This window comes from Eumetopias jubatus, unplaced genomic scaffold (genome assembly GCF_037043125.1).
Source record: "Eumetopias jubatus isolate StellerSeaLion01/CBP00866 unplaced genomic scaffold, mEumJub1_p1.0 scaffold_4, whole genome shotgun sequence".
Classification (NCBI taxonomy): domain Eukaryota; kingdom Metazoa; phylum Chordata; class Mammalia; order Carnivora; family Otariidae; genus Eumetopias; species Eumetopias jubatus.
In genome coordinates, this window is record NW_028274810.1 from 13,699,407 (window position 1) to 13,843,585 (window position 144,179).

Sequence of the window (144,179 nt, forward strand, 5' to 3'; positions counted from 1 at the left end):
GCATGGAGCTGTGTTTAGAGACGGAAGCGGCAGCCTCTCTCCTAGGCTTTCTGTAGCCAGGTTGTGCTGGAGGAAGGGGAAGCGCTCCATGCGCCTGCCCACCCCCCCACCCCACCCCAGGCTGGAGAAGATGGAAGGACAAGTGGTAGGGATGCTCAGGCTCTTCCGCAACCGGCTGCCTGGACTCCGAGCAGGTCTGGACTGGATTGCCCACTTCCTGTTTTCTAGGGTGACCCCTCTGATGGGCTGTTTGCTTCTTCCTTCTCTTCCTGTAGAGTCTCTATAGCCCGACCTCCACCTGGTCCCCCATGTGAGGAGGCCGGGATGCTTCCCCTATTAGATTTCAGAGCTGGTCGTGCTAGCCACGGGGTTGGTGTGGCCACAGACACATGGCCCCGGGACCTGTTCTGATTCGGGTCCATGTCCGCTCAGGCCTTACTGCTTCAGGTCCTGCCCTGGGCGCCTCTGGGTGGGCACCGTCTCTGCCTCTGGGGCAGAGGGCCTCCCGAGTGGCTCCCCAGTACATGTCCTTGGTTTCCACACCAGCGGTTTCTGTCCTCCTCTTGGCTCCCTGTGCTTTCAGAAATCTCCCAGGGCAGGCACACAAACTGCCCAGGTGGCTTTCAGCCTGTGCCGGGCCCTGGGTCTAGGCAGGCTCCGGGGACCTTGGCGTTGGCATGGCGGCCCCGAGGGGCAAAGTTGCCTGGAGCCACGCAGACCCCTTGGGGCACGGGCCACTGAGATACCAGGTGGGCCTTGGTGTCTTGGTTTCAGGATCTCTCCAGGACAATCTGAGGGACGCTGCAAAGGAGCCGGAAAGGGCCCAGGAGCACTGTCTGCCCCCTTTTGCTGGAGGGCAACACTTCTTTGAATACCTCCTCGTGGTTTCCCTCAAAAAAAAGGGTTCAGGGGCTGATTATGAGCCCACCATCACCTACCAGTTTCCCAAGGTAAGGTTGGAAGGAGGGGGCAGTGGGAGACAGGATTTGGGTGTTTGAGAGGCGGTGGGGGTAGGGAGAGGAGCCTCTCTCCCACTCCACCCTGCCGGGGCTTGAGTCTAGAGCCGCCCTGTGCTCCGTGCTCCTTCCTTCAGGCCCAGCCTGGTTTCCTGTTATCACCCACAGGATCTAGGTCTGGCTTCTTTGTGAGGAACTGACCTGGGCTCCCTAGCCAGGAAACGAGGCGTGTTCTTCCAAATTCTGTCCTCAGTCACCCTTCTCTGTAGAGAGGCTTGCCTTCTGCCAGACCTCCTTGCAGGCCTCCCCTCCCTGGGGTGGGTGGGAAGGAGAGGGTGGGACCGGCTCACAGCTGGTGGGCAGGCTCAGCCTATGGCCGCAGCCCAGACACCAGGCTCCTTCTTGTCTGCGCCTGGGCTAGGGTAAGGGGTGGGGATAGGGCATCCTTCTTGTTAACTCCGACGGTTCAGCAGCTGAGCTGGCCACTTCTCTTCTCTCATGTGGGAGCTCTCTCACTTGGCCCTCCCAGCAGGCCAGGCAGCCTCTGGGCCTTTCTGTATTCAGTGAGGCCCTGGCCTCCTTCCTGCCTATGTGGGTCCTAAGGATCCTGATGTCTAACTCAGGCTCGTGTGGATTTGGCCTTAGGAGGGGCTGTTTCAGCCTCGGGGTGGGTCCAGCCCCAGACTGCAGCCCCTGTGCTGAGTGACGGTAGGAGGCACACTTTGAGCCCCCATGCCAGCAGGAAGGCTTATTCTCACACTGCTCTAGAGCCTCAAAAGAAGCCTGCCAATGCTCAGGCCCTCTCCACCTGCCGCGACCTCCACAATTCACTGGCTTCCCTTCCTGTTCCTTCTAGCGGGAGAACCTGCTTCGGGGCCAACAGGAGGAGGAGGAACGGCTGCTCGGAGCCATCCCCTTGTTCTGCTTCCCAGATGGGAATGAGTGGGCACCGCTCACTGAGTATCCCAGGTAATTGCTCGGGCCTGGGACGGAGGAATCTGCGAATGGGGGAGAAGAGACAGGTGTGAGCTCTGTGGGCCCTGTGGCTCCCTCCCTTGCTGTGTATGACAGTTTCTCACCAGTTTCCTTCCTGACGCGGAGGGACTGGAGTTGACTCACTTACAAGCATCTTGCCTGGAGTCCCCCAAGGCCAATGGTCTTGGCCAACCAGGTTGACCAGTCAGTCACCTGTGTCCAGAGAAGGGCAAGAATCTCTCACCTGTCCTGGGAATGACGGTCACCATGTGTTGACTGCTTCTGGCAGAAGCTGGACTTTAGGGAAGGCCTTTGGCTTCTAAGAAGGCAAAGTGGCAAAGTCCCTTTCGGCATCACTCCTGGAATTTGGCTGCCTGAGTTCAGATTTTGGCTTTACTACTTTTGAGTCAAATGACTTTGGATAAGAACGACCTCCTCAGTCTCGGTGCCTTTGTCCTTAAAGTGGGGATAGTAATTGAACCCACCTCAAAGCGTTGTTTTGAGAATTAAATGAGGGGGTGTATTTAGAGCTGGGTGCCAATAAGCACATAATAAATTATGATGTTATTATTGCTCTCATGATTAATCAGCAGCTCCCCTCTGCCCTCCTGACCCCCTCAGCATCTGTCTGAGGCTGACCGCCTTCCTCTTTTAGGATCTGGTGAGTAAATGCAAACCATATGTCTGCTCCTCCTCAGGGAGACCTTCTCCTTCGTCCTGACCAATGTGGATGGGAGCAGGAAGATCGGATACTGCAGGCGCCTCTTGGTCTGTGCCACTCAGAACTGCCCCCTCCTCTCTGTGTCCTGCCCCACTCCACAGCTGGGCTTGCTCAAGCTTCAGCTGCAAAAGCCAAGGCTCCCTGGCAGCGGTGGTTGCCGGGAGAGCCCAGCCCAGCACCTGCTGCCATGTTAGTGCCCTCTGCACCCCTGCAGGAATGGGGACGCAGGCCCCTCTCTCCCCACCCAGGGGACCTTCGCTGGCCATGCTGTGGTCTCTGCTCTCCTCCAGGCTTTCAACAGCTCGCCCGGTGGGAAGCTCCTACCTGATCCTCCCTCCAGCTTCTGTACCCAGGCCTAGCTGCCTCGGGCCCTGGAGCCTCCCAGAGCGTAGACCGGGATTCAGACAATGATTCTTGGGTCTTGAAAGGATTCTCCAAGTCACTTTTCCAGTGCTGTCATCTCTAGCCATTCCCTCGTCTCCACAGCACTCTTGCTCCCTTACTCTGCGGACCCCAGATGGTGCTGGTGCTGGTGGCGGCAGGGCTTGGCCCCTTCCAGGCCATCTGCTTTTGACTTGGGTGGCTGCTCTGGCCTCCCTGCTGTCCGTGCCACAAACAGAAGCTCTGCCCACCTCTGCCCACCCCCTTCCCCCGTGAGCCCCCCCGCCCCAGCCTCCAGCCTCGTGCCCCATCAGCCGCAGTTGGGAGAAGCCCTGGGGAGGCTGCAGCACTGAAGGAGCCTCTCTGTCCCTCCCCAGCCCGCCGGCCGCGGCCCTCGCCTTCCCAAGGTGTACTGCATCATCAGCTGCATCGGCTGCTTCGGCCTGTTCTCCAAGGTAGAGGTGGAGCGGGATTCCTCGGGGCCTGTTGGGCCTGTTCAGTTCCCAGGTCTGCCTGCCCCCTGACCTGTCTGTGCTCCCCAGGCCCTGAGCGGAGCTCTTCCCTCACAGCCGGGGGCAAACCAAGGCACATTTGGGCAAACTGAGGCAGAGAGGAGCTTGGGCTCAGCTTCATTTTAGAGAAAAGTGGGTGCTGAACCCAGGGGCCTGTCTCGCCTGCAGAGAGCCCAGGCTCCCCTTCTGGTCAGGGAAGAAAGCACCTGGAGCAGGACAGCAGGGAGACCCCCAGGTTAGGAGGCGGGATTTTCCCATTCCTCATCTGGCAACGCTGTGCAATGATCCCTCACCTCCCTGACTCACGGTCTGGCGCGAGGCTCCAGTGAAGTGATGTGAGAAACGCGGAACACTGAACAAATAATGAAGATAGTTACTATACAGGGTCATAGTATACTATTCCGAGACTCCCCCCGACTCCTTGGAGGGTGGAGTTCTCTAGGGCTTCTCCTGCTGGAGTAACTGGAGCGCCAGTACACCTGAGTCAGTCCTCAGAATGGACGGGGTGCGTCTTGGTGGCCACGCAAGAGCTTCAGTGTGCTCTGCCCCTAGCAGGCCTTTGGGAGGATGAGGAGGGGACACTGTCACCTTTGCTTGGCGGAGTGTTCTGAGGGATGGAGTCTGGCCCTGGCCCTGGGGAGTCTCCAGTGGAAGTAGGAGGGCCGAGTGTCACCCAAGAGGCCCAGGCTTCGAGGATCCCACTGCATCCAGCATGACTGGACATGGTACCATCGTGGATGATGATTTGCTCTGGGAGGACTCCTGGGGGGGTGGGAAGGCAGCTAGGAGGAATGGGGCCTGGTAAAGAAGGTAAGAGGAAGAAGGCGGCAGGTCTCGTCTGGCACAGGAGATAAACAGCGGACTGGGCTCTGCCAGGGAGGAGAGGGAAGCAGTTGGTGGAGGGGCCTGGAAGGTCCTCAAGGATTGGCTGGACCAGGGCAGGGGTGCGATTGGTGGGGTAGTGAAGGGGGGAGGCTCATACGTGGGGCCTCTGCCGCCTCCCATTGGCTCCCTTTGGGCCTTGCCTCCCACAATCCATACCTTGCCTTTCAGATCCTGGATGAGGTAGAGAAGAGGCACCAGATCTCCATGGCGGTAATTTACCCGTTCATGCAGGGCCTCCGAGAGGCAGCCTTCCCTGCTCCCGGGAAGACCGTCACCCTCAAGAGCTTCATCCCCGACTCGGGCACGGAGGTGGGGTACTGAGTACATGAGCCCCTCCCTGGGTGTAGAGGGCAGGCTTGTGGGGGGGGGAGCACCGCTCTCTCAGTCCTGCCATCCACCGGCTTAGCACAGACAGACTGAGCCAGGCAGGGACGGGGGCCCGACTGGAATTACCGACAGAGCTGAGAATCAGACCCACGGTTTCTGATCCTCCCAACCTGAAGCTCACAAGCACCTCGTTACTGTTCAAGCCGCCCAGACTTGTATTTATAATAAAACATGTAAGCTGAGGTTCCTGGTGCTAGAATGGACGATGCCCACAGCCCCCAAACTGCCACTTGTCCCCATTCCCACCCCCCGCCCCCATCTTCCCTTGTGTGTCCAGGATCTCTACCTGATGGCCTCCACCAGTCTACTTCTTATCATCCATCCCCACCCGTGCGTCCCCACGCATGCCTCACGGGGATGCTACAGTTGCAGGCACTACGCAGACCGAGGCACCAAGTAGGACATTGTTTTAAGAATCCCAGTCCTGACCCTGGGGACTGCGGAGTATCCGTGTGTCTCTCTGAACCTTGGCTTCCCCACCTAAAGGCAAGGGGAGGGGCTAGGCTTTTCCCCTTTCTCCCAAAATAAGCACGGAATGCTTGCCATGCGCCAAGTTGTACTATTTTCTGGATATGAAAAATGGTGAATACAATGAATGCGATTCCTGACCTCCTGGAGCTTAAAGTCTAGCGGAGGAGACAGATGTTCAATAAGTAAACGCACGAGGAAAGTGTATTACTTAAAATGGCGTGACAGTGATGAATGGGAAGGCATGGGATGCTTCCTGAGAACATGATGGAAAACACACATCGAATTGGAGGGGGCCTCTGAGACGGAGGGAGGGGGAGACCAAGGGGCCTGAGCCGCGAAGGCCCTCGGGCAGGAAGAGCGCGTGGAGGGGCGGGCGCAGGCCGGCCTGTGGGCCAGACTCCAGACCCGTCCGCAGGGCCCTGAGCGCGAGGGAAAGGAGGGGAGGGGCGGGGTCGGATGTACGTCGGTGGGGCGAATGGAGTGGAGGCGGCTGGAAGCCCAGCCTTCGCGGCCTGGGATTTTTCAGTGTGGCGACGCCTCCTCTCTCCGATTCCCCTGCAGTTCATCTCTCTGACGCGGCCCCTAGACTCCCACCTCGAACACGTGGATTTCAGTTCTCTGCTGCGCTGTCTCCGTTTTGAGCAGATCCTTCAGATCTTTGCCTCTGCGGTGCTCGAGAGAAGAATCATCTTTCTGGCAGAAGGTCTCAGGTGGGTCCAGCCGCTGAACAGCTCTCTTGGGCTGACTGGCACCCCCGGGTTCAGAGGACAGGCTGGAGGGCTCTCTGAGGGAATCGGCTGTAGGACCTGCGTGCCTCCAAGGTCTGATTTTGTACTAAGCCTTCTGGAGAAACAGCTGTTGCAATTCCCCTGCTTCTGCCTCCAAACTTGATTGCTTCCTAAGCCTAAAGAAATTTCCAGATTTAGCTCTGAGCAGGGCTTGAAGTGTTTCTGGGACAGCTCAGGCAGAGACCAGTCAGGGTGGGTGCAGATGCGATTCTACTCCTGATGGCTTAGGGAGGGAGGCAGGGCACAGGACAGGGTGAGAAGGCATGTATGCTGGTATGGAGGCCAAGCCCGTCATCCTTAAGGGCAAACACATCTCATCTATCCAGTTATTCACTCATTCAACACACATCTCATCTATCCATTTATTCACTCATTCAACAAACATTTATTGTGTGTCAACATCAGGAAGATACAGACAAACTAGACATGGTCTTTGACCTTAGGATATGTAGAATTCTCTAGTGGTTGAAAGCAGAGATGTTGAAATCAGCAGAACAAGGGTCAAATCCAATATATCCTTCCACCTTTAGCTGTATGCTTCCCCTTAGGTCAGTTTCTTAACTTCTTGAAGTCATGATCTTATCTGTAAAATCAAGAGAGCAATTGTACCTACCTTATAAGATTGTGTCAAGGGTTAAATGAAACAGTGCACATCAGGTACCTACCACCTTCCTAAGTGCACACATATTGGTAAGAGCTAGCTGGGATTTTTTTTCCACGGGGGTTTTTAAATTTTACTTATTTTATTTATTTTTATTCTTTTAATTATTACTTTTTATTAAGTATAGTTGACATACAGTGTTATGTTAGTTTCAGGTGTACAGCATATTGATTCAACAATTCTATACATTATGCAGTGCTTACCCAGATAGGTGTAGTCAATGCCTGTCACCATACGATACTATTACAATATTATCGACTATATTCCCTATGCTGTACTTTTCATCTCCACGACTTATTTGTTTTATAACTAGACGTCTGTACCTCTTAACCCCCTTTGCTTATTTTGCCCATCCTTCCTCACACCTCCTCTCTGGCAACCACCAGTTTGTTCTCTGTATGTATGAGTTGGTTTCTGCTTTTGTTTGTTTTGTTTTGCTTTTAAGATGCCACATAGAAGGGAAATCACATGGTATTTGTCTTTCTCTGTCTGACTTATTTCACTTAGCATAATATCCTCTAGGTCCATCCACATTGGCATGAATGGCAAGATTTCATTATTTCACATGAATGAGTAATATTCCATTGTATATACGTCTTCTTTATCCATTCATCAATCGATGGACACTTGGGTTGTTTCCGTATCTTGGCTATTGTGAATAGTGCTGCAGTGAACATAAGGGTGCACATAGCTTTTCAAATTAGCGTTTTTGTTTTCTTTGGGTACACACGCAGCAGAATTACTGGGTTGTATGGTATTTCAATTTTTAATTTTTTGTGGAACCTCCACACTGTTTTCCACGGTGGCTGCACCAGCTTGCATTCCCACCAACAGCACACGAGGGTTCCTTTTTTCCACATCCTCGCCCGCACTTGTCATCTCTTGTCTTTTTGATACTAGCCATTCTGACAGGCGTGAGGTGATATCTCATGGTGGTTTTAATTTGCGTTACCCTGACGATTGGTGATGTTGAGCCTCTTTTCGTGTGCCTGTTAGGCCATCTGTATGTCTTCTTTAGAAAAATGTCTATTCAGGTCCTCTGCCCATTTTTTAGTCACTCGATGATGATAATTTTTGGTGCTGAGTTGTAGGAATTCATATATTGTAGATATGAACCCTTTATCAGACATATCATCTACACATCTTTTCCCATTCAGTAGGTTACCTTTTCATTTTATTGATGGTTTCTTTTGCTGTGCAAAATCTAGCTGCTATCCTTAATAATAAGTTCACAGTTCAAGGCACAGTCGAAGAAGGGTACTGTCATGTCTTGGTCTCTGCCTCTTAGGGGCCTCAAGTCTGAGAAAAACATGGGGAGACATGTGACAGAATGGAGGAGAAAAATATGAAACAGTGGGAGGCTGACCGTCTGTTGCTCTCTGGGGAGGGAGAAAGCCAATGAGACTGGGTTGGCAACCCTGGTTCTGTCTTTTAGGGAAGAAGAAAAGGATGTTAGGGACTCAAATGTTAGGCCAGAGGGTCAGGTGGATATCATGGGTTTTAGAGGAAAGGCAGTTTGGGCAGGAAGTAAGGGCTGTGGGTTGAACCTTCTACAAAATCAGTGATAACCAAAAAGGCACTAGCTGTGAGCCAAATCCTTAAGGGAAGTGGTGTAATCTTTTGCTCTGGAAATAGCGCTTCCACTTGCAACCCTGTGGAAAAATGAGAAGGTTCTGTTGTGGTTAGGGCTGGGGTTCCTGCCTTTCCCCTGAGATCAGTGTTAAGGAAGTGAGGGGGGACTCCAGGTGCCCGCTGACCTGGGTACAGGCCCAGGTTGGCAGGATTCGCTGCTCAGGTGCTCACTTTCTCCGGGGAGGGTCACCACTCCCCACCCCCTTCCCACCCTGAGTTTGCCAGGCTCCCGAAGCCCAGGCAGGGAGGGGACTTCCAGTCAGCCTCAGCCTTGGCTGGACCCTCAGAGACTCAGTCTTTCTAACTCAGGAAGTGCGAGCTCCATACCAAGAACTGAAACAGGGTTCCTGCATGCGTGTTTTTATTGGCCTTGGCAGGAGGGTTGTTTGGAGAGATGAAGAGCCATGAAGAGGCCTTGGAAAGGACAGAGAGCGGGGCTGGGTGTGTGTGTTGGAGGGTGGGTGGGGTGAGGAGTCTGCCTGAGCCGTGACCAAGGCAGTGATCACACAGGGACTGCTTCCCTGGAAGGGTGGAGGAGCCACCTCTCTGGGACTTTCCGGCTAGCAATCGCTGGGCAAAGGTTCCTGGAATCTAGGAATTTCCCAAGCTAACTCAGGCACCAACCTGTTAACTTTAAATAACCTCGAGGGGCCAGAGGTAAAGACTGGGGTGAGGGTGGATAACCACAAGGAGGAAATAGGGTTTGGCCTCTCTGCTCTGTTCCACTGTTTACATGTGTGTCTCCTTAACTACGCTGTAAGTTTGTTAAGCAGGGTCAGTGCCTTGGACTTCCTGGTCTCCACATCCTTCGCGCAGTGGCGAGCCTATAGAAGGGCTCACCCCGTGACTCGCTGGAGTGACGGCATTTCCTCTCCCCTCCTCTTTGGGGCCACTAGTGTTTTTGTGCAGAGGTGAGGGAGAAAACTAACTGGGAAAAGAAGGATCAGAGAGAGGCCCTGTCCTTGACGAGATGAGGCGCAGCCTCTCCTGGTTTCCCGTCCCTCCGCTGCCAGCTACTCTTCCTCACAAGCTCCGAGACCAGCACAGCTCCCAGACTTGCTTGTCCTGTTGGCGGGGGAAGGGCCGTGGGGGCTGTGTAGGGGTGGAGGCGCAGGGAGGCCTGTCTGACTCGTGTTCCCTGTGCCCTGTCCCCAGCACCCTGTCTCAGTGCATCCATGCTGCTGCTGCGCTGCTCTACCCCTTCAGCTGGGCACACACCTACATCCCCGTTGTCCCCGAGAGACTTCTGGACACTGTCTGCTGCCCCACTCCCTTCATGGTTGGAGTCCAAATGCGCTTTCAGCAGCAGGTCATGGATAGCCCCATGGAAGAGGTACGGTGCTAGAAGAGGGCATGACCCGGAGCCAGGCACAGCTGGAGTCAGACCTGGGCTCTGCTGCCAACAGCTGTGTGACCTGGAGCAAGTTGCTTCACCTCTTTAAGCCTGAGCTTTTTATCTGTAAAATGGGGATATCGGTGTTCAAGTGCTAGGGATTTGAGGGGAAATAACCTGCAAAAAGCTCATAGCCTGGTGCCTAACATGACTGATGCTCAGTAAGTGGCTGCTTCCTCCTCCTGAACGATTTCCTTTTGGATGTAAGGGGCAGCTTATTCAGGGGTCATTCAGCTGTCCTAGGTCAGTTAGTTGCAAAGGGCAGGCTCTGGGCTGTCCTATCTCTCATCTGAATGGACAAGCACAGCTGGTCTATACAACACACAGCCCACTAGAATTCATTCGCATTCCTTGCAAGTGAGCTAACGTAGCCCTCCTACAAACTATGAGTCTTGGAAAATGCAGATTTTTGTAGCAGGAGTTAACTTTTTTATAATTTTAATTAATTTATTTTAGGGGGGCGTGTGCACACAAGTGGCGGTGGGGGGGGGTTGGGTGCTCAGAGGGAGAGGGAGAGAATCTTAAGTTGAGTGCGTGGCCCGATGTGGGGCTCAATCTCACAAACCTGAGCACAACCGGAGCTGAAATCAAGAGTCAGATGTATAACTGAGCCACCCAGGTGCCCCAAGTTATCTTTCTGATTACCTCAGAGCGCACTTGGCTAATGAGGATAGAGGTCCAGATCCCCCTTGATTTTGTCATCTTATTTCTTAGCAATGCCCCAGACACACCAGAGGGCTCAGCGGTGAAAATGGGCATTGGTAGCATAAAGTTATCTCCAGTGTTGGAAAAACAACCCAAAACGTGCGCTCTGCTTTGAGTTGTCGGTAGCCACTTTCCGAAGATCACCTTACTATAATCTCAAGCTACCAGAGTTACTTAGGTATGCCTGCACTGGCTAACCATTGACTCCCCTGTGCAAAGGGCTGACCAAGGGAAGAGATGGGGTCTCGTTGTAAGCTACTAAAGAGGCAGGAACCAGCCCTGGTGGGAGGACTTCTTCCAAATGCATAAGAAATAACGGAGGTCCAGAGAACTCAGTTGACTTATTCGAGGCCACACAGGCAATGATGGAACCTAGCACCACAGATGGAACCAAAGCCCTTCTTATACAAAGTGTTGCTGGGAAGTAAAGAAACAGGCTGTTTCCCTTCCTCGCTTCCTTGCCATTCCCAGCCCTCCTCAGAAGTGCTGAGTAGATGGGCCCTTTGAAGCAGCTTTTGCCATGTGACTAACTGGGTCAGAGTATCAGCCCCATGTTTGGCAATGACTTAAATGTCCCAACCCTGGGAGTTATGAAACTTGCTGATGCTGCAGTTCCAGGCGGCCCCGACAGCCAGGCAGGAAGATACCCCAAGGCCAGCCAGACTGCCGCTCCTGCTATCCAAGAGCCTTGGCCCATTTTAGTCCTCAGCAGCTGCTCTGTGAAATGGGCAGGGGGTGAGGAAGGGGGAGGGCCAGGGGCCAACTGTGGCTGTGGGGGGATTCTCTGCCCACAGAAGCTCTGGAAGGGATTACTCAACAGAGAGTAATACTGGAAAGATTTGGGGGAACTTCACAAAAAAATTCTTCATGCACATTCTTAGCTCCCTGAAATGAACAGCCTTCCCTGAATAAAGAAGGGCATCTGAGCCTGTGTATTCAAGAGGTCTCAGGCCTGGACTAGTTCAGCTTTTCTCCCCTGAGGATGAATGATTACACTGCCTGTTCTGTCTTTTGGCACACTTGCCGGTTCCTCTTTCCCTTTATTTGGAAGAAGGGCGCATAGAAGGATCATTCACCGTACTGACAAGACGGAGAGTCTAAACCGAAAAGATGGGTCCAACAGGCGTTTAAATGACCAACCCAGACTTCGGGGGATCCTGGTAAACGGCGGAGCACGGGTCCTGCCTAAAGGAGGCAGCTGTACTCCGTTCCATCCGAACACGGTCCTTTAGAAACGCGGACGAACCAGTGTTAGAGTTACTGACTTTTCTTAAGCCCCCAAAGCAAACTTGATGTGAAATTTTCCAACTTAAATATTGGAAACCAACTTAATTGTTTAAAAATACTCTGAGGCTCAAAGAAACAGATCGGCAGGCTGGAATCTAACCAGCAGGATGCCAATTTGTAATGTCAGGTCTAGACGGAGGGCCCCTCCGGCAGGGATGAACTCAAGTGCCAGCCCTGTGCGCGCCTTCCCCGCCGCCTGCAGACACATGGTCTCCTCACTGCCTTTCCTTCCCTGTTCCTGTTGCCCTGGGTTCATTTCCTTCTCTTCCTGTTTCCTGCGGGAAGGCCCAACGATCCCAGGGAGTTTTTAAAGTAGCACTCCCGGGCAATCGTACATAAAGTTGTTGCAAGCATTAAAAGATCAAAAGGTGTCCATTGCTGGCCTAAATCTGGTCAGAGGTCAGGGAGCTGAAGGCGTGGGGAGGAGAGTACCTAGGACAGCTCGATCTAGGCTTGGAAACCGGTTCTACTACTTGGAGGACCTCAGGCGACTTCTCTGGTTCCTCATCTGCAAAATGGGGATAGTGCCTCCCTCTACAGGAGCGAGGGGAGGATTGAAGGAGAGAAAATGTGCCAAGCCTGATCATGTGTGCCCTGTGCTCAATGTTCCATATATAGGAGCCATTGCTACGATCAGTGTTTCATTAGGAGAGTGACCGGCTGGGGCTTCCCCAGTTGTATCCCTCCTACCTCAGCGCTCCTCCTCCTGCTTCCGACACCCTCCTACCTTTCCCCAGGAAGGGACCTGGGGTTTCCAAGGGTGGTGAGAAAGGAGGGTGTCAGGCAGGAAGGGAGAATTGCCGGTGCTGATCTTGTTGCCTACTTGGGCCGACAGGTGCAGCCACAGGCAGAAATGCAGGTGCTGTGCTCCTGAGGTCTCTGATGGTAAGAGAGAAAGCCATTCGTTCTGTGTTTATTTCAGGTCCTGTTGGTGAATCTTTGTGAAGGAACCTTCTTAATGTCGGTAAGTGTCTGGGCTCCGGCCCCCTGCAGGCCCACCACCAACTCCATCGCTCTAGTGTCTCCCGTGCACCACCACCTCGCACAAACTTGAAGTGCTCTTCTTGGGTGAGAACCCACGCTGATAAGATCTCTCTCAAGGAGCCCGTGGCAAAGACGCAGACGGCTTCACTACCAGGCAATCGGTTTTGGTGCCTCTAGAGGAGGAATGTAAACCCCGTGCCACAGGGATACCAGGGAGAGTTGCTAATGTTTACAGTCAGATGGAAGGCCAAGAAGCGGCTTCTGTTGCTTCTCTCCTACGTGGCCAACTTGGGGTGGAGTCGGGGTGTAGAATTCATGCCCTCCTCAGGCATTCTGCCAACACTGCACACCTCCTCCCGGACCACTTGACTTCCGAGCTCTCCTCTCCTAGGTTGGTGATGAAAAAGATATCCTTCCACCCAAGCTTCAGGATGACATCTTAGACTCCCTTGGTCAGGGGACCAATAAGCCACAGAGTAAGTCCTGGGTCCCCCTTATTTTGGGTTTCTCTACAGAACCTGAGGGCAGGATTCCCAACCATCCCAGCCAGAACTAGAGTGCACTCACTCAGGAGTCCTGGGCCAGTCTCAGGGGCCTAGATTCTAGGGAAAGTCTGAGTGTGAGATTTTAGTCTTCCCAAGCAATGGTGAAGAACCTGTACCCAGTCTCCCATTTTAATCAGTAATGGTGAGCCCGACCCTAGCCGCTTCCCCAGGAGCTTTCCGCCTGCCTCAGAAGCCACCGGGAGGCAGGAGTGGGTGGTTCTTCTGAGATGGCCTCTGTGTGTCTCCTGCAGCTTCAGAACAGCTCAACGAGCATGTTTCGGGCCCATTTGTGCAGTTCTTTGTCAAGACAGTGGGCCACTATGCTTCCTATATCAAGCGGGAGGCAAATGGGCAAGGCCACTTCCAAGAACGGGCCTTCTATAAGGCTCTGACCTCCAAGGCCAACCGCCGATTTGTGAAGAAGTTTGTGAAGACACAGCTCTTCTCTCTTTTCATCCAGGAAGCGGAGAAGAGCAGGAACCCTCCTGCAGGTATACGGTGACAGCCCCCTATCATTCCAAGGCCAGAGAGGGTCACTGCCTCCAAGTCAGGTGTGGCACTAGGATGAAGAGCATTGGCTCTGGAAGCCCGCAAAATAGATGGAGTCTTGTCGGTGGGGTTGGACCAAAATAAGCTGAAGCCTCAGAAAATGCCTCTGGGCTGCCATTTTGTCCAAGTTGCTCTTTGTTTTAGTCTGGAGCTAATTTCTATTAATTATTCTATGTGTAGCCCTGGTTTTGGGCCAAACTGAGTACCTGGCTCTCGAGAGGCCCATGAGGATACGGGAATCCTGACAGGAATGTGGGCGTGGCAGGGGAGCACGGGGAGCAGACAGAGAGGTTACTTCTGATCTCCGTTCCTGAACTCATCGTCGTCCGCCTGGCCAGATGACATGCCTCTAACACCTGTATCTGAACCCACAGGCTACTTCCAACAGAAGATACTTGAATATGAGGAACAGAAGAAACAAAAGAAATCAAGGGAAAAGACTGTGAAGTAAGAGCTGTGGTCAACAGGAGGGACTGGACTCACAGGCCCATTTTGGACTTTGGCCCCTGCCAGCATGGTGGGATCGGCAAAGCACGCCGCCGCCTCCAGAATCCACAGCCTTCTTCCGGGTCCTGGTAGCCAGGTCTTGCTTTGAGCTGGTGTCTTGGGTTTGGGACCCCTGGAATCAGCTTTCTCTGGACTCTGGAAGGCTCCGGCCTGTGTGCTCAGAGCTGGGCTCTAAGCGGCATGTTCCGCACGGGCAGCACAGGGCAGCAGGCCGCAGTTAGCACAGGTGCTGCGGAGCTTTAGAAGTCGCTGTGACTGCCCTCTTCGAGGAACCACTATTATAAAATCCTCAACACGGAAAGCACTTGTGGCCCAAAGGCTCCGTCTCTCCGCATAAAAAGTCTGTGGACATGTGAAGCTAAGAATAAAGATGAAAATCTCCTTGTTGTCTATGTGTTATCTTTGGCTTCCACTCTGGGGGCAGGGGGAGAACCAGGAGCACAGGGCACAGATGAGAGTAAACAGGGCACCTGGTGGCTCAGTCAGTTAAGCGACTGCCTTCAGCTCAGGTCATGATCTGGAGTCCCGGGATCGAGTCCCGCATCGGGCTCCCTGCTCGGCAGGGAGTCTGCTTCTCCCTCTGACCCTCTTCCCTCTCGTGCTCTCTCTCATTCTCTCTCTCTAATAAATAAATAAAATCTAAAAAAAAAAGAGAGAGAGTAAACAGACTGGGAGGGGGGAATGTGGGCACAGTGGCCCCGAACTCTGGGGCTGTGTCTGCAGTGGGACAGCTATGTGGTCAGCAGCTCTGCTTCTAACAGAAGGCGGGGGACACCGGTTGAAGCAGCAACAGCACTGGGACGGGGCAACAGTTCTTGGTTCCAGTCACGTGTACCTTCCAGAACCTGGGAGGAAAGGCTGCTGGCCAGGGAAGCTTCTCCGGTCTAGGGCAACTTGAGGGTAAGAAATTTCAGTTCCCAGAAGCTGGGAAAGACCTCTACGCTGCCTCCATGGACAGGTCTGTCTGCCCATCACTTCTGGTTTGGAGCTTCAGTTGTAGACATCCAGCTTCCTACTTGGTTATTTTGAGAAGCCCAGTTCAACTCTTTAGCTATAGGTAGAGGGTTTGCTTCAATGCCATTTTCTTCCCTTCCAGAAAAGACTATTATAATCTTAAGTGTCCAAAGGAGTTTAGTGGTCACCTCAACCATTTTCCCGCCATACTTTTTTTTTTTTAAGATTTATTTATTTGAGAGCGAGCAAGCGAGCATGGCAGGGAGTGGGACAAGCAGACTTGGTACTGAGCACAGAGCCTGATGTGGGGCTCGATCCCACAACCCTGAAGATCATGACCTGAGCTGAAATCAAGAGTCGATGGCTTCACTGAGCCACCCAGGTGCCCCTTCCCTCTATACTTCTAACGGCAACTTCTGTTCCAACACTGCAAGGGGTGGGAAACTTTTAGAAGCCTCTTGTCTTTCAAAACTTTCATCTTTTTAATGTGTGTATGTGCCCTGGCATTTTCCTGAATGCACTTCTCTACCCCAGATGCTGGAGAAGTTGCTAGCAATCAAAAACAGAGATTTCTCTTTACTGTTACAGTCTAGCAAAGAAATTCAAGGTTTCACGGTCACTGCTACTCAAGATTACATGGGATTAATGGAAGCGTTAAGAGTGCAAGAAAGCAGAGTTCTGCCTGCCAGCTGAGGCAGTGCAGCTGCTGTTCACCCACCATTACAGAAACAGGGTATAAATAAAAACCAGGAAGAAGATACCTTGTTTTAGCCAACAGTTTCTTTTCTGCTGTCCCCCTCCATTCAAGCAACTGTACTATCTACATACAATGGAAACAGATCTGGATTATAGTTAGTGAAGAAACCTGGTTCTCATTTCAAACTGTAGTATACTGCGGAGCCAGAATAGGAGTATGACTTTTCATTAACTGCCCAGAGAGGCCTAAGCCTCTCTTCTTGAAAATTTGGGGGAAAGGTTTGAGATTCCTAAAAGACATAATCTCGGGGCACCTGGGTGACTCAGTCGGCTAAGCCTCTGACTTCGGCTCAGGTCATGATATCAGGGTCCTCGGATCGAGTCCCGCATCAGGCTCCCTGCTCAGTGGGGAGCCTGCTTCTCCCTCTTCCCCTCCCCCTGCTCATGCTCCCGCTCTTAAACACATAAATAAGTAAATCTTCAAAAATAAATGATGCTGCCTTTTAAAGGCAATCTCAAGGGTGACAACTGCAACAAAAAGAAAAACTTATTGAGAGGGAAAATGAACACAGTTCTCCTATGTTTCATTTTTTTGTTTCCTGTTTTTTAGTTCTCCCAGGTTTTAAACTGAACAGCTTATACAAAATAGAAAGATCGCGGGACACATAATGACAAAGCAGCTGACCGAATTTCCTTATTTATTAAAGAGAAGTAAGTTTTGCTTGAATTTTAAAAAATGACTTTAAAACTTAGTTATCTTTCCACTGAATAAAATTGAGAAAAAGGCTGGCTTTCAGGTCATATATTTATTTAAAAAAATAAAATGGATCAACAAAGTTACCACATTATTCTGCATGCTAACCAGATTTCCCAAGCCCATGAGAGATACCATTTCTTGAGCAATAAAAAAAATGACTTCCTCAACAATGTAAAGATAGGAAACCTTTCAATCCAAATTCAAGGTCTTTATCACTAATTCCATCTCATAAGCTAGTGGGATATGTCTGTGCCACAAGCTGAGCTCTTTAGTTAAAGAAAGCCTGAGAAGACACTAAACAAGGATGTCACTAAAAGATGATGATTTGTTAAAATTATAAAGCAACCGTCTTTTGGCCTGCAAATATTTTACATTAGAAATCTCCACCACTGGGGATCAGCTCCCCAGGACAATTTTATTCTGAATCCAGGATAATTACAAACACGTGGCAATTTTTCCTGCATGCTTCCTTGGGCCAAACCCTGTATGACAACATGTACAATTACAAGATGGGACTTGAAATTCCCACTCTCACACAGGATAGTTAAGGAGTGTTACCAATAACAAAGAAAAGTTATACAACATTGATTATTATAAATTATATTTGTTCTTATCCACCCCATTCTCCTTAATATGTTCGGATTCTTTCCTGCAGAAAACAGGAGTTTCCTATATAACACCGAGTTTACGTCATTAATGATGATTAGAATGAGCTGTAGAGACCTTGATTCTGAAGACATGTATGTGCAGGTGTGACGCAATCTGATTGCAAACACTGACACAGTAGCGGATCAAATCAAAGAAAGAGAAGACCTGGAAAGAAGAGAGACTGTTAGATTCTCAGGACCTGCTTAGGCCATCCCTGAGCTTCCTGAAAGTAAAGAGGAGGAGCTTCTCTGACTTTCTTCCCTTCTTTTCAGACTCGTCTTCAATTCCATATGATTTAATAACTTAATTTCCTCACGGATTTTTCCTTTACACTAAGGATCAAGAAGCTCTCAGAGAAACAGTAAATATTTTAGGCTCTGTCTGCATCTCAACTGCTCAACTTTGCCACTGTAGCATGAAGGCAGCCACGGACAATACAGAAATGAATGGCCATGGCTGCGTTCCAATAAAACTTTATTTACAAAAAATAGGTCACTGGCCCACAGGATGTAGTTTATCAGCTCCTGCTTTACAGTCAGAAATCTGGAATTTTTAAGCCCTGACAAAGGCAGGACTAGTAAGAATAATGCAAAAATGGCTCAAAGACGAAGCCACAAGGAACTCGCAAAGTCCCATAATTGTGGTTTTCTGGCATGCCAAATCATTACAATTATATGATCTTATCTTTCGGGACTGGCCCACAGAAACAAGAAAACAAGTGGCTTCCAAATCATGAAATAGGACACGGTACAATACTTACCAGGGCAATCCAAAGTACAATATATTCATCAATAAAGCTGTTAAAATACTGGTCCAGAAACAAAAGTGCTGGGCCTATGAATGCTGTGTCGAGCAAATGCATTTCACTTTTAGTCATGTGTGCCACCTGCAAATAAAAGAGAAACCGTGATGCAGGCATTTTCATACTAGAGCAACTGTGAGCTACACAGTTAAATCAGTTTTGTGCTCAAATCACAAGTTTCAAGAATTATTTAGCAATACTGAATAAAAAGTTGAATTTCCAAAACTAAAAAACTGACAAGAAGTATGTGTGAGAGCTATACACCAAAGGGACAGCCCATGTAGCGAAGCCCCCCAAAAGATGCTTTTCATAAAGAGCCTTAATTTGAATGTACAGACTGAGACTGCAGAAGGCAGATAAACTAAAGCACCAAATTAAGCTGCAGTAGAAAGAAGTGTTACGGAGGTCCACGGAGCTTCTGGTAATGTCAAGTTGTAGCTTCACAGAAGAGAAAAAGAGCTCCCATGTTGATGGAGGACAGCAAACGCTAGAACTGCTTGGGAAGCTGTGGAATGAAAACTAGGGCCATAAAACCAAAACAAGATGAACGTTAAAAACAAAACAAAAACTCTGGTGCTTACCACAAGCTTATTAGTGATTTTAGCAGATACAAAACCAAATGTCAGTATATAAAGACAGGGGTGCTTTTCAAAAAGCTGAACTGCCGATTTCTTATAGATCATTGCAGCTAGGGCAATCACCGATCCAATATGGAGAAAAGGAGAGAGCACGCTTGTTCCCTGTGCGGAGTAAAGAGAGGGGGGGGCGATTAACGGCACTCAATACTGTCAGATACCACTTGGATCTGCTGTAAGGCAGATCAGCTCAAACTTCTAAGAACCTCATGGTGCCTGCCAGCCAGCAGTTTCTGTAACTGAATACCAGAACAGCTAATGAAGAAAGCAGGCAGCATGGGCTGGTTAGGCCCAAACTGAAGATACATGGCCAGGTTTATTTTACAAAGCAGATCATACTTCTACTTACTTTAAAATTTTATTTATTTATTTGAGAGAGCACAAGTGGGGAAAGGGCAAAGGGAGAGGGAGGGAAAAGTCCCAAGCAGACTCCACACCGAGTGTGGAGCCCGATGCGGGGCTTGACCCCAGGACCCCCAGAACATGACCTGAGCTGAAACTAAGAGCCAGTGGCTCGACCGACTGAGCCACCCAGGTGCCCCCGATCATACTTTTAAAAATATATATGTGTATAAACGTGCATGCACAAAAAAAATGCATGTAAGCATATAAACGTATGCACGTATAGACAGAACTGAGAAGTTTTAGGTATCATTTTTGTTTAAGACTAAGCAGAAACTCTAAATTAACAAGTATTTTATACACTTCAAATCAAAAAGCAACTACAAAACCAAGTCCTGGTATAAACAATTGCTGGAAATCTTAACATGTACTCACTGCTATCGTCGATCCATTTTTTCCAACACCACCTGTGAAGATTACACGGAAGTAATTTGTACAGGAAAATATGGTCCCTGCTACAGTACAAAGTGCAGGAAAAATTTTCATTTGAATATTCACCACTGGAATCTTTAATGGGAAGAGAGAGAGAACAATTAAAATATATACAAATTAAAATAAGAAAATACAACAAACATTTGATTCATATTGCCATATATCCTCCATTCCTTCCAGTTTAGCAAATACTTAAATTAATGAACATTTCCCTCTTTCTACTATAAACAATATAACCAAGAGAAGAGGCTACATAGAAATTAATCTCACTTCTGACACCAACCTTTAAAAAAATTACTGATCCAACTTTATTAATTTGTGCCACTTGCTACGTAGAGTTCACCTAATGCATCCCAGAAGTTTGGCAACAGTGGAACAGGCTGTCTTCTGGACTTTGTATAAATGAAGTGTACTTTGCCTTCTCTGTACATTTTTGGAACTCTGCCTTTAAATCTGTAGTTTGTTACTAATTGTTACGGGAGAGAAAGTGTGGAGCATAAAAGACTAGAAATATCTGCAACTAGATTTAAAAATTCTGCAAACTAGGGAATGGAAGAGGAAGGTTGTACTCAGAAGAGTTCCCAACTCCCAACTGTTAGGATACAAGCAGCCTGAAAAAGCAGAGGGCAGCCAAGAAGACGTTCATATACAGGGCAAAAAAGACATCAAGCACATCACAGCAGGTACAATTTTGTATCCAAAATTTTAACATGTTTAGTTTCCTTTTCAGAATAAGCAAATAATGTACTTTTATAGTGTACTGAAATATGGATTGATTTATCTAAAGTAAGGGGGGCTGAGGGCATTGGGATCATGTATTCAATCTTGTAAGCATAATATCCACCATTTCAAATGAAATACACTTATACTAAGTTTTTAAAATCATTTAAGATTTCCTTCCTTTTTGCACCTCTCATTCCAGCTTTTAAGAAGGCTCACATTGTGTCCAGTATGGGTTGAAAATAAAGCAACATAAAGCGATATATTCTATTAATAGGAACAAATGAGAAGAGGTACAAAATTTCAGAAGCCCACAGGGTTTAATAGGCAATGAGTTCTTATAATGAAAACATTTTAATTAGGGCTGTTTATACTTTTTAGGGATACCATTTCAAAACCAAATAGGAAACGTCACATTTCCCACTTTTTTTTTGTACATATAAAACCCAAGTAAAATTGGTAAATTAAACATAAATCTTAATGTTTAGATACTCTATTTCTTCAAAACTCTGAAGAACTCAGTTTGTTTACACAACTCTATGACCTCTTGCAAAACTGCAGCTCAAAAAAAAATTGTAATCAACTGTTCAAACTTCAAGTTGTACTATGGCAGTGTTTAGTTTTCTAAAATGAAGTAGGTCAACTTAAAAATTAAGCCCAGAACTTTACGGAGCATCCTAAATGGCCTTCTTCCTTCCCTAATTCATTTCTAAACCCTACAGCCCAAATCAAAACTTGTTAACAGTAAAGGAGAAAATAAACATCATGGATGCTTTGACTCCAAGAGATTTTTCTGCTCTAGTTCAGAAAACTAGGGATATTGCAATCTTAATCTGATGCACCTGGCTTAAATTTAATACCCTTGCTAGTTTCCTTTTCCCTCCAGATACAAAGGACCTGTATGGCAAAGGGGGAAATACTATAGTCCCTCAGATTTCAAAAGAAGCAAAGCATTAAGCCATTACAGGGGCATGTCTATATTAGGGCCAGGGTACCAATAGAGTGCCAACCCTAGAGTAGCAATAATCTGTGCCACAATACTACTACAACTATAATTAAAATTTGGTAAAAATGCTTTTAGGTAAATGGAAACTGTTGCCTGTTGACAGAAGAAAGAATAAACAGAAATATTGAAGAAGCCAGGCAAATTAGTAAATGGCTTGGACCACAAAGTAAGCAAGCAAGCTACAGACTTAGGAGGAAGGTATCATAAACATTCTTAAGACCCTCTCCACTTCCATCATATAGGATAGCTATATACACCAAACCATAAGCTCCTGAGTGTAGGATTTTGTTTGCACTGATTTTTATATTCTCTGTAGAGCCGTGCATAATATGTGCTAAATATACACTTGTGGAATGAAGATTAAGATCTCCCTTTCTCTTACTCTCTGTGCAGAATTATTGCTATGGGAGAATATGAAGACACATCTTGCCCCTCTATTAAGAAGGAAAAAGGATGTTAGCTACAAGAAAATCTGAGGCAAAGTGAAGGAAAAGTTAGAATGAGAGGAATCCCAAGGCTCACCATGCAATCCCTTAAAACTCAGCACCAACTGAACCACTTATAAAAAGCACTAAAATTGTTACCATTTTCACCTCCCACACAAGATCAAGGAGGGTGGGCACATTCTATCTTCCTCAATTTTTCCCTTTCTGTCCTCCTTCTCTTGGAACTTGTCTAAAGCAACCAACATGTATCCACTCTACAGAAATATCAAGGACCGATATTGAAAACACCTTCATCAGAGCTCTGGGTCTTTTGGACTAGGAAGAGTAAGAACTCTCTTGGGTCATGGTTTCTGCTCTACAGCCAGGGGAAAACCCTCTGGATTCAGGCTACCACATTATGCATTTAAATAGTACCAATCCAATGTAATTAATTTTAAATAAAGTTAGAAATAGAAAAGCATTATTAAATTCTCAGATTTACCAGATTACAATGGACATGTTTTGGTTCAACAGTTCGGATTAATATAGAATATCAATTATTAATTTGTTAAGACTTAGAGGAGCATAAAATGTTCTTATAGGCTTTGCAAATTTCAGCAGAAATATAATGTATCACTTTGAGATTAGATACTATTAACTGTCTGCCAAACAACATGGCAATGATTGTTTATAAATACTTTTAATATAAGTGATTTCCAACTAAATTTAATATAACAATGATTACAGTGTCTACCAAGTGTTTAAGGAAAATCACCATGTCTTAATTATTTAAGTGTAAGGGTACTTCTTCAGTCTTTTAAGAATGAGACACAAATAAATTACACTACATAGTAAGTCTTTAGTTCTACCTAGGGAATTCTGAAACTTCACCTGAAGTCTCTCAAGACTTGCCTTAACTGGATTCCAAAAGATATCTCATGGTTTAGTACACATTTAATCAACTACTACATTTAAAATAATCAAACATCAGTGAAAGTGACCATGAGGGGATTACATGTGGGTCCCTTTCAAAGTGATGATATTCTCCTTAAAAAAAAAAAAAAAAAAGTGATATGATAAAAGATAGTTTCAAGACATTCCAAAAGAATATACTCTTTTGGGGAAGCGATACAGAAATCAACAATATGGATTGTTGTTTTATGTCTTGCAATGTGTAAACCTGTGCACTGACTTTTGTGCATGAAAATAATTTCTTTCCCCCTAAAAAAAAAAAAACTCCATAAAAAACAACCAACCGAACCCAAAAGAACTAATTACAGACTTTGGTAAAAACCCATCTTCTCTGAAGAAAAAAAAAAAAAGCAGCAGCAAGAAATGGGTAATCCATAAGCAGCAGATATAAATCACTTATCTTTGTAAAACAGCTGATCTGGAATCAGCTTTATGAAGACATTTGTACTGTTTTTGTTTGTTACCATAAATTTGCTTCCTAACTATCAGTAAAAGCCTTTTATGAAGATTTGGAAAGCAATGTCAATTTTATGCCCTCGACTTCAAAAGAGATGAAAATTTCGCATCTGGGCCCTAAACAGGTATCTTTGCTCCATTTTGGCACACGAATAAGTGAGAATATTACATGTAATCTTTCCTAAACTAACATAATGCAATTTGAAACACCATATTCATGGGGCGCCTGGGTGGCTCAGTTGTTAAGCGTCTGCCTTTGGCTCAGGTCATGATCCCAGGGTCCTGGGATCGAGCCCTGCATCGGGCTCCCTGCTCCACGGAAAGCCTGCTTGCTTCTCCCTCTCCCACTCCCCCTGCTTGTGTTTCCTCTCTCGCTGTGTCTCTGTCAAATAGGAAAAAAGAAAGAAACACCATATTCAGTGATGAATATGGGCCAAGTAAAAAGAAAAAATATGGTGGTCTGAGGTCAATTATGGGAATCTGTACTGGGAACTGCTCAAAGAATACATAGTATCTCTCTGAGCCTCCAAATATCACCAGAGAAGTCAGGCCCGTCGCTGTCAGTTTAATGATGGTAACGGTATAGGCAGTAACACTGAGACAAAGGCCTGGGAATCTGTTTCCCTGCTGCAACCTAACCTCACTACTACTGGAACTGGATTGCCGGGCCTGGGGATTTCCAGTCTTGGACCTGAGACTTCCTAAGGTCACTTTTTAAAATATATAATAAAAAAGGATGATTATATTAATTATCGATAAAGACTGAACAAAATATTTGATCCTTTTAAAAGAAAAAAAATCACTTCTGTTAAGTACATGTATATAAATCCTAGTAAAAAAGGTAACAAGTGTACCTGAAGCAAATTCACTGCTAGGGACCACCTAAAAAAAATAAGGATATATACGGGCTCAGTCAATTAAGTGTCCGATTCTTGATTCTGGCTCAGGTCATGATCTCAGGGTCATGAGACAGAGCCCTGAGTTGAGCTCTATGCTCGGCATAGAGCCTGCTTGAGAGTCTCTCTCTCCATCTGTCCCTCCCCCCACCCCACTGTGCACTTTCACATGCGTGTTCTCTCTCTCTCCCACACACACTCTAAAAAAAAATCCTCTCTCTCCCTCTGCGCCTCCCCCCTCGCTCTTGCACTCTCTCTTAAAAAAAAAAGGATATATGTATAGCCTATAACTTCATTTGCAATAATGCTTTATGTATTTCCATACTGATAAGGATAATCAGGTATATATAACCGATGCTGACTTATTTTCCAACGATCAAGCCAGAAATCAGTTTTTGGTTACTGGTATGACAAAACTTTATCGGTAATTTATATATGTTTAAGATAATATACTTAAAAAAATTTTGGAAGAGGGAGGACTTTGGTATAAAACACAAAGTCTATGAACATAACATAGTCAAGAGATACAAAAAATTTAAGTCAACATACAATTGACCCTCGAACAACATGAGGATTAGGAGTGCCCACCCGCCCCCAGCTCCATGCAGTTGAAAATCTGCGTATAACTTTTGACTCCCCCCCCAAAACTGAACTACTAATAGCGTACTACCGACCAGAAGCCTTACTGATAACACAGTCAATTAACACATATCTTGTGTATCTATAGTATATATTGTATTCTTAGAGGAAAGGATATGGGAGAAAAGAAAATGATATTAAGAAAATCATAAGGAAAATACATTTACTGTGCTGTATGGAAAATTTTTTGCATATAAGTGGACTCAGTTCAAATCTGTGTTATTCAGGGGTCAACTGTATATATAAAAATAACTGTATTTTTAACCTACTGGAAAGTAAAAGTAATAAAATTTTCTCTATGTATCTATGTCCATATATCTATCCATAGAGCTCAGATTTCACTAGAATATATCTTAGATTTCACTAAAGACCCTACTGGCTTTTGAGACTAATGTGTAGGAAAGATGTGAATTTGCATGATATTATATACATAACTGGATAGTTTCAGAATTTTCCTGGTTGACTATGGATTATTTTTATTCTTTTATCTCCTCCCTCCTCACAACCCTATCCCTCCCAACAAAAGGCATTAAACAATTTCTGGTGATGAATACTCCAGGGAAGTATGTCAATTACACCTCAAGTATCTAATTTACCATCATAAAGTGAATTAAGTATGGGAAAGATCTTGTTCAATTTCCCTTATACCTTAAAATTCATCTGCATCTTTAAGAATCGTTTGTTTGGGAGTAGTACATCTTTTGGTTAGATCACACCAAACGAACTGTAAATTCTGAAGCAGTGGTGGTAGTGAGCAGCAGTTACCTGGACCAGGGCTTACAAACTACTGTGGCTCAAATGTGGAAGGAGAAATTCCAACTGTAAGAGCAGCTTTCACTGATACTGTAATTGATACACACTGTTCTAAAGGCTTTACATGTATTATTCATCTAACAAAAAAGAATAACCCTATGAAATAAGTACTGTGATTGTCCTCATTTTACAGAGGAGGAAACTCAGCCACAGTGAGTTGAGTAACAGATGGTGTTCACATAATAGGCAGCGGAGCCTGGATCAAACTCAGGCAGTCTGGTTACTAAGTCTTGGCCAACATATTATATATATGTTATGTCCCCTCTTTCAGAAATTTGTGGAAAAAATATTTGTGTTTATAGGTCAGGTTGAAAATCAAAGTCCTGGCTTGTTAAAACAATTCTATGTCACCGATTTCAATAAGCATCTGTTCTATTTTGGGGCTAGTTTATTTACTACCCCAAATTTGTTATTCAGTTTTAAGCATATGATAGAAAAACTAGTAGACTCATATAGCTCAGAAAGAGAAAAAAAGTCTCATCTTGTCATTGGTTAACTTGGTATACTACCTGCTGTTTCCTCAGATGTAAAATGGGATGACTAATAATTCAAATAGCCTTCAAAAACAATAGCCCTGGAACGGACCTAACGTACCACCTAACTCCAAGTAGTAAAATTCACCATGCCCTAAAAAGAAGTTTGTGTCCTACCATTGCTGTGGTTTTTCATTTTCATAAAAAATAAAATAATTTTACATATCACCCTTTAACTGGATTATCCTATATTAGAAAACACAAGCAAAAGACAACATGCATTACATGGGATACACAATGTGAACAAAGTTACCATAGATTGCCAAAAAGGTGGTCCTCCAATCACTGCCAGCAAATGCATGATTATTATGAAGATTTGCACTTCAGTCACATCAATTCTGATTAGGTACAAAAAGCCAAAAAAGCAGAATTACTCAAAACAATTTCAAGTTAATTACTTGCAAGCTTAGCAGCATTCCTCTATCATGCACAATAGAAAAAAATCTCAAATATTGAGGAGAGGGGAAAAGGAGGTGTCAAAAATGTGTTATGAGCAAAATCAAATAAAATCCAGAGGCTTTTAATTTAATTTGATGAATTTCACAGAGCAATAAAAACCCCTCCTTTCCATAGGAAATTTCTGACTCATTGAAGTTGGGCTGAAACTATAGCTTAACCTTTCCCACCAAGAAAACAAAAACAAAAACAAGAAAAAAGAAAAAAAGAAAAAAGGGGCTGGGGCAGGGTATGTGTGTTATTAAATTTTGAGTCTCAAGCAGAGAGGACTGCATTGTACTGCTATATAATATGAAATCTTGAAACAAGTGCTTTGTAATACCAAGTGGAGGAAATGGTGAGTTTTTACTAAAGTAACATAAATCACTGAGATCTTATAAAACTTACTGTCCTTTAGTTATAGTCATTTAATGCCTTCTATGGTAGGGGGTTTGAAAAAAAAATTTCACTCAATTCTCAACCAAATTCTTATGCTTATTAGGTCAACTACCCTAAGATCTCTGGAAAGAAGAACTAAAAGCAGCCAAGAATTAGTTTTGAGGTTGCTGAAAATGATCTTATAGTCAAGAAAAGACAAACCTGGTACAAAAACAGGGCAGTAGAAATTAGAAGTCTGAAAGTCTGAAAAAAAAGAATATGGACAAAAAGACTGAGGAGCAAAGCACAAACTGGTATTTCTTTCCTTCTATAGACTAGCACTTCGTATAATCTTGAGATTATCATTCTCAGATTATTGGATCCAAAATTAAAATTCTCAGAATTTATCCTAGAGATATGGTAGCACAAAATGTGTGCACAAGATTATTTATTACAGCATTATTTATAGTAGGAAAATTTTTAAAATAGCCCTCAGTGCGGGAGTAGTTATAGAAATTCTGGTACTTCCATACAATGAAATATTTGGTAGTTTTTAAAAAAAGAGTGGGCAGCTCTCTACATAGTGATACTGAAAAATATCAAAGATATACTACGTAAAAAGGAATGTTACAGAGTGAATAAATGGTATTTTTGTGTGTGTGTGTGTGTGTGTAAAAAAGAGCAAAAATAATATTCTATCTTTATTTTTGCAGTAATTACATAACAAATTTCTGGAAGGATACATTACAAACTAAGAACAGTGGTTACCTATTGGAGAGGACAGTGTGGGAATAGACAGCTGGGAGATGAGGATGGGAAGGAGACCATACACTGCATACCTTTTTTATAATGTTAGTTTTAAACAAAGTGAATAATTTATCTATTAAGAAGGTAATTTCTTTTAAAAATTAGTCTAAGAAAAATAGATATCAACAGTAAGGGGATTCAATTCCCAGAGTAGAATGGAGCCCCCATTTCTAAAACTGACACTTAAAACACATAATGTGAGCTAGATAGGTAAGCTTTCATGCCCATAATAAATAAGTTGAAACCAGTCTCTCACAACTAAAAAAACTGAGCTTTGTTTGCTCAAGAATGTTTTTTGAACAGAAGCTTAAGTTGCAAACATATAGTGATGTAGTTATCTTTAAATACACATTTATTGGGGGGAAAAATGGACCGAATTAGGCTAAAAAGAATCTGTAGAGCTGACCTGATGAGTGGTGTTGCCAATAAGGGGAATTACACTCAGTAGCAGATTCAGGAGACTAAGCAGGTGTCAAAGATGATCGACTCTGTCTTGGGTGGAGGAGGGTAGACATCTTACAACATTTTTCTGGATATATGAAGTAGCCTTTTGGGAGGGGAAGGGCCAGAAGTATAGAATTACAAAATAAAAATGGAGGGAACCTCATGCAATTAATCTTTGTACCTTGGATGAATGTAAAAGAGAATAGGAAACATGAAAGATCTTTACAAAGCCCCAAAATGGGATTCCTAGGTTAAGTTTCATGGATTAGCTTGTTTGGAAATTTTGGAAGACAGAAGTTTCTAAACCATTCTGATACTGCCATTGTATTTAGATCAACAATGCCTTAATGTTAGGAGGGAGAGGCTGGAAAAGCTTACTTACCAGTTGTAGGTAGTTAAGAATATTTTTTCCTGTTTGCTCATCTGATTTAGAGGAATACTCAGTACTCCTGGATGAGCCCCTCCTGCTCTGAATCATGAGAACTGCCTATCACCACTCCCGGAGGTGTGGCTCTAATTTTGACTGTCAATGAAAAAGGGTGCAGTAAGAGGCCATCCCCAGAGACAGGAACGAAGCAAGCGAAGAGGACAGGAGGCAGAAGCTATTAACAATGAACAAAAGAGTCAACGATTCTATTTAGGAAAGAGGGGCTTTGTGGCAGTTCATCTTCCCACCTTTCCACTAAGAAGTCTCTTAGTATGGGCTGAACTTATTGTAACATGTATTAAGACAGGGCTCATTTCACTCCTTTTGGCTGGGGAGGAAAGACAGTTATCCAGAAGGAAGAATGTTATAGAAAGTTAGGAATTTGGCACTTCTGTAGTCACTTCCTTATTATTATTTTCAAAATAATAACATGGGTGATAAAATTCCCAAATGTTGGGACTTCTCAAAACAAACAAACAAACAAAAAATCATCCTCCATAACTACACCAAAAATAAGCCCTTCAAGATATAAAGAATATATGGTAAAAGAGCATCCAAAACACAAGTGATTTTTTTTTTTTAAGACATATGGGAAAACAAATCTCTTCTCCACAGCATTAGATTTCCACAGCCTAAAAGTTTCAGAGGGGGAAAATTCAATGATAATACACTTAATTTTCTATAACCATGAAGGTATTTGAATATCCTGAATGGTACTGCTTTAAATAATTTCTTATTTCTACTTTATTTTAGTATAGGTTGTCAAAGTACAAAAGGAACTTCCCCAATTGCTGTGTAAAATCCACTTAAATCACTACCACAAGCCAGCAATAAACAACATTCTGATGGCTACCACAGAAGACAAATGGAAAGAAGCAAACCAGTTGTGGAGACTAAGCTCCCTCATTCTTCTGATGGGGAGGCTCTAATGTGGCACTCAAAATAACTGAATAGTCATAATAAATCCCCTGGGCCCATCACTCCTAACAACATCTCAATGGTCTATCGACAAAGAGGTAAAGAGATCAAGGTACCTTAAATGAATATGAGTAATTTTAACTTCTAAACAGGGAACAGAAACTCTCTAGTTAGAGAGAAGAACTCATGGGGCCTTCATAACAACAGAAAGGCAGCCTAGATCAGTTATTACATCAGAATTACAGGTTTACAATATGACTCAGGGGTGTAATAACCCAAACTACCTAAGTTAACTAATTATGAAGAAAATTTGTTTTGAATTTCATTTTTATTTTTTAGTGTTTGGCGAGATACCTAACAAATGCATTTGGTTTGAATTCCAACAAGACTCAGGAATAACAGGGATGTGAAAGGACTTAAATGACATTCTGTGAAAGTTGGTAAGCATGTTAATCATCTTTTCCCGGAATGTTTTATGTCTTTCCACTCTAATATCAGAAATAAGACAAGTTAATCTATTTTTCTTGTACGTGTAACATATGCATTCAGAGATATATTTGCAGCTAATTTGCAAACATAATTTGTTATACCACACATGGTAAATGTAATGGTGTTATAATCTGGGTTGGTTATTAGCTTGGTTAACATAGAATATGCTCTAGGGCTAAATTCACAACGTCAAAAAACCCCAAATTTGTACAACTTGACTTGTGAGCTATTTATTATTTAAAAAGAAGAATTTTGTTTGAAAAGACATCCACTGAGGGTGTCTGGAATCCTATTCAAGAATTTGACTGTTATTACCTACAGAATTGCAATTATCTATAAATGGATCTGAAGTTCTAGGGAGCTTATACATAACCAGAACACTTATTATACCAGAAATACCATGGGTGGGGTGAAATCTTGGTAGACTGCAATGAAGACTGGCCTGGAAATTGATCATACTGCCTTCCAATATTTTACTTTCTATTCTTGATAAGGGACAAACTGGGCATGGCAAGCTAAATGTTAAGTAACATTAACCAGACAAGTGAATGATAACCATGATATTTTAAAAATCAAGTGGTACATACAGAGAAAGTCTAAGCATCTATTTTTGAGATAAACTGAATTATTTAAAACCGTATTATCTACCACATGAATGACTACATGGATCTTTCGATTATCTGAGAAGACTAAAAAATACAAACAACAGCAACCCATCCAGTGATTTTTGAGTAGGAAGACAAAAACAGCCAAAGGCTAAAACATAGTAAGTCCTCTAAAAGGAACTCAAGTTCAGGTCTCACATTTAAGGGGACAGCAGACCCTTATGCCCTTGGAAACAGAAGAATTAGGAGAGTCCTCTCACCTCATTTAGTAATAATGTTGATGGAGTTAAATGAAGGGATCATGGACCTATTCTTCCTCTCAAACTAGCACAATCAATTCTGGAAGAAATCTGGAAACTGTTGGGAACTACCAACACAGGTCTTAAAATTAATATAATAATAGTGGTAACAAACACTATACACCAGGCGCTATAGTTAGCACATTACATTTTGACTTTTTTAATCTTCACAACTATCCTAGGAGGTAGGAACTACTGCTACCATTTTATAGATGAGGAAATTCAGTCAGATAGGTTAACTGACTTTTCAAGGTTAGAGAGATAATACATGGCAGAGCCTTGAAAGAATCTGGAAGTGTTGTACCTACACAATGCTAAAAACTCTTTAGTTTACTGATCAACTGGGGTAAAATTTGTCCTAAGTTTTGAACTTTTTATCACTAAGAAGCCCACACAGGATGATGCTTATTTACTAACACAACTTTCCTTAAATTGGTAGAAAACAACAGGCAATAGAATAGGAAGTTTAGACGCTAATAAATTAAATTAACTGGAAACAAAATATAATGAACAACTCTTTCTTAAGCTTATTTTCCCCCTGAACTTTGTAAAAAAAGAAAGAAAAGAAAAACCCACAAAGAAACATATGGCAGTCTCATTTCAATGATCAAATCAGTTAAAGCAATAAATATTAAAAGCAAATCTCTGCAAGTTAGCAACTGATAAAAGAATGTATTTCCAAAAGATTTTTCAGGATATTAAAATTAAAATGCTTTAGTTTCTAGAAACATTTTAATAGGAAAGGCTCTATAAATACAGGTACTTTGTTATCATAAACAAGGTGAAAGTAATTTAGTCAGTATTCTATTTTCACTAAGAACACTGGGAAAAAAGACCTTTGGTGAGGGTAAATAATAATAATCATAAATGAGCCATCAAAAATTATAAATGTAGACAACTGCAGTGAGCATAAATTTTCAGGTCTTTGAAGAAAGTACCAGAAGACAGGTTATGGGTAGAGGGGTGCTAAAAAATGACACATTCTGAACTATGCACATTATTTTACCCTAGGAAGGACTCCCACAAATAATTATGCAAATACATTGTAAATTCAAATAAAAATGGCTTTTGTTTTGCTTCTAAATCATACCTATAGTACCTCTTAGTATTTTCCAAATTCTAAACTTATTTTGAAAAAAAGATGTGGACTATCCCTCACTATTAATCTGTCCCCAAAGACGTCACTACTGCCACTGAATAAATGGATTTACAATGCTGCAAGATACCTTTCAGAAAGAACTCTGCTACCAGACTTACTATTTCTATCACATTATTGAAACATTTTTGGGCATGGGGATTCAATATAGGAAACCTAATGCAGCCTTGTATTGCTAGAATGACCTGTTAGGTGTCCATATGAACAGTTCCCCAATACTCCCTGAAAGCAAGATAAACGGAATTTCAGCTCTATTTTTCTTGTGAGTAAACCTTTCATACTAAAGTGTGAAGGATTCTTGGCTATTCTACTGGGAAACCATTTTCTAATGAATCTTTTCGAACTTTTAAAAGTCCTAAGGTCAAAATTATAATTCTAATATAAGAGTTAAAGGAGATATTATTCACTCAGCATTAAGGAAATATTGTATTTGCTAAAAACAAACCAAATCTGAAAAAGGAGGGTATTCAAAAGATAGCTATAGCAACATGAAAAGCAAAGGATACTTAGTTTTAAAAGCACAACTAAGAGAAGAAAACAATAAACCATACAAATAGGAATGAGAATAGCTTCAAGCATTAATTTTTTAAAAAATCAAGATCATCGAAAACAGAAGCAGAAGTGGTACTAGACTGTTTAAAGAATATATTCTAAAAGAGTTAAGAGAATACACAGAATCTTTCCTATTACTATTAAGAGTCCTCTCAACTTACTTATCTAAAGGGCAACTCTGCTTTATTCTGTTTTCAAAATGTAAATATCAAAAAAAAAAAATCTAGTTAATGGTGGAAAGGTATTTGTTTTAAAAATATTACATAGAGCAAAAATCGTATTAGGTATAGTCGGTAAGTGAGATAGATAATTTTTTTTTAGCATCAAATCACCAGAAATATTATCTTCAAAAAATTTTAATAGGGTGGATTTTTATTGCCCTATATATATTAAAATTATTTTCTATTAACCTGTTTGTCTGTGAAATACCACCAGAAGATGTTTTATGTTTTACATTTTAATTACTCTGTGCATGACAAAGGTGCTGTCTTTATTGAGTTCACGCCACTGTTCATTAGACAGCATGAATATTCTAGCAGTTACCGTGAAGTTCCAGAACCAAGGTCCCAGGGTTCCTGTGAGAAGCTGGCATATTATAATTATGATCTGGGACTCTGTAACATCGAATCTATGCATAAGGAAACAAACATTTCAAAATAACTTTACTCAGAGCTTTTGCCAAAGAGCCTTACAGGTAGCAAAAACAGATTTAGAAGGTAGCATTCCCCTTATAAAGACATCTAAAGATTCAATGATATAATTTATACAGTACTATTACTATCCTTATGCAAACATGTATATTTCTTATCCAAACCAAAACATTAGAAAAGTTTAAAAATTCTAAGTGTAACACACTGAATAAATGATTTGTAAATAGGGAGCTGGTAACACTAGAACTAAAGACACAGTCAACTCTTAATCACCTAAGTAGTGAATACTACTTGCCAAACAATCACATTATCTTTAACATAGGTCCCGTCAGTGCCAGAACCTACCCAGACTTCTCTGGAGAGGAATGTTTTCAGAAGCCCCAGGGCACAGTCATCTATGTGTTTGAAGAACCACTAAGCTATCCCGCACCCCTTCACTGTCCCACATCTCGTCACACTCCCACCTCTGCCATCTCAGTAGAATTAGCACATGGATGTGGAAAGGGCAAGGGGAAACTGTGCCTCCTTCGGATACGGTTAGAACCAAATCAGCTGGTCAACTCCTTGTCCTGTTTCCTGATAATCTCTAGCCCAGAATCTTATCCTCTTTCCTCTTTTTCTTCCCTTAATTCCATACCATCATTATAACTCTCTACTATATTGGATTAGTTTATTAGTGGTAAAAGTAAGTAAAATGTCCAGTTCAATCACTAATGAAGTTTTGGAACACAGATGGTGACAGAAAAAGACTACTGGTGTAGAACAGGCTTCAAACCAAAACCACGTAATCAAAATTAAGAGCTGAGGAAGGCTAAAGGGAGACAGAAACTAGTCCATGATTTTACCTGATGATCCCAGAGTCCAAACTGCAATCTAGGCTTTATGTTAATATAAATAGGTGTTTCAAGATATGTTCTATAACAATTTAATAAAGTCAAAATGAGCACAGTCCTAATGACTGGATCATTACCAACAATAAAAAATACATAGGGAAACTAGAAACCAAAAGGAAAATCTCTGATATCTGTTTATGTGATAAATCTTAAACTTTTAAAGAGGCAAATATCCTATACAGGCATTCAATAGGAAGTTTCCTAATTCTTAATCCACAAAAGGTGGATTATACATTACCAAACAGTTTGGATTATAACATTAACGGTTTTTAATTACTAGGGTATCTTCAAATACTTATTCTTTAGAGGTTTCTTGGGTAAGAACTGAACCGGATTTGTCAGACTACCAGTAGAACACATAACCTATTGACTTTTCTCATTTAACTAGAAAAGAAAAAGTCAGAAGTTATCTACTTACATAGAAATAAATGTGGTAGCAGAGGTATTAGCTAATGTAAATGTGAAACATGAGAAGCATGAATTGATGTAATAAAGATAAATACTCTGCCTGCTATAATTATAAATAATTAAGTACATTGGAAACAACATCTGTGAAATTAATAGACTTTCAGAAGGAACCTTGGACACCATCAAATCTAAAACTGATTTACAAATTAGGAAATGAAAGTTATAGGCCTTGCCCAAGCTGATAAACAGACAATAATTTGGAGATAACACTTGAGGCAAGATATACTGATCTGGTTCAATTCATTATAATTTTTTTGTCTTGTGAAAAGAGTGTCCTCCCTCCCCCCCCACCCCTGCAAATGATAATTTAAAAAAGAATTCTACTTTTCACAGTGTGGGGGGTTTTTTTAAGGCCAGTATTTTGCATAAACAGTTTTATTAGAGACTGTTTATAGAGTTTCTAAGCATTTCATTTATAAAAATGATTCCATATATATGTAGAAATTACCGATTTTAAAATATCTAGATATACAGGGTTTAAACCTTAAGAGAGGACACGTGACCTCTTCCATTTAATATAATCCATAAACATTTTAAAGACTATTTTACAAATATTTACAAATGAGCTTCAACTCATAATTCTTATCCTCTTCCGCTGACCTGTTCCTTCTGTGAAGGTCTAGCCTCTAAGCCCATGTCCCTCCTGTCTTTCAAATCCAAGCTAGTAAAAATCCTAACAGGCTAAGCTAGACCAAGAAGGGTCCCAACGAGCAGCACTCCTCTCTGTCAGAGCTCTATACTAGCTCAGTCCAGAAGGACTGTGAGGAGGACGGGGCTCCGTCTAGATGTGAAAGGTACTAATATTCTCTGTATAAGGAAGCTTTCAGCTGTGATCAAAGTGCTGAAAGATTTAGCTCATAATTTCAGGGATAATGTATCCAAATCACATTGGCTTTCTCATAATACCGGACTTTGAAAGGAAATTATTTAGTTATAGATGAATTAAATTATGGAGCCTATTTTTGACTGAGATACTAAGAGCAAACTTAATAGCAACTAAAAATGGTGACATTAGGAGACTAAGAAAAACAAATAAAAATCTCTTACTTGGCAAATACGGTATGTGGTTATTAAACACACAACAACCTAAATTGGTTATATATAAAAAAGAAATCCTTGTGATTTTTTTCACTTGTGTGTAAACATCAAAATAAAACAATTAAAATAAAAATATTTTAAAATAAAATTTCCAAGGTACCTGAAGCTGCTTTCACTTTTTTCCAAAAAAGGAGTAAGAAAAAGCAAGGGATTTAAAAAAATTTCTTTAGTCAAATTCCATTTCAGAGTTTATCTTATTATTTTCTAATTAAACAAAATAAAATTTGGACTTTCTCCTCCATACATACAATCTTTACTTCCATATTTAGCATATTATACACCTGTCTATTCTCTCTGCTCTTGAAAAGAATGTGAAATCTAAAATAGCATTTTTAAAAATTCTTTAGGAATATCACTATTATTCCATATGCCATTACATTGGTATTTTGATAAATATCTCCTTAAATGTAAGCACTCACAGCACATTTCTATGAGTTTTGAGAACTGCTTTGACTTTAAAAAAGAAATACTGCAGCCTTAATATGAATGCAGGATTTCAGAAAATTGTATTCAAATTTTCCAAATCAAAACCAATTCCTTGTAATACTAATATGTAATTTAAACTGAGATATTCAAACTGGCCCCAATATTTCTATATATATAGTCTCATCATAAGGAAGCACTAGAGTCTCAGGAGGAGAGTGTCCTCCCATGTAGCCCCTCTGCCTGTTACCCTAAACTCTGGTCTCGCATTTTCAACAATCTAGCTTCATATACCCATCTCTCTCTTTTTTCCCCAAATATCTTCAATCTCTTCTCTAGTCAATTTCTTCTGTGTAAATACAAAACCCTCCTTCCTTTGAACCTGTATTCTTTCTTCTAACAAATGCCTTGTTCCTTCCCACCATCACAGCCACCCATTTTGTAAGTCACCTGTACTAAATGTGCGCTTATTTATTCCCTTCACTTTTCATCCCCTACAATCTGGCTTTTACCCTACTGCTACAGAGAAACGGCTCTGGATGGCCTCACACTGCCACATTCAGTGTACAATTTTCTGTCCTCATTTTGAGTCTTGGCAGCATTTATTGTTGTTCTCTTTTGAAATTTCTGGCTTTTCATTCTGGTATGCCTCCTCTGGCTGTTCAATAATTTTCACGGGCTTCTTTCTAGGCTTGCTTTCTAAGTTTTCTAAGCTATTTGCATTCCATTTGGATGTCTAAAATCCCTCACATACACGTTCTAGTAGAACTCTCCCTTTCACAGAGGTTCCTCTGCCTGTAGTGCCTTTCTCCACTTTCCATCCAACCACCCATGGAAGGGAACTGGGAGTTAAGCCCCTGCTCGCTCATTCATTCCCCATATGCAGACAGAGACGAGGTCCTACGGTTGCTACCTCTTAAACCTCCCTCCAACGTATGACTTTCTCTGGGATTGCGCTGTCATCGCGCTAGCTCGGGCATCAGCATTCCTCACACTAATGATGCTGATGACTTCTAAGGTCTCCTTACCTCTGTCACAGCCCATTCTAATTCACCCTCCAAATATGCCAGCCTGCTCTTTCCAAACTGTCCTTTTGTCATTTCTCTGGTTTAGGTCCTGCAAAGGCTCCCCACAGATTCAGGACAAAAGTCCGTATTTCTTGGCAGAACACAGAAGTCCCCGATTCTCTGGATCTCCTCCAGCCTTATCTCCTGCCACTCCCTACAAGTATCTTATGATTTAACGGTATAGAACTGCTCATAGTTCTCCAAGTACGTATTTCATTAAAGGAATACACCACAAGGGACATTCCAAGACTGGAAAATAGAAAGCTGTGATATCAAATCGCTCCTAAAAACACTATTTATTCTTCCCCTCCTTCCATGGTTCCTTCGCTCTCCTTCCTTCAGTTCCCATACCACATGGTTGGTGCTGCTTTACTTGAAAGGGAAAAATAATTAATTAGAGCTGATGATAAATAAGCTTTCAAAATAAGGGCTTGAAAGTTAACTATGAGATAATAACCACTGAAACAAACTATGTCAAATTCAGATATTGTAAATTCTGCTATTTTTGAAAACAGTAACATCACTAAAAACTAAAAGTGAATTAGGGCAATCCAAGTGATCTTAGAAGTCTAATATATTTTGTGGTTTCACCAATGCAGAGAAATACTACAAAAACATTGAGATAAAGGCTATAAAAACAACATTGAGAAAAAATACATCTGCACATAATATTTTCAATTACTGCTTTTTTCTATCAGAAATCCATAATATTTTCTGAGCACTGATCATTTTATAAATTGCTGAAGAACACAGAGGCACAGGTTTTCAACTGGACACACATGTCCACTATTGTCACTAAGGGCATTAAGATGGGCTTTAAATATGTTTTCTAAACTTCTAGGACATGTCTTTTAGTTAACATCCAAAATTTTAATAGTTATTTTTACTGTCATAAGTTAATAACATCTTAAGTTCTTTTTAAATAAGTTTAACAAAAATCATTTGAACTAAACTTGTAAGGAACAGCTGAATTTCTGTGCAGCCTAGTTCTTACAAGACCTAGAAAACTAAGTTTATTCGGGTTCTAAAATTTAAATATCCACTAATGATTCACCATAAAGGGACTAGGTTAAGATGTTCTATCACTTGCAATCAGAGATTTTTATTTGGCTATTTCATGAAGTATTCAGTCTTTTCTCAAGTTCTTTGTCTTTTAATCCTACACCACGAAAAAAATAATACTAACTTGAGCAGTGTAAACAGGATCTGTGATACTTAATTAAACACCAGTTGATGAATTCCATCCTTTACCTCATTCTAAGACTAGTTTACTCATTAATATTTACAGAAAAGTACTGACCATCAGGTAGAAACCATTCATTTTGGAATTTGAAAGGAGTCTGTATTTCATTTTTTAAATTCTTGGGCATTTTGTTGGTGGTAGTAATCTACATGGTATGTCCCCATGACAGCTGAATTATCAAGAGCTTAGATTTTTATAGATTCATAAAGAATATGAAAAGAATAAAATCTAATTAAACTATGATATTTAGAGAGGTGAGTTGCTCTTTGCTCTCATAAACTATCTTATTTTTCCTGAAAACGCATTTTCGTATGTCAAAATAAAACATGGAATTACGGTGAATAACAAGGAAAAATACAGTGAATTTATCTGAGGGAACAACAAGTGGGTATGAGAGAGGAGGGGCAACTGCTTTTCATATTATTTAAAAAATACTGGTTGGGAGGTTCTAATAGTTGCATTAGGCAGCTATAATAATGAGTTTTAAATTTCTTTTATTTGTTAAACTAATTTAGTGCTTTGATCAATTCCTAATATTGAAATACTTAAAAGCAACATTCTCCATATCTTAACGAGGAAACAACAACAAAAACCACCATTAAGTGTTACTTACATTCCAAATCTCAATGTTCCAGAAACATATGTCTGCCAGTGTGCACAATAGAACATGAATGTCCCAGCAAAACAACAAAAAAACATCCAGTCAGGGTTTGTCCCCAGCTGCACTGCGATACAAGTTCCAAGAACCACGAAAACTGCAAGAGAAAGATCACAATTAAAACTGAATAATCTGAAAAATCAACATTAACTGAGCTGGGAATGATTTTATATGAGGCAAAAAGAAGACATGCTATGAATGTACAATCTTCTCTCTGTTATCCAAGGTACCAGAAAAGCAGGATATAATCTTTTACCCCATATTTTCAATTTCTTCTTTCACTACACCACATAGTGGAACCAAAGGTCTCAAAAGCAACTAAAATACTGGAGCATTTTTTGGAGTACACTCCCAACTCAGTGATACTAATGAACAGTAAAAAATTATAGACCAGAGTTAAAAAACAAAACAAAACAAAACAAAAAAACATCCCCTGTGCCTCTGTTTCCTCATTTGTAACATGACGATCAAAACCAGATAAAATAGGGCGCCTGGGTGGCTCAGTCGTTAAGCGTCTGCTTTTGGCTCAGGTCATCCCAGCGTCCTGGGATCGAGCCCCGCATCGGGCTCCCTGCTCGGCGGGAAGCCTGCTTCTTCCTCTCCCACTCCCCCTGCTTATGTTCCCTCTCTTGCTGTGTCTCCCTCTGTCAAATAAATAAAATCTTAAAACAAAACAAAACAAAAAACCAGATAAAACATACCAGTATTGTAAAGGATTTCAAACAGTGCCTGAAACATATTAAACACTATGTGATTGTTGAAAAAAAAAAGAAAAACTAAAGGTCTACATAATTTACAAAAGGACTCACTTTTTAGATTCATAGCTATCTTTTTCTTAGGTAGCAGATAAAATTACGGGTGACTTATACAGAAAAATACTTCCTATAAAAGTTTGGAACTCAAACTACAGCACAAAAATGACTATCACTTAAAATAAAAAATAGGATACCTACCATTCCATAGTCACCTAATTATAATATCCTTTCAAGACGCCCAACAAGCCTTTATACTCAATGAAAGTCTCCAGTTTTTCTTGAGTCCTATGAGTTATAAGTGCTTAGCTATTCACTCTCCTCTACTAAGCAGGCTATTGTTAGGACACACCAAAACGATGATTTTCACATGAACCTACATCTGCAAATCTGAGTTCGGGAGGTAAAATTATCATGGGTTTTTGTTTCTTTTAAAAATATTTAAAATGCTATGCCAAATGACAAGAAATCAACAGAAAAACTAAGTAAAAATGTGTGTGTGTGTGTGTGTGTGTGTGCGCATGTGTGTGTAAGGGGGTGGGGACATTCCTATCAGGAAGGCTAGATAGAAACTGTCATTTAGTTTCTAAATCTTTTTCCCTTTCAAAGAATACTAAAATATTCTTAAAGTACTAAAATATTCTTTTTAAAACAGTACAAATAAAGATATATCACCTATAATCTAATATATAGTAACTCATCTACTGCTAGCACTTTAGTATATTTCTTTCTAGTCTTTTTTTTTTTTAAAGATTTTATTTATTTGAGAGAAACAGAGATAGCAACAGAGATAGTGAGAGAGAGCATGAACAGAAAGGAGAGGGAGAAGCAGGCTCCCCACCAAGCAGGAAGCCTGATGTTGGGCTGGATCCCAGGACCCTGGGATCACGACCTGAGCCGAAGGTGGATGCTTAACCAGCTAAGCCACCCAGATGCCCCCTTCCTAGTCTTTTTATCCAAGCCCATTACCAGTTATACTCCAAGTCTACAACATAATCTTAAACATCCACAGAATATCCATTTAAATATAAAGACCACGAATTTCCTAGTCTCCCACTCTTGTATTCATCTATAATTTATGAGATTTTTGATAATGACAATAAAATCTTTTAAAAAGATTTTAAAAACGATAGGTGCCAAAAGAATAATATTTAGATTTAAAAATAACTTCAGTAGAAATAATTTCTAAATTTCCCCATATAGGCAATAGTGAACAAATATTAACTGTATTTATAGTCTTTTGAAAACATTAAAACTTGATATAAATCACTTATTCAGATAACTATCATAACACCATAAACCTCTTATTTATTCCAACACTTTTCTCACATTAATTTTTTCACTATTAATCATTAACATTAAAAAAAATCAACAATACCTGTTGATAGTGAATCACAACCATGATCAAAAAGTTCTCCCAAAGGAGAACTGCTATTGGTTCTTCTTGCCTGTTTCCCATCTATAGCGTCCAAAGACTGGTAAATGAAAAGGCCACATGCACAAGCAATATATGCCCACAGAGGAGCCTGTGAAACAAATAAGAAACGTAAGCGTTATAAAGACATTCATTACTATGTTTCACTGATAATATTTTTACTCACAGATATTTTATCTTTATTCTCCAGAGAAATACTACTGGTTGGAAGCTATGGGAGAGGATCCAAGAGCTATGTGATGAAAAACTTTTTGAGACAATTGGAATTGTAAAAGAATCAAATTCTTTGCTTTGTAGGGGTGCTTAAGCAGATGCTGGATAACTACTTCATAAGGTTATATAAGAGATCAGACTAGGTAACTTCCATAACATTCCTCCTAACATTTAGACTCTAAGAGTCAATTAAAAAATAATCTAGTATAGTTCTTCCCAAATTGTATCTTTCAAGATGTTTACACGTCTTATGTGAAGAAAATGAATTCCACGCTAAACTCATGTGGGAAATACTGGATTAAACAATGTTAAACAGACTTCTCTACTGCAGGACTTCTTCCAGCCATTAATCTTGCTAATACACACCGTGAATATTCAAGAAGGGGGACACAATATGCTGCCATTTTCCAAATTTATTTGAGCATGTAACCTATTTTTCAACACACTTCTTCAGCGTTCCATGGAATGACACTAGGGAAATGATGATCTAGTACACAGAGTGCTTAGAACATTATTTTTCAAATATTTATGGGCACATTTTCAAGGAACAATTTCTTTTCCCAGACAGAAACTGAACCACTAATACTGGATTTAAATGTTGTGTTAAAAAAGGGGAGCTTCTATTTGACGTGTTCTCTTTAAGAATGTAGAAGAGTGTTTTTTATCACTTTTCACTATTTTCCCATGCCCAAGCGATGAAAAAATTTCTATAATCACAAGGTATTTTCTCAGGTATTGGTTATCAAGTTAAACCGAGTGTTAAATGCTCACAGCAGCAAATTAAAACTACTCAGAGCTGCAAATAATATTTATATTCTGTACTACAAAGAGGTTTCTTTCAAAATTCTATTTAGTTCTCAGTATTAAAGGTAAGGATCTTCTCTTAAACATTTTCTTAAGAGTCTCATATTTTAGAACACTGAAGCTATCAAAAGGACCATAGCCTAAACCAGAGTTACAAACCCTGAAAGCAATGACTGTGATTGTGTAATCATACTTAATAGGCAAGGTCACTGGACTGATTAATCTTGTGACTAAGAACCCCACCTTCCAGACTTTAAGTCTACTGCTTCTTGCTCCTAAAGGAATCTAGTAACTCTCTAGAGCTGCTCTGTCCTACATTAGCCATTTTAGTTTAGATTATTAGATATATTTTTGATTATTTTAGTTTCAGTTTAGATTATTAGATATATTTGGATTAGCTATTTTAGTTTAGATTCACTAAAATTAAATAAAACTAAAAACACAGTTCCTCAGCTACACTAGGCACATTTCAAGTGCTCAAGAGTCAGATGTGGCTATGGCTACCACACCGGACCACACAGACACAGAACATAACTATCATCACAGAAATTTCTAATGGACAGTACTGCTTTACAGGACTAGAAAGCTGGGGACTTCTTGGAGTCTAAACTTTGGATTTAAATGGGGGCAAAGTGTTAGTCTGAAACAGAGACAGCTTCAACTCTCAGTATACACACAGTCCTAGAAAATGGCAATATAGTAATTACATATATATATAAGAGAAAGCAAAGTCTTGTAGTCTCCAGATCGTTCTTTCTTCCTGTGAATCTGTAGAATACTAAACTAATATTTACATATTTCTTCCTTGTTCCCATTCTTTCACAACTCAGAAGTGTTTTAGGAAGAAAGCTTTCAGGGGCGCCTGGGTGGCTCAGTCGGTTAAGTGTCTGCCTTCGGCTCAGGTCATGATCCCAGGGTCCTGGGACTGAACCCTGCATTGGGCTCTCTGCTCAGCAAGGAGCCTGCTTCTCACTCTCCCTCTGCATACCCCTCTGCCTACCTGTACTCTCTCTCTCAAATAAATAAAACCTTTAAAAAAAAAAAAAAAGGAGGAAAACCCTCTCATTCAGGAATAAGCCTGGTCTCAGCTGGTTTAAGAGCCTGAGAGATACACTGAATCAATAAAGGAACACATTTATCATTCAGGAAAGCATCACACCCTGATAGGTGGGTGGAGAAGAATCAGCATAGGAAAATAATCTTATCACAATCAGGCAATGAACTGACTTGCAAAATCTTGCAGAGATGTTCTTATATGAGTCAACTCATGTGAAAAAATTCTAAGAAACATGGTTTTATGAAGCTTTTGAAACAGAACTGTGGGGTTTAAACACATACAAATGTGTACATATGCTGATGCAATAGTGTTTATTTTTTTTCTTTTTCTGGGAGGATATAGCAAAAACTTACTTACATTATGTACAAGAAGAGGAATTAGAGGTAAGAGTGGAAAGGGAAGTCAGGTAAAAAAGCTTTTACTTTTATTTTATTCCTTTCTATTTGAATTTTTCCAACTATGTAATGTTTCCCCTTTCCTTTTCAATGTCAGTAGGAGTCTGGGCAGTAAGATTATGGGCAATGTGCCACTTTAATTTTCTTTCCAATCTTCTATATTAAAAAAAAAAATCTAAGAAATTTCTTAGCAAATCAGATCAAAAACATTAAATTTGGTAATATAAAACAAAAACAAATGAATGTTAAACAAAAAACTCTTATGATCATATTCCAAAAAGTTATATTTAAACCTGATGGGAGCTCTCACTGGTAACAGCACATAGCTCAATCCTGGTTTTCCTGTGTATAAAATAGCTAATACCAATTTATCTATCTTATGCGGCAAAGGTAACTCAAGCATATGTAACATATAATAAGCTGCAAGATAAATTCCAAATTAACTTAGGAAACTAAAACCAAAGCTACTAGCTGATAAGATTTAAATACTTAGGCTCAGAAACAGATCATGAGGATATTTTGGTATCCATATAAAAAGGGCTAAGTCTACATTTCTACCTTAGAAATGTGAAAAGTAAGGGCTGATTTTCCTTTCTTATCTACTGGAAAGTTATTTTCTAAAAAGAATGGCAAACTCCGCAGAAACCATCACAATAGTGACATTCTTTTCTACTAGAAAGATTATCTGAAACTCTAATGTATTAAAAGAAAATCAGTAACAAAAAAAACATATGGAAAGTTCACAATACCTGGTGACATGAAATTTAATGTTCACCTACTGGGACAAGGCCATAGGAATTAGAGCTAAAATGAATGAGAATGTCCCTGAGTAATCAATTTATGGAACACTTTGACTCCAAAACAGGGATTAAAAAAAAATAAATAAATTCAATAAGGACTTAAATAATTTGTGATACCATATATATGTATTATTAGGGGCAATCAGGATAAGAGGAAGGTTGTGGGAAAGAACATGTTACATACTTCGTGTTTTTGACCAATGAAATAATAACCACTTATTGAGCATTATGTTAGGCACTCTAAATGGATAATTTTTATTTCTCTTAATACCACAAAATAAAATTTCAAAGGATAAACTGTGACTTAAGAGAATTTACATAATTTACTGAAGATCACAGAGATATAAGAAGACATGGAAGACAGCCATGACCTATTTTAATGCACTGTGATCTAAAGCCTAACTAGGATTTCTACTGTGCAGCTATAAATACATCCAGGCATAGCCTTTGTGGGACACTACCTTCCCTAGCAGAGCACCAAACAGTGGTTCCAGTCATGTTCTACCTTGATTCCTCCTAGCAGCAATTCTGAAAAGTTCTCTGTGATTAGAATAGTTCCCATTCTGGAAGTTTCCTCAATAAATGACTATTAGTGGTTGAGCTACCTTTGAACTTGCGCTCAGTCCCTGATCCCCATCATGGAACTAGCTTAGGATTGTTGGAGAGCTTCCTTTAGAATCAACACACCTCCCCGTTGTTCTGCAGTATCTCTAAGGATGTGTGAGACCTGGACCAAGTTCCTCTGGAAGTGGCTATCAAATAAGCCACAGGTAAAATATTTCAAAGGACATGTGATAAAGAATCCCAGAACACATTTAAACAGTCATACTGGTTTTTGTTTTTTAAGTTTTTTGTTTTTAAGTTTTGTTTTTTTAAGTTTCCTGATTGATATAAAGGAAGATAGTTAAGAAAATGATAAAAATCAGAAATATATTCATACAATCTGTATGAATATACAATCTGTATGGACGGGATTTGTATAGTAAAAGAGGAATTAAAAGAAAAGTATTCAAGGGTGACGAAAAAATGAACATCTGGAAGAAGACAAAAAAACAAGTAAACGTGTTTTATAGGTGACTGTGAAGTTCAACAGCCATTTACTTTAAGAGCTATATGTGGAAACAAATGAATTGATGATAACCAAAAAGGACAGATAGAGGGTTGGATGGTGATAATTTTACTGCAAAGAACAAATCATCTGAAAGGACTACTTAAATGATTACTCCAAGTTTAAAACAAGGTAAGAACTATTGTGACCGTGATGATTTCATATGGTTCAGAATCACCTCTTGATACCTTCAGTTGAGGATCCCCTTCTATCTTCTTGATTACCCGGGACTGATCTCTCGGATTATTATAGGCACAATAAATGTTTCTGATTCTCTTCCATTTACCTCACTATTTTAGTTCCCTTTTTATCAAGGAAATTTTAAAACCAAAGAGATAAATATCGATTTACTTGTTCCGATGAAGAGCTCTAGTTTCAGTTTTGGTTTTAAGTAATGGATGGGTACAGAGGGTAAGAGAGGGACCAGCAATAGAGACTTGTGCTTAAGAAGGCCCAGGAAGAATGTCTTCGTCAGCAATAACTGCTCCCCTTCTTAACAGCAGCCATTGCAGAATACACAACAGGAAATGTATTATATTGACTTTTTCTTACATGTCTTTTGCTTTGTTAGTATAAGAGAGATAGACCTGAGGCCTATCAGTCACATATATTTACAGGAAGAGAAAAGGGATATTTGAACAATTCTCACAGGAATAGAGAGGAAACCACTTTTGATAAAACTGATTTACAGCTGTGCCATCTCACTACTAGAGACTTTTTCTCTCCGATCATTTTAAACTTTGCTAAGATTTCATTCAGCTATTAAAATATTTTTAAAAAATTCACTCATTTTTAAAAACTTTTTTATATTGAGATTTACTGATTTTAAAAGGAATATCTTTACGTGTTAATCCCTGATAACATTAATTTACCTACTAGAATCAGATTCCACCTTTTGCTTCTGGGTTTCATAAACAGAGTGTATAAAATAGACTGCAGTTATAATCTTTATTAATAGCATGTGTGATACGGTATTTAAAACAGTTGATAAACAGCTGTCAAATCAAATTATCTTTAGCTAAAGTGACCTAAAAATCCCAATTACAGTTTTGGGTACATAACAAATGCTCAAATCTGTTAAGAAATTCATCTTACCTGCTCTGTAGCTGTGGGACAATAGAAGACTAATAAAACAGTTGTACAGATGTTTATTGACAATCCAATGATGGTGATGAGATTTGGGGCAATCCAGGAGGGAACTCTTCCAACTAGCCATTCCCAATACCCCTGCATTAAGGGCTCAAGCAAGGACCGTCCAGCACTCTGATATCTGTGTTCTTCTAGCCGCTTCAGTTGATGTCTTGACAATGGTGGTGTAGGTAACTGAAACAATTTATTTAATACACACCCTGGAGTACTCATATGCCCGAAGCCCACAGGGGACTCCGGGTGAGAATCTCCACATCGTTTCCTCGTTGACCGATGCCCACTCATGGATCTTGGCTGTCTTTTATTTGAAGAGAATAATTTATCTTGTTTCACGGCTTTTTGTGGCTGGTCTTTACCTAAACAAAAGAGAAAAAGATACATCTGTCAGCCACTATTTATATCAATGTCAGTAAATTTTAAAAAACAAACTAGTAACAGTAATGCATATCAAACAGATCAGAACACCAGGGATCTGTTTTTAGTTCTTGTTCTTATTGATGGTGTGCGCCAAAAGAAGTCATATAACCTCACCCTCAGATGAAAAATATTAAGGGATTTTAATAGTAATATGCTTCTTGATACCTTACAGCTTGTCTGACTTCAAAGCTCTTGCCTTTTTTTCCTATCTCACACTGATTTCAGTAATACAACAGAACAAATCTTAGAAATGACCTAATCATTTCACATACATGGACACTGAGGTCCAAAGGCATACCCAAAGACAGCTAGCAAATTAGTACTAATATCAGAGGAATGACTTGAATAGTATGGGTCTTAAATCAGATTTTAATTTAATGTTAACAGCTAACATTGGGCACTTACTACACACTAACACTTCAAGCATGTTTCACATTTTAACTCATTTAATCCTCACAACAACTCTAGAAGGTAAAGATTATTAATTATCCCCATTATTACAGAAAATGAAACTAAGGCACAGGGTCTAACTTGTCCAACCTCATACAGCTGGTAAGTGAGGTTCACACAAACACAGGGTTTCTGTCTAAGCTAAATTGAAAGATAAAACTTACAAGTGTCTAAGCTAAATTGAAAGATAAAACTTACAAGTGGATATTGATGACATTTCAGGCAGGGGTGAAGAGCAAAAAAAAAACCCCACAAAAAAACCCCCTAACCCTAGGAAGACAGAATATACATATTAGCAGAGTGACCTAATAATACCTAATAAAACTAAAGTAGTAAGAAAAAAGTGTAAGTGTATTTTTTTTTAAGATTTTATTTATTTATTTGAGAAAGAAAGAATGAGAGACAGAGAGCACGAGAGGGAAGAGGGTCAGAGGGAGAAGCAGACTCCCCGCCGAGCAGGGAGCCCGATGCGGGACTCGATCCCAGGACTCCAGGATCATGACCTGAGCCGAAGGCAGTCGCTTAACCAACTGAGCCACCCAGGCGCCCAAAAGTGTAAGTGTATTAAGTGATGACTATTCATAAAGGACCTTGAGTTTAATCCCTGAAGTACTTGCACTTGACTTAGAAAAGATTAAAGATAACATAATTATTATAAATTACTAAGCAACATAAGAAAATGACAAGAATATTTTCAAGATTAAAGGGTAGTTATATATATTCATCAGACTGCAGAATGTAGTGAGAACACTCAAAAATTAGTATGGTGACTTCAAACCTTTGAAGTGGTGAGCACCTAGAAGAGGGTGGTAAAAATGGAAATGTGAAAGACAGTCAAATCTGTAATTTCTATTTAGAAGGAAGAATCAAGGGAAAGCACTTAGGAATTAGATATGAAAGGTGAAGGAGCAAAAGAAAACACAAATCAACAGAGACAAAAAAGGGAAGTTAGGAAAGAAAACCAGTTACTTTGGCTTGGAGGGTGATGGAAGGGGATCCGGGGATATGGGTTAGAAAGACATAAAAGTAACTTTTTAAGTAGATATGTTTTAGACAAGATCAAATACCTGGAGTTTAAGACTTGAAAATTTCAAGTTATCAACTCTGGATGCTAAAGTCTAGTTTTTTGTTTTGTTTTGTTTTGAAAGTAGAAAAGTTCTCAACGGGATTAAGTATGAGGAAAAAAGGAAAATAATAAAGAACTGGAGGAAACTCAGGGTTACAGAGCAGAAGAAAGGAAAGCCATAAAAAGATTAAGGTGGGGAGGGATAATCTTGATAGAACTAAAAGGGTAGTGGCATCAAACCAAGAGAGCTGTACTTTGATCTTCTGGTAGAAACCTATCCAGGATGCAATATGAAATTCCCAGAAATGTTCCACTATGGGAATACAGAATGTGATACAGGAAGCAGGACATTTCAACAATGTATCAAACATGCCCAAGACTACTCTCTATCCCCATACATATCAGGTTCCAAAGTTTCAATGTCACCAAGGATCTAGAGTGACAACCAAAATCTCAATCATGTGTCTCAATTGGTTCAGAAAGTAGTTTTGTAATTATCAACCGCCTTAAATAAATTTTCAAAAATCTTAAGAAAATCACCAGTGCCAAAATTTAACTAAAGTGCACTGAGATATAAAATATTGAAATAATTTTCAAACCAAGGCAAATCAAAGCTAATATCTTATTATTTCAAAGAATTCTTCCACACACCCAATTGTATCACAAAATAATTGATTAATGTCAACTGGTTACAAGATCATTTTAGAGAAAGTGACAGACTGATAACCACACAAAACTTAATTTTATAGTAGTCAAATTTTTCTATAGTTAAATTAAATGATGCATCTTCAAATTTGGTGAGCTATAATACATCAGCTTTTACAGGATTCAACTTAAAATGGGAATAAAAAGTTTATTCACCTCAATTTATATTTTATTATTGTAGTATTCCATTTTCCTACTGTAAGAATCAAGTGACATATTGAGGGTGCTGGCCTGCTTTTGGCCCTAAACAACTACAAGCAACTGATCCTAATGGTTTTAAGTTTGAGCATTTGGCAGGATTATATGATAAACTGATACCTTCTTTCTCAGTGTTTTCCCCCTCTGACCTAGATTTTTTTTTTTACTTTTTCTCTTTTAGAAAAGTCTACATTTTGAAAAACCTTCCTAAAACTAGCCATTACATAATTCATACATGAAAAAAAGCCAATGAGGGGCGCCTGGGTGGCTCAGTCGGCTAAGCATCTGCCTTCGGCTCAGGTCATGGTCCCAGGGTCCTGGGATCGAGCCCTGCCTCTGGCTCCCTGCTCCGCCCTCTCCCACTCCCCCCCCCCCCCCCGCTTGTGTTCCCTCTCTTGCTGTGCCTCTCTCTGTCAAATAAATAAATAAAATCCTTAAAAAGAAAAAGAAAAAGAAAAAAAGCCAATGAGTTTTTAACTATTTCAATTTGGCAACATTGTCTCTGTGAAGCTATTAGCAACAAGATTGCAAATATAAATTCAGATACATGTAGCCCAACCTACAGATATCTACTTTGCTTTCAATACATGCCTATAGACATAGGCACAGAGGTTGTTGTCACTGCCACAGGTGCATCTCCACTCTTCATTCATCTGATCACATCTGAGCCCCAGAGGCTATTGCAATTCAAACCATCTCAGGGAAAAAACAGGTGTTTTGAACTTCAGCAAAGGAAAAACAAGCATATCTCAAGGGAGTGCAACAGCGTAGGTGACTATTATAAAAGATCGAACTTTATGAAGAAAAAGGGAAATAGGATGTGGGATAGGTATATGGAATGGAGAAGCAAATAGTACAAATATTATTCTAGCCACTTGAGATTTTTTACCTAGTCAGACCTATGCCCAAAAGGGTGAAGAGAAAATGTCCTTTTCTTGCCACACTACAAGGAACTAAATCAGTTACTGTAAGGAGTTAAAATTTATTACTGGCTAGCCTAGAAACCACCAGTCATAAGTTTTTATGAGAAAATGAATTCCAAGCTCCAAATGGATTCAGCCAATACTGACTGCAGTAAACAAGATAGACATTGTCCTGGTTCCCATGTCCAGTTGGAAAATAACTAAAAACAGGTAAACAAGCAAACAGCATTACACATTGTGATGGGTGCTATGAGGAAAGCAAAATGTGGAGCCAGAAAATAGTAAGGGGTGCACATTTTAGATAAGGTGGTTGAAATCTATGAAGAGGTAGCATTTATATCAAAATCAGAGGAAGAAAAGGAGCTAGCCATTCCAAAAGCAGAAGGAAGAACAGTCCAAGTAAAGGGAATAGGCCCTGAGGCAAGAAAGAGCTTGTCTTGTTCAGGTGCCTTTGAGATCACTATGGCTGGATAGCAATAAATCAGATGGAAGAGTGACATAAAATAAAGTTTGAAAAGCCAGACAATGCAGAGGTTTATAGACCATAGTAAAGAACTGAGATTTTATACTTATGTTTTGAAAAGTTATCAATGAGCTTATAAAACATTTTGTAATTTTGTAGCACAACCTATTTATTAACTGAGGATATAGTTTCATAAATCATAATAGTAAAAGTGAGTATTTTCAGGTGAAAACCTTCCCATCAACCTGGAATTCATTTTGGTATAATACTGATCACAGGGCTATAGCTATTGTAAACTTTCCACTTGTAATCAGCAAATTCCCCTTCTCTGTTATAACCTGGTTCTAGTGCAATACTCATTTCATAGCACTTAATCACATTTTGAACTTTTCTGTTTGTTGTATTGTTTTTGGTCTTTTCCCCACACTGGTCTATTAGCTCCATGAATGCAGAGACCATGCCTGTCTTAACATTCTTTTCCCAGACTCTCCTATCATAACTAACATTAAGTAGGTAATTAGGACTTATTTGTGGAACAAGGAACAAAAATGGTTCATCTAGTATTTAATGACCACCTAGTTGTTCTAGACCCTGAAGAAACAGACAGACTGAAGTATGCCATCCATGATCCCAAGAAACTCAAGGGGGGTGGGGGGAGGAGAGTCTTATAAACAGCTGAGTTATAACGTGCTGTGAACAAACCGTTGTGGGAGTCCAGAGGAGGGGGTGCACATATGGTCTAACAAAAAATTTTCTTTGTGCAGGCATGAATATTTATGGGAAAAGCCCAACAAAGGTACAAAAATATAATCAGAGATATTTAATGAATACCTTTACTAAAATTACACACAAATTGTGAAGCTAAATCTATGACATAGAACATCTGTGCTTATAGCAGCTGAGGAAAATGGCATGCTGCCTACATTATTCCTGTGTTCAGCTTTGGGGAACATCTGACAAGTATCCCACTAAAAAAAGGCATCTCCAACTGCTCAGCATAGCATAAGGTAAACTTACACAATATCCAACCTGTAGTCTGAAATTCCAGAATTCCCATCCCCCATGCCTAAGGGTGCCAAGTTTTGAGCTGCACTGATTCAGCAGTATGTTTACAGTCCTTTCACAGGAATTAGTGACTACACAGCTCTTTCCAACCTTTATGGCACTACTAAAGAAAAATACTAATGGCTAACACTATTTGGAAAGTAGAGCAAATTATAAAAAGTAAAAAAAAGGGGGGGAAACTAATAGGATCACAGGATTACATTCAGCATTATTTAACAAGTGATACACAGAACAAGTTAGCAAAAACAAAAGCCTTTTCAGCAGACTTGGAAGCAAAAACAGTACTGTGTAATACAATTCAGATCTACTGTTTTGCTGGAGTGAAATCTTACATTCCTAAAAAAAAAAAAAAAAACAACTTCCTCTAGAAAAAAAGAAGAAGAAAAGCAAAAGTCTGGCATTTTACAGATTATTTCCGTATTCCTTTAAAAAAAGACAACACAGCATGACCCTCAAAAGAACATCACCAGCACTTTTAGCCAGCTTAAAGAACTCTACTGCTGCCTAGAAAACAAACTGACTATGCAATAAAATGTAATTTGACTTATAGCAAAGTTTAGAGTTATAGTATTCAAACATTTAAGTGTTTATAATGTAAATTTGAAGAGAGACTGGGTGTGGGAAAGGAAGGAGAATAAATTTATGAAACCCTAAATATTCAGAACAATCTATTATAACTGGACAAAAAAATAAAGATGCCTCTGGCGGAACAGGTTAATACAAGAGGCAGATTTATCGAACTTATTTCTCAAATGGAAGCACTGTACAGAGAAGTTGTACAAGGGGCTCCGACTACAGTTTTTCTCAGCACAAAACAAAAATGCCGCAAAATAAATGCTTTTAGAACTTCAATCGCTGGAACTTTATGTGAATGCCAACGTTCTAAAGTAGTAATGCTAAGTATCCTTACGACAGTCTAACTTGTCGTAAGTCAATTAAATACACATATTGAACACATTCCTATCCTACTAGGTCGAGTGTAGAAACTGAATATTCTCTGCCCACATACAAGATAAGACATTAATATTTGCTGAAAGATAACTATGAATTTGCCTATCATAATATGGATTCATTAATGAACTAAGAAACCTCAAGCAAAATTATATATTCGATACCAATGATGCAAAACAGCAAAATGACACAACGCCAAGCACCGAATTTGAGAAAACAAGTTAAACACAGCTAATTGTAAAGATCCTATTCATCCAGTGTCCCTGGGAACACTTGCAAACACTAGCAACCCTCCCGTCCTTTCTCCTTCCAAGAATACTGCTGAAATAAACCCTATTTATATACTAGAAATATACGCTGAAATTTCTAGAAAAGTTGCTGATCAAGAACGGTGGCCCAGCCACGAAACACCAGCTCCGCATTCCAAAAGGCAGGCCACCCCGGCACCGGATGCAACACGGTTTGGGGACCTGGCAGCACCTGAGCAAGAGGGTGTGGACCTGACATGGCAAGGTCGGTTCCACCAGGGCAGCGCCCCCAGCCCGCCCAGCCCCGGCCAGCCGAGGTTCTCCGCACCACAACTCCCGGCTCCCCCACTCAGCAGCCCCCGGGCTCCCGCGCTAGCACTTCGCCACCTCAATCTCTCCACCCGGGGCCAGAGAGGCAGGCGCCCCTCGCCCTCCCCACAACCCGAGTGCGAGGCCAGCCGGCGCAAGGAAGCACTGCGTTCGCCTCGCTGAGTCCATACACACCTATATTCCAATGCCCCACCCCAGAGCATGCAGCTCTCTCTCCACGCCTCTCGAGAGTCGTGCCCCCCAACACGTCCGTCACACCCGGCCATCTTCCCAAGGCCGAGCCCCGCAGCCTTACCCCGACCCCCGAATGCACGCTGCTAGAAATTAGACCTCCGCCTCCAGACGACTGAGTGACTCTGAACGACGGCAGCCCGTTCGCGACACTTTCGCGTTGCCGTAAAGGGATACAGGGTCGGAACGAGCGGCGGCGCGGGCGCGCTCCTCGGGGAGGTAAGCGCGCCCCAGGACAGTTCCTGGCTGCTCGGGAGCGCGCCCTAGCATCCCGCCCTGTCTCGGTCCCGCGGGCCGTCTTCGGACGCGGCGGCCAACCCTGGCGGGCTCATCCAAGCAAACAAGGTAGGCTGAAAAGGGCCTGAGGGTGGGCCCTAGCCCCCTGTAGGGGTGTGCGTCAGAGAATGGGATTAGGCGGGTCTGGGAAGTGGAAGTCGCCCGGAGCCCCGTACCCCCAATGCCATGGCCAGCGCTCGAGTCGCGTGCCGGCTGGCCCTGCCTCCCGGGACTATACTGTGCGAAGCGCGGGAGAGGGACCCGCTGGTGGCCGGAGCGCAGGCGGGCTCCTGGGGACCTGGGGGATGGGGGCGGGTGCGGGCTGGGCTCAGGCCTCCGTGCTTCACCTCTGTCTCCCCATCCTTGGTGTCTCCTGGTTCCTCTCCCTTACTAACCCCGAGCAGGCGGAGCCAGGGTTCGCTTCCCGCATCGTTTCCGGGCCGCAGGCAAAGCCCAGTTGAGATCTGCGTCCCAGGGTTATGCGCCTCTATAAGGAGGCAGCGGTGTAAATAATGCCTTGGGTTTTGTTTTAAGCGGCTACCGAGAACCTTCGCCCTAGTGCCACAAAAACTGCGGTTGGGTACGCGTTCCAATTTTCACTCCCGGGCTCAGATTCCTTGGTAGGGGGGTTGGGGGCAGGTTTGAAATTGAGATCTTTGGTGACCTTGTGTTTATCCGAAGATCGTCTACCACGCGCAGTTCCGTCGCGGGGCGGACCTGAGGGGCAGAAAGGTAAATGGCTGGTCCTTTGTATCCTCACAACTGTTCGTTCTTTACATTAGGATACATTTGAAAACCAGTAAACACATCGGGGAAATAATTTTTCCAGTTCTCCCAAATTTTAATTTATAAATCAGGACCCAAATGCAGTTCCGTAATTCTTGTGGCATTATCAGATTCTCCCCCATTTCTCCCCTTGTAACATTTGATCCAACTTATATATAAAAAGTTACTTCATCTTCTAGACTCTTTAGGATTTAACAATTACAACAATATCACATTTGTCAGAAGGCCAGGTTAGAGTTTAGAAAAATAACCGTTTTCTCTTATGCTTTGCTTTGGGCCTGGTGGTTCTGTGGACTTTTAAAAAGAGCTTAAGACTTTCTCTCTTCACTTGGAACATCCAGAATTTACTTTCTTATTGTTTCTTAGCAGTCACCACTTAGAGGAGACAGTATAAGGAATTAATCTTATTACCAGTGGCATTCAAACATTTGTGAAATTTAAGAATTGTAACTGCTGTTCTGATTCATGGATCTTCAAAGAAAGCAGAGAAGGTAGGTGAGAGATGCAAGAATATATCTTTAAGCACTCTTACTACTAGATGGAGGTTGTTCTTGCCTATTTTCAAAGGTTTCTTAAATCATTAACCATTAAAATTTTAATTTTGTTTACTTGGCAATTAGCCAGCCACACTTCTAGCTTTCCACTGTGAAAATATATGGGCAAAAATAGTCTTCCTTACCAAGTCAGGGCGCTTAAATTTTTCAGTTGTCATTAGCAGACTGGTAAATCATTTCAAGCCCTGCTTGTCTTCTAAACTGTCAGTTTAAACAGAACCCTCAAAGGCTGAGGAGATACAAATCCAAGATGATTCACACATGCAAAGAATTAGGTGTTGTTCCCCATCCTTGTGGCTAGTTACAGTTGTACAGAATTGATAAATCAGCTATCATTGTTATATTGTATGCCTTCTCTGTTCTACTCTAAGGAACAACCCTTTGAGATAGCTACTGTAAATCAGAATACTGTAACTCAGAGAAGCTTAGTAATTTTCCTCAAATCATACAGCTGGGACTTGATAAAGCTAGGATTTGCACTTGGGTAAAGCTGATCTCACAACTGTGTTCTTCCCGTTGCATCACACGGACTAGTTAATGTTTTATTTTGCTTAATAATAAACTATTGGTCTTTGCTCATTTTTGTCTTTCCTTTCCATAGGAGAAAATTCAGTGTTTTTCCTTTTATTTTATCTTTTTTGACATCAGCGAAAGGTGTCTAATGTGAGAAAGGATAGGAAAATTAATATCTTAGATTTATTAATTTCAGATGGTACAACATCATTATAAAACACACTAGTACACTTAACCTGATGAGCACCAGGTATTGTATGGAAGTGTTGAATCACTATATTATACACTTGAAACTAATATAACCCTGTATGTTCACCAAACTAACTTTAAAATAAAAAAATAAACACAAGTATTGGCTCTTTAAAGAAAAATAACGTATTAATAATTCTATAACATAGTGTCCTACCCATGAACAGATATTGGTGCATTGACTTGAAATTGTACGTTTAAAAGAATGTGGTTTGAAACATTTTCTTATTTTCTTTGTATATAGATTTCAGGATTTACAAAGGTGCTGGTTTGTGCAGATTTGAAGACCAATATCTTATGAGCTTATAAAACAGGTAATTCATCTTTTACAGTCTAAAAGAGGAACAACAGCCATTTATTGATCATCTGTGACAGTATTTTACATATATAAACTCATTTAGTTCTTGCATAAATCTCTGTGAAGTGGGTATTATTTTAGACCATTTAACAGTACTAAAAGCTACCACTTACTATGTATCGGTAACATGTTTCTTTACTTGTGCTTTGTCAGTACAATCCCTATAATAGCTACTCAGCATCATTCAGTAGAACTTTCCCATGTTAATGGAAATGTTCTCTATGTTCACCATCCTTTATGGTAGCCTCTAGACACATGGGGCTTTTGAGCACTTGACATGTGGCTAGTGTGACTGAAAGACTAAATTTTTAAGTTTTATTTTAGTCAATTGAAATTTTAATTTGAATAGCCACATGTGGCTAGAGCGTACTATTTTGGAACCTACTGTTACTCTGAGGTCTTAGAATCTGGATAACCTGGAAAAATGGCATTACTGTTTACTGAAATAGAAAAATCATGAATCTTTTTGGGGTTTAAGAAGATTTGGTTTTGGCTGTTCAATCAGAAAATATTTAGTGATTACTATAGGCAAGGCCCTCTGCTATGCTTAGTGGAGTCTCTCACCAAGGATTTTATCCACTTAAGACCTTTCCTTGTTTGTCATACTGTAGAAGACAATATCCATAAGAGATGTGCAAATCAAGTGTTCTCAGAAGAAGGAGTGCTTGTTTCCGGATGCAAAGAGATTAGGAAGGGTCGAGTGTGGAGGATCGTATTTGAGCTCAATTTTAAAGAATAGGAAGGATGTGAGCAAACAAAAATGATTAAAGGAAGAGGAGGTTATGCTTCTAGCAATGAGATGGACACAATGTTTTGGAAATTCCTTTTGCCAAAACTCCTAAATGCTGGATTAGCCTTTTAAATGCATTGTAGGCCTGTAGAACAGAAAGGGAAATCCCCAGGGCTAAAAGGTCAAAGAGAAAACAAACCAGAGTAGTAAACTAGCAGTGTGTCTTTTGGTTTGGCTGATAGTAGAAATAAAGCACAATTAGGGACAGGTGATAGGCTCCTCTTGCTCCCCACCCAAGGTAGAGAGAAAGAATTCATAGCCCTTTGACCTCTCAGGTATACAACTCCAAGAGGCACCATTCACATGGTAGTTTGTATAAATGTGTTTCAGGGGATGATTTTGTTCATGAAACTTAAAATGTAAATATATCTACTTGAAATTGCATAACCCATGGCCTTGGAGAACCACCTTCCCCCAAATTCAGCCTGGATCCTCAAAAAACTATACTCCATGAAAGGTGGGCTAGGGAAAATACCTCCTTCCTGGCCACAAAGAAATTTGTTCATTTTCACCCATGTCCAGGTGGGTGCGTAAAGGTACCTCTTGCGAACTTGAAACTACAGGGTCTGCCATCACTCAGATTTAAGGTTCAAATTTACATATCTACATGGTCTAGAAAACCTGAAAGTCAGGAAATTAAAGTTGGCCCCTTGGTAATGTGCCAGACCGCTTGGCAAAAATAGATATAGACCCTCCCTGGAATGATTCACCCTTAACCTAAGCCTTTTAGAATACTCCCAATTAAAATCCAAATACAAGTTCATAGTCAAAAACTATTAAACAGGTGCAAGGTTGGTGGAACCAACAAATATGAAACTAGATGCCTCTAAGGATGTTATGTTAGAATTATCCAAAATAAAATGTTTTTCAAAGAGAAGAAAGAAAGATTTAAGAAGTAATTCAAAATTTATAGAAATTGAGAATTACTGTCTCAGAAACTTATGCTGGGAAAAGCACTATAGGAGTGTGGCAAGGAATTGTCATGTTTAAGTAAATTGATGAAGAAAATTGACAGAATGTTAAAGACTAAAAAGGGAAAAAAAAAACAGGAGGAGGTTATGGTAATTCAAGTAGGAAATTATTCAAATCAAGTCTATAATGGTGACTTTAGGGATAAAGGAAAAGAAACTTATTTAGCAAGATTTAAATGTACATATTTAGCAACAAGTCAGATGATCAGAGTAAATGACAAGTACAAGTCAAAAATGCTGAGATTTCATTATTTGGAAGAAACTGAGCACATGGGAGGATTATACAGATAAGAGTTATTCTTACAAAGTTCATGGGAAATATTCAGTTTCTGTCCATCAAACTATGAGAAGATACTCCTCCAAACATGACATTATTTTCACATGCATAGGAGTAATTTCTTATAATTTGAAAGTATTTCTGTATTTATTTTTAAAAATTAAATGCATTCAGAAACATTAATGTCAAGTAATAAGTGAATTCAGAAACAACATCCTCAGTCTGGAATTTAAGAGAGAAAGTGGTGATGAGTGATATGTGTGTATTTAGGTGCTCTTTTTCTTTTCTCTCTCATGTAGGAGCTGGAAATAGAATGGTGAACAAAACGGTTGGTTCCTGCTCTGTCAGAACCTAAGGTTTAGTGAGGAAGATAAAACCAAGCAAACAAGCAACAGTTAAGTGAGATGAATGCCCTGGTCGGGGAAGTAAAGGGTGCTCTTGGAAACAAAGTAGGGACACTCAGCTCAAGCTGGAAGAGTTGGTACTTGAAAATATATAGGAGGGGCGCCTGGGTGGCTCAGTTGTTAAGCGTCTGCCTTCGGCTCAGGTCATGGTCCCGGGGTCCTGGGATCGAGCCCCGCATCGGACTCCCTGCTTGGCGGGGAGCCTGCTTCTCCCTCTCCCCCTCCCCCTGCTTGTGTTCCCTCTCTCGTTGTGTCTCTCTCTGTCAAATAAATAAAATCTTTAAAAAATATATATATATATATAGGAGTTAACAGGTGGTAGTGAGGCTAGAGGGTGATAGCATGGTAGCCTGTTATCCGGACAGAACAGTGTATGCGAAGGTCTGCAAGTGTACAAGAGAGCATGACACATTTGAACATCTGAAAGAAGTTTGCTGTAGCCATATAGCATAGTGATTGATGTTGGAACAGAACTGCCTGAGTTTGAATTCTGTCTCTACTGAGTCCTAGCCCTGTGACCTTGGACAGTGCTCTTAACCTCTGTAATTCTGTTGTGAGAAGTAAATGGGATCATGTATTTAAGGTGATTAGTAACATGCTGACACAGTAGACACTGTGTTTGCATTTGTCACGATGATGAAGATGAAAGCTAGAGCAAGGAATTGGGAACAGAGAAGTAGCCAGAGATGAGTTACCGAAAGGTAAGTAGAGATCAGAGAATGCAAAGACCCTGTAGACTGAGTTAAGGAGGAAAGACAATTTATAAGGGCACAGGGAGGACCTGAAATATTCTTTGTAGGTGAATAGGTAGTCAGATTGGTATTTCAGAATTAGAATGATCACTCTGGTTTTAGGGTAGAGTCTAGATTGGTCATGGTCCACACTACAGAAAGACCATTTGGGAGATTATAATAATAATCTGGCCAAGAAATGATGGTGCTTTAGGTAGAGTAGTGGCAGTGAAGATGGAGAGAAAGGGTAGATTTGAAGGAAATTTAGGAGGTTGAATAAACAGTGCTTACTACTTGATTATGTGTGAAAAGCTGGGGTAGAAAGAACGCTTCTGGGTATGGCAAGTGGGTGAAGCTTGGTTCCATTTACAGAAAAACTGAAAGCAAGCAGGTGTAGTAGATGGTGTGGGGGATGATTTCAGAAGTGGAACAGCTCATGGTGATAAATACAAGATAGTGGGAGTGGGTGGCTAAAGTAGAAGAGAGGAAATACTTGTGAATAATCTTCTCTAATTTGTTTTTTCTACTTCAGAAGACCTGTTTGAGATGTGGTGGTTTCAGCAAGGTCTCAGTTTCCTCCCTTCAGCCCTAGTAATTTGGACAGCTGCTGCTTTCATATTTTCGTACATTACGGCCATAACACTTCACCATGTTGACCCTGCTCTGCCTTATATCAGGTCAGTGAAATGTATTTTTTTATAGGAGACTGTTTATGCATCATTCACATTCTAACAGTGAAGCTAACATTCCACATTAACATTTTAAAATTCAGATTTTATGTTCGACATTACAACAACAAAAAGAATATAAAAAGGAAGTTGTATTTGGTTCTTTCCATGTGATAGAGAAAGGTGGAGATAGAGGGGTATGATTCACTTAGTGAATTAGTTAGTGAATTAGGACACTTTAAGTGCCTTGTCTTCCAAATAAATATTTGAGGTTGTCTCAGAAGATAGAAGTGGAATTATCTCCCCTTAAAATTAAAAAATGCTGCAAACAACAGTAATAGTATTAAAAGATAATGGTAATGACAACTATTTATCCATCTACTTACTGTGTGCAAGGTAATGTTCTAAGCATTCTTCAGATGATAAATGATTGGATCCTTACAACTACCCTTTGAAGTAAGAATTTTTACCCCCATGTAAGAGAGAAGGAAATAAGTTATTTGTTCAAGGCCACATGACTCAGGGATGGAACCAAAATGCAGTTTGGGCAATTTGACTCTAGAGACCCTGCTTTTAACCTTTATGACATATTGTCTAGATCTTTCTGACACATTAAATATCAAAACTTATCAGTAATATTTTTGAAATTTCAAAACTAATAATGATGTAAGTATGGGCACTCAGTTGCTTGTGCTATGTTCATAACTCTTTTTTTCCAGTTATAAAGGCAATATATACTTATCCTAACAAATTTTAAATAATACTAGACTGATTATAAAAGTAAAAAATGAAAGTCTATTTCAACCCCTCTCCAGCTCCTGCCTGTCCAGAGGTAATTAGTGGTTTGATTGATTTCCTTCCATAGTTTGTTTTGTTGTTAGAGTTGTTTCATTTATTTATTTGTTTACATTCTGAAAAATAACCTCTCCAACATAGAAAATAGTGAATTTTTAAAGGATGACAAACCAGAAGGCTAAATTTATCTTTTTAAAATATCAAGAAGAGATCAGAATGTTACCATCTACATTTGTTCCCACAATGGTATGGTATGAAGCAAAAGATAGCAACAAATTGGCTACACTTTGGGAAGATGTACAAAAACCAAAGATATTTTAGAATTTAAGGTTCCAACTGTAGGAATAATTTGATGACTAATCACCACTGATCACCACTCTGCTAGAGGAACATGTAGCTTAAGGAGCCAGTTCATTCTTTAGTAACTTTTTAGAGAACATACATCAGTAATTCCTGAGTGCCTTTCAGCATTTTTATTTGCCGTTCGGGAACTTGTCTGCTTTCACTTTAAGGAGCTTTTAATCATTTAAGAGGCCTTTGGGTTCTTTTTCAGAGTTTCAGTTCTCTGATGGTACTGCATGTGATTTTCTGATAGTAACCTAGACACTTCCTTTTCCGTCCCTGTTCTGCCCTTTTATTTTTCTGTATTATTATAATATTATAGTATTATGTAGTATTATTACCCTGGGATCTTTCTCCAATGTTCTAATACATTTAAACTCAGTACTACTTAATTTTACTTCTCAGGCTCATTTCCTTCATTTGAAGAATGCTTAAGTTAGACGAGATGCTCTGCAAAGTTCCTTTCAGTTCCTAGACCCCATCTAAAATGTTTAATTGTTAATAGTCCCAAAAGAAATAACCAAATGTAAATTTCACTCCAAAGACAGTTCCACTGCCAAGTATGTTTCAGGTGTTCTCTTAGTTGGTTCAAGTAATGGATGCCCAGGTAGAATGCAGGAGATGAGTACCGGGGCACGCGAACAAATTATTGGAATTTCTGTGTATACTTTTTAATCTTGATATTTGAACTTATATAATAAATACATATATTTTGAAGTTACATAATCACACCCTTTTTTTTTTTTTTTGGTGACATGTGATCAAAATAGTTTGATCACCACTGGGTTGGAGTGCTGTGCTGATGAGGTGATGGACTTGGCTGTTTTCACTTGTAGGCCAGTTTGTATCAAACTGTTCCAGAGCCGAGGCAGCCAGCCATCTTGGAAATGCATGTTTTTGTTTTTTTCTAGGATATTTTGAAACTGCAGCATCTCTTGAAATACAACTATTAAAATTTTAGGGAATCAGAAAATTTTTTTTCTGATTATAAGAATATATATGTATATTATTCTTGAAAATTTGAAAAGTAGAAGAAACAAACAACAAAACCATAATCCTCACTCCCTGAAGATGATCAGAGTAGCAAAATCTTTTGTTTCTTTTTTTTTTTTAAATCTTTTGTTTCTAAAGGTATATCTTAGAGTCAAAAGGAGCAATCCTTTGAATTTATATGTGTTACTTTACTTTTCATAAACCTAAACCAAATGTTCACCAAACCTTATTGATTCCTTACCAGATGTGATTTTCCATCTCTTTTTTATTCCCATTACATTGTGTTAGCTGAGATCCTTATTATCTCTTTCCTCTAGTACTTCAGTTCATGGCCAAAGACTTTGTCTTTTTCATCTTTACTGTAGTTTGAGGGAAGGGAAAGGAACTAATATTTAATGGGTGTCTCCCCTGTGTCTGCTGCTGTGCTAGATCTTAACATGTATTGTCAGTTTCATTTCCTCATGTTGAGCTGATGAGGCTGGGAGGGAATTAATGGCCCCATTTTGCAGATAAGGAACAGTTATAGAGAGACACAAGAGCATACCCAAGGTTCCACAGTAAATGGTAGGTGGGCTGTTATCTGGACCTGTGTTTTCCCTGCTGCCCTGAAGCACAAGCATGTAAGCCGATGTATCGCAATACATTGTGATCAGTGATTTTAACAGAAGTCTGGACAGAATGCTCTGCGAGTCCTCATTCTGCTAGAGGAGTTGGCCAAGGCTTTGGAGGGTAGGGAAAAATTGGTCTCACATGGAAGATCCAAGAGGGGAAGGGCTTTGTCTCTTTTACTAACCACTATACTTCTGTCCCTAAAATACTGTCAGGCACATAGTAGGTGCTTGATAAATGTTTTTTAAATTAACAGGAAATGATTAGGTATTAATTGATTTGTAGACAGGGTCAACAAACATGACAAAAGCAGAGTTGTGAAAGGACCTATAGTGTTTAGGGAACATTCAAGTGGGACAGAGGAACATACCTGGCCAATTTATAGAAGTTAGTAACACAGCCCTAACATACCCAGGATAGATTTGGTTTTTTAAATTTTTTTATTTGTGTATATTTTTAAGATTTTTATTTATTTGAGAGAGAGAGAGAAAAAACAAGCGGGGAGGAGGGGCAGAGGGAGAGGGAGAAGCCGGCTCCCCACTGAGCAGGGAGCCTGATGTAAGACTCGATCCCAGGACCTTGGGATCATGACCTGAGCCAAAGGCAGACACTTAACTGACTGAGCCACCAGGCACCCAGGTTTGTTTTTTGTTTTTTTTAAATCAATTTCTATTGATTTCTGTTATCTGAAAAAGAAATAATCTCAAGTGATATGAGATAAAAGTGAACTAGGGCACCTGGGTGGCTCTGTCGGTTAAGCGTCTGCCTTGGCTCAGGTCATGATCCCAGGTCCTGGGATCGAGTCCCGCATCGGCCTCCCTGCTCAACGGGGAGTCGGCTTCTCCCTCTCACTCTTCCTCTGTGTTCTCCCTCTCTCTCTCTCAAATAAAATCTTTAAAAAAAAAAAAAAGTGAACTAGATAAGTACTGTGAGCTTGAACTGTCATGTTCTCCTAAAATTATTTGAGTTGAACTTACAAATGTATAAAAAGATACAGGATTTGAAGTAACCCATTATTTCTTATTCTTTAGAAAAAATAACACATGTATATTTAGTGTGAGAAATCCACATACCTTCTTCTTTTTCTTTCAGTGACACTGGTACAGTAGCTCCAGAAAAATGCTTGTTTGGGGCAATGTTAAATATTGCCGCAGTTTTGTGTAAGTAATGGGAATTGTTTTAAAAATCAAAATTAATAGTGAAATTGCTCTTTCCTTCTTTAAACACTTGTGTTACTTGTTTTAGTTTCTGGTTATACCTGAGGGAATGTTATCACTAAATTCTTGGTCCCAGATAATGTTCCTTTTAAAAGAAAAGCAATTTCTAAAAATGCTAAATTATAGAAATAAATCCTTAAAAAATATCTATAAGGCTATTTGACTACTCATCCAAATAGAAGTTGTAAAGTATAACCAAATATTTCTTGAGACCTTAAGTGGATTTCTTAATGACCAGTAGAGGACAAAAAGCTATAAACACACCGACCACAACTAACACCAACTAAATTTATTTAGGATAAACAATTTAGAAGTTTAAGAGTAGCAGTGGAACCGTGTTTTGATTTTTGAACGGTGTTCTAACACCAAAGGAATGGAATTCTGTATTTTACATTCCTGTTCATTATTTATTTTTTGAATCAAACTTTTATTAATGATTAAAACATTTTTTCCATCAATTGTGATTGTTTTAAATATTTGAACTCTTCCATATCATATGTATTATCTGCTTGGATCAAAAATTTATGTCAAGGAAATGAATGATTCAGTGCATAGAAGTTCACCTTATGACTAAAGTTTTCAAAAACATTTCTACAAAAGCATATCTCTGTTTCATTTTCTACACTTCTGAGTTCTTTGGCAATATTTTTGCAATGGAAAATTTTATTTGATTTGACCCTTTCTTGACTAACAAGGATGGTAAAGTGGCTGTTTTTGTTTTCTGTGTAATCGACTGCTATACCTGATTGAACCAAGTTGTAATAATTTGAAATAAAATGCAATGGGAGTGAGGCAAATCACCTTTTGGTGTTTTTTTTTGCCGGTACCCATTTTATCCATATTTTAGCAATAATTACTTTAAACTTTAATGCTAATCATATAGGATATTTTGTTTTATATAAAACTTATCATTAGAAATTGTCAGAAAACATCAGACTTATCTCTTAAATTTTATCATAAATATTTGTAAATGTGAGGCCCATGGGAGGCCAGTGCCTTTCAGTCACACAGAGATATTACTGGTTCCATAATGCAACCTTAAAGGTTCTTTAAAATCAACAGCTGTTTCTGCTTTTCGTTTTTTCTCTTCTCTCAAATTAAATTTGAAAGGAAGATATATGTTAGGTGACCTTTGTTAACTCTTTGTTGGCAACTTTATTCCCTGCTTACTTATTACTTTGTTGTTTTTCGGATTATCTTTTCCCAGGCATTGCTACCATTTATGTTCGTTACAAGCAAGTTCATGCCCTGAATCCTGAAGAGAGTCGTATCATCAAATTAAACAAGGCTGGCCTTGTACTTGGGTTACTGAGTTGTTTTGGACTTTCTGTTGTGGCAAACTTCCAGGTTTGTGTTTTAGCTCAGCATAGGTATTTTCCTGAGGTACATAAATTAATACATGTTAAAAAGGAAATCTGAAACATTCAGTTACACACTGTTATTGTTTCTTTGCCTTAACCAAGTAGAATCCAGGCGCCTGGGTGGTTCAGTTGGTTAAGCAACTGCCTTTGGCTCAGGTCATGATCCTGGAGTCCCGGGATCGAGCCCGCATTGGGCTCCCTGCTCAGCAGGAAGTCTGCTTCTCCCTCTGACCCTACCCCCTCTCATGTGCTCTCTCTCTCTCATTCTCTCTGTCTCAAATAAATAAATAAAATCTTTAAAAAACAAAAAAACAAAGTAGAATCCCCTGCCTTGAAATTATTTGACCTTCTTCGGGATCACTACATACACAATTAGAACAATTCATTCTTAGTAAGCTCCTGAACACCTATAAATTATTCTGACCTTTTAAGGATTCACAGGACTCTATTAGATTCTTCATTACTGCTTAGTTGGAGATTACGCCAAGACCAGAGAGAATTGATATAAATTATAAGTGACACAATTATAGATTTAAACTTAAAAAAATATATATATATGAGAGGGGCACCTGGCTGGCTCATTTGATAGAGCATACAGCTCTTGATCTCGGGGTTGTGAGTTCGAGCCCCGTGTTGGGTGTAGAGATTACTTAAAAATAAAGATCTTTGGAAAAAAAAAATGCCTAACAAGTTACACTCATTTACCTATTTTATATTCTTGTTTAGATGTTCCCATCGATCACCTCTATTTCTAGGTGCTCAGCCCCTCATATGAGGAGGTAAAGGGAGGATATAGAGCTTTTCCAGATTTTTCTCAGGGAATTCTTTTTTTTTTTTTAAGATTTTATTTATTTATTTGAGATAGCGAGAACGAGAGAGATAGAGCACGAGCAGGGGTAGGGCAGAGGGAGAGGGAGAAGCAGGCTCCCTGCTAAGCAGGGAGCCTGATGTGGGACTCGATCCCAGGACCCTGGGATCATGACCTGAGCCGAAGGCAGACGCTTAACCGACTGAGCCACCCAGGTGCCCCTTCTCAGGGAATTCTTAAAGTAGTAGGTTAACCTTCACAAATATTTGCAAACTCTTCACATTCCTTTCTACTGACATTCTTTCAGATGAGTCTTCGGTAATACCAGCTGTATCCCAGGCGTATAGGTGTTGTTTTTTTTTTTTTTTTTTTTGATTAATCTCTCTGCAGTCTTCAGAGTTTCAGTTTAGACATCTGATAACCTATTTAGACATCTAGTAACTATTTATACACACTCATACAGATACACATATAGAGGCATATTCATGCATCCACTCCGGGTATTTCTGGCTGATAAACGGCTTTCCTCCCACAATGATTTAAGGCGCAGACACTATCCATCGTTGAGCTTTCCCATTCTCTAAGTCCTTACCATCCTCTGCATCCAGCTGATTGAAACAGTCAAGGAGAATATACAGAAATCACACCTGCTTCTTAACAACCTTGACCTGGCAGTGACTCACATCATTCTATTAACATTTATTTGCTAGACACAAGAGGGGCTGGGAAATGAAGTCTTTCTGAGCATCAGTTCCTGGGGCAACTCCATACTATGGAAGGGACACAGAATTTTTGATGGCTAGCTAGCTAGCTGTCTTTGCCACAAAGAGGATCCTGCCTTCACTAATCAGTTTCTAAAGCTCAGCGTTAAAAATATGTTTTGGGGAATTTTTAGTATATGGATAGTGAGTCTTCGTTCCAGTTGTCCCTTTATCAATTATCTCTCATCTCTGTATGGTAAAAATGAATCCCAAAGTGACCTCCACACTTAAGATGCTACCTCTGTTAGTAACTGATATTTGTTTATGCGATCCAGTAAATTCCAATGGCAGTTCCTGATTGTAACCTGTGCACTCTGCCTTTCTACCTTTTCCTCATTTGCCTACAAAAACGGTTTATATACTTTTTTTGCTGTGTTCCTTTTAGCTTTCATTCTAGTTAATCTTCACCACAGGGGTCCCTGGGCCTTTAAATTTTGAATCAAATTCCTTTTTTCTCTCTCCATCACATCTCTTTTCATGCAACTTTGGACCTGTTGAATTTCCTCTGCATCCTTCACTGATGGCTTCATTGCTGGGCCCTATTTATAAGCAGACTCTCTAACAGTACCCCGATATCCTTCCTTCCTTTCTCATGTAAACTTTTACTGCTTATTTTAAGTGGTGAGTGCATTGCCCCTGCCTCTTCCCACTTCTGTCTTGCAGAAACAAACTCAAGTTACAGAGTTTGACTTGGAAGAGACTCTAGCACTGTGTTTTAAAGTAGGGGCTTGTTGGTTTTACCCCTTAAACATTTCTTGAAAACATCTGCTTCTCTTCATTTCCATCTCCGCTTGCTCTCCCTACCATCTCCTCAACCAGATCAGATTTCATTATCTCTCGTAGCCTGGCCTGCTACCATAGCCTCCTAAATACTTCCTCTGCCTTCACTCTTAACATCCCTTTCATTTAATATGGCAGCCAGTGTAATCTTTTGGAATTATATATATATCTCACTCTTTCCCTGTACCCCTGCTTAAAGCTGAACAGCACCAAAGTTCCATGAAAAGAGATGTAATCAAGAGAGAAAAAGGAATTTGATGAACTGCCAAACTGCTTGATTAATTCAAAGGTCTTGCATGATCTGGCTGCATGATCTACTTCTCCAGCCTCGTTCTACATCATTCCCCTTCTTAATATCCTCCCTTGTATATAACACTGGACTTTCTTTGTTCCTTAAATAAGACAAGTTTATTTTACTCCATTTCACATGTTTCTTTTGTTGGACATTTCACAACCCCAAACCTAAATAGATCTAGGTGTCTTCAACATCTCAGTGCATACTACTTCCTCGGGGAGGTCTTCTCTGTGACTAGACTTGTTCCTATATAGTTCGAGTTTTCTTTATTTGTATTTGTGTTCTCTAAGCCTCTGGAAACAAATTCTTCACAGCACTTAGTATAGTCTAATTTTATATCTATGGTTTCTAAAAATTTTAGTTGATCTATTTCTCCATTAATTCTAAGCACAATGGTTTTGTTCACCATTGTATATTCAGCACCTAACATAGCACTTCGAACAAAGATGTTCTCATTGTTTAGTGACTTATTAAAGAGGCCAAAGGGACTATGCATGATGGATAAAAATTCTCTTGCTTTTACTGTGGTTGTCTACGCTTAAAGAGACCCAATGGGATTTGAAAAAATCTGCCTTAAAAAACACAAATTTAATTTCTTTGAAAACAACTGTGTATACTAATATTCAGCAAAACAAACATATGCTAAGAGTCCTCAGTGTCCATTTAGAGGAATTTTTCCCCCCCTAGGACATTTATCTTTGAGGAAACTTGGAAGGGATAAGTAAACAGAAATCTATATTAATTTCATAGGGCTGCCATAACAAAATACTATAAATTGAGTGGCTTGTAATAACGGAAATTTATTCTCTCAAAGTTCAGGAGGCCAGAAGTCTAAAACCAAGATGTTAGTAGGGATAGTTCCCTTTTGGGGACACATGCCTCTTTTCTAGTTTCCAGTGGTTACCAGTAATCCTTGGTATTGTGTGGCTCATGGCAACATAATTCTATGATATGTGCCTCTGTTGTCACATGCCATTCTTTCTTCCTATAAAATTTATCCTCAAGGAAACTTTGGAGAGAGAGGATAAGTAAGCAGGAGATTAGTTCCTAAGTTTCATTAACTGCTTGTAGGTAAAGATTACAGACCGTTGAATATTTATAAGTTCTTTATCAGACATTTGCTCCTGACCACACATATCTCTGTAATTTTTCTTGTCTTTGTCAAAGGATAAGTTTTTGTCTTTGTTTTGTGAAAGGATATATTTTTAAAGAGGATAAAATAATGACTTTTGCACATGTGCCAAAGATTTTATTTAACTTATTAATTAATGAGGGAAACAGTAGGTATTACAAATCAGCCCAAAAGAAAAGTCAAGGTGCCACACGTTTGTAGTCAGATAGGGAATGCTAAAATAAATTTATGATGTAAAACTGGTCATTATTCACAGAGTGATAATAACATTCAAAAAGACACAACTTGCGTTTGTATAGATATGGATTATTTGCCTTACTATCAGTTTTCTATAAGTTAACTTCCATCTCTACACATAACTTCTATCATGACGGAAGTTTTTTGTGAAAAATAGCCTAATCAGAGCCAAGTAAAACTCACATTCGTGTAGAACCAGCCCCAGAGGCTCTAACATTCCACTGGAAAAATACTCCCTGGCCTATTTCGAGATCTTTTGCTGTTCCCCTGGTCTCTAAAATGACAAAATTGAATGTACAAGCAGAAGTACTGCCAGTTAAAACCAGTTTTAAATGCCTTTATTTTTAATTATAAAAATACAGTAATAAGCACTCTCCATTCTTTATTTTTACTTTCTAATTCACAGGATTTTGTTGTTGGGACTGATCACAGGTGGACATCAATCAGGCTATATCTGTATTTACCTTCATCAATACATATGAGAATTTTTTTTTTTTTAGGAAAAATTCACCTCCTTGTAGCCCTAAAATAGTTAATTTCATTTTTGCCTATATTTTTCTAGCCTTTATTCATATGTATAGATAAATTCCCATAAGAAGATAATACCATTTTGTTTTATGTTTTACGGGTGCTGAAGTTTTTTTTCTTTGTTACTCAAAGTGGTAATAGCAATGCATTTTTTTTCCCTTCCCAGTACTCATAACTTATTGCCAGTTATAACACCACAAACTGAATCAAAATAGCCCTTCCTCTCCAAAAGAAAATGAATGGCTTTGGCAAAAACATTACTATCTTTTACTTCTTATAGCTTCAACTAAGAAAATTGGGCTCTATGTTTGTGAATTAGCACAGTCGATTGTGAAAGAAGGGACCCAAGCCCTAACCTGTCTCCTCTTGTTACCCCATCATACACTCTCTGCCAGGTGCTCTATGGTGCCTTCTCAACCAAGTGAAATACAGACTGCATCACCTTCAGAAACTAGAGTGGTTCAACCAAAAACGTTTGTAGAATTTTTGGAGAGCTTGTCACTTTTAAGCAGAGGGTACATGTGATAAAAAGTAAAATGTAAATGGATACTGATGAGTGAGGTAAAGGAGAAAAGAATTGGAATTTATCAAAACCAATCAGTGAGAGCCAAGAGGGAATGCTTTAATTTTTTGACCTTTCAATTGCACTTAGATTTAAATTAGATTTTAGTTGAAACTCCCTCCCTCCAGTTTCCCAACCATCTTGATCCTCCTTTACCAGGCACTACTCTTTTTCTATAACCCTTAATACCATCTAGCATACGATGGACTTTACTTATTTCTAAAGTTTATCACTTATTGTTTGTGCTTCTTCACTTGAATGTAAACTCTGAGGGCCAGATTTTTGTCTGTTTTGTTCACTAATATATCTGAGTTCTTAGAACAGTGCTTGACACAGAAAAGGTACCCAAAAAAACCTATTATTCAATGAGTAAATGAATAATTACTGTCATATTTTCAGTAGTGACATATGAACAGTTTGGTTTACTGTAATCTGGCTTTTGTGGAGTACTCTGACAGAGAATTGCTTCAGGAAGTAATCTCTAGAATTCACAGTGCTTTTCCATTCAGTGACTGTTCTTTTGAGATCACTAGCTTGTGCTTTCAAATATTGTGTTGGCAATATGTTTTGAGGTGCCCTTATTTACTTATTTCTTCTTTCTACCTCTCAGAAAACAGCCTTTTTTGTTGTGCATGTATGTGGAGCTGTGCTCACCTTTGGTATGGGCTCGTTATACATGTTCGTTCAGACCATCCTTTCCTACCAAATGCAGCCCAAAATTCATGGCAAACAAGTCTTCTGGATCAGACTACTGGTGGTTATCTGGTGTGGAGTAAGTGCATTTAGCAGTATCCTTTGCTGTAAAATGTGGCTATACTTGGAAGGGAATTGAGTAACAGAATATAAGTGAACACTGTTGGCATATTATGAGCAGGCATTTTGTGGGTGAGATTCTTGGGTTAGTAACCCTAAATTAAAGGACTTGAAACATGAAATTCAAATTTTACGTAGGATCTCAGTAATTGAGCTGGGAACAAAGATAAGATTTAGCCTGATCATACTCACTTCAGAGATAGGAAGGATGAGTTAACGCCTCCCGAGAACAATTATGTAGCAGAATCTTAGGCTAGTGCTGCTGATTTACTGAGCAAAGAGGGATTACCTATGCAAACCATTTCATAGTAATCCTCCGGGTACATTTTAATTTTCACTACTGCTGTATAGTACCTAGTCTTTCAGAAAATGGGTTTGGACCTTGGAAACATGTGTGAGTAATCCTTGTGGACCTTTAAAGTGATTTTTATTTTGAATCTAATTTAAGCTTACAGGTTTTCTCTGAGATTTTCCTTGACTTACTTTTTTTATAGTGCTAACTTGCTCATCCCTTTTGTACAGTGGGAATTTTGGCAAAGATATCGTACAGAAACTCCATTGGAACCCTGAGGACAGAGTAAGAACTTGGAATCTATAAAACTTAGTTTAATTATATTAAAGATAACTATTTTGGTTGATTTTGATGTATTTTTCATGTCATCACTAAAAAATACTTTTTCAGTAGAATAATCATTTTGTTAAATTAGGATTATTTTCTATGTATGATTGAGTTTATGTAGCACCACCTATATTCTTCTGTCACGTTTCAGCAGTGAACATTTTCAAGATACAAAGAGAATTGTGATGGCAAAGAGTTTTCTCAGAAATTGACTCCTCTAAATATGTATATAATGTACAACATACCCAACTGAGATCTTTTATTATTGGAATACTTGTTTTCTGAATTACCATCTAGAGATTTATTATTATGGACTCTGCATTTGGGTTCTAATATAGTGGATATCTGAGTGGAGATAACATCTTTGACCCTGAGGAAAAAAAGAGGAGGGATATATACTAGCTAGATGATAAAATAAGTTCATCTGTTTTCACAAACCTTGCAGTGGTATTTCATTTTGAATTAGTTTTAAAGAATTAGCCCTGGATGGGACATGTTTGTGAGAATGAAAGAATGAAATAATTTACTAGTTTCCCTCAGTTATAATCCATATATTATTTAATGCTCTAAAAATAACACAAGTTTATCATGAGCATTTTTTACTGACATTTTTAGTGGCATTTAATGAATCTTATGGCTGTGGGAAAGGGAGTAACTTCCTGATTATAGAGTAGAGCTTCTCCTGTTCTTAGTTCTTCAAATGGAAATTTTTTTTGCTCTGGAGGAGGTTACGATAGCTAGATCATTTAGGAGGACTTTCCTAATGTCTTTCTTTAATTCTTGAGATATGTTCAATAAATTAAGGGTTGTTTTGTTTTGTTTTCCAGAAAGTTCAGATATAGAATTACTTATAAAAGATAAATAGAATTAAGTTTTTAAACAAACCTTATTTTAGACAGTTTTGTATCTACAGAAAATTGTGAAAATAGTGCACAGAGATCTATGTTATCAATATATTCTGTACCTGCCTCTTTTAGTAACATCTTTAATTAATATGGCATGTTTGTTACAATTAATAAACTCATGGATACATTTTTAACAAAAGGCCATAGTGTATTAATATGTCCTTAGTGTTTACCTGATGTCCTTTGAATTTCAGAAGGCAGATTGGTTTACAGGTTTTATGGGTCTTTTATTTGAGAGAAATTCTAGATCATTCAGATGAAATTTCACAATTATTTTTTTTTCCATTGTCACTCAAGGGTTATGTGCTTCACATGATCACCACTGCAGCGGAATGGTCTATGTCTTTCTCCTTCTTTGGTTTTTTCCTGACTTACATCCGTGATTTTCAGGTAAGAAAACACAGCATTAGATTTACACAAACTTCCCTCAGGTGGAACAAAAGAAGTTGCTATAGTCAAGTCTCCAACCTTTCTGAAAATTAACTTCATAAGCAGCGATGCCAGAAGACAAGCCTCTCAGGTAAATCATTTCTGTGTTTGGCGAAGTAGTGTGTTGTTAGTAAGGGGTTCAACCTTGAAAATAGGATTGTAAAACAAGTAAGCAGAAAACTTTTCACAGAATTTTCATCAACTCTGCCTGTTTACATAGGCCATCCTCAACATTTAGTTTCACTGATTCCTTTTAGTAACCAAAGAAAAATGAAGAACTTCTGAGTAGGAAAGCTTGGTTTACCTAACTGTTGATACTACAGATGATACCTTTGGCAGTACAACATCTGTCTCAATCTTGTTATTCATTAGAATTGATTTACATCTCCAATCCCACAAATATTCTTCAGAACATATTGAAGATGTGATGTTGAAGACATTGAAGATGTCTTTAAGGAACAAACGCCTATATATAATTTTCTTTTCTGTTACAGAAAATTTCTTTACGAGTGGAAGCCAATTTACATGGATTAACTCTCTATGACACTGCTCCTTGCCCTGTGAACAATGAACGAACACGGCTGCTTTCCAGAGATTTATGATGAAGGGATAAAATATATCTGTGATGATTATGATTCTCAGGGATTGGGGGAAATGTTCATGAAAGTTCCTTATTCTGCTCTGAAATTTTTAACCAGTTAATCAAGGCTGACAGTGATGTTGATGAATACTGATAATCAAGAGACATAAATAAAGCCATTTCACAAGTTATTTTAAAGGATATCCTCAAGAAGACCACGTAAAAACATTTATGCCTATACTTTTTTAATCCCAGAAAATAAAACCAAAGGACTACAACACTGTAGATTTTTTTCTACTTTATTTAAGAGAAACAACAAGAAGTGCACCAAGCAGTCTACAAAATCCAGCCTTTCATATTTTCTAAATCATTGTAAACCATGTTTTGTTTGGAGCACTTTTATAAGAGATATTTTCCAGGACCCCAGATAATCCACATTGCTCAACAGCTCCTTTAGAATTGGATTTTGAAATAATAGTTTTACCATATCAGTACATTTCTTACAGTCTTTATAAAATGTTTTTCTTCTGGAATCCACTTATTAAGGGGAGCAGACCTGAATTCATGTAAGTGCTTTCATTACTTAAGCTTTGCACAGGTGATTCTCTAGGTATGGACTTGATTCCTGCCACAAAGCCAAATACTATGCCAAGTGGTCTGTCACACACACTTGCAATAGTTTCATGAAGCTTAGTCTCTGAAATGAGATTTTAATCACTAATGCATGAGAGAAGTAGCTATAGGCAGATTTACTTCAGTTGTGTTTTACATAAAATAAGGGTTCGTGTTCATACATAAGGCTGAGAAGTTTGTGAATAACAGCAGATATGATTAATGTAAGTTACCACAAACTGCAGTCAAGAGCTTCTTAGATTTTCATTTATAGCATATTATAATTATTTATAAAAGTAGTCTTGAATGGGCAGATATTAAGCCTTTTAAACAGGGTGTGAACTTTGTAGAACCCAAATTCTAAAGGACAAAATCAGTCCAAAAAAAAAAGGTACAAAATAATTGTGATATAGGTATCCACCAAAATGGTTTTCTTTCTCTCTGTCATGCAAATGATCAGATAGCTTCTACTTGGATCCCTATCTGTGCAGATTAAGGGTGGTTTACAGATCCCAGATAAAACTCAAATTCAAATTACTCATCCAGAAAGTGCTCAGTGACTGGTTCTCAGAAGAATCTTTGAAGAAGATTAACAAGGTTTATCATTTTAGAAGAAATGATTCTGTAGCCAAAATAAAAAATGGTGAGAACAAATTTAAACTACAAAGAAGGAGCACTTTTAAAGGAAAATGGATATATGGTGGAACCAGATCTCAATTAGGAATAAGTTGCTAGATAGAAGACTATGTAAATATTTCTGAAGACTTCTGGGCTAATAAGACAAAGTGGAATAAAATACTGATTATGTATATCATGCAGGAGTGAACATGGGAGATATTTCAGTAAACACTGATTCATTGAAATCTGGCATCACTAGAAAAAAAATGGTTATAAACCATGAAAAATTTCTGTCATGCCTCTGAAAATGATGGTGCAGCCATACCTGAGAAACAGCTTTCAGTCCTGACTCCTGTACATCAGGGAAGATGAAATTCAAGTTGTGAAGGACCACAGCATGGTGAGAGAGGAATTGATAGAATCGAAGTTTATAAATTATATGTGGGGAGGATGGCATAGGGAAAAACTTGGATTTACAGGTCCATACTAGAATATTAGGCTTAGAAATGTGCACTAACACATTAAAGAAGTTATTTTAAAACAAAATGTTACTCTGATAGTATTTTAATTCCATCATTTAACCTTTACCCATAGGCGTAACAGAGGCTGAAAATATTAAGTTTAAAGGGGATTATAAGTAGATTTTTGAATATGTGTTTATCCTTCACTTATGGCTAAAGTAATGGAAGGTAACCACCCCCTCCCTCAAAATATGCCTTACCTCCACTGTCAGTATGGTAGCTTGGATAAACAGATAAGGCATTCCTTTTCAGTTCAACATTTTTGTACTGAATATTTATCTTTAAAAATAGAAGGTCTTAAGCTGACAAAATTAGCAGGTTCTATGAACTGAGTGTATCTATTTCTTTTTTGTCCTGGAAACCCAGCAAGACTATATTTCCCAGCTTCCCTTTCAATTAAGTAGGAGCATGAGACTGAATTTTAGCCAGTGACATGTAAATGAAATGGGTGTTCATTATTTTCTTACTAAGACTCTGAAAAATGGGAATGCTCTTACCCAATTTTTTCTCCTTACACTAAATGGATATTGATGACAAAATTTTAGGAGATAACAGAATCACATGATAAAATGAACCTGAACTAGTCCACTTCTAATTTTAGATTTTAGAAAATCAAATGAGATCTTTTATAATTTAGGAACTCCATTTTTATCCATCCCAGTTACTTAGATTATATTGTATGTTGCCAGAATAGTGCCATATATCCTAAGTGTTCAGTGGATTTGTGAAAAAGAAAGAGAACTTTTCTTTATCTCTTCAATGTCCTGTATAGACTAACTGTAAAATGAAGTTCAGTAAACATTGGCTTATTAGTATCTTTGTAAATCCACAATGCATGTCTTCTTTTCAACCAGCCAGATTGCTAATTTAGTAAACCACTCATTTCTAGGAAGATAAGAACATAGAACAGAACTAAAATAAGAAAAAAATCTTTCTGAGGCGTGAGTATAAGTAACTGTATCCTCCAAAAGGCGTGGTAATTTGAGAGAGAGTTCACCTACTCAGGAAGCCTGAGTAGAATACAAAGAGAATGCTTCAGGAATTCTAAAATATGCTATTGGAATGTAGTGCAGAGAGGAAGTCTGCATGTTTGGAAACCGGGCAGTTTAGCTGAAAAGCACAAAGGTTCCACTAGGATCTCACCAATGCTCAGATCCCAATCCCTGCTGAAAGGAAACCCTTTTAATTTAAAATATTTGAAGCAAGTGGTAAAGTTAAACTAAATCAGCAGTAAAGCTCATCTCTACCTCAACTACAGATTAGATTAACTCAGCTTCCCACTCTAAGGGCCTGACAAAGGAACAGGCATGCCCTTTTGTGGAGGTAACTATTATTTATTTTCATTTTATTTTCTACTGTTCTTTTATGGAAAATACCCAGCATACAGCAAGAAATGATAAGACCTGCAAAGGAGCAAAAAATTTGATCCAGAGAGCAAAGAGTCAATAGAAGCAAACTCAGAGATTGCCCAGATGTTACAGTTATCAGAGGTAGATTAACTATGATTAAAATGCTGAAGGAAGGGGCGCCTGGGTGGCTCAGTTGGTTAAGCGACTGCCTTCGGCTCAGGTCATGATCCTGGAGTCCCGGGATCGAGTCCCACATCGGACTCCCTGCCGAGCAGGGAGTCTGCTTCTCCCTCTGACCCTCTTCCCTCTCATGCTCTCTATCTCTCATTCTCTCTCTCTCTCTCAAATAAATAAATAAAATCTTTAAAAAAAAATGCTGAAGGAAGTAGTAAAAAGGGTGGAAAACGTGCATGAAGAGATGGGGAATTTCAGCAGAGACATGTAAATTATGGGAAATAAAGCAAATTCTAGAATTGAATATGATAGGATTAACACAGAAGAAATGATAGACTTGGAAGACAGGACAATCAAAAGTAAAAAACAAAAAGGGAGTGAAAATAAAAAGTATAGAGTATTTGAGTTTTGAAGGCAAAATCAAATGGCCTTGCGTCTCATAATTGAGTTTCTGAAGGCGAAGATAAAGAGAATGGTACAGAAGAAATGTTTGAAGAGATATTGACTGAGAACTTATCCACAATTGTTAGAAATTAACAGAAAATCAAAATCAAAAGTGAGATTTTGAAAATGACAAAAATTGATAAACTTATCAAGATTAATATACAGGCTTGAATAATAGTCATGTCCATCCAGAACTTTAGAATTTGACCTTATTTGGAAATAGGGTATTTGAAGGTATAATTAGTTATGAGATCATATTAAATCCAATGACTTGGTGTCCTTATAAGAAGACCATAGAGAGACATAGAAACAGAAGGCCTAGTGAAGACAAAGGCAGAGATTGGAGTAATGCATCTTCAAGTCAAAGATTGCCAACAACCAGAAACTATTAAGATGTGAGGAGTAATCCTCTCCTACAGCCTTTAAAAGGAGCCTTGATTTTCAATTTCTGTCCTCCAGAAATGTGAGAGAATACATCTCTGTAGTTTCAAGCCACTCAGTTTATGGTAATTTGTTATGACAGCCTAGGAAACAAAAACCTGATCAAGTGAAAAAGAGAAAACACAAATTACTAATGATACCACTACATAGCTTGTTGGACATTAAAGATAGTAAGAGCATGTTATGGATAACTTTATACCAGTAAGTTCAACTACTCAGATGAAATGGACAAATTGTCTTTTAACCCATAGCTTGTCAAAAATATGAGAAGAAAAAAATCTAAAAATATTTCCATATTTATTAAAGTATTGAATTTGTAATTACATATCTTTCCAATAAGAAAACTTCCAAACCCTGAATAATTCACTGGTGAACTTTGTTAAATATATCATTTAAAAATAACACTGAATTCTACATAACTCTTTCAAGAAATAAAGAGGACTTTTCGCCTTCTTTTATGAGGCCAGCATAACTCTAGTAACAAAACTTGACAAATATGAGAAAAGAAAAAGATTAATATCCCTCATGAATCCAGATGCAAAAATACTTAAAATAGTAGGAAACAAAACTTAACAATGAAAAAAATGATATAGCATGACCAAGTTGGGTTTATCCCAGCAATATAATACACCAAATTAACATAAAGGGGAAATGACAGTAATGAAAACAATTTGACAAAATTAAACACTCAAGATGAAAAACTCCCAGTAAACCAAAAATAGAAGAGAATTTTTACCATTCGATAAGGACATCAATGAAAATCAAACAGCTAATATGTTTAATGGTTTAATATTAAATCCTTTTCCCCTGGAATTGGAAAGGAGGCAAAAATATCTATGCTTGCCCCTTCTATTCAACATCACAATACAAGCCCTGGCCAGTACAATAGGTAAGAAACAGAAATAAACAACAAAGATTAAGAAAAAAACGGGAAAGTGTGTATTTACAAAAATTATATGAAATATTCAAAACTACTAATTTTGGATGTATAAGTGAATTTAGAAAAGTTACAGGATAGAAGTTCAATAATGATAAACTGCAATTCTGTATTAACAATGAACACTTGAAAACTGAAATAATATCTATAATATAAAATAGTCATATACCTAGGAACAAATCAAATTACATATGTATGAGAACTTTATACTGAAAGGTACAAAAGTTGCTGTGAATAATTTAAAAATGCTTAAATAAATAGAAAGGTATGTCACATTCCTTTGTTGGAAGACTCAATATTGTTAAGATGCCAATTTCTACTTGATCTATGGACTGAGTGTAACCCCTAAGAAAACCCCAGCAGGATATTATGAGGAAATTGACAAGCTGATTGTACAATTTGGAAATTTACAACATCTAGAATAGCAAAACCAATCTTGAAAAAATTGGAGGATTTACATTACACTATCCAACTTCAAGATGTATTCTAATTAAAATAAACAAGGCAGTGTAGTGTTGACATATGGATAGACAAATACACCTTGAAACATAATAGAGTCCTAATATAGACCACACTTACATAGTCAATTGATTTTCAACCGGAGTCAAGAAAATTCAACAAGAAAAGGAAAGTCTTCAACAACTGATGATTTTACAAACCAGACCATCCAAATGGAAAACAGTGACCTCAACCTTTACTTAGTCTTAAATAGACATTTTGAGTTGTTTCATGGACTTAGAGGAAAGAGCCCAAACCGTAAAGCTTCTAGATGAAAACCTATGAGGATATATTTGTGACATTGAGGAAGGCAAAATTTTCCTAGAAACATAATAGAAAATGATACAGAAGACTTTTTTCAAAATTTAAGATTTCTGTTCATCAAGAGATACCTAAGAATCTAAATAGAGAAACCACAGACTGGGTGAACATGTTCATAGTATGTACATTTTACAAAGAACTTGTTTGCAGAATATATAAAGAACATGAACAAATAAAAAATAAAATGATCCATCCAGATTTTTTCAGATGTGCAAAGGATTTGAACAGATACTTCACAAGAGAAGATACATGAATGGACAAAATGCACATGAAAGAATGCACAACATGGAATAATGGAAATAAGTGCCAGAATCAGATGTCCTACCCACTAGTGGCTTAAACAACAGAAATTTATTATTTTTTTTTACAGTTCTGGAGGCTAGTAGTCCATGATCAAAATGTTAGCAGGTTTGGTTTCTTTTGAGGCACCTGCTTGGCCTCCATATAATTGCTTCTTGCTGTGTCTTCACACATGTCCTCATGTGCATGCACATGTGTCTCTCTCTTAATGTGTTCAAATTTCCTTTTCTTATAAGGACACCAGTTAGATTGGATTAGGGGCCACCCTAATGGCTTCGTTGTAATTCAATTACCTCTTTAAAGCCCTGTCTCCCGAAAGTTTTATTCTGAGGAACTAGGGATTAAGACTTCATCATATGAATTTTGGGAATACACAATCCAATCCCTAACAGTCCACCCTCTGGACCACCAAAATCCATGTACTTATATGCAAAATACATTCATCCTCATCAAAACACCCCAAAAGTCTTGGCCAATTTCATCAACTCTAAATCCCAAATCTCATCTAAGTATCATCTAAATCATATGTGGGCAAGACTTGAAGTATGATTCATCCTTAGGCAAAATTCTCCATTTGTGAAACTATGAAAGCCATATAAGTTATCTGCTTTCAAAATACAATGATGGAAGAGACATAGGTTGAACATTTCCATTTCAAAAGGGAGAAATCAGAATGAAGAGAGGAGTCATGGTCCCATATGAGTTCAAAACCTAGGAGGCAACATTTCACTAGATTTTAAGACTGGAGAATAATCCTCTTTAGCTCAGTGCTGTGTCTTCCAGGCCACTGGGGAGTAATCCACCTTCTTAGCCTGCTAGGGTGGTAGTGTATGGTCCCTGAGGCCCTGGGTGGCAGTCTTTCCTTTACAGCCCTGGGCAGCAATCTGGCCTACTGAAAACCATGAGATGGCTCTGCCCTCTGGAATCAAAGTTAACAAAGACTTCAAGAGGAAATGAAGCCTTGACCCGTGGACCTGTGCCTTATGATCCCATAGTAGCAGTGGCAGTCTTACTGATCTCGGAATACCTTCAGGGTCATTCTTCCCTTTTCTTGAAGTCTAAAACATGTTCACAGATGGATAGTTCTGAGATCCAATTCTTTAGTATCCTGGAAGTCTGATAGCCTGCCTTTATATTTTCCCATCTCTGCCCCTTCAATCCAAGCTAGCAATGTTCTGCTGGTATAACCCCATCTCTCTATTCCTAGCTACTGCTGAGACAGCTGATTGGATCTATGAGTAACATCCTGTCTTAGTCCATTCAGGCTGCTGTAACAATACTATAAATATGGTGGTTTATAAATAACACATTATTTCTCACAGTTCTAGAGACTAAGCTCAAATCAAAGTGCCAGCAGTTTTGGTGTCTGGTGAGGGCCCTCTTCCTGGTTAATGGTTTTGTTTTGTTTTGTTTTTTTTCTTTCAGTATCCTCACATGGAGGAAGGAGAAAGGTAGCACTCTTGGGTTTCATTTTTAGAAGGGCACTAATCCCATGATGAGGGCTCCATCCTCATGACCTAATCACCTTCAAAGGCCCTACCTCTAAATACCATCATATTGGGGAATAGGTTTCAACATTTGAATTTTGAGGGATACAAACACTTGTAATCTCTTTATCAAATGAGTATTTAGCCATACCCTTAGTGTTATCACAAAACATGTTTCTCGATTTTTGTAACATTGATGGGCTGGGAATATTCCAAATCATCAAGTTTAGGAGAGGGGCAGAGGGAGATGGAGAGGGAGAATCTCAAGCTGGCTCCATGCTCAGCTCAGAGCCCAGTGCAGGGCTTGATGTCACAAACACTGAGATCATGACCTGAGCTGAAATCTAGTCAGAAGCTTCACCGACTGAGCCACCAGGTGCCCCACAACTCCATCTTTTTTTCCCCCCATTTCTTTTTCTTTCTCTCTTTCTCTTTCTTCTTTCTTTCTTTCTTTTTCTTTCTTTCTTTCTTTCTTTCTTTCTTTCTTTCTTTCTTTCTTTTCTTTCTTTCTTTCTTTCTTTCTTTCTTTCTTTCTTTCTTTCTTTTTCTTTCTTTCTTCTTTCTTTCTTTTTTTCTTTCTTTCTTTCTTTCTTTCTTTCTTTCTTTCTTTCTTTCTTTCTTTCTTTCTTTCTTTCTTTTCTTTCTTTCTTTCTTTCTTTCTTTCTTTCTTTCTTTCTTTCTTTCTTTCTTTCTTAATTTAAATTCCATTAATTAACATACACTGTATTATTAGTTTCAGAAGTAGAGTTCAGTGATTCATCAGTGTTCATTACACCCAATGCTCATTACATAATGTGCCTTCCTTAATGCCTGTCATCCAGTTACCCCATCCCCCACCTCCCTTCCCTCCAGCAACCCTCAGTTTGAGGTTAAGAGTCTCTTATGGTTTATCTCCCTCTGATTTTGTCTTATTTTTCCCTCGCTTCCTCTATGCTCCTCTGTAGTTTTGTTTTGTTTTTCTTTTTGTTTTTTAAATTCCACATATTACAACTCCACCTTCTATCATCTCTCTCCTCTGATATTTTACCATAAGTAGCAAATAGGAACAGGCCACTTTAGCAGCACTTTGCTTAGAAATCTTAGGTAGGGGCACCTGGGTGGCTTAGTTTAGTGTCTAACTCCTGATTTTAGCTCAGGTGTTGATCTCAAGGTTGTGAGTTTGAGCCCTGCATTGGGCTCCACCCTGGGCATGGAGCCTACTTAAAAAAAAGAAAAAAAAAGAAAAAAAAAGAGAGAGAGAGATCTCCTCAGTTAAATATTCAATTTCATCACTTACAAATTCTGTCTTCCACAAAACACTAGAAAACAGTCCAGGCAAGTTCTTTGTCACTTTTTAACAAGGATCACCTTTCCTCCAATGCCCAACACATTTCTCATTTCCATTGGAGGCCTCCTTAGAAGCACCTTTAAGATCCATACAACTGCCAGTAGTCTCTTCAAAACAGTGTAGGGTTTCTCTAACATGCATGTCAAAGTTCTTCCTCTAGTCGTTAATTAGTTCCAAAGCCACTTTAGAAATTTGTTATAGCAACATCCCACTTTTTGGGATTAAAATTCTGTATAATTTTGTTAGGGCTTCCATAACAAAATACCATAGTCTGACATTGTACAGAAGAATATCTTCTTTGACCACAATGGGATGACATTAGAAGTTAATAACAGAAGGAAAACTAGAAAATTTACAAATTTCTGGAAATTTAACAGTATAATCTTTAAAAATGGGTCACAGAAAAAATCACAAGGACAATTAGAAAAATGTAGGGAAGAATGAAAACAAAGAAAAAAACACCAAAACTTGTGGGCCACAGGAAAAGTGCTGAGGGGGGAAATTTATAGCTATAAATGCTTACATTGTAAAATGTAATAAAGTACATTATTACAAAGTACTTCAACAACCTAATTTATAATTTAATGAACTAGAAAAAGAAAACTAAACCTAAAAAATTAGCAAAAAGAAGGAAATAATAGAGATTAGAGGAAATTAGCAAAATAGGAAACTAATCAAGAAAATCAATGAAAAAAATGTTGGTGTTTTGAAAAAGTCTGCAAAATCAATAAACCATTACTTAGATGGCCTAAGAAAAAGGGGAAAAGATTCTGATTACTAAAATCAAAAGTGAAAGTGAGAACATTCCAGTTGATTCTACAGAAATAAACAGGATTGTGAGTACTATGAATAATTGTATGCCAACAAATTAAATAACCTATATAAAATGAACAAGTTCCTAGAAATTCAAAATCCACCAAAACTAAATCATAAAGAAATAGAAAATCTGCTAATGTCCTCCATGCAATGAGCACTGGATGTTATGTGCAAACAATGAATCATGGAACACTACATCAAAAACTAATGATGTAATATATGGTGATTAACATAACAATAAAAAAAGAAAAAAAAACTAATGAAGAACTGTGTGGTGATTAACATAACATTAAAAAAAAACTCTTCCAAAAATGATAAAAAAATAGAAAATCTGAATAAACCAAAAATCCTAAAGAGAGTATATCAGTAATAAAAAAAAAATCTTCAGAGAAAGAATACCCCTGGACCTAGTAGATTCATGGTGAATTCTGCCAAGCCCTTAAAGATCTAATACCAATCCTTCTCAGACTTCCAAAAAGTGAAGGGTACATTTCCTAACTTACTCTAAAGGCCAGCATTACCCTTATACCAAAGAAACTACAAGAAAACTATAGACAAATATCCCTTATGAACATCAACGCAAAAATTCTCAACAAAATATAAGGAAGCAGAATTTGGCAGGATATTTAAAGGATTAGAGAACCTGAGCATCAAAATTTATTCCTGGAATGCAAGGATGGTTCAACATATAAAAATTGATCAATGTAGGAGCACCTGGGTGGCTTAGTCAGTTAAATGTCTGACTCTTAATTTCAACTCAGGTCATGATCTCAGAGTTGTGAGATCAAGCCCCGGCTTGGGCTCCATGCACAGTGGGAGTCTGCTTGGGATACTCTCTCTCTCCACCCTTCCCACCCCTCTAAAAAATATGCTAACAGTGAACAATCTGAAAAGGAAATTACAACAATTTTATTTAAAATAGCATGAAAAAGAATAAAATACTCAAGAATTAACTTAACCAAGGAGGTAGACAAATTGTACAATGAAAACTACAAAACACTGCTGAAAGAAATGAAAGGAAACATGAATAAATGGAAACACATGCTATGTTCCTGGATTGGAAGACTTAATATTGTTAAAATGCCAGTACTACACAAAGTTATCTACAGATTCAATGCAATCCTTATCAAACTGCAATGATTTTTTTTTCAGAAATAGAAAAACATATCCTACAATTCATGTGGAATCTCTTGACCCTGCATAATCAAAAGAATCCTGAAAAATAAAAAAGCTGGAGGACTCACACTTCCTGATTATAAAACTTACTACAAAGCTACAGGAACCAAAAGTGTGGTATTGTCATAAATACAGACTTACAGACCTGTAGAATAGTACAGAGAGCCCAGAAATAAATCTTTATTGTATGAAGATATATATGGCCAAGTGATTTTTTTTCTCCAAGGTTTTAAGTTCCAGCTAGTTTACATACAGTGCAATATTAGTTTCAGGTGTATAATTTAGTGATTCAGCACTCACATACAATACACGGTGCTCATCATGACGTGCCCTCCCCAGTACACATCACCTACTTAAGCCATCTCCCCACCAGCCTCCCCTCCACCAACCCTCAGTTTGTTCTCTGTAGTCAAAAGTCTGTTTCCTGGTATGCCTCCCCACCCCCATCCCTACCAATGTTCATCTGTTTTGTTTCTTAAATTATACATATGAGTGAAATCATATGGTATTTGTCTCTCTGACTTATTTTGCTTGGCACAATATTCTCCTGCTCCATCCACGTTGTTGCAAATGGCAAGATTTTGTTCTTTTTAAGGCTGAGTAATATCCCATTGTGTGTGTGTGTGTGTGTGTGTGTGTGTGTGTGTGTGTGTGTGTGTGTGTGTGTATACACACCACATCTTCTTTATCTATCCATCGATGGACATCTGGCCTTTCTCCATAATTTTGCTACTGTTGATAATGCTGCTATAAACATTGGGGTGCATGTGCCCCTTTGAATCACTATTTTTGTTTGCTTTGGATAAATACCCACTAGTGCAATTGCTGGGTCATTGGGTAGTTCCATTTTTAAGTTTTTGAGGAACCTCTATACTGTTTTCCAGAGTGGCTGCACCAGTTTGCAGGGTGAAAAGGTTCCCCTTTCTTTGCATCCTTGCCAACATCTGTTGTTTCCTGAGTTGTTAATTTTAGCCATTCTGACCAGTGTGAGGTGGTATCTCATTGTGGTTTTCATTTGTATTTCCCTGATGATGAGTGATGTTGAGCATTTTTTCATGTGTCTGTTAGCCATTTGTATGCCTTTGGAGAAATGTCTATTCATGTCTTCTGCCTGTTTCTTGACTGTATTTTTTGTTTTCTGGGGATGTTGAGTTGGTGAGTTCTTTATAGATTTTGGATACTAGCCCTTTATCTGATATGTCATTTACAAATACCTTCGCCCATTTTGTAGGTCACTTTTTAGCTTTCTTGATTGTTTCTTTTGCTGTGCAGAAGTTTTTTATCTTGATTTTTGCTTTTGTTTCCCTTGCTTGTGAAGACATGTCTCGTAAGAAGTTGCTGCAGTCTAGGTCAAAGAGGTTTCTGCATGTGTTCTCTCGGATTTTGATGGGTTCCTCTCTCACATTTAGGTCTTTCATCCATTTTGAAGTTGCTTTTGTGTATGGTGTAAGAAAGGGGTTCAATTTCATTCTTCTGCATGTGGCTGTCTAATTTTCCCAACACCATTTGTTGAAGAGGCTGTCTTTTTTCCATTGGATATTCTTGCCTGCTTTGTTGAAGATTAGTTGACCATAGAGTTGAGGGTCCCTTTTGGGGTTCTCTATTCTGTTCCATTGATCTTTGTGTCTGTTTTTGTGCCAGTACCATACTGTCTTGTTGATTACAGCTTTGTAATTCAGCTTTAAATCTGGAATTGTAATCCCTCCAGCTCTGCTTTGCTTTGCTTTGCTTTTGTAACATTACTTTGGCTATTTGGGGTCTTTTCTGGTTCCATACAATTAGAATTGTTTGTTCCAGCTCTATACAAAATACTGGTGTTATTTTGTTAGCAATTGCACTGAATGTGTCGATTGCTTTGGGTACTATAGACATTTTAACAATATTTATTTTTCCAATCCATGAGCATGGAATGTTTTTCCATTCTCTGTTTCTTCACCAATTTCTTTCCTAAGTGTTCTATAGTTTTCAGAGTACAGATCCTTTACCTCTTTGGTTAGATTTATTCCTAGGTATCTTATGATTTTTGGTGCAATTGTAAATGGGATCAATTCCTTGATTTCTCTTTCTGCTGCTTTGTTATTAGTGTATATAAAAGCAACAGATTTCTGTACATTGATTTTATATCCTGTGTCTTTGCTGAATTCCTGTATCACTTCTAGCATTTTTTTGGTAGTCTTTTGGATTTTCTATATAGAGTATCATGTCATCTGTAAATACTGAAAGTTTGACTTCTTCCCTGCCAATTTGGATGCTTTTATTTCTTCTTGTTGTCTGATTGCTGAGGCTAGGACTTCCAGTACATGTTAAATAACAGTGGTGAGAGTGGACATTCCTGTTGTGTTCCTGACCTTAGGGGAAAAGCTCTCAGTTTTTCCCCATTGAAGATGATATTAACTGTGGGGCTTTTTGTATATGTCCTTTATTATGCTGTGGTATGTTCCCTCTAACCCTGCTTTGTTTAGGGTTTTTATCATGAATTGATGTTGTACTTTGTCAAATGATTTTTCTACATCTATTGAAAGGATCATATGGTTTTTATCCTTTTACTTATTAATATGATGTATCATGTTGATTGCTTTATGAATATTGAAGCACCCTTGCAGCCCAGAGATAAATCCTACTTCACTGTGGTGAGTGATTCTTTTAACTTACTGTTGGATTAGATTTGCTAGCATTTTATTGAGAATTTTTACATCCATGTTCATCAGGGATATTAGCCTGTAGTTCTTTTAGTGGAGTCTTTGGTTTTGGTATCAGGGTAATGCTGTCCTCATAGAATGAATTTGGGGTTTCCTTCCATTTCCATTTTTTGAATTAGTTTGAGAAAAACAGGTATTAATTCTTCTTTAAATGTTTGGTAGAAATCTCCTTTGAAGCCATCTGGCCCTGGGCCTTTGTTTGTTTGGAGATTTTTGATTACTGATTCAATCTTTTTTGTTAGTTTTCAGTCTGTTCAAGTTTCTATTTCTTCCTATTTCCCTTTTGGTAATTTATATGTTTCTAGGAATTTATCCATTTCTTCCAGTTTGTCCAATTTGTTGGCAGATGGTTTCTCATAAAATTATCTTATAATTGTTTATATTTCTGTGTAGTTGGGTTTTTTTTTAATTTACATTCAATTACCCAACATATAGTACATCATTAGTTTTTGATGTAGTGTTCATGGTTGTTGTTTCTCCTCTGTCATTTCTGATTTTATTTATTTGAGTCCTTTCTCTTTTCTTTTTGATAAATTTGGCTAGGGGTTTATTAATTTTATTAATTCCTTCAAAGAACCAGCTCCTATTTTCATTGATCTTTTCTACTGGTGTTTTTGTTTCAATATCAGTTGTTTCTGCTCTAATCTTTATTATTCCCTTCTGCTGGCTTTAGGCTTCATTTGTTCTTTTTCTAGCTCCTCTAGGTATAAAGTCAGTTTGTTTATTTGAGATTTTTCTTGCATTCTGAGGTAAGCTTATATTGCTATTCACTTCTCTTTTAGGACTGCTTTTGCTGCATCCCAAAGGTTTTGGACTGTTGTGTTTTCATTTTCATTTGTTTCCATGTAATTTTTTATTTCTTCTTTGACTTCCTGGTTGACCCATTCATTGTTTAGTAGCATGTTATTTGACTTCCATGTATTTGTAGTCTTTCCAAATTTTTTCTTGTGGTTGACTTCAAGTTTCATAGCATTCTGGTCAGAAAATATGCATGATATGATCTCAGTCTTTTTGTACTTGTTGAGGCCTCATTTGTGAACTAGTATGCAATCTATTCCGGAGAATCTCCCATGTGCACTTGAAAATAATGTACATTTTTCTGCTTTAGGATGAAATGTTCTGAATATACTATTAAGTCCATCTGGTCCAGTGTGTCATTCAAAGCCATTGTTTCTTGTTGATTTTCTGCTTGGATGATCTGTCCAGTTGCTGTAAGTGGGGTGTTAAAGTCCCCTACCATTATTGTATTAGTATTAATGAGTTTCTTTAAGTTTGTTATTAATTGATTTATATATTCAGGTGCTCCCAAGTTGGGGGCATAAATATTTACAATTGTTAGATCTTGTTGTTTAGTCCCCTTTATTATGATGTGGTATCCTTCTTCATCTCTTGTTAGTCTTGGCTTTAAAATCTACTTTGTCTGATATAAGTATTGCTACTCCATTTGGGTGTCCATTTGCATGATACATATTTCTCCGTTCCCTCACTTTCAATCTGCAAGTGTCTTTAGGTCTAAATTGAATCTCTTAGAGGCAGTATATAGTAGATGGGTCTTTTTTTCTTTTAATCCATTCTGATACCCTGTGTCTTTTCATTGGAGCATTTAGTACATTTACTTTCAGAGTAATTATTGATAGATATGTATTTAGTACCGTTTTATTACTTGTTTTGTCGTTTCTGGAGATTTTCTCTGTTGTTTTCTAGTCTTTGTCACTTTTGGTTTTTCCTTTGCACTCAAAGATTCTCCTGTGGAGTTATTCTGAGAAAATATATTGTAAACGCTAAGGACTGAGTGTGGAAGCAGCTGAAACATCAGCAGCGTTCTTGTTTTTGGGCTATTGAATGCAATGGCCCACTAGGAACAGGATCCCATGATCTTCTGGGGTAAGGCATAGATTAAGAGAATATATTGTAAACTCTAAGGAGTGACTGTGGAAGCAGCTGAAATGTCAGCAGTGTTCCTATTCTCGGGCTATTGAGTGCAGTGGCCCAGTAGAAACAGGATCCCATGATCTCTTGGGTTAGTCTTAGAAAGTGTATTGTAAGCCCTAAGGAGTGACTGTGGAAGCAGCTGAAACATTAGCAGCATTCCTATTCTCAGGCTATTGAGCACAATGGCCCGGTAGAAGCATGATCCCATGATCTCCAGGGACAGGGCATAAGTTAGGAGCTATGAAAGAATGTGACCCTCAGTCCCCACCTTTCTGCACCTGGCAATTGCTAGCCCAAACATCTCGCTCCTCCCTTATCCCATGACTGACTCCCTGCGTGCCTACGTGTAGGGGAAAATGCTAGCCTGCTTCAAGATATTCGCCATCCCTTTGTACTCCTTTCCCACACTTGGAGGCATCTGTCCTTGCGTTTCTGATACAAAATAAAAGCTATGTGCAGGATTCAGTTGCTGCTGCTGTCCCTTGCAGAGGCAGCCCTGCACGGCTGCTCAGATTGGTGTCTGAAAACTTTATTTCATTGCGTGAGGACAATCTCCCTTAATATTTCTTGCAGGGCTGGTTTAGTGGTCATGAACTCCTTTAGTTTTTGCTTGTCTGTTAAACTCTATCTCTCCTTTTATTCTTAATAGTAGTTTTGCTGGATAGAGTATTCTTGGCTGCAGGTTTTTCCCATTCAGCACGTTGAATATATCATGCCACTCACTTCTGGCTTGCCATGTTTCTCTTGAGAGATCTGCAGCTAGCCTTATGGTTCTTCCCTTGTAAATTAGGGACTTCTTTTGTCTTCCTGCTCTTAGGCTTTTTCTTTATCATTATATTTTGCAAATTCAATTACAATATGTCTTGTTGTTGTATGGCCAAGTGATTTTTGAAAAGAGTACCAAAACCATTCATTGGGGAAAACCCAGTCTTTTCAACAAATGGTGGATAATTAGATAATTTAAATAAAATGAAAAAAACAGAGAGATTAGGAAAACTGGATATCTACATACAAAAGAAAATATTGGATCCTAATTAACAACACTTACAAATTTAAAATGGGTAAGGAATCTAAATATAACACCTAAAACATAGATCAAAAGCTTCACAGCATTTGATTTGGCAGTGATTCCTGGGATATGACACACTAAAGGCATGGCTATCAAAAGAAGAAATAGACATGTTAGACTTTGTGAAAATTAAAAAAATTGATGTATCAAAAGATATTATCAACAGAGAAAAAAGGCAACACACTTAAAGTTATAAAGATATTTGCAAGTCATCTATCTAATAAGGACTTAATATCAAGAGTATATCGAGAACTTCTAAAACTCAACAGCCTAATGCCAAATAAATCAATTCAAACTTGAGTGAAGGACTTAAATAGGTATTTCTCCAAAGAAGATATGTGAATAGGCAATAAACACATGAAAAAAAGACTCAATATCACATCATTAAGGAAATGCAAATCAAGAGCGAAATGAGATACCACCTCACGTGCATCAGGATGGCTACTATTAAAAAAAAAAAAACACAGAAAACACCCCAAAACAACAAGACTCATTATTGCTTTTTTTTTTCCTTTGCCAAAAAACATTGCATAGTATAAATATACCACATTTTACTTATCTGTTTAGCAGTTGGTGGAAATCTGTGTTTCTACTTTGGGGCTATTATGAATATTGTGGTTATGAACATTTGAGTACAACTTTTTTTGTGGATGTATGTTTTTATTACTCATGTATATACTTTGGATCATATGTATGTTTTTATTACTCACGTATATACTTTGGATCATAAACCCTTAATAAATTTAAGGGTTTCCAAACTCTTTTTCAAAGTAAGTGTAGTATTTTATATTCCCACCAACAATGTATAAAGCTTCTAATTTTTCTACATGCTACCTAATACTTGCTTATCTGACTTTTTTTTTTTAAGTCATCCTAGTGGATTTGAAGTGTATTTTATTGTGGTTTTGATTTGCATTTCCCCAATGAGTAATGATATATCCCATCTTGTCATTAGTTCATTGGCCATTTGTGTATCTTTTTTAGAGAAATATCTATCTAAATTCTTTGCTTACTTATTAATTGGGTTATCTTTTTTATTATTGAATAGTAAGAGTCCTTTCTATATTCTAGATACAAGTAGTTTATCAGATTTGTGTTTTACATTCATTTTTACCATTCAACGGATTATTTGTATTTTCTTAATGCTGCCTTTCAATACACAAAAGTCCTTAATTTTTATGAAGTCCATATTATCTATTTTTTCTTTTGTCACTTGTGCTTTGGTGTTATTTCTAAGGAATCTTTACCTAAATCAGGTTTATGGGGATTTATTTGTAACCTTTCTTCTAAGAACTTTATAATTTTAGCTTTTCATTTTTGTGTATGATGTATTTGAGTTAATTGTTTTGTATATGGTGTGAGGTAGGGGTCCCAATTTATTTCTTTGTATGTGAATATCTAGTTGTTCAAGCCCCACTTGTAGTAAAAACACTACTTTTTCTCCCATTGAGTGTTGTGGCTTTCCTGTTGAAAATAAGTTTACCATAGATATCTGGATTTATTTCTCTACTCTCAGTTCTATTCATATAGATAAATATATGTGTTTGTGTGTGTGTGTGTGTGTGTCTTCACATCAGTACCATGCTTTCTTGAATTCTGTAACTTTATAGAAAGTTTTAAATTGAGAGGTGTGAGTCTTCCAAATTTATATTTCATTTTAAAGATTGTTTTGACTATTCTGGGTCCCTTGCATTTCCTTATGAATTTTAGAATCAGATTGTGAATTTCTGCAAACAAGCTAGCTAGGATTTTGATAAGGACTTTGTTGAATCTGTATATCGATTTCAAGAGCACTATCACCTTAACAACCCATGAGCACGAGATGTCTTTCCATTTATTTTTGTTTGTTTGTTTAGTTTCTTTCAACAATGTGTTATAGTTTTCTGTGTACAAGTCTTACACTTGTTAAATTTATTCTTATTGTTAAGTGTTTCTGATGCTATTGTAAATGGAATTGATTTTCTAATTTCACGTTATTTTGTTTATTGTTAGTGCACAGAAAGACAGTTGTTTTTGTCTATTGATCTTACAATCTAGCTGAATTTATTTATTACTTCTGATAGTTTGTGTGTATATTATTTATATACAAAATCACGTCATCTGTGAGCCAAGATGATTTTGTTTCTTCCTTTCCAATATGGATGCCTTTCATTTCTGTTGTTGTTGCCCAAACAAGAACCTTTGTTATAATGTACAGTAGAAGTGACAAGAATGTATTTCCCTGATAAAGGACATTTCTTGCTTCTGATCTTAGGGGGAAATAATTCACTCTTTCAACATTAAGTATGATATTGGCTATAGAGTTTTAAATAATGCCCTTCATCAGGTTAAAAAAGTTCCCTTCTATTCCTAGTTTGTTGAACATTTTTATGACCATTTTATGAATGGGCATTGAATTTTGTCAAATGCTTTCTCTGGATCTACTGAGATAATCTTGTTTATTTTTAATTAAATCAATATGATATATAGCATTGATTTTTTGGTGTTAGATAGCCTTGCATTCCTCAGATAACTCCTGCTTGGTTATGTTGTATAAAACTTCATTATGTGTTGCTGGATTTAGTTTCCTAGTGTTTTGCTGTGGATTTTTCATCTATATTCTTAACAGATACTGTTTTTTGCTTTTGTTTTTTGATACCAGGGTAAGACTATGGAGGACTGATTATAGTTCTTAAACACTTAAGCTAGTTGGACCTGGGGTTTTCCTTGTAAGTTTTTTAAACTACTAATTCCATCTCTACTTGGAATAGGTCTATTCAGATTTTCCATTTCTTTTTTAGTCAGTTTTGATAGTTTGTGTTTTTCTAGGAACATATTGGCATGTAGTTCATAATATTTCCCCTATTCCTTTTTTTTTTTTGTATTTCAAGTTTTTATTTAAATTCTAGTTAGTTAACACATAGTGTAATATTGGTTTCAGGTGTAGAATATAGTAGAATATAGTGATTCATATAACTTACATATAGCACACAGTGCTCATCACAACCGGCCTCATTAACACCCATAACCCATTTAGCCCATTCCCTGCCCACTCCCGTCCAGCAATCCTCAGACTATAGTTAATAGTCTCTTATGGTTTGACTCCCTTTCTCTTTTTTTTCTTCCTTCCCCTATGTTCATCTGTTTTGTTTTTTAAATTCCATATATGAGTGAAATCATATGGTATTTGTCTTTCTGTGACTTATTTTGCTTAGCATAATGCACTCTAGCTCCATCGACGTTGTTGCAAATGGCAATATTTCATTCTTTTTGATGGCCAAATAATATTCCATTGTGTGTGTGTGTGTGTGTGTGTGTGTGTGTGTGTGTGTGTGTGTGTGCCACACCTTCTTTATCCATTCACCAGTCAGTGGGCCTTTGGGCTCTTCCAATAATTTGGCTATTGTTGATAATGCTGCTATAAACATCAAGGTGCATGTGTCCCTTCAAATCAGTATTTTTGTATCCTTTAGGTAAATACCTAGTAGTGCAGTTGTTGAGTCATGGGGTAGTTCTATTTTTAACTTTTTGAGGAAATTCCATACTGTTTTGCAGGGTGGCTATACCAGTTTGCATTCCCATCAACAGTGTAAGAGGGTTCCCCTTTCTCTGCATCCTTGACAACACCAGTTGTTTCCTGTGTGATTAATTTTATCCATTCTGACAGGTGTGAGGTGGTATCTCATTGTAGTTTTGTATTTCCCTTTAATATTCTCTTATTTCTGTTTGGTCAGTAGAGAAATCCCTTTAGTTATTCCTAATTTTAGTAATTTTAATCTTCTCTCTTTTTTTTTTTCATTAAGTTTTGGTAGGAGTTTGAATAGGATGGGTGCTAATTTTCTGTTTTGTTTTTTTCTCCTTTAAATGATTGGTATAATTCAGTAGTGAAGCTATCTACTCCTGGACTTTTCTTTTTTGGAAGGTTTTTGATTACTGATTCAATCTCTTATAATAAATCTATTGAGATTTTCTATTTCTTCTTGAGTAAGTTTTGGTGATTTATGTATTCTAGGAGTTTTTCCATTTTATTTAAATTATCTAATTGGTGTATTATTTATAGTATTCTTTCAAAATCTTTTTAATTCTTTAAAGTTGGTAGTAATGTCTCCACTTTCATTTCTAACTTTAGTTATTTTCATCTTCCTTCATTTTTCTTAGCATAGGTAAAGGTTTGTTCATTTTGTTATTATTTTCAAAGAACCAACTTTTGGTTTAATTTATTTTCTCTTTTTTCTGTTTTCTATTCCATTTATCTCTGTTCTGATTTTTATTATTTCCTTCTTTCTGCTGGCTTTGGGTTTAGTTTTTTCCCCTCTTTTCTGATCACTTGAGATGTTGACTTAAGTTGTTGATTTGAGATTTTTATTTATTTTTAATATAAGCATTTGTAGACATAAATTTCCCTCTTAGCCCCACTTTGGCTTCATTCTATAAGTTTTGGAATTTTTATTCATCTCAAAATATTTTCTAATCTCCATAGTAATTTTTTTCTTTGACTTATTTGTTGTTTAAGAGTGTATTTAATTTCCACACAGTTCTGAATTCTACAGTTTCCTTCTGTTACTGGTGTCTAGCATTTCCATTGTGTTAGAAGAAGATATTTTGTATTTCAATCTTGAGAATTTTATTGGGAATTGTTTTATATACTCGAATGGTCTAACCTGAAGAAAGTTCTATGTGTACTTGAGAAGAATGTGTATGCTGAAGTTGGATGGAGGCTACTGTGTCTATCTGTTAAGTCTAGTTTATTACAGTGTTCTTCAGGTTCTCTATTTCCTCACTGATCTTCTGTCTAAATGTTCAATCCATTATTGGAAGTGGTGTATTGAAATATAGAACTATTTTTCCCTTCAATTCTGTCAATATTTGTTTCATATATTTTGGAGCTCCGTTTTTTGGTGTGTGTATATTTTTTCTTGATGAATTATCTCTTTATTAATATATAATGTCCCTAAGTCTCTTGTAACAGTTTTTGATTTAAAGTCCATTTTGCTATTGTGGACATTGCTGCTATAAACATTGGGGTGCATGTACTCCTTCGGATCACTACATTTGTATCTTTGGGGTAAATACCCAGTAGTGCAATTGCTGGGTCATACAGTAGCTTTGAGGAACCTCCGTACTGTTTTCCAGAGTGGCCACAATAGCCAAACTATGGAAAGAGCCAAGATGTCCATCAACAGATGAATGGATAAAGAAGATGTGGTATATATATACAATGGAATATTATACAGCCATCAAAAAACCCGAAATCTTGCCATTTGCAATGATGTGAATAGAAATAGAGGGTATTATGCTTAGCAAAATAAGTCAATCAGAGAAAGACATATATCATATGATCTCACTGAGATGAGGAATTCTTTTTATTTAAAGATTTTTATTTATTTATTTAACTGACAGGGAGAGAGAGAGAGAGAGAGAGAGATAGCGTGAGAGGGAACACAAGCAGGGGGAGTGGGAGAGGGAGAAGCAGGCTTCTGGCTGAGCAGGGAGCCTGATGTGGGGCTTGATCCCAGCACCCTGGGATCATGACCTGAGCCGAAGGCAGTTGCTTAACCAACTGAGCCACCCAGGCGCCCCTGATATGAGGAATTCTTAATCTCAGGAAACAAACTGAGGGTTTCTGGAGTGGTGGGGGTGGGAGGGATGGGGTGGCTGGGTGATAGACATTGGGGAGGGTATGTGCTATGGTGAGTGCTGTGAATTGTGTAAGACTGATGAATCACAGACCTGTACCTCTGAAACAAATAATACATTATATGTTAAAAAAAAAAAAAAAGAAGATAGTAGGAAGGGAAAAAATGAAGGGGGGGGATATTGGAGGGGAACCAAGAGAGACTATGGACTCTGAGAAACAAACTGAGGGTTGTAGAGGGGAGGGGAGTGGGGGGATGTGTTAGCCTGGTGATGGGTATTAAAGAGCGCACATATTGAATGTAGCATTGGGTGTTATACGCAAACAGTGAATCATGGAACACTACATCAAAAACTAATGATGTAATGTATGGTGATTAACATAACAATAAAATAAAATAAAAAATAACATCCATTTTGTCTGATGTTAGTATAAATACTCAGCTCTCTTGGCTGTTATTTGTATGGGATATCTTTTTTCCATCTTTATACTTTCAACATATTTGTGTCTATGTATTTAAAATGAGTCTGGCCCATGCAGCATGTACTTGGATCATTTTTTTAATTGATATGCTATGACAAATCTGTCTTTTAATTATGACTTTAATACATTTAAATTTAAAGTGACTATTGACAATGAAGGACTACTACAATTTTACTATATTTCTATATATATTTTTATATGCTTTATACCTTTTTTTCTTCCTCAGTTCTTTCTAATAAGCCTCATTTGTGTTTGATTTGTGTTTGTGTGTGTGTGTGTGTGTGTGTGTGTGTGGTGTAGAATTTTGATTATCTCCTTATTTCCTTTTCAGTGTATATACATATTTCTTGGTTATTTTCCTAGTGGTTACTGTGGGCATTAAAGATAAAATGTTAACTTTATAATAATTTAGTTTGAATTGATACCAACTTAGCTTCAAAATATACATAGATGCTTCTCCTATTTAGCTCTGATCCCTCTTTTATGTTGTTATTGTCACAAATTACATCTTTTTACATAGATTTATAATTAATCTTTTATGTGTCGTTTAAATCTTATAGGGTATAAAAAGAGGGCTTATAAACTAGAAAACAATTATACTTGCTTTTATGTTTACCAATGTAATTACCTTTACCAGTAATCATTATTTGAATGGCTTGGAGTTACCATCTAATGTCCTTTCATCTCAGCCTGAAGGACTCCCTTTAGCATTTTTTTTTTTTTTTGGGTAAGGTGACTCTGATATTGACAGCCCCTCTTAGCTTTCGTTTTTGTGAGACTGTCTTATTTTTTCCTTTATCTTTGAAGAGTAGTTTTACCAGATATAGATTTCTTGGTTGACAGATTTTTATTTTCAGCTTGTTTTAAATATATCATTCTACTACTTTCTCTCTCTCTCTTTTTTAAAGATTTTGTTTATTCATTTGAGAGAGAGAAGGAGCACACACGCAGGGGGAGCAGGAGAGGGAGAAACATGCTCCCCACTAAGCAAGGAGTCCAATGTAGGGCTCGATCCCAGGACCCTGGAATCAGGACCTGAGCTGAAGGTAGACACTTAACCAACTGAGCCACCCAGGCACCCTCATTCTACTACTTTCCTGCCTCCATAGTCTCTGATGAGAAATTGGTTGTTCATCTTCTTGAGGATCCCTTATACCATGATGTGTTGCTTTTTTTTTTTTTTTTTAGATTTATTTCTTATTTAGAGAGAAGGGGGAGAGGGGCAAAGGAGAGAGAGAATCTCAAGCACACTCTGTGCTGAGCATGGAACCCAGCATGGGACTCAGTCTCATGACCCTGAGAGCATGACCTGAGCCAAAACCAAGAATCGGATCCTTAATCAACTGAGCCACCCAGGCACCCCAATGAGTTGCTTCTTCCTTTCTGCTTTTAAGATTCTGTCTTTGGTTTTGTCTTTCAGTAGTTTGAAATAATTTGCATTAATGTGAATCTATTTATCCTGTTTGTAATTTGTTGAGCTTCTTGTGTGTGTAGACTTATGTCCATCATAATTGGAAATTTGGGTCTTCAAATTTTTTTGTCTTCTCCTTTTCTTCTCTCTTCTCAGACTCCCATAATATATATATATTGTTAAGCTTACCGGTGTCCCACAAACCCCTTGGTCTCTGTACACTCCTCTTAATCTCTTTTATTTTTCCTCTGAATAGCTAATTTCAATTATTCTATCTTCAAGTTCTCAGATTCTTCCTATCTGAATCTGGTATTGAGGTGCTCTAGAGAATTTTTTATTTTAACTATTGTATTTTTCAGATGCAGTATTTCTATTTGGTTCTTTCTTATAATTTTTTTTCTCTTCATTGATATTCACTATTTGCCCATACATTGTTCTCTGATATCCTTTATTTGTTTGTTCATTATTTCCTTCAGGTCTTTGAGCATATTTAAGACAGTTAGAGTCTTTGTGTCATCAAGTTCAATGTCCAACATTCCTCTGGGTTGGTTTCTATCAATTTTTCTTTTTCCTTTGAATAAACCATGCATTTCTGTTTCTTTGAATGCTTTGTAATATGTTGTTCTTGTTCTTAACTGGACATATTGACCATCATAATGTACTGATTCTGGAAATCAGATTCTCCCCTTGTCCAGGGAGTTCAACTGTTGGTTGATGATAAGCAAAATTATTGTTTCTTTAAAAGGTGACTTTTCCAAACTATTTGCAAATGTTGTATTCTTTGTCATGTGTGATCATGATGTCCCTGCTCTGTTATCTACATGTTTAGCCAGTGACCTGACAGAGGTTTCCTTAAATACTTGCACCCAAAAGGAAAATACAAGTGTTCTTTCCCTTTAAGTTCTTTAGACAGTGGAAATCACTTCTGTGTTTGAAATGATCACCCACTGTGCTTTTATGCGTTTGTCAGTCAGATCAAAATATAAACCTAGAATTTTGGAGGACAAAGCTTCTCTGGAACTAACAAGCCATAGCAGGAGATGGACCACTATCTTGATGGCTGGCTCCTGCACGGCTTCCCAGTTTCTTTGCATGATTCATATTTTTTGTTAAAAACTAGTTATTTTGTTTTTCTTTTCTGTTAGTTTTAGAATTCTTCCACATTTATTTATTTTTTTACATTTATCTTTTATTATTATGTTAATCACCATACGTTACATCATTAGTTTTTGATGTAGTGTTCCATGATTCATTGTTTGCGTATAACACCCAGTGCTCCATGCAGAACGTGCCCTCTTTAATACCCATCACCAGGCTAACCCATCCCCCACCCCTCCCCTCTAGAACCCTCAGTTTGTTTCTCAGAGTCCATAGTCTCTCATGGTTCGTCTCCCCCCTCCGATTTCCCCCCTTCATTCTTCCCCTCCTGCTATCTTCTTCTTTTCTTCTTCTTCTTCTTCTTCTTCTTCTTCTTCTTCTTCTTCTTCTTCTTCTTCTTCTTCTTTTTCTTCTTCTTTCTTCCTTTTTTAACATACAATGTATTATTTGTTTCAGAGGTACAGGTCTGTGATTCAACAGTCTTACACAATTCACTGCGCTCACCATAGCATATACGCTCCCCAATGGCCATCACCCAGCCACACCATCCCTCCCACCCACCACTCCAGCAACACTCAGTTTCTTTCCTGAGATTAAGAATTCCTCATATCAGTGAGATCATATGATACATGTCTTTCTCTGATTGACTTATTTCACTCAGCATAATACCCTCCAGTTCCATCCATGTCATTGCAAATGGCAAGATCTCATTCCTTTTGATGGATGCATAATATTCCATTGTATATATATACACCACATCTTCTTTATCCATTCATCTGTTGATGGACATCTTGGCTCTTTCCACAGTTTGGCTATTGTGGACATTGCTGCTATAAACATTGGGGTGCATGTACCCCTTTGGATCCCCACATTTGTATCTTTGTGGTAAATACTCAGTAGTGCAATTGCTGGATCATATGGTAGCTCTATTTTCAACTTTTTGAGGAACCTCCATACTGTCTTCCAGAGTGGCTGCACCAGCTTGCATTCCCACGGGGATTCGATGTGCAGAGAAAGAGATTAACATTTAAATAGGTAGACTAAGTAAAGCAGATAGCTCTCTCCAGTGTGGGTGTGCCTCAGCCAATCTGTTAAAGACCTTCATGATGTTTGGAAGTTAAGACAATGTATTTGGCACCAGAAACCTGAAAAATATGTGTCCAGTGGCTCGCATTAAAAAACTTTGCTATAAAGAGTGGTCCAAAATCTTCATATTTGAAATTAGGAGGGTAATTATTTTTCATAAATTCCACATACATCGGTATCTTTTTCTCTTGCCAATACCACCAGAACCATTTGCTTCCGAAACTGGGCACGGAGAACACCCCCCCCAGTGGATGAAGATGCAGAACTTGGCCTGGTCAAACCAGGCCGGCAGTGGGCGGGCGTCCAGGGCCTCCCAGGTGGCGTTGAAGCGTGGCGCGGGGCAGGGCGGGCGTGGTGGCGGGAGCAGCAGCGAGAGCGCCAGCCCGAGCGCTGGGAGCGCCTGGGGCTGCATGTCCGCGCGCCGCTCTCGGTTCTGCCGGCCGGCCTCCCTGCGCACGTCCTTCCGCGTCTCCCGATAAGTCAGCTTGACACTGTCACCTGACCGCGCTGTCGGAACAAAGGAGCCCTCCCCCGCTGCTGTCCCGGGCACTCCAGCCCAGGGATCCCCGGAGCGCTGCAAAATCAGAGAGGCCGGTAGTGGTCCCAGCCCACCCTGAGGGTGCTTAGCGTAGAGCTTCCGGTCTGTCCGCCTCGTGTGGTATAAAGAGTCAAGTTCAGGGACCTGTGGGAGCACATATTCGCTGGAGCAGCACGACCTTTAGAAACTGCCGGGGAGGGGCGCCTGGGTGGTTCACGAATTCTTCCACATTTAAACACACATGCAGGAATGGGTCTACAACTCAAGCCATAAAAGCAGGTTGGTCCAAAAATTCCAAGTTTTGATAGAAAAGTCTTCCCTTAAATAATTTAAAAAATACTGAGACATACACACTCCCAACTTAAACTCTTACCTACACAGATTTACAATATTTATAAATAAGTCACAGGCTAGTGCTGAATTGCTTTTAACATGAAATCATTCTAGAGCAACACAGACCAAAATATCATTGAAGCTAATTAATATAATACAAAGTTAAGTTTTAGACTTCCACATGACAAATGATACCAACATGAGACATTAAAGAAGGTAACCTAACCCAAGAAATCTACAGCAGTTTTGATAAAAGCCACTGGAGTACAACACACAGCTAAGTTGCAACATGTGAGGGTCAGTTCTCTGCCCCACAGCTCTTGGTGCGATGATTTCCTAGGTGGATGGTCTACACAGGATGCAGGACATGACATAGTCCTCACCCCTGAACAAGTCTAGCTTCTTTTTTGGGAAAGGGCCTGCAAGTGCCTGTCAGCTCCAGCCTTTAGGTGCTTGCCCCTTCCTTGGGAGAAGACAGCAAGTGGACAGGCTGGGGTGGGGCTGTAAGCCCCCTGTTGTCTGCCATCATACCAAAACTGGGCATCTTCCCAGTCTAGGCCAATGCTGGCTGAAATCCAGGCACAGGACATTTCTGCCTGGACATAATGTGTTGCCCTGGCAAGCACCATAGGTCTCTTAGACCCAGAACAAGATGCTCTTTGTGGCCACTAGGATGCACAGCCCTTGGTACCTGCTAGAGCTGGGACCCAGGCTCTATCCACTACTGCTTGGCATCTGCCTGAAAACCTCGCTGGTCACTGAATAAACGAGGTCTTATCAAGGGCCGGACTAATTCTGGACTACTAGCCAGAACCTGTCACTTTGCCCATGCAAGGTCAGTGGGAAGCCACCTCAGTGGCTGCTCCTCAGGCCCACAAATGACTCTGACTGTGGCCACCTCCCAAGGCATCTGTCCTGGCCTCCTTCCAGTGCCATTGTGACATATGGCAGGTCATTGGCTGCAGCTCAGGGTATGACCTCCTTCCTCTGACAGCATTGTGAGGGAGGTGGGGACCAGTCATAGATGTCAGAGAGCTACAGCTGCACCTCCTGCTTGTACAGGTAGCCCTCTTGCATCAGTGTGTGGTGCTTCTCCAGCATGTCCTCTAGGCTGGGCTTGTGTGTCACCAGGTACTGGTTACTGCAGCCACAGTACTTATACTTGGTGTTGAAGCCCGGGTTGTGCTCATGCTGAATGTTCATAGACAAGAGCCAAGCACCCAGGAACACCTAAGTTACTGTGCCATGTGCACAAGTGTGGCTGAGGTGCAGATAGTGCATCAGGTTGGTCAAAAGCACATAGCCAGCCCCCAGCGTGTAGGGTAGCTAGTAGTCACAGAATAACCAGTTGGCCTCGTACTAGTGCTCCTGGGCTTGACATGGACTTGGCCTAAAAAGAAACCTCAGTAGAGGTGGCTGCAATGCACAGGGTCACACATGTGCAGCTTGGCCAGCAGCCGGTCCAGCTGCATGAACAAGTCTGCACTGAGCACAGACTTGAAGGCCACATACTCAGCCAGCATGACCAGCTCCTTGGCTGGGAGGTTCTTGTACGCGTTGTACATTGTGGACAGCAGCATAGGTCACCATGCTGTGCCTGCTCATACCCCAGGGCACACGCCTCCCCCACCCCCAGGCTGCCTGTGTCCACCGTGAAGCATGCCCATACATCATCTGGGCTGCCTTGCCATGCCACTGCCAGCCATGTGCCATGTGCCAGGCCACCCAGGCCTAGTGCCATCTGGTGCCACCAGGCAGGCCATAGCAGCTTCATGACGCACATGTGGGAAGAACCCAAAGCCCTGAAGCCAGCGGGCAGGCTGTGTCCACTGGTGGTGGAGGCAGAGGGCCAGGGAAGAGCTAGTATAAAGGAACTCTAGAAATCAGCCCTACTCACCCTTTACTCCCATTTCCAAAAGTTTGTTACTTTGCTGCTTGAATACTTATTTAGATCAATTCTGTACATTCCATATTCTTTGTTGTGTGGAGCCAAATCTTTGGTAAGCTTCATAGTCAGCTAGTGACTGGTAGAAACTTTCTTAAATGACTTAAAGCAATAAATCTTCCACCATTTACAAAGAGGCTCTGTGTATGTATGTTGCAGTATGCCTTCAATGCTCTAATACTTTACAGTTCTTTCTTAGCTTTCATTTCCTGCTTGTGCAGTAATTCAGAGTTTCCATAGGGGAAAGATTAGGATCTTTTAAATTATCTTCCTGAGTGTCCATCTAACCTTGCCCATGTATTCTGCCATCTGGGTCTCTAGGAATAGTGTGTAACCTTTCAAAACCGTTTGTGAACATTTATTCCCTTGATTTTCCTATGTAATTTTCTTGGCCATCTTTTTTTGCCCTAACTAGTTTTTTTGCCTAATTTTTTTGCCCTAACTAGTTTTTCTGCCTAAAATTGCAGCTGCAATTTTATACAATTGCTATTATTTGTTTTTGACTATCAACCAGATGTTTCCTCACTGCGTGAACTCTGAGTCAATTCAAAGCCCTGTGAATGGGCATTTCCAGGAAGCTTCCAGTCAGGTCAAACAGTGACAGTTCTCTGGCAGTGGGCTTTTTTGGAAACTTCCCAAACAATTGTCCCTTCAGTAGCTACTACACTGCTGGGGTTTTGTTTTGTCTTTAGTTACTCTTGCTCTTAGGCCTCTCTTTTTCAAGACTACCACTGACCTATGGAGCAGAGTAGGAATAGAGCATCCTCAGAGCTCACAGTTCTCAATGAGATTTAATTGTTGTTCTTGAAGAAATGCTCTCCAGCTTGTTGCACCTTTGGATAATTTCCAGAGTTTTGAAAAAGTTGATGTTGACCACTTTGCCAGTGTTCTCTCTGTATCTGTCTGTCTCTGTGTGTCTCTCTTATAGAGGAGTGGATATAAGAAGTCCTTACTTGACCATTCCAGAAGTTTCTCTGACACTTTTTAGTAACATGTTTAGAGTTTGAAAAAGTGAAGTGAAAATGCTCTGTCAAAACAAGATTCTTGCCAGCCCCACAATCAGGTGAACCAATTATTTCAAATAAATCTCTTTCTCAAGAATTTAGTTTTGGAAGCAGGAGGTGAGGAAATGAGTCTTGCTTACAAAAACTTATGAAAATAATACATCACATATACCTGGTCTACATATTTTTAACATGGGTTCCAAAGAAATTCAGTGAAAAAAACCATAGTTTTTTCATCAAATAGTGCTGGAACACTGAATAGACAAAAAGAAACAAAACTGGCACTTACCCAATACCTTACACAAAATACATATTCTACACAGACCTCTATTTAAGATTTCTAATTTATAAAATTGATAAAAGTATATTTATGAGTAATTTTAACAGTCTTGGGGTAGGCAAAGTTTATTTTTAATATGTAAAATGTAAAAGGCTTGAGCCATTAAAATTGATAAATTAGACTCCCTGCTTCAGACACTCTGTGATGATTAATTTCATGTGTCCAGTTTGGCTAAGCTATGGTGCCCAGTTGTTTGGCCAAACACTAATCCAGATGTTGCTGTGAAGATACTGTTTTAGATATGATTAACCTTTATAATCAGTTGACTCTCAGTAAAGCAGATCATCTTCCATAATGTGGGTTAGCTACATCCCATCAATTGAAGGCCTTATGAGCAAAAACAGGTTTCTCAAGAAGAATGAATTCCACTTCCAGACTGGAACATAAAAAGTCTGACTGAATTTCTAGTCTTTAACCTGCAGTGGAGATTTTGGACTCAATACTGCAGTGTCAAATTCTACCTGAATTTCTTACCTGCTGACCTCCCCTATATATTTATGACTTGCCAGCCCACACAATCATGTGAGACAATTTTAAAAACTCTCTACCCCCCTCCACATATATCCTTACATGCACACACATACACACATATACAGGTTTCTTTGGAGAGCCCTATACACACCCTTAAGAAAATGAAAAGGAAAACTGGAGAGTAGGGCAAAACATTTTAAACATATATTTTACAAAGGACTTGTATCCAAAATATTGAAGAACTCTTTTAATCCACCAATATAAAGATTCATAAAGAAGGGGAGCAAAATTAAACACTTTGTTAACATGAGATAAACAAATGGTCAATGGCAGAATCAAATTATATTCAGCATTGTTGTCATTAGGGAAGTGTGTATTGAAATATCAATATAATTATACTATACACTAACTAGATTTACTGAAATTGATATCTCACACAAATATTGCCAAATATGGAGTATTTGAAATTTTAATGTTTCTGGTTATTGTAAAATTTATCACCACCTTTAAATATTGTTTGGCAGCGTTTTTTTGTTTTGTTTTGTTTTTTGTTTTTTGTTTTAATTTTATTTTATTATGTTATGTTAGTCACCATACAGTACATCATTAGTTTTTGATGTAGCGATCCATGATTCGTTGTTTTCATATAACACCCAGTGCTCCATGCAGTACGTGCCCTCCTTAATACCCATCACCGGGCTAACCCATCCCCCCACCCCCTCCCCTCTAAAACCCTCAGTTTGTTTCTTAGAGTCCATAGTCTCTCGTGGTTCATCTGTCCCTCTGATTTCCCCCCTTCAACAAAACAAAGAGGCAACCCACAGAATGGGAGAAGATATTTGCAAATGACACTACAGATAGCGCTGATATCCAAGATCTATAAAGAACTCAAACTCAACACCCAAAAAACAAATAATCAAGTCAAAAAATAGGCAGAAGACATGAACAGACACTTCTCCAAAGAAGACATACAAATGTTTGGCAGTTTTTTATAAATTCAAATTTACAATTACCATACAAGTCAGCTGGATATTTACCCAAAGTAAATGAAAACTTACGTCCACAAAAACACTTGTATTAGAATTTTGTAGAAGCTGTATTAATAATGACTATAAACTGGTAATAATGCAAATGTCTGTCAGCAGGTAAATGGATGAACACATTGTGGTGTATCTGCGCAATGGAATGCTAATAAAAAGAAACAAATTGCTGATATATGCAAAGATATAGATAACATTTTAAAACAGTGTTTGCTAGACACAAAAGAGTACATTAATATAATTTCACTCATAAGAAATTTTAGAAAAGGCAAAAAACAAATTGTAATTTTAATTATATAAGACAAATACATCTTTGCCTGGATTTGGGTCTTAGGAGATTGGCTGCAAAGGGAATTTGGGGGAAATGAATACTTTTACTTCCTAATTCTAGTAGTGTTTACATTGCTGTATATAGTTTTCTTTTTTCTTTCTTTTTTTTTATTATGTTATGTTAATGACCATACATTACATCATTAGTTTTTGATGTAGTGTTCCATGATTCATTGTTTGTGTATAACACCCAGGGCTCCATTCAGTACATGCCCTCTTTAATACCCATCACCAGGCTAACCCATCCCCCCACCCCCTCCCCTCTAGAACCCTCAGTTTGTTTCTCAGAGTCCATAGTCTCTCATGCTCAACATCGCTCAGCATCAGGGAAATCCAAATCAAAACCTCAATGAGATACCACCTCACACAAGTCAGAATGACTAAAATTAACAAATCAGGAAATGACAGATGTTGGCAGGGATGTGGAGAAAGGGGAACCCTCCTACATTGTTGGTGGGAATGTAAGCTGGTGCAGCTACTCTGGAAAACAGTATGGAGGTTCCTCAAAAAGTTGAAAAATAGAGCTACCATATAACCCAGCAATTTCGCTACTGGGTATTTACCCCAAAGATACAAATGTAGGGATCCGAAGGGGTATGTGCACCCCAATGTTTATAGCAGCAATGTCCACAATAGCCAAACTATGGAAAGAGCCAAAACGTCCATCGACAGATGAATGGATAAAAAAGATGTGTTATATATACACAATGGAATATTATGCAGCCATCAAAAAGAATGAGATCTTGCCATTTGCAATGACATGGATGGAACTGGAGGGTGTTATGCTGAGCAAAATAAGTCAATCAGAGAAAGACATGTATCATATGATCTCACTGATATGAGGAATTCTTAATCTCAGGAAAGAAACTGAGGGTTGCTGGAGTGGTGGGGAGTGGGAGGGATGGGGTGGCTGGGTGATAGACATTGGGGAGGGTATGTGCTATGGTGAGCACTGTGAATTGTGTATGTGGTTTTCAAAACTCATCTAACTCTATACTTACAATGAACACATTTATTTTATGTGAGTTATACTTCAATAAGGTTTATCCTAAAAAGCATAAATATGTTAAAAAGGCATCAAAACTTACATAGGTATATTGGCAAATTTGGGAGCCAAACTTTAAAAAGAAGAAATGCTCAAAGAAGCAGTCCTGTCAATGGTGCTGCTTTTTCCTCAAATTATAGCAATTGCTGATTCTAAAAGTAGATACAGAGAGGGTACACAACCAAGCATCACTTTCTGTGGAGCCAATAATAGTATATTGACAAATATTTCAGTAATTGGCCCTAGGAAGGAGGTGAGACCTTGGGAAATAAGCCCACACATTCAGTTGGGACTCTGAAAGGAGTGAGGTTGAGGTACATGTAGAATTTCCCTTGTATAGTTTGAAGCCAAGCTTCAGATCATATTATTCCTTAAATAAGTCATCCTGCTGCGGGATTTCTAGTTCCTTTAGCCTATCTTCCTAACAGAAGCATGAGCAAATCCTGTCTGGAGAAAGGTCACATCAGCCAGAGTCTCAAATTGTATCTATAGTTTTTCACATTAAATCTCACATTAATATATCTGACAACTAAATGAGTATATGGGTGGGGAAGGGGGAAAAACCAAATACCAAGAAAATATTTTAGACAACCAAGAAATCCGAATAATGGAGTTAACAGACATGGACTTTAAAACTATACCAAAAAATCAAATGGATTTGTTAGATAAAAACTTGTAATAACTGAAAATAATATTCACTTAATAGATAAGATGTAGAGGAAAAGAGAATAAGCAAACTGGAAGACTGGTCAGAAGAAAATATTACAGTGATGTCACAGAGAAGCAAATAGGTGGATATTTGAAGAAGGACTATACGAGATATGTTGGTTATAGTGAAAAAAGACTGGAGTGAAGAAGACGGTGGAGAGAGAATGGGGCTGAACAGTACTTGAAGAGATACTGGCTAAAGAATGTTAGAAGATTGAAGAAAAATCAATCTGCAAATTAAAAAAAGCATTATAAACTTATAAAGGTAAATTAAAAGCAAACATACATAGGTATATTATAGCAAAACTAATAAAAATTAATGAAAAAGAGAAAGTCTTCAAAGCACCCAAAGAAAAGAAAAATTGTGTTTAAAGGGGGAACAAAACATTTACAAGTGACTTGATAACAGAAATGATGGAAATCAGAATTCAATGGAATAATTTATTCAAAGAACTAAAAATAATTGCCAACATAAACCTGTGTATCAAGTGAAACTATCAATATTAAGTAAAAATGATGGCATTCTCTCCTTTTCTCTTTTCCCCCTTCCCATATGTTCATCTGTTTTCTTTCTTAAATTCCACCTATGAGCGAGATCGTATGGTATTTGTCTTTATCTGACTGACTTATTTCACTTAGCATGATACACTCTAGTTCCATCCATGTCATTGTAAATGGCAAGATTTCATTCTTTCTGATTGCTAAGTGCTCTAGAGAACAAACTGAGGCTGGATGGAGGGAGGTGGATCAGGGATGAGCCAGATCAGTGATAGGTATTAAAGGGTGTTGTGAATCACTGAATTCTACTCCAGAAACCAATATTGCACTGTAAGTTCACTAACAAAATTTAAATAAAAATAAATAAATAAATACTCTACATGAAAAAATAATTTTTTTAGACAAACAAACAGAAAAATGATGACATTTTTGGACCTATAAAGCCAAGACATTTCATCATTAAGCCTTCATTAAAGAAATATTGAAGGAGGTTCTTTGTGTAAATTTAAGATTCCAGAAGCACTATTAGCAATTAAAGAATAAACAGAAACAAAATAGATATATAAATGGGTAATTCTAAATTACTGTTGATTGTATGAAATCATCATCATCATTATCATATCATCATTGGCCTAAGCCTAATATATATGTAGAAGTAAAATATATGAAAAAATACACATGAATCAAAACAAAGATAAATGGGATAGAAATGTTTTAATTTCCTTTAATTGCCCCAGAAATACACAAATTTTGATTTTAATAAGGGGTGTCTGCTGTAATCTCTATATAACCCCTAAGAATTTCGTATAAGAAGGTGTAATTAAGAGATAATAAAAGGAGGGGCGGAGCAAGATGGCAGAGGAGTAGGAGACCTGGATTTCGTCTGGTCTCAGGAATTCAGCTGAATAGGGATCAAACCATTCTGAACACCAGGAACTCAACAGGAGATCGAAGAAAAGAATAGCAACAACTCTTTGAAGAGAAAAGTGACCACTTTCTGGAAGGTAGGATGTGTGGAGAAGTGAATCCGAGGCGATATTCCGGAGGTTAGACGGCGGGGGAGGGAGCATCCATCGGCCGCTTCTGGCAAGTGATAGAGCCGAGGAGCACAAAATCGGAACTTTTAGAAGTCAGCTCCGCTGAGGGACGTCGCTCCAGTGGCTAAGTGGGAGGTGGAACCCTCGTGGGACAGTGTGGTCTCAAGACCGGGGGTGCCTGAGTGCAGCAGAGCGCCCAGGTATCGGAGCGGGGAAGCCAGCTGCAGAGATGGAGCCAAGGCGCGTGCTCTCAGCTTGGGGTTCCCATAAACTGTGATCCGTGGCCCAGACGGGCCACTGCTCTTCCAGCAGGGACCCAACAAGCAGCAGAGCTGGGGAGACTCCCCTTCCTCCCCTGGGAGGAGTGGCGCGGGAGGGCACCACAGGGATCTGCTGGGTTTGGAGACTCCACATGGGGTCGGGTGCCAGAGATAGAAACGCTCGGTCACAGGCCGGGTGAGCACAGAGTGCAGCCGGAGAGGAGACCGGGGAGATGGGAGTGACTGCTTTTCTCTGGGGGCGCACTGAGGAGCAGGGCCCCGAGTTCTCAGCTCCTCCGGGCGGAGATTGGGAGGCCACCATTTCACTCTGGTCCTCCAAAGCTGTGCTGGGAGCTTGCAGGGAACAAAAGCTCCTAGGAGCAAACCTGAGCAGATTGCTTAGACCGGACCAACAGGGCGAGGCAATTGCACCTCCAGCAAAGACATTTGGGAACCACTGCAACAGGCACCTCCCCCAGAAGATCAGCACGAAGAACCAGCAAGCCAAGACCAAGTTTACCAATCAAGAAGAACGGGAGAACTCCAGTGCTAGGGGAATGCTGCACATAGAATTCATGGCTTTTTTTACCATGATTCATTAGTTTTTCAAAGTTAATTTTTTAACTTTTTTTTTGAATTTTTCTTTTTCCCTTTTTCAACCAACATCTTATCAATCCCTTTTTTTAAAAAAACATTTTTTATTTTTCATTTTTAGAGTCATATTTTATCCCTTCATAGTAGTTACCCTTATTTTTGGCATATATATATGTTGTTCTTTCTTTAAAATTTTGAGATACAGTTTCTTCTAACAGATCAAAATATACCCTAAATCACTAGTGTATGGCTTTGTTCTAGTCTCCTGCCTGATCACATTCTCTCCCTTTTTCTTTTCTTTTTTTTAAATCTTCTTTCTTTTTTCAAATAACTTCTTATCTTATCAATTCCTTTTATAAAATCTTTTATAATTTTCATCTTTACACTCATCTTCCATCCCTTCATTGTATCAACCCTTATTTTGTACATATATAAGTCTTTCTTCCTTTAAAATTTTAGGAGACACTTTCTTCTAACAGACCAAAATACACCCAAAATCTAGTATGTGGCACTGATCTATGCACGAGGCTGATCATATTTGATCATATTCTGTTTTTTTTGTTTTGTTCTGTTTTTGTTTGTTTTTATCTTTATCTTTTTCTTTTTTCTTTCTTTCCCTTTCTTTTCGCCTGGTTTCAGGTCTTTTCTGATTTGTATAGAGTATATTTGCTGGGGACGTTGTTAACCTGTTAGCATTTTGTTCTCTCATTCATCTATTCTCCACTGGACAAAATGACAAGACGAAAAAAATCACCTCAGCAAAAAGAACAAGAGGTAGTACCGTCAGCCAGGGACCTACTCAATATGGACATTAGTAAAATGTCAAACCTAGAGTTCAGAATCATGACTTTAAAGATACTAGCTGGGCTTGAAAAAACCATGGAAGTTATTAGAGAAACCCTTTCTGGAGAAATAAAAGAACTAAAATCTAACCAAGTCAAAATCAAAAAGGCTATTAATGAGGTGCAATCAAAAATGGGGGCACTAACTGCTAGGATAAATGAGGCAGAAGAGAGAATCAGCGATATAGAAGACCAAACGATGGAAAATAAAGAGGCTGAGAAAAAGAGAGATAAACAACTACAGGATCACGAGAGCAGAATTCGAGAGATAAGCGACACGATAAGATGAAAGAACATTAGAATAATTGGGATCCCAGAAGAAGAAGAAAGAGAGAGAGGGGCAGAAGGTATATTGGAGCAAATAATAGCAGAGAACTTCCCTAATGTGAGGAAGGAAACAGGCATCAAAATCCAGGAGGCACAGAGAAACCCTCTCAAAATCAATAATAATAGGTCAACACCCCGACATCTAATAGGAAAACTTAACGAGTCTCAGAGACAAAGAGAAAATCCTGAAAGCAGCTCAGGAGAAGAGATCTGTAACCTACAATGGTAGAAACATTAGATTGGCAACAGACATATCCACAGAGACCTGGCAGGCCAGAAAGGACTGGCCTGATATCTTCAGAGCACTAAACGAGAAAAATATGCAGCCAAGAATACTATATCCAGCTAGGCTCTCATTGAAAATAGAAGGAGAGATAAAAAGCTTCCAGGACAAACAAAAACTAAAGGAATTTGCAAACACGAAACCAGCCCTACAAGAAATATTGAAAGGGGTCCTCTAAGCAAAGAGAGAGCCTAAAAGCAGCAAAGATCAGAAAGGAACACAGACAGTATACAGTCACAGTCACCTTACAGGCAATACAGTGGCACTAAATTCATACTTTTCAATAGTTACCCCGAATGTAAATGGTCTAAATGCCCCAATCAAAAGACACAGGCTATCAGATTGGATTAATAAACAAGACCCATCAATATGCTGTCTACAAGAGACTCATTTTAGAACCAAAGACACCCCCAGATTGAAAGTGAGGGGGTGGAAAACCATTCACCCTGCTAACGGACACCAAAAGAAAGCTGGAGTAGCAATCCTTATATCAGACAAATTAGATTTTAAAACAAAGACTGTAATAAGAGATGAGGAAGGACAATATATCCTACTTAAAGGGTCTATCCAACAAGAAGATCTAACCATTGTAAATATCTATGCCCCTAACATGGGAGCAGCCAATTTTATAAGGCAATTAATAACAAAAGCAAAGAGACACATTGACAAAAATACAATACTACTGGGGGACTTTAACACCCCCCTGACTGAAATGGACAGATCATCTAAGCAAAAGATCAGCAAGGAAATAAAGACTTTAAATGACACACTGGACCAAATGGACTTCACAGACATATTCAGAACATTCCATCCCAAAGCAACGGAATACACATTCTTCTCTAGTGCCCATGGAACATTCTCCAGAATTGATCACATTGTAGGTCACAAATCAGGTCTCAAACGGTACCAAAAGATTGGGATTATTCCCTGCATCTTTTCAGACCACAGTGCTTTGAAACTAGAACTCAATCACAAGAGGAAAGTTGGAAAGAACTCAAATACATGGAGGCTAAAGAGCATCCTACTAAAGAATGAATGGGTCAACCAGGAAATTAAAGAAGAATTAAAAAAATTCATGGAAACCAATGAAAATGAAAACACAATGGTTCAAAACCTTTGGGATACAGTAAAGGCAGTCACGAGAGGAAAGTATATAGCAACACAAGCCTTTCTCAAGAAACAAGAAAGGTCTCAAATATACAACCTAACCCTACATCTAAAGGAGCTGGAGAAAGAACAGCAAATAAAGCGTAAACCCAGCAGGAGAAGAGAAATAATAAAGATCAGAGCAGAAATCAATGAAATAGAAACCAAAAGAACAGTAGAACAGATCAACGAAACTAGGAGCTGGTGCTTTGAAAGAATTAACAAGATTGATAAACCCCTGGCCAGACTGATCAAAAAGAAAAGAGAAATGACCCAAATCAACAAAATCGTGAATGAAAGAGGAGAGATCACAACCAACACCAAAGAAATACAAACAATTATAAGAACATATTATGAGCAACTCTATGCCAGCAAATTAGATAACCTGGAAGAAATGGGTGCATTCCTAGAGATGTATCAATTACCAAAACTGAACCAGGAAGAAATAGAAAACCTGAACAGACCTATAACCACTAAGGAAATTGAAGCAGTCATCAAAAATCTCCCAACAAACAAAAGCCCAGGGCCAGATGGCTTCCCAGGGGAATTCTATCAGACATTTAAAGAAGAATTAATACCTATTCTCCTGAAACTGTTCCAAAAATTAGAAATGGAAGGAAAACTTCCAAACTCATTTTATGAGGCCAGCATTACCTTGATCCCAAAACCAGACAAAGACCGCATCAAAAAGAATTACAGACCAATATCCTTGATGAACATGGATGCAAAAATTCTAACCAAAATCCTAGCCAATAGGATCCAACAGTACATTAAAAGGATTATTCACCATGACCAAGTGGGATTTATTCCTGGGCTGCAAGGTTGGTTCAACATCCACAATCAATCAGTGTGATACAATACATTAACAAAAGAAAGAACAAGAATCATAAGATCCTCTCAATAGATACAGAAAAAGCACTTGACAAAGTACAGCATCCTTTCTTGATAAAAACTCTTCAGAGTATAGGGATAGAGGGTACATACCTCAATATCATAAAAGCCACCTATGAACACCTACAGCGAATATCATTCTCAATGGGGAAAAGCTGAGAGCTTTCCCCCTAAGGTCAGGAACGCGGCAGGGATGTCCACTATCACCACTGCTATTCAACATAGCATTAGAAGTCCTAGCCACAGCAATCAGACAACAAAAAGAAATCAAAGGCATCCAAATCGGCAAAGAGGAAGTCAAACTCTCACTCTTTGCAAATGATATGATACTATATGTGGAAAACCGAAAAGACTCCAACCCAAAACTGCTAGAACTCATACAGGAATTCAGTAAAGTAGCAAGATTTAAAATCAATGCACAGAAATCAGTGGCATTCCTATACACCAACAGCAAGACAGAAGAGAGACAAATCAAGGAGCCGATCCCATTTAAAATTGCACCCAAAACCATAAGATACCTAGGAATAAATTTAACCAAAGAGGCAAAGGATCTGTACTCAGAAAACTATAAAATACTCATGAAACAAATTGAAGAAGACACAAAGAAATGGAAAAACGTTCCATGCTCATGGATTGGAAGAACAAACTTTGTGAAAATGTCAATGCTACCTAGAGCAATCGACACATTCAATGCAATCCCCATCAAAATACCATCCACTTTTTTCAAAGAAATGGAACAAATAATCCTAAAATTTGTATGGAACCAGTAGAGACCCCGAATAGCCAGAGGAATGTTGAGAAAGAAAAGCAAAGCTGGCGGCATCATAATTCCAGACTTTCAGCTCTATTACAAAGCTGTCATCATCAAGACAGTATGATACTGGCACAAAAACAGACACACATAGATCAATGGAACAGAATCGAGAGCCCAGAAATGGACCCTCAACTCTATGGTCAACTAATCTTCGACAAAGCAGGAAAGAATGTCCAATGGAAAAAAGACAGTCTCTTCAACAAATGGTGTTGGGAAAATTGGACAGCCACATGCAGAAGAATGAAACTGGACCATTTCCTTACACCACACACAAAAATAGACTCCAAATGGTTGAAAGACCTAAACGTGGGACAGGAGTCCATCAAAATCCTAAAGGAGAACACAGGTAGCAACCTCTTCGACCTCAGCTGCAGCAACTTCTTCCTAGAAACATCACCAAAGGCAAGGGAAGCAAGGGCAAAAATGAACTATTGGGATTTCATCAAGATAAAAAGCTTTTGCACAGGAAAAGAAACAGTCCACAAAACCAAAAGACAACCGACAGAATGGGAGAAAATATTTGCAAATGACATATCAGATAAAGGGCTAGTATCCAAAATCTATAAAGAACTTATCCAAGTCAACACCCAAAGAACAAATAATCCAATCAAGAAATGGGCAGAGGACATGAACAGACATTTTTCCAAAGAAGACATCCAAATGGCCAACAGACACATGAAAAAGTGCTCAACATCGCTCGTCATCAGGGAAATCCAAATCAAAACCTCCATGAGATACCACCTCACACCAGTCAGAATGGCTAAAATTAACAAGTCAGGAAACGACGGATGTTGGCGGGGATGTGGAGAAAGGGGAACCCTCCTATACTCTTGGTGGGAATGCAAGCTGGTGCAACCCCTCTGGAAAACAGTATGGAGGTTCCTCAAACAGTTGAAAATAGAGCTACCATACGATCCAGCAATTGCACTACTGGGTATTTACCACAAAGATACAAAGGTAGGGATCCAAAGGGGTACATGCACCCCAATGTTTATAGCAGCAATGTCCACAACAGCCAAACTGTGGAAAGAGCCAAGATGTCCATCGACAGATGAAAGGATAAAGAAGAGGTGATATATATACACAATGGAATATTATGCAGCCATCAAAAGCAATGAGATCTTGACATTTGCCACAACGTGGATGGAACTGGAGGGTGTTATGCTGAGCAAAATAAGTCAATCAGAGAAAGACATGTATCATATGACCTCACTGATATGAGGAATTCTGAATCTCAGGAAACAAACTGAGTGTCGCTGGAGTGGTGGGGTGTGGGAGGGATGGGGTGGCTGGGTGATAGACATTGGGGAGGGTATGTGCTATGGTGAGCGCTGTGAATTGTGCAAGACTGTTGAATCACAGATCTGTACTTCTGAAACAAATAATGCAATACATGTTAAGAAAAAAAAAAGAAGAGGAAGATAGCAGGAGGGGAAGAATGAAGGGGAGTAAGTCAGAGGGGGAGACGAACCATGAGAGATGATGGAGTCTGAAAAACAAACTGAGGGTTCTAGAGGGGAGGGGGGTGGGGGGATGGGTTAGCCTGGTGATGGGTATTAAAGAGAGCACATTGTGCGTGGAGCACTGGGTGTTATGCACAAACAATGAATCATGGAACATTACATCAAAAACTAATGATGTAATGTATGGTGATTAACATAACAATAGAAAAAAAATTAAAAAAATAAAATACACAGACAGTGAGACTAAGAAAAAAAAGAGATAATAAAAGGAAAAATGGAATAATAAAAATTAAGCCAAAATAAAGCAAGAGGATTGAAAAAGTAATAGTACAAGTAAGATAAATGTGATATATCTATATTTCTTTTTTTAGATTTTCTTATGTTATGTTAGTCACCATACAATACATCATTAGTTTTTGATATAGTGATCCATGATTCATTGTTTTCATATAACATGCAGTGCTCCATGCAGTATGTGCCCTCCTTAATACCCATCACCAGGCTAACCCATCCCTCCACACCCTCCCCTCTAAAACCCTCAGTTTGTTTTTCAGAGTCCATAGTCTCTCATGGTTCATCTCCCCCTCCGATTTCCCTCCCTTCATTTTTCCCTTCCTTCTCCTTATGTCCTCCATGCTATTCCTTCTGTTCCACAAATAAGTGAAACCATATGATAATTGACTTTCTCTGCTTGACTTATTTCACTTAGCATAATCTCTTCCAGTCCCATTCATATTGATGTAAAAGTTGAGTATTCATCCTTTCTGATGGCTGAGTAATATTCCATTTTATGTATGGACCACATCTTTATCCATTCATCTCTTGAAGAGCATCTCAGCTCTTTCCACAATTTGGCTATTGCAGACGTTGCTGCTATGAACATTGGGATGCATATGACCCTTCTTTTCACTACATCTGTGTCTTTGGGGTAAATACCCAGTAGTGCAATTGCTGGGTCATAGGGTAGCTCTATTTTTAACTTTTGGAGGCACCTCCACACTATTTTCCAAAGTGGTTGTACCAACTTGCATTCCCACCAACAGTGTAAGAGGGTTCCTCTTTCTCCATAACCTCTCCAACATTTGTTGTTTCTTGCCTTGTCAACTTTTGCCATACTAACTGGTGTAAGGTGGTATCTCATTGTGGTTTTAATTTGAATTTCCCTGATGGCTAATGATGGACATTTTTTCATGTGTCTGTTATCCATTTGTATGTCTTCTTCAGAGAAGTGTCTGTTCATGTCTTCTGCCCATTTTTTGACTTGATTATTATTATTTTTTGGGGGGGTGTTGAGTTTGAGAAGTTCTTTATAGATCTTGGATACCAACTCTTTATCTGTAGTGTCATTTGCAGATATCTTCTCCCATTGTGCGGGTTGCCTCTTTGTTTTGTTGACTGTTTCCTGTGCTATGCAGAAGCCTTTTATCTTGATGAAGTCCCAAATGTTCATTTTTGCCTTTGTTTCACTAGCCTTTGGAGATGTATCTTGAAAGAAGTTGCTGTGGCCGATGTCATAGAGGTTATTGCCTATGTTCTCCTCTAGGATTTTGATGGATTCCTATCTCACATTGAGGTCTTTTATCCGTTTTGAGTTTATCTTTGTGTGTGGTGTTAGAGAATGGTCGAGTTTCATTCTTCTGCTGTCCAATTTTCCCAGCACCATTTATTGAAGAAACTGTCTTTTTCCATTGCATATTTTTTCCTGCTTTGTTGAAGATTATTTGACCATAGAGTTGAGGGTCCATACTGGGCTCTCTATTCTGTTCCATTGGTCTATATGTCTGTTTTTGTACCAGTATCATGCTGTCTTGGTGATCGCCACTCTGTAATATACATTTCATAGATTTAAATATGATGTATTAATAATTATAATAAATATTAACTATAAATTTTCTAAAAGGCAAACACTGCTATAACTCTATAACAGAATGGCAAATAATATAATGAAAATGGGCAGAGAACTTATTTATTTTTATATTTATTGAAATATCATTGAATATAACATGGTGTCTGTTTTAAGTTTATGATGTATTGGTTAGATACATTTATATAATGCAATATGTTTATCATCTTAGCATTAGCTAATAGTTCTATCACATCGCATAATTATCATTTCTTTATTGTAAAAACAATTAAGGTCTAGTCTCTTAGCAACTTTGAAGTTTATAATAGAGTATTACTGACTATAATCACTATGCTGTACATTAGACCTCCAGAATGTGTTTATCTACTAGTTTCAAGTTTGTACCCTTAATTATTTTCCCATTTTCCCACTCCTTAGTTCCTGGTTACCACTATTTTACCTCTGTTTTTACTAACTCAGCTTTTTAAGATTACACATAGAAGTGATATCATGCAGTACTTCTCTTTCTCTCTCTGACTTACCTCGCCTAGCATAATGCCTTCAAAGTCCATCATGTTGTTGCAAATGGCAGGATTTCCTTCTTTCTCCCTGCTGGATAATATTCCATTGTATGGGTGTGTGTGTGTCTGTACACACACACACACATATCCACATCTTCTTCAACCATTTATCCACTGATGGACATTTAGGTTGTTTCCATATCTTAGCTGTAGTAAATAATGCTGCAGTGAATATGGAATAGCAGATACCTTTTTGAAATCCTGATTTCATTTCCTTTGGATATATACCCAGAAGTGGGATTGGTGGATCATATGATCACTCTATTTTTTATATCTTGAGGAACCTCCATACTGGTTTCCATAGTATCTGTACAAATTTACATTCCCACCAAGAATGCACTGGGTAAGGTTCTCTTTCCCACATATTTTCACCAACACTTGTTATTCCTTATCTTTTGTATGCTAAAAATTCTAACAGGTGTGAGATAATATTTTACTGTGGTTTTGACTTAGATTTCCCTGATGATTAGTCATGTTAAACATCTTTTCATGTTTCCATTTTCTATTTGTATGTCTTCCTTGGGAAAATGTCTATCAAGTTATTTTGCCCATTTTTAGTTTGATTTTTTGTTGTTATTCAATTGTATTATCCTTATCCAATATATTGTTTGAAAGTATTTTCTCCTATTTGTAGGTTGACTTTTCATTTTGTTGATTGTTTCTTTTCCTGTGCAGAAGCTTTTTTGTTTCATGTAGCCTCAACTTGTTTGTTTCTGCTTTCCTTGACTCTATTTTTGGTGTCATATACAAAAATCATTGCCAAGATGATTATCAATGGCATTACCAATGCCAGGGAGTTTCTTCCTTATGTTTTTTTTTATTTTTATAGATTTTATTTATTTATTTGACAGAGAGAGACACAGTGAGAGAGGGAACACAAGCAGGGGGAGTGGGAGAAGGAGAAGCAGGCTTCCCATGGAGCAGGGATCCTGATGCGGGGCTGGATCCCAGGACCATGAGATCATCGCCTGAGCTGAAGGCAGACGCTTAACGACTGAGCCACCCAAGTGCCCTATTCCTTATGTTTTCTTGAAGGAATTTTACAATGTCAGATCTTATATTTATATCTTAATCTATTTTGAGTTATTTTTAATGAGTGCTGTAAGATCGGGGTCTGATTTCATTTCTTTGCATGTGATTATCCAGTTTTCCCATCATCATTTGTTGAAGAGGCTACACTTTCCCCATTGAATGTTCTTGAAACAATTGTCAAATATTATTTGATCATATATGCAGGAGTTTATGCCTGGGCTCTCTCCCATTGGTTGTATTTGTTCTTATGCCAGTACCATACTATTTTAATTACTGTAACTTTGTGGTATAATTTGAAATCATGAAGTTTATTGTCTCCAACTTTGTTCCTTTCCCTCAGAATTGCTTTGAGTGTTTGGGGTCTTCTGTGGTTTCAAATTTTAGAAATATTTTTTCTGTCTCTGTGAAAATCACCATTAGGATTTTGATAGGAATTACACTGCATTTATAAATAGTTTTGGTGGTATGGATTTTTAACAATATTAATTCTTCTGACCCACGAACATGAGACATCTTTCCATTTATTGTGTCTTCTTCAAATTCTTTCATCAAAGTCTTATACTTTTCATTGTACTGAATGTTCACTTCATTGGTTAACTTATTCCTAAGTATTTTACTATTTTTCATGCTGTTGTGACTAGGATAGCTTTATTCTTTTTTCAGATATTTCATTGCTAGAGTATACAAACACAACTGATTTCTGTATGTTGATCTTATATTTGTGACTTTCCTGAACTCATTGATTTGTTCCAACATGTTTTGGGTTGAGTCTTTAGTATTTTCTATATGTAAGACCATATCACCCACAAATAATAATTTTACTTATTTCCCAATTTGGATGCTTTTTATTTCATTGTCTTTTTAAATTTCTGTACCTATGGCTTCCAGTAGAATGTTGAATAAGAGAAGTGAGAGTGCATGAGGGAAAAGATGGTGGAGTAGGGAACCCTATTCAACTGGTCCCCGGAATTGAGCTGGATACCTACCATACCACTCTGAGCACCCATGAAATCAGCCTGAGATGTAAGAAGATCTGGTTCTCTACAAACAAAAGGTTGCAGGTGGTTGGTTTCGAGGTACAAAGCAGGGAACCACGACTCTGCGGGCAGACATCAGAGGATAAACGACAGAGGGAGGGAGCCTGGCCATGGGGATCCTACACCGTGGTGAGCAATAGCCTCCCAGGCTGTGGACGGGCACAGACTCGCAGACTGGTAGGGGCAGGGAAAGGACTTTAGGGCAACCTCCAGATGGACACCCAGAGCGACGGGGTCATGCATGCAAACTGGGGGTGGCTGGCGGTTTTAGAAGCACAAAGGGCAGAGACATACCCTGACCAGGAGGCAAGGACTGGGAGCACTGTGGAGAGATGCACAACCCAGGACGCTGCAGTTTATAGCAGCACAGACAGAAACGGAGACAGTGTGGCCTGGAGAGTTCACTGAAGAACAGAATGCAAACTCTCTGCTCTGAAGCAGAGGGTGGGAAATGGTATCTTCTGCTCTGACTCTTGGAAGTGACATGGAAAGCCACCAGAGAAAGTTGCCAGAGAACAAAAGTCCCAAAACTTTGTGTCCCATCCTCAGACACAGAGGGGCAGGGGAACTCTGCCCAAACAGGGTTGCCTGAGTAACAGTGTGGCAGGCCCCTCCCACAGAAGACAGGCTGGGAGAACAAGACACCAACAACCCTAAGGTCCCTAGAAAACAGGTGCATCTTGCTTGGGTTGTGGTCAATAACGTGGACTCTAACATTCCCTCAACCACCCCTCAGCAGAATGACTAGGAGGAGGAACCCCCAAAATAGGAAAGACTCAGAGACTATGACTTATGCCACAGATTTACAAATGGATTCAGATATAATCAAGAGGTTGGAGATGGAATTCAGGCTAGCAATTGTGAAGACAATAGCTAGAATAGAGAAATCAATTAATGGCACCATAGAGTCTCTAAGGGCAGAAAAGAAAGCTGAATTGGCAGAACTTAAAAATGCTATCAATGAGATCAATCTAATCTAGGTAATCTAACAGCTAGGGTAAGCGAGGCAGAGGAACAAATTAGTGACCGAGAAGACCAATTAATAGACAAAAAGAGAAAAGAGGAGGCCAGGAAAAAACAACTCAGAAGCCATGAAAATAGAATCAGAGAAATAAGTGACACCATGAAACGTTCCAATGTCAGAATTATTGGAATCCCAGAGAGAGTGGAGAGAGAGAGAGGACTAGAAGATGTATTTGAGCAAATTGTAGCTGAGAACTTCCCTAATCTGGGGAATGAAACAAACATTCGCATCCTAGAGGCAGAAAGGACCCCTCCCAAGATCAAGGAAAATAGGCCAACACCCTGACATGTAATAGTAAAACTCACAAATCTTAGAACCAAGGAAACCATCTTAAGGGCAGTTAGGGGGAAGAGATTTCTTACGTACAGAGGGAGGAACATCAGAATAATGTCAGACCTATCCACAGAGACCTGGCAAACCAGAAAGGCCTGGCAAGACATATTCAGGTTACTAAATGAGAAGAACATGCAGCCAGGAATACTTTATCCAGCAAGGCTGTCATTTAGAATGGATGGAGAGATGCAGAGCTTCCAAGACTGGGAGAAACTGAAAGAATATGTGACCACTAAGCTGGCCTGTGAGAAATATTAAGGGGGGTTCTATAAAAGGAAAAAGACCCCAAGAGTGATATACAACAGAAATCTACAGGGACAATCTATAAAAACAATGTCTTCACAAGCAACATGATGACAATTAATTCACATCTTTCAAATAATCACTCTCAATGTGAATGGTCTAAATGCTCCCATAAAACGGCACAGGGTTGCAGATTGGCTAAAAAGACAGGACCCATCCGGATACTGTCTACAAGAGACTCATTTTGAACCTAAAGGTACATCTAGACTGAACGTGAAGGGATGGAGATCCATCTTCCACGCCGGCTGACCTCAAAAGAAAGCTGGGGTAGCAATTCTTATATCAGACAAATTAGATTTTAAATTAAAGTCTGTACTTAGAGACACAGAAGGACACTATATCATTCTTAAAGGGTCTATCCAACAAGAAGATCTAAGAATTGTAAATATCTATGCCCCCAACATGGGAACAGCCATCTACATAAGCCAACTGTTAACCAAAATAAAGAGTCATATTGATAACAATACGTTAATTGTAGGAGACCTCAATACTCCACTCTCAGCAATAGACAGATCATCTAAGCAGAAAATCAACAAAGAAACAAGAGCATTGAATGACACACTGGACCAGAGGGACCTCATAGATATATACAGAACATCCCACCCTAAAACAGAATACTCATTCTTCTTGAGCACACGTGGCACTTTCTCCAGAATAGACCACATACTGGGTCATAAATCAGGTCTCAACCGAGACCAAAAGATTGATATTATTCCCTGCATATTCTCAGACCATAATACTTTAAAACTGGAACTCAATCACAAGAAAATATTTGGCAGATATTCAAACACTTGGAAGCTAAAGACCACTCTGCTCAAGAATGTTTGGGTCAACCAGGAAATCAAAGAAGAACTTAAACAATTCATGGAAACCAATGAGAACGAAAACACATTGGTCCAAATCCTATGGGATACTGCAAAGGCGGTCCTAAGGGGGAACTATGTAGCCATCCAAGCCTCACTCAAAAAAATAGAAAAATCCCGAATTCACCAACTAACTCTACACCTTAAAGAACTAGAGAAAAAGCAACAAACGATGCCTAAGCCACGCATTAGAAGAGAAATAATTAAGATCAGAGCAGAGATCAATGAATTAGAAACCAGAAACACTGGAGATCAGATAAACAAAACTAGAAGCTGGTTCTTTGAAAGAATTAATAAGATCGATAAACCACTGGCCAGACTTATCCAAAAGAAAAGAGAAAGGACCCAAATTAATAAAATTATGAATGAAAGGGGAGAGATCATGACTAACACGAAGGAAATAGAAACAATTATTAGAAATTATTATCAACAACTATATGCCAATAAACTGAGCAATCCGGATGAAATGGAGGCCTTTCTGGAAACCTATAAGCTGCCAAGAATGAAACAGGAAGAAATTGACAACCTGAGTAGGCCAATAACCAGGAACAAGATTGCAGCAGTGATCAAAAACCTCCCAGAAAACAAGTCTCCAGGGCCTGATCGGTTCCCTGTGGAATTCTACCAAACATTCAAACAAAAAATAATACCTATTCTACTGAAGCTGTTTCAAAAAATAGAAACAGAAGGAAAGCTTCCAGACTCATTCTATGAGGCCACCATTACCTGAATCCCCAAACCAGGCAAAGACCCCAGCAAAAGGGAGAATTTCAGACCGATATCTCTGATGAATATGGATTCCAAAATCCTCAACAAAATCCTAGCTAATAGGATCCAACAATACATTAAAAGGTTCATCCACCATGACAAAGTGGGATTTATCCCCGGGATGCAAGGGTGCTTCAACATTCACAAATCAATCAATGTGATAGAATACATTACTAAGACGAGGGAGAAGAACGATATGGTCCTCTCAATTGATGCAGAAAAAGCATTTGACAAAATACAGCATCCTTTCCTGATTAAAACTCTTCAGAGTATAGGGATAGAGGGAACATTCCTCAAGTTCATAAAATCCATCTATGAAAAACCCACAGCGAATATCATCCTCAATGGGGAAAAACTGAGAACTTTCCCCCTAAGGTCAGGAACATGGCAGGGATATCCACTATCACCACTGCTATTAACATATTACTAGAAGTCCTAGCCACAGCAATCAGACAACAACAACAACAAAAAATAAAAAGCATCCGAATCAGCAATGAAGAAGTCAAACTCTCACTCTTTGCAGATGATATGATACTTTATGTGGAAAACCACATGACTCCACCCCAAAACTGCTAGAACTCATACAGGAATTCAGTATAGTGGCAGGATATAAAATCAATGCACGGAAATCAGTGGCATTCCTATACACCAACAACAAGGCAGAAGAAAGAGAAATTAAGGAGTCTATCCCATTTACAACTGCACCCAAAACCGTAAGATACCTAGGAATAAATCTAACCAAAGAGTCAAAGAATCTGTACTCAGAAAACTATAAAATACTCATGAAAGAAATTGAGGAAGACACAAAGAAATGGAAAAACGTTCCATGCTCATGGATTGGAAGAACAAATATTGTGAAGATGTCAATGTTACCTAGAGCAAGCTACACATTTAATGCAATCCCTACCAAAATACCATAAACTTTTTTAAAGAAATGGAACAAATAATCCTAAAATTTGTATGGAACCAGAAAAGACCCCGAATAACCAGAGGAATGTTGAAAAAGCAAAGCAAAGCTGGTGGCATTAGAATTCTGGACTTCGAGCTATATTACAAAGCTGTGATCACCAAGACAGTATGGTACTGGCACAAAAACAGACAAATAGATCAAAGGAACAGATTAGAGAGCCCAGAAATGGACCCTCAATTCTATGGTCAACTAATCTTTGACAAAGCAGGAAAGAATGTCCAATGGAAAAAAAGAGAGTCTCTTCAACAAATGGTGTTGGGAAAATTGGACAGCCACATGCAGAAGAATGAAACTGGACCATTTCCTTACACCACACACAAAAATAGACTCAAAATGGATGAAAGACCTAAATGTGAGACAGGAGTCCATCAAAATCCTAGAGGTGAACACAGGCACACCCTCTTCCACCTCAGCCACAGCAGCTTCTTCTTAGATACATCACCAAAGGCAAGGGAAGCAAGGGCAAAAATGAACTATTGGGACTTCATCAAGATAAAAAGCTTTTGCACAGCAAATGAAACAGTCCACAAAACCAAAAGACAACTGACAGAATGGGAGAAAATATTTGCAAATGACATATCAGATAAAGGGCTAGTATCCAAAATCTATAAAGAACTTATCAAACTCAACACCCAAAGAACAAATAATCCAATCAAGAAATGCGCAGAAGACATGAACAGACATTTCTCCAAAGAAGACATCCAAATGGCCAATAGGCCCATGAAAAAGTGCTCAACTTCACTCGGCATCAGGGAAATCCAAATCAAAACCTCAGTGAGATTCCTCCTCACACCAGACAGAATGGCTAAAATTTACAAGTCAGGAAATGACAGCTGTTGGCAAGGATGTGGAGAAAGGGGAACCCTCCTGCACTGTTGGTGGGTATGCAAGCTGGTGCAGCCACTCTGGAAAACAGTATGGAGGTTCCTCAAAAAGTTGAAAATAGAGCTACCCTGTGACCCAGCAATTGCACTACTGGGTATTTACCCCAAAGATACAAATGTAGTGATCCGAAGGGGTACTGCACCCCAATGTTTATAGAAGCAATGTCCACAATAGCCAAACTATGGAAAGAGCCAAGATATCCATCAACCGATGAATGGATAAAGAAGATGTATTGTATATATATACAATGGAATATTATGCAGCCATAAAAAATCCCCCAAAATCTTGCCATTTGCAATGACGACGTGGATGGAACTAGAGGGTATTATGCTAAGCAAAATAAGTCAATCAGAGAAAGACATGTATCATATTATCTCACTGATATGAGGAATTCTTAATCTCAGGAAACAAACTGAGGGTTGTTGGAGTGGTGGGGGGTGGGAGGGATGGGGTGGCTGGGTGATAGGCATTGGGGAGGGTATGTGCTATGGTGAGTGCTGTGCATTGTGTAAGACTGATGAATCACAGACCTGTACCTCTGAAACAAATAATACATTATATGTTAAAAAAAAAAAAAGAACATAGTAGGAAGGGAAAAATGAAGGGGGCGATATTGGAGGGGGAGACGAACCATGAGAGACTATGGGCTCTGAAAAACAAACTGAGGGTTCTAGAGGGCGGGGGGTGGGGGTATGGGTTAGCCTGGTGATGGGTATTAAAGAGGGCATGTGTCGAATGGAGCACTGGGTGTTATATGCAAACAATGAATCATGGAACACTACATCAAAAACTAATGATGTATTGTATGGTGATTAACATAACATAATAAAATAAAATTAAAAAAACAAATTATTGATAGGTATGTATTATTACCATTTTGTTACTTGGTTTATGGTTGTTTTTGTAGTTTTCTGTTCCTTCTCTTGCTATCTTCTCTCATAAGTTGGCTCTCTTTAGTGATATACTTGGATTTCTTTCTCTTTATATTTATTACTGGTTTGATTTGTGGTTACCATTAAGTTTGTATATAACCTAATATGTATACATATATAGTAATCTATATTAAGTTGGTGGTTGCTTAAGTTTGAACCCATTCTTTACCCCCCTCCCCATTTTGGGCATATGGTGTCATCCTTTATATCCTTTTATTTTCGTAGTCCCTTGACTGATTTTTACAGATACATTGACTTTTACTGCTTTTTTTGCTTCCTACCTTTCATTCACTTACTATGGTCTTTCCTTTCCATTCATGTACTCCTCTTTAACATTTCTTATAGGATTGGTTTAGTGGTCATGAACTCCTTTAACTTTTTTTTTTTTTTTTTTTGTATGGAACATTCTATCTCTCCTTCTATTCTGAAGGGATAAACTTGCTGGATAGAGTATTCTTGGCTGTAGATTTTTTCCTTTCAGCACTTTAAATATATCATGTCACTCTTTTCTGGCCTGCAAAGTTTCTGCTCAAAATTCAGTTGATATCTTTATGGGATTTACCTTGTATGTAACTGTTTTCTTTTCTCTTTCTGCTTTTCAAATTCTCTATTGCTACTTTTGCTGTTGTAATTACTATGTGTCTTTGTGTGGACTTCCTTGAGTTGATTTCACTGGGATATCTCTGTGCCTCCTGAATCTGCATCTCTGTTTCTTCTCCAGATTTGGGAACTTTTCAGCTATTATTTCTTCAAATTAATGGTCTGTCCCCTTTTCTCTCTCTTCTCCTTCTGAGATCCTATAATACAAGTGTTATTACACTTGATGGTGTTGCTGAGTTCCCTAAGTTTATTCTCATTTTGCATAATTTGTTTTTCTCTCACCTGCTCCCCTTGATTGCTTTCTATTACACTGTCCTCCAGGTTACTGATTTGAACTTCTGCTTTCTCAAGTCTGCTATTTATATCATCTAGGGAATTTTTAAACTTCATTTATTATGCTCTTCTTGGATTGGTTCTTTTTCATCTCTTTGTTGAGGGACTCACTGATATCCTCCACTCTTCTCAAGTCCAGTGAGTAGATTTATGATCATTACTTTAAATTCTCTATCAGGCATATTACTAATTTCCATTTCTCTAAGGTTTCTTGCTGTGATTTTGTCCTTTTCATTCAATGGGGACATTGAAATTGTTTTCTCATTTTGTTTTATTCCCTGTGTCTGTTTTTGTGTGTTAGGAAGTTAAGTTATGTTTCCTGATCTTCAAAGTAGTGACTTTATGAAGAAGAGGTCCTCTAGTGCTCTACATTGAAACATCTTCTTTACTGGAATCTGGCATTTTGGGGGGTGTCTCCTATGTGTGTTATGTGCCCACTACTGTTGTGGCTTAGCTGCTTTTGCTTTCAGTTCAGTCATCTGCAGTAGTTCTTTTTGTCTGATGTGGGCATTGTTTGATTCCTGTAGTGTTAGTGGGCCAGTATGGGGCTGTCTTGGGCTTGAGGTGATTCAGACCAGGCATTTGTCAGAAATGTAGTAGCACCAGGGGTGCCTGGGTGGCTCGGTCAGCTAAGCTTCAAACTCTCAATTTTGGCTCAGGTCATGATCTCAGGGTTGTGAGATCAAGCCCTGCATCAGGCTCCATGCTCAGCGAGGAATCTCCTTGGATTCTCCTCCTCTCCCTCTGCCCCTCCCCCCGGCTTGTGTTCTTTCTCTCTAAAATAAATAAATAATTTAAAAAATTCAGTAGAACCAAACTACAGTGTGCTTTCTCTGTGTAATCCCCTGAGAAGTTTTCATTGGTTGGCATAACCTGTAGTCAGACCAGCTCTCTGCCCCTTGTCCAATGCTGTGGCTGCAGTTTGACTGGTGTGTTTATTTTTCTTTCCCTCTCCCCAGGGCAGGAGCCACTTTGGAGTGGTGCTGGCCCCTATTGGGGCTGTTTGCACACTGCCAGGTGTGGTACCACTTTGGATGGGCTCCAGCCAAGAATATATTGGAGGTGGTGGATTGCAACATGCAGAGTGTTGGGGGCATGCAGTGTTAGTGAGGTTGTGAGCCAGTCTTCTTTGAGAGGGGACCTCAGCACTAGAACTATGGTAGGCAGATTCATCAAAGCATGGGGACATGCTTTGACATGTATGTGGCAGGACACTTGGTGTTACCAATTTTGGTAACAAATGTCAGCACCACACTGTTTTCTGCAGGTGGTTGTGTGTTTATGTTGGGAGGCGGAGGTGGGGAGTGGGAAATGGCACCTGCCAGCTCCTTTTTTCAGGAGGAGTCTCACAATGATCTTTGTCCCTCTAGGACATGCTCTGAGATTAGTAAACTATTTTCCCTCCTGTATGCCCCAGGCATTTTTCAAACTGCTGTTTCTATGCTGTATCTCTGGGGGCCGTTTGTTGTGCTGTCTCTTTAAGGGCAGATACTCAGTTTCCTCTCACCCTGTCAGCTCTCCCAGAACTGAGACTGCTAAGTTTTAAAATTCCTGGTTTTAAGTCCCTCTGGTTTAAGAAGTCATGAAATTCCATCCCTCTGGTTTTCAAAGCCAAATGTTATGGCAATTCATCTTTCCCATGTGGGTTCCCCAGTGTGACAGTCTTTCTCTTCCCTCTCTGCACCCTTGGGCCTCTCCCTCCTGCAGACAGTCCCAATGGTCCATTTAGTTTCTCCCTGGGTCTCTATCATTCCTACCTTTTTCAGTGTTGCCTCATCTCTACATTTAGTTGTAGAGTTTGTTCTGCCAGTCTTCAGGTGGTTTTCTGGGTAATTTACACTCATGTGAGTATTATCTAGTTCTATCTGTGGAATGAAGTGAGCTTAGGGTCATCCTACTCTGCCATCTTTCTTGTCAACCTAGTCCTGTTCATTATTGAAAGTGGGTCATTGAAGTCTCCAACTATTACTGTTTGTGTGTATTCTCCCTTTCTTTTTTTGCTTTATATATTTTGGTGTTCTGTGATTGGGCATATGTATGTTTATATTTTTAAGGAGGGCACGTGCTGCATGGAGCACTGGGTGTTATATGAAAACAATGAATTGTGGATCACTACATCAAAAACTAATGATGTATTGTATGGTGACTAACATAACATAATAAAATAAAATTTAAAAAAATAATAAAAAAATAAAATAAAATCTTCCTGTTGGATTGACCCCATCAAAATTATAAAATTTCCCTCTTGATAACTTTGTTTTAAGATCTGTTTTATCTTATAATAGGCATTCCAGCTTTCCTGTGGTTACATAATATATCTTTTCCATTCTTTTTACTTTCTTTGTATCTAAAATTTCTCTTTAAACAACATAGAGTTGGATCGTGTTTATTTATCCACTTTGAAAATCTGCCTTTTGATTGTATTATTTATTTTATTCACATTATTGATATAGTTAGATTTATGTCAGCCATCTTACTTTTTGTTTCCATACACCTCATGTCTTATGTTTATCCTTTTTTTGTATTTTTTTACATTTTTGCATTGTGTGAATATTTTCTAATATACCAATTTAACATCATTAATAATTTCTTCACTATATTTTTAAAGTTATTCTTTTTCTGGTTGCTCTAGGCCTTATCATATACATGATAACTTAATAGAATCAATTTCAGACTTATTATGGCTTAATTATAGTAATATATGGAGCTATTAGTCCTTGCTAGGGGTTGGATTGTGTCCCTCCACCCCCATTCATATGTTGAAGTCCTGATACCTTAGAAAGTGACTGTATTTGGAGATAGGGACTTTCAAGAGGTAATTAAATTAGAATCACTATGGTATGCCCTAATCCAATATTACTGGTGTTTTTATAAGAAGAGGCTATTAGGACACAGACAATACAGAGCAATGACCATGTGAAGACATGGCTAGAAGGCCCATATGCAAGCCAAAGAGAGAAGCCTCAGAAAAATTAATTCCATGAATACCTTGATCTCAAGCAGCTAGCCTTCCTAACTGTGAGAAAATAAATTTCTGTTGTTTAAGCCACTTATTCTCTGATACTTTGTTATAGTAGCCTTAGCAAAGTAATGTATATTCCTATATAACCCTATTCCTTTCCATATTTTTGTGGTATTATTGTAATACATATTATATCTATTAATGTTACAAACACAACAATGTATGATTATAATTATTACTTTGCCATTTGTTACCATTTTATTAGCCATTAGGGCTTTCCTCTCATTCACCTCCTTTGTGTTTTTGTGGTAAGTTTATTAAACATGTATTTCTATATGTTATACATAATTTTTTTGCTGATATTTTTACTGTATGTGTATTCAAATTCATATCTGAGGTCATTTGCTTTTAGCCTGAAAAGTTCCTTTATTATTTGTTATGAATGGGTCAGGTAGGAACAAATTCACTGATTTTGTTATTCTGGGGAAGTCTATATTTTGCCTTCATTTTTGAATAATAGTTTTGATAGACATAGGATTTTGCTTAATGGGTTTTTTTTTCCTCTTTAAACAATATGAACATGTTATCTACTACTTTATGGCCTCCATTGTATCTGCTGAGAAGTCAGTGACAAGTTGTTTTTGTCTTGCTGATTCCAAAATTTTTTACTGTCTTTCACTTTCAGCACTTTTACCATGATGTGTTGGTCTCTGCATTTTTTATTTGGAATTTATTGAATGCTTTGTCTGGTTTTAGACTAATAGAAGCCTCATAGGATGAATTTGGAAGTTTTCCCTCAGTTTCTATTTTTTTGGACAGTTTAAAGAAAATAAGTATTAACTCTTCCTTAAATGTTCAGTAGAATTCTCCTGTGAAGCCATCTGGACCTGCACTTTTGTTTGTTGGGAGATTTTTGATTACTGATTCAATTTCTTTGCTGGTTATCTGTCTGTTCAAGTTTTCTATTTCTTCCTGTTTCAGTTTTAGCAATTTATATGTTTCTAGGAATTCATCAATTTCTTCCAGATTGTCCAATTTGAGGTATATAATTTTTCATAATATTCTCTTATAATTGTATTTCTGTGGTATTGGTTTTTATTTCGCCTCTCTCATTTGTGATTTTATTTATTTAGGTCCTTTCTCTTTTCTTTTTGATATGTCTGGCTAGGGGTTTATCAATTTTATTAATTTTTTCAAAGAACACTAATCTGTTCTACTGGAGGTTTTTGTTATTTTTTGGTGTTAGTTTCTATAGCTAAATTTATTATTTCTCTTCTGCTGGCTTTAGGCTTCATTTGTTCTTTTTCTAACTCCTTCATTTGTTGTTCTTTTTCTAGCTTATTAGAGATTTTCCTCGCTTTTTGAAGTAGGCCTGTATTGCTAGATACTTCCCTCTTATGACCACTCTTGCTGCATCCCAAAGATTTTAGACTGGCATGTGTTCATTTGCAGCTATTTCCATGCCTTTTAAAAATTTCTTCTTTGATTTCCTGTTTGACCCATTCATTTTTTAGTAGCATGTTGCTTAACCCCCATGTATTTGTAGTCTTTCCAAATTTTTCCTTGTGATTGACTTCAAGTTTCATAGCATTATTGTCTAAAAATATGCATGGTCTGATATGTCTTTTTGTAGTTGTTTGGGCCTGATTCGTGACCTAGTATGTGAGCCATTCTGGAGAATGTCCAGCTTGCTGGATGTGTAGGCTATTGTTTTGGTAAATTCAGGGAATTTTCTACTGTTATATCTTCTTTTTTTTTTCTTTCTCTCCTTTTCCGTTGGTATTCCCATTGCACATATGTTGGTGCATTAAATGGTGTCCTACATTTCTTTGATGCACTCTTCATTTTTATTCATTCCTTTTTATCTCCATTCTTCAGCTTGCTTAACCTCTATTGATCTTTCTTCAAGCTCACTTTTCCACCAGTTTTAATCTACTGTTGGGCCCTCTAGTAAATTTTTAAGTTTTCATTTATTGTAAGTCTTACCTCCAAAAACTTCATTGGTTCTTTTTTATTTCTTTTATTTTTATTTTTAAATTTAATTTTATTATGTTATGTTAGTAACCATACAATACATCCTTAGTTTTTGATGTGGTGATCCACGATTCATTGTTTTCGTATAACACCCAGTGCTCCATGCAGTACATGACCTCCTTAATACCCATCACTGGGCTAACCCATCCTCATAAGCCCCTCCCCTCTAAAACCCTCAGTTTGTTTCTCAGAGTCCGTAGTCTCTCTTGGTTCGTGTCCCCCTCCGATTCCCCCCCCCTTTATTTTTCTCTTCCTTCTCCTAATGTCCTCCATGCTATTCTTTATGTTCCACAAATAAGTGAAACCATATGATAATTGACTTTCTCTGCTGATTTATTTCAGTTAGCATAATCTCCTCCAGTCCCATCCATGTTGATGTAAAAATTGGGTATTCATCCTTTCTGATGGCTGAGTAATATTCCATTGTATATATGGAACACATCTTCTTTATCCATTCATCTGTTGAAGGGTATCTCGGTTCTTTCCACAACTTGGCTATTGCGGACATTACTGCTATGAACACTGGGGTGCATGTGCCCCTTCTTTTCACTACATCTGTGTCTTTGGGGTAAATATCAGTAGTGCAACTTCTGGGTCATAGGGTAGCTCTATTTTTAATTTTCTGAGGCACCTTCACACTGTTTTCCAAAGTGGCTGTACTAACTTGCATTCCCACCAACAGTGTAAGAGGGTCCCCCTTTCTCCACAACCTCTCCAACACTTCTTGTTTCTTGCCTTCTCAATTTCTGCCATTCTAACTGGCGTAAGGTGATATTTCAAAGTGGTCTTGGTTTGAATTTCCCTGATGGCTAATGATGATGAACATTTTTTCATGAGTCTGTTAGCCATTGTATGTCATCTTCAGAGAAGTGTCTGTTCATGTCTTCTGCCCATTTTTTGACTTGATTATTTGTTTTTTGGGTGTTGAGTTTGAGAAGTTCCTTATAGATCTTGGATACCAACCCTTTATCTGTAGTGTCATTTGCAAATATTTTCTCCCATTCCGTGGGTTGCCTCTTTGTTTTGTTGACTGTTTCCTGTGCTGTGCAGAAGCTTTTTATCTTGAGGAAGTCCCAAAAGTTCATTTTTGCTTTTGTTTCACTAGCTTTTGGAGATGTATCTTGAAAGAAGTTGCTGTGGCTGATGTCATAGAGGTTACTGCGTATGTTCTCCTCTAGGATTTTGATGGATTCCTGTCTCACATTGAGGTCTTTCATCCGTTTTGAGTTTATCTTTGTGTGTGGTGTTAGAGAATGGTCGAGTTTCATTCTTCTGCATGTGGCTGTCCAATTTTCCCAGCACCATTTATTGAAGAGACTGTCTTTTTTCCACTGCATATTTTTTCCTGCTTTGTCAAAGATTATTTGATCATAGAGTTGAGGGTCCATACCTGGGATCTTTATTCTGAGCCATTGGTCTATATGTCTGTTTTTGTGCCAGTACCATGCTGTCTTGGTGATCACAGCTTTATAATATAGCTTGAAATCAGGCAACGTGATTCCCCCAGCTTTGCTTTTCTTTTTCAACATTTCTTTGGTGATTCGGGGTCTTTACTGATTCCATACATATTTTAGGATTGTTTGTTCCAGTACTTTGAAAAATGTCATTGGAATTTTGATCGGGATACCATTGAAGGTATAGATTGCTCTGGGTAGCATAGACATTTTAACAATGTTTATTCTTCCGATCCATGAGCATGGACTGTTTTTCCATCTTTTTGTGTCTTCTTCAATTTCTTTCATGAGTGTTCTGTAGTTCCTAGAGTATAGATCCTTCACCTCTTTGGTTAGGTTTATTCTGAGGTATCTTATGGTTTTTGGTGCTTTTGTAAATGGAATCGTTTCTCTAATTTCTCTTTCTACAGTTGCGTTGTTAGTGTATAAGAAAGCATCTGATTTCTGTGCATTGATTTTGTATCCTGCCACATTACTGAATCGCTGTATGAGTTCTAGTAATTTGGGGGTGAAGTCTTTTGGGTTTTCCAGATAAAGTATCATGTTATCTGTGAAAAGAGAGAGTTTGACTTCTTCTTTGCCAATTTGAATACCTTTTATTTCTTTTTGTTGTCGATTGCTGTTGCTAGGACGTCTAGTACTATGTTGAACAATAGTGGTGAGAGTGGGCATCCTTGACGTGTTCCTGATCTTAAGGGAAAGGCTCTCAGCTTTTCCCCATTGAGGATGATATTCGCTGTGGGTTTTTCATAGATGGATTTTATGAACTTGAGGAATGTTCCCTCTATCCCTATACTCTGAAGAGTCTTAATCAGGAAAGGATGCTGTATTTTGTCAAATGCTTTTTCTGCATCAATTGAGAGGACCATATGGTTCTTCTCCCTCATCTTAGTAATGTATTCTATCACATTGATTGATTTGCGAGTGTTGAACCATCCTTGCATCCCGGGGATAAATCCCACTTGGTCGTGGTGGATGATCCTTTTAATGTATTGTTGGATCCTATTAGCTAGAATTTTGTTGAGGATTTTGGAATCCATATTCATCAGGGATATTGGTCTGAAATTCTCGTTTTTGCTGGGATCTTTGCCTAGTTTGGGGATTAAGGTAATGATGGCCTCATAGAATGAGTTTGGAAGTTTTCCTTCTGTTTCTATTTTTTGACACAGCTTGGGTAGATTAGGTATTATTTCTTCTTTGAATGTTTGGTAGAATTCCACAGGGAACTGATCAGGCCCTGGACTCTTGTTTTCTGGGAGGTTTTTGATCACTGCTTCAGCCTCTTTACTGGTTAGTGGCCTATTCAGGTTGTCAATTTCTTCCTGTTTCAGTCTTGGCAGCTTATAGGTTTCCAGGAAGGCCGCCATTTCATCCAGATGTTCAGTTTATTGGCATATAGTTGTTGATAATAATTTCTAATAATTGTTTCTATTTCCTTGGTGTTAGTCGTGATCTCTCCCCTTTCATTCATAATTTTATTAATTTGGGTCCTTTCTCTTTTCTTTTGGATAAGTCTGGCCAGTGGTTTATCGATCTTATTAATTCTTTCAAAGAACCAGCTTCTAGTTTTGTTTATCTGATCTCCAGTGTTTCTGGTTTCTAATTCATTGATCTCTGCTCTAACCTTAATTATTTCTCTTCTAATGCATGGCTTAGGCATCGTTTGTTGCTTTTTCTCTAGTTCTGCAAAGTGTAGAGTTAGTTGGTGAATTCAGGATTTTTCTATTTTTTTGAGTGAGGCTTGGATGGCTATGTATTTCCCCCTTAGGACCACCTTTGCAGTATCCCATAGGTTTTGGACGAATGTGTTTTCGTTCTCATTGGTTTCCATGAATTGTTTAAGTTCTTCTTTGATTTCCTGGTTGACCCAAACATTCTTGAACAGAGTGGTCTTTAGCTTCCAAGTGTTTGAATATCTGCCAAATTTTTTCTTGTGATTGAGTTCCAGTTTTACAGCATTGTGGTCTGAGAATACACAGGGAATAATATCAATCTTTTGGTGTTGGTTGAGACCTGATTTGTGACCCAGTATGTGGTCTATTCTGGAGAAAGTTCCACGTGTCCTCGAGAATAATGAGTATTCTGTTGTTTTAGGGTGGAATGTTGTGTGTATATCTATGAGGTCCATCTGGCCCAGTGTGTCATTCAAAGCTCTTGTTTTTTTTGTTGATTTTCTGCTTAGATGATCAGTCCATTGCTGAGAGTGGAGTATTGAGATCTTCTACAATTAACATATTGTTATCAATATGACTACTTTGGTTAACAGTTGACTTATGTAGATGGCTGCTGCCATGCTGGGGCATAATTTACAATTGTTAGATCTTTTTGTTGGATAGACCCTTTAAGAATGATATAGTGTCCTTCTGTGTCTCTAAGTACAGACTTTAGTTTAAAATCTAATTTCTCTGATATAAGAATTGCTACCCTAGCTTTCTTTTGAGTTCCGCCGGCATGGAAGATGGATCTCCATCCCTTCACTTTCAGTCTGGATGTATCTTTAGGTTCAAAATGAGTGTCTTGTAGACAGCATCTGGATGGGTCCTGTCTCTTTAGCCAATCTGCAACCCTGTGCTGTTTTATGGGCGCATTTAAGCCATTCACATTGAGAGTGATTATTGAAAGATATGAATTAATTGTCATCATGTTGCCTGGGAAGACGTTGTTTTTATGGATTGTCCCTGTAAATTTCTGTTGTATATCACTCTTGGGGTCTTTCTCCTTTTATAGAACCCCCCTTATTATTTCTCGCAGGGCCGGCTTAGTGGTTACATATTCTTTCAGTTTCTCCCAGTCTTGGAAGCTCTGCATCTCTCCATCCATTCTAAATGACATCCTTGCCAGATAAAGTATTCTTGGCTGCATGTTCTTCTCATTTAGTACACTGAATATGTCTTGCCAGGCCTTTCTGGTTTGCCAGGTCTCTGTGGATAGGTTTGTTGTTATTCTGATGTTCCTCCCTCTGTACATAAGGAATCTCTTCCCCCTAACTGCCCTTAAGATGGTTTCCTTGGTTCTAAGATTTGCGAGTTTTACTATTACATGCCAGGGTGTTGGCCTGTTTTCCTTGATCTTGGGAGGGGTCCTCTCTCCCTCTAGGATGTGAATGTTTGTTTCATTCCCCAGATTAGGGAAGTTCTCAGCTATGATTTGCTCAAATACATCTTCTAGTCTTCTCTCTCTCTCCATTCCCTCTGGGATTCCAATTATTCTGACATTGGAACGCTTCATGGTGTCACTTATTTCTCTGATTCTATTTTCATGGATTCTGAGTTGTTTTTCCCTGGCCTCCTCTTTTCCCTTTTTATCTATTATATTGTCTTCCAGGTCACTTATTCATTCTTCTGCCTCACTTACCCTAGCTGTTAGATTATCTGTATTGGATTGGATCTCACTGATAGCATTTTTAAGTTCTGCCAACTCAGCTTGCATTTCTGCCCTTAGAGACTCTATGGTGCCATTAATTGAGTTCTCCATTCTAGCCATTGTCTTCATAATTGCTTGCCTGAATTCCATCTCTGACATCTTGGTTATATCTGCGTCCATTTGTAAATCTGCTGCAGAAGTCATAATCTCTGAGTCTTTTCTATTTTGGGGGTTCCTCCTCCTAGTCATTCTGTTGAGGGGTGTTTGAGGGAATGTATAGAGTCCTAATTATTGAGCACAACCCTATCAAGATGCACTCGTTCTTGGGACCTTAGGGTTGCTGGCCTCTTGTTTTCCCAGCCTGTCTTCTGGGGGAGGGGCCTGCTGCACTGTTACTCAGGCAACTCTGATTGGGCGGAATTGCCCTGCCCCCCTTTGGCGGGGGATGGGCTCAGCGGGAATCAGTTTTGGGGGCTTTTGTTCTCTGGCGGCTTTCCCTGGCAGCTTTCTGCGTCTCTTCCACCAGTCAGAGCAGAAGAGACCGTTTCCAACCCTCTGCCTCAGAGCAGAGAGACTGCAGTATGTTCTTGAGTGAGTTCTTCTGGCCCCACTGTCTCCGTTTCTGCTATAAACTGCAGCATCCTGGGTGTGCGCCCCTCCGCAGCACCCCCAGTCCTGCCTCCAGGTCAGAGCACGTCTCTGCCCTTTGTGCTTCTAAAACTGCCAGCCGCCCGGAGTTCACACACGTGACCCCGCTGCTCCAGGTTTCCGCCCCAGGGGCTACCCTAAAGTCCTTTCCCCACCGCTACTGGTCTGTGAGTCTGTGCCCCGTCCCCAGCACGTGAGGCTGTTGCTCACCGGCGGTGTAGGATCCCCATGGACAGGCTCCCTCTCACTGCCGTTTATCCTCCGATATCTGCCGGTGGAATCAGGATCCCCACTTTGTAACTTGAAACCAACCGCCTGCAATATTCTGTTTGTAGAGATCCAGTTCTTCTTACATCTCAGGCTGGTTTTGTGGGTGCTCAGAGTGGTCTGCTAGATATCCAACTCAATTCCGGGGACCAGTTGAAATAGGGTCCCCTACTCCTCCGCCATCTTTCCTTCTCTCTATAGTCCAAATTATTGAGCACAACCTAAGCAAGATGCACCTGTTTTCTAGGGACCTTAGGGCTCCTGGCCTCTTGTTTTCCCAGCCTGTCTTCTGGGGGAGGGGCCTGCTGCGCTGTTACTCAGGCAACCCTGTTTAAGGCAGAGTTGCCATGCCCCCTGTGGTGGGGGATGGGCTCAGTGAAAACTGTTTTTTGGGGGCATTTTTCTCTGGCAGCTTTTCCTGGTGGCTTTCTGCATCTCTTTGGAGAGTCTGAGCAGAAGAGACTGTTTCTAGCCCTCTGCCTCAGAGCAGAGAGATTGCAGTCTGTTCTTCAGTGAGCTCTCCAGGCCACACTATCTCCATTTCTGTCTGTGCTGCTATAAACTGCAGCATCCTGGGTTTTATGCCCTTCAGCAGCTCTCCCAGTCCTTGCCTCCATGTCAGGGCCCGTCTCTGCCCTTTGTGCTTCTAAAACCACCAGCTGCCCCCAGTTTGCACGCATGCCCTGCCGCTCTGGTCTCTGCCAGGAATGCTGCCCTAAAGTCCTTTTCCCCTCGCTACCAGTCTCCGAGTCTGTGCCCCGTCCCCAGTGTGGGAGGCTGTTGCTCACTGGTGGTGTAGGATCCCCACAGCCAGGCTCCCTCCCATTGCCATTTATCCTCCAGTATCTGCCTGCAGAATCACGGCTCCCCGATTCTACCATGAAACCAACCACCTGTGATATTCTGTTTGTAGAGATCCAGATGTATCTTCTTACATCTCAGGCTGATTTTGTGGGTGTTCAGAGTGGTCTGGTAGATATCCAGCTCAATTCCAGGGACTGGTTGGGATAGGGTCCCCTACTCCTTTGCCATCTTTTCCCCCTCCATTGGTTCTTTTTTAAATCAGTATCTCTTTATTGACATTTACCATTTGACTTGATATTTCTATCATACCTTCCTTTACGTCTTTGAACAAAATTCCTTTACTTCTTTTGCACATATTTATGATAGTTACTTTGAAGTCTTCCACTTTTAAGTTCAATATCTATTTTTCAAAAGTCTTTCCCTTTGTTTCCTCCTTTTTTCCTGATGAGTCATCTTTTCCTGTTTTTTTGCATAGCTTGTAATTTGTTGGACTCAGTATTTTAAATAATATATTGTAGCAACTCTGGATACTTGTCCCTCATATCTGGGGCTTGGTATTGTGTTTGTTGATTATTTGTCTAGTCGTTGGATGGATTGTTTTAGTGAAGTTTATTTTTCATACTTTCTACTTACCCTCACAATATTAAGTCTCTGAATTTGCTTCTCAGTGCAGCACAGCTTTGGGTATGCCCACAGTCACTTTGGAATGAGAGTGGTCCCAGTAGGCTTTTCCACTCTTCTTCTGTCCACACTCAGCTGTTAAAGTTCCACTAATTGCTCCATTTGTTCCATTATTTACAACGATGCAGGAACATAAGTTTCTGTACAAGTTAATATAATCAAAGTGTACTTCCTTTGATGGGCTACTTCATGAGGTTAGGGTTTGCTATTTATTCAGATCCAGTAGGACTCCTTCCCTTTTCCTATTCTCCAGTTGTATCTTGTGAACAAGCTGCCCTACAGGCTAGGCTATATATTCATTAAATCCATAAAATTTCCCCCCAAATCTTTTCATCACAACTTCAACTGTTTTTGGGAGGGCTCTTAAGTATAATCTTCTCCATACTCCGTTACAGATCCTTCAAGGAGAGATTAGGTTCTGTCTGTTTTATAGCCTATTTCTCCCCCAAGGCAAAATCTCTGAGCCTAGACTCTGGATCTGATGGTGTAGACAAGTTTCTCTCTAATTGACACCCATGCAGTAGCCTGAAGTCCTGTGGCTTGCCATTTCTGGTATGGATCCATGGCCTTAGTAGTTTCAGCACACTATGCTTGAGATAGAGCCTCCGAAATGAGTGGGGGCTGGGCAAAAGATAAGGGACCCAACCTCATGACCAAACTTGCCCAGGAATTAGCCTCGTCACTGACAGCTGGAGAAACGACAAGAAATGCCAAAATGAAAGTAACAATTATGCTTGCATTGACTTACTGCAATAGTGGAAGCAAGAAAGAAAGATGTACTGGCTCCTCAGCATTCAGTACCCACCCCCCAGCCCCCAGGAAATGGCACTGTATGAAGATTAGATAACATGATGCACAGATTGGGGGAACTGTTTCACTGCCTAGGAATCCTGAACAAAAGCCTTCTCCAGCATCTTTATGAACCTGTTGGCCAGGTGGCAGGAAAGGGAAAAGTTTAGAAGTAGAAAGGTAGTGAGTCAAAGTGAAGAAAAGTGCTTCTGCCAAGGCTTCTGCCAAGGAAGCCACCAAATCGAGGTGCTTGGGCTAGGAATGTAGACATTGTATGAACCTAGATGGCTCAGGGTGGGGCGAGGGGGATGAGCCCTTGACAGGAACTCTCCCATTGCAGAAAACCGCAATGCACTAGCTGTGCACCAAATCTGGTGTGAGTAGGGTAGTTTCTTCTCATGACTTCTGCTAGACCAAGCCTTGTAATTGCCTATAGTTCCTTCTAAAATATCACATGTAAGATTCTGGCTTAGAGCTAGACTCTTCAATTAACAAAACAGAGAAAATTTAACTAAACTAAACAAGAAATGTAAGAATGTTTAAATTTCTAAAATCAGGACTGAAGAAGTGAACATTATTTCTTACATTACAGAATACTAGGAACAACTCTATACCAACAAATTAAATAACTTAAAGGAAATTGACAAATTACTTGAAAGATACAAACTACTAAACTCATAAGAAATGGAAAATATGAATACATATATAAAAAGTAAAGACATTAAATAACTACTTTTAAAACTTCCTACAAAGAAATGCCCAGTTTCATGTGGCTTAACTGCTGAATTCTACCAGACATTCAAAGAATGAATACCAACCCTTCATAAACCCCTATCAAGCCATTCATTATATGAGGCCAATATTATCCCTATACCAAACCAGACAAAGACATTATAAGAAAAAGAAGACCAATATCCAATATCCTTTAAAACTGTATTCGTATAATACAAATACTTTGTCCTTTCTAAGCTGGATACCTTTATTTCTTTCTTGCCTAATTGCCCTAACTAGAACCTCTGGTACAGTGTTGAATAAAAGTAGTGAGAGCAGACAAACTTATCTCATCCTGGTTTTAAAGGGAGAAGTAGCCTTTCACCAGTAAATATGAGGTTGGCTATGAGATTTTTATATATGCTATTTAATGGGTTAAGGAATTTCTCTTGTATTCCTAGTTTGCTATGCATTTTTATGAATATTTTATGAAAGGGTGTTGAATTTTGTCAAATGCTTTTTATGCATCTATTGACACAATTATTTTTTGTAATTTGCTCCTTAATATTATTTATAACATTGGTTAATTTTTGATATTAAACTATTCCTACATTCCTAGACTAAGTCTCCCTTGGACATGGTATATAATCCATTTTTATATGCTGCTGAATTTGGCTTGCTAGTATTTTATTGAAGATTTGTGTCTTTCTATCCATGGGATATTGTTATACAAAAACAATGAATCGTGGATCACTACATCAAAAACTAATGATGTATTGTATGGTGACTAACATAACATAATAAAATAAAATTTAAAAAAATAAAAAGAAAAAAGAAAAGAAAAGAAAAAAAAGGACAAAGTAAAATCTACATTGACAGGTCATATGATTTTGTATGTAGAAAATCCTAAGGAATATGTACACAAACAAAAATATATTAAAGCTAACATATGAATTCAACAATTTTTCAGGATACAAAGTCTGTATGAAATAATCAGTTGTATTTCTGTATTCTTGCAATAAACAAAATGAAAATAATATTAAGGAACAATCCCATTTATGATAGCATCACAAAGATTAAGATACTTAGAAATAAATGTTTTAAAGTAGTGCAAAATTTATACTCCAAAAAGTACAATGTTGAAAGAAATAAAAGAATCTAAGTAAATGAATAAACAACCCATGTTTATTGATTGGAAAGTTTAATATTGTTAAGATGGCAATATTCCCCAAATTGACCTATGGATTAAATTCAGTCCTTATCAGAATTCTGGATGCCTTCTTTTTACAAATTGACACACTGATTCTAAAATTCATAAGGAATTGCAGGGGACCCAGAATAGCCAAAACAATCCTTTAAAAGATGCACAGAATTGGAGGACTTACACTTCTCAATATTAAAACTTAACACAAAGCTTCAGTAATCAAGACAGTGTGGTTTTGGGATATGACCTATAGATCAATGGATAGAATTGAAAGTTTAAAAAGTCTATTAGCTATGGTCAATTGATTTTTTTAAAAGTTTTATTTATCTATTTGAGAAAGAGAGCACAAGCAGGAGGGGCAGAGAGAGAGGGAGAGAGAATCTCAAGCAAACTCTTCACTGAGCATGGAGCCCAATGTGGGACTCAATCTCATGACCCTGAGATCACAACCTGAGCCAAAACCAAGAGTCAGATGCTTAACCAATTGCACCACCCAAGCACCCCTATGGTCAATTGATTTTTGACAAAGGTGCCAAGACAATAGAGAAAGAACAGTTTTCCAAAAATTGTGCTGGGGCAACTGAAAGTTAACATGCAAAAGAATAAAGTTGGACCCCTACCTCATGCCATATACATAAATGAAACACAAATACATAATAGACTATAAGAGCTAAAATTCTAAAATGCTTAGAATGAAACTTAGAAGTAAATCTCTGCAATCTTGGATTAGACAATGATTTGTTAAATACAACACCAAAAACACAGCAACAAAGGAAATATACATAATGAAATGAACCTCATAATACCTAAAAACTTTTATGAATCCAGGAATACCATTACGAACATGAAAATGTAGGGGGAGGGGAGATAAGATGGCAGAGGAATAGAGAAACATGGAGCTTGCCTCATCCTTCAAACACAGCTAGATGAATATCAAATCATTTTGAACACAGAAGAAATCAAACTGGGGACTGAGAGAGCAAAACTGCACAACTGGAGATAGAAAGGCAACCACATCATGGAAGGTAGGAGCTATAGAGAGTTGATTTGGGGGAGAAAAGAACTGCAGGTGCTGTGAAGAGTAGGGAGCCCTGATCATGGAAAGAAGAGCAAGAGAGAGAGAGAAAGAGTAAGGGCGTGTGCAGGGTATATCACAGAAAGAACTCTTTCCCAAAACCATTGACTGAGAAGAGAAGAA

At 39.0% G+C, this 144,179-nt stretch overlaps 3 protein-coding genes and 1 pseudogene across 10 annotated transcripts in view; 2 read left to right on the plus strand and 2 right to left on the minus strand.

Moving 5' to 3' along the window:
- Window positions 1–14,720, plus strand: part of DENND2D (DENN domain containing 2D) — a 19,142-nt gene extending 4,422 nt beyond the window's left edge. For 3 of the 4 annotated variants that reach the window (XM_028102146.2, XM_028102145.2, XM_028102144.2), the window contains exons 2-12: window positions 775–950; window positions 1,813–1,925; window positions 2,630–2,699; window positions 3,411–3,488; window positions 4,599–4,739; window positions 5,850–5,998; window positions 9,525–9,702; window positions 12,677–12,718; window positions 13,130–13,214; window positions 13,535–13,774; window positions 14,207–14,720. In XM_028102146.2, the coding sequence (XP_027957947.2) occupies window positions 775–950; window positions 1,813–1,925; window positions 2,630–2,699; window positions 3,411–3,488; window positions 4,599–4,739; window positions 5,850–5,998; window positions 9,525–9,702; window positions 12,677–12,718; window positions 13,130–13,214; window positions 13,535–13,774; window positions 14,207–14,283 (1,349 nt within the window). In that variant the 3' untranslated portion in view covers window positions 14,284–14,720. Of the gene's footprint in view, window positions 195–774; window positions 951–1,812; window positions 1,926–2,629; window positions 2,700–3,410; window positions 3,489–4,598; window positions 4,740–5,849; window positions 5,999–9,524; window positions 9,703–12,676; window positions 12,719–13,129; window positions 13,215–13,534; window positions 13,775–14,206 lie in introns of all 4 variants that reach the window. The other variant, XM_028102143.2, reaches the window with a different exon arrangement.
- A 2,056-nt stretch (window positions 14,721–16,776) lies between these two features.
- Window positions 16,777–54,063, minus strand: CEPT1 (choline/ethanolamine phosphotransferase 1). Of its 2 annotated transcripts, none has more exons than XM_028101931.2 (9): window positions 53,960–54,063; window positions 46,795–47,204; window positions 41,266–41,413; window positions 39,091–39,232; window positions 26,379–26,463; window positions 19,609–19,740; window positions 18,778–18,936; window positions 18,155–18,280; window positions 16,777–17,559 (listed from the first exon to the last, which is right to left on the minus strand). In XM_028101931.2, exons 2-9 carry the CDS (start codon window positions 47,131–47,133, stop codon window positions 17,440–17,442), a joined length of 1,251 nt encoding a protein of 416 aa, XP_027957732.1. In that variant the 5' UTR covers window positions 47,134–47,204; window positions 53,960–54,063; the 3' UTR covers window positions 16,777–17,439. The 2 variants fall into 2 exon arrangements, with proteins under 2 accessions (XP_027957732.1, XP_027957733.1); XM_028101932.2 differs by lacking the exon at window positions 53,960–54,063 and adding an exon at window positions 53,839–53,922.
- A 29-nt stretch (window positions 54,064–54,092) lies between these two features.
- Window positions 54,093–75,759, plus strand: DRAM2 (DNA damage regulated autophagy modulator 2). 4 transcript variants are annotated; one of them, XM_088022332.1, is made up of 11 exons: window positions 54,093–54,240; window positions 55,324–55,452; window positions 56,518–56,587; window positions 58,969–59,063; window positions 60,337–60,481; window positions 64,304–64,371; window positions 65,636–65,775; window positions 71,503–71,680; window positions 72,200–72,282; window positions 73,527–73,619; window positions 74,153–75,759. In XM_088022332.1, exons 5-11 carry the CDS (start codon window positions 60,351–60,353, stop codon window positions 74,258–74,260), a joined length of 801 nt encoding a protein of 266 aa, XP_087878458.1. In that variant the 5' UTR covers window positions 54,093–54,240; window positions 55,324–55,452; window positions 56,518–56,587; window positions 58,969–59,063; window positions 60,337–60,350; the 3' UTR covers window positions 74,261–75,759. The 4 variants fall into 4 exon arrangements, with proteins under 4 accessions (XP_087878458.1, XP_027957734.1, XP_087878459.1 ...); XM_028101933.2 differs by having other exon boundaries at window positions 55,324–55,448; XM_088022333.1 differs by having other exon boundaries at window positions 55,324–55,448; window positions 60,340–60,481.
- A 26,729-nt stretch (window positions 75,760–102,488) lies between these two features.
- On the minus strand, window positions 102,489–103,296 carry LOC114208101 (beta-1,3-galactosyltransferase 6-like; annotated as a pseudogene).
- Window positions 103,297–144,179: the final 40,883 nt, after the last annotated feature.

Bases quoted from the DNA above. Each gene is read 5' to 3' on its own strand.
- CEPT1 (XM_028101931.2), bottom strand. From the start codon at position 47,133: ATGAGTGGGCATCGGTCAACGAGGAAACGATGTGGAGATTCTCACCCG. The intron at 18,937-19,608 runs GTGAGTACATGT...TACTCCGCACAG, and splicing joins AAAATGGATCGACGATAGCA to GGAACAAGCGTGCTCTCTCC. The intron at 18,281-18,777 runs GTAAGCACCAGA...TTTTATTTGCAG, and splicing joins AAATCACTAATAAGCTTGTG to GTGGCACACATGACTAAAAG.
- DRAM2 (XM_088022332.1), top strand. From the start codon at position 60,351: ATGTGGTGGTTTCAGCAAGGTCTCAGTTTCCTCCCTTCAGCCCTAGTA. The intron at 60,482-64,303 runs GTCAGTGAAATG...TTTTTCTTTCAG, and splicing joins CCTGCTCTGCCTTATATCAG to TGACACTGGTACAGTAGCTC. The intron at 71,681-72,199 runs GTATCCTTTGCT...CTTTTTTTATAG, and splicing joins TGGAGTAAGTGCATTTAGCA to TGCTAACTTGCTCATCCCTT.